The following is a 105913-nucleotide window of genomic DNA, read 5'->3' on the forward strand; positions in this document are numbered from 1 at the left end:
ATGAAACAATTCATAGGACGTTCCAAAGAAATGTACAGAAAGGTCCATGCACCCTTCACCCTTCCTCAGTGTTGACATCCTCCACGACTATAGGAATGGACATTAGTACCATCCACAGAGCTTATTCAGATTCCATCACTTATACATGCACTTGTCACCTGTGTGTGTGTGTGTGTGTGTGTGTGTAGTCCAGTGCAATTTTCTTACATGTAGATTTTGTGTAGCCACCACCACAATCAAGATACAGAATTGTTCTATCACCACTTGTGGTATTATTCTTAGTCACACCTACCACCTATCTCTCTTCCAATCCCTAACCTGTAATATCAGGGGATGTGTAACAGGAGGATTTCTACGTGCTGTTTCTCATGAATCCTCAAATTGTCAGGGAATGTTTAACAGGAGGATTCCTACGTGCTGTTTCTCGTAAAACCTCTGTTCCTTATCAAGTGGAACGGCAAGCTGCTCCCAGGACAGAGGTCATGGAATGAGACAGGCTCGGGTCTCCTTCAGTAAACATTCTCCTTGGGCAAAACTAGTTAGTCTCGATCCTCTTTCTTGAGATATGGTTTGTCTCCTGACCTTGTGATTATTACTATTCCCTTGTTCCCTTGGTACGTTTGGTTTTCTGACCTTTGTCATTGTCAAAAGAAATTTCTTGTAACAAAGCATATATATACTCACAGAAAGATCATTAAAGCACCCTTCCTCCATCAGAGGCTTGGGTCCCCGTGTCTTTCTCTCTCTCTCTCTCTTTCCTTTTCTCTCTCTCTATCTTTCTCTCTTTCATTTTCTTATCGTCGACTCCGGACCACCAGACCCCAGTCCATTATAGGACCCCAACACTGTAATTTTGTTATTTCAGGAGGATCATGTAAATGGAATCACATAGTAAGTAACATTTGGGGACTGGCCTTTTTATTTTGCATAATTCACTTCCAGTCCATCCAAGTGGTGCATGTAGCAATAGTTCATTCCTTTCTGGTTGCTGAGTAGTATTGGATAGTTTGCTCACCATTCACCCATTGAAAGGTGTTTCTCTGTTTCCAGTTTTTGGCTAGTATGAATAAAGTTGCTCCAAACATTTACCCAGAGAAGAGGAGAATCATTACTTAAAACATCCCCATTTATACTAATCAAGACCTCCTCACCCTGATGACTTTTTCTTTTGGAATAATATTGATTTCAAATTCAACATGTCCTTCAAGCAATGATTATAATATGAATTATTAGTGCAGCAAGAAGAAAGCAAAACATAATCTGATTAGAATATATCAGAATAGAAATGTGTGAGCAGATCCCTCTGCCATGCAATGAATTTCCTGCTTTAGTAAGAGAAAACCAGAAATTCCCAAAATCACTGACAGCAACACAGGAACTTTAATTAATGAATTAAATAGGTTTTATGAGGCAAATTCCATGTCAAAGAAATGCTCAGAGGTATTAATAATACGTTAATTTGTTTATTTTAGCAACAAAATATTTTACTTTAACAAGGTATGTTTTTGATACCAGGTTTTGAATTTTTGATCACTTTTAATGAAGATCTGTATGTCAGTGACCGTTATCTGTATTCATGGTTTGTATCTGAAATAAAAGGCAAGAGAACATAAACAATGAACAACTGAAGGGCATACTTTCTGATGAAAATTACATTTCCATCAGACCACATTGAGACACATATAATGATAAAGATAACATGAAAATGTTCCACAGTTAGTGCCTTTCACATTGGAATTTTACACACTCACATAAATACACACCCTTATATTTAAAACATTTAGTAAAAGAGGCGGAAAATTCTAGGGAAAGAAAAAAGGAGATGCATTACTGGAATCTAAACATTTTGTCAGGCCTTCTAATTAGAAAGTGAGCTAACTATACATCCAAACAAATGAAAACCCATTGAAAAATGTCACCATTGTTTCATAAAATAGAGAATAAAGGCATGTTCATATTAGATTATCCTAGACATATATTTACAAAGCTCTTGTAACATAAATCACATTAAACAGCCCAGAAGCTGGTATTCCTTTGACTTCACCAGGATTCACTCATGTTCTTTTCTTCTCCCTTTGGGTGACGTGTAGCTTAGTTGAGCCTTGGAAAGTCAGCTTACTGAAACCCGCCATGGTCAAAGTGAATGCTGCTTCTGTGATCTTGGTCAAAGCCTTGTAGTTCTTCCTCCTGTGAAGCTGGGAGAAGCCACCTCTTCATTCCTATCTCAGTGATCTTGGGAAGTTTGGTCACGGCACTTAACAAGCATCTAAACCATTGTCCGCACTTCCTAAAAGTTGATGGCCGAAGGCTGATATCCAGCTCAGTTAATTCCTTGAGGAGCCACAAGTTTTGGCAGAAGATGGTCCATCCTGCCTCACAGATGCTGTCGTTATAACTCAGGTCCAGCTTCTGCAGCCTGGCCAGGTGCCCTGTCTGAATTACTGATGCTGAAAAACAAAATCACTCTGCTAAAAGCCAAGAACACTTTCTAGTGCAACTGTTTCCCACTTCCAATAACACACACACTAGCTCCAGGATTTGTAAAAAGAGTGGCACTTAATAATGGAATGTTGTTAGCTGGCAGTTTTTTTTCAGGGCATTTGAAATTACTCTGGTAACACCTCTCTGCATCCCATGTACAGCTTGAAAATGGGATTTTTTTTCTCTTTCCAAATTCCAACCCAAAGAATGTCTTTTTTGGTTGAGTTTATGCCCTCTGCTCTCCTGGAGCCCCAGCTCTTGCTGCAGACTTTCTCTAATTAAATGTGAGGAGTGACTGCTCACTGGCTTTAACTCAGGATCATTTGTGAATAGTCTTCTTGCTGTTTAATGCTGTTTCATTATTCATTGCTTATTTACTCATTCTTCATTCAACAGCTATTTAATTGAGTACTTTCCATGGACAAAATATACTTGGATAATTTCTAATTCATGTGTCAATTAGAACCTTTTGTTCATGGGTCAATTTTTCCTTTGAATAGCACGCATTAGGTAGTATCACAGTACTACCTAAAATGGCTCTTAATAAATAATGGTTAATGAGGAAGCTAAGGAAAGGAGCAAGGAGAGACAGCCAGAGCAGATGGCATGCGCTTCCCTTTTCAGCCAAAAGCAGGAATGGGTTACAGAGATGAGATGGGCAGAATCTCAGAGCTAGAAGGGACCCTGGAGGGCTCCTCATTCAACCTCTAGATGGATGATCAGAGAAAAATCCCTCACAGCTTCTCTAAGGGGGACCAGCCCAATTCTGCCTGAAGCCCCTTTCAGGCTGCCCCAGCAGAGGGAAGCAGCTCTCAGCTGGAGGAAGCCATGCCTCTGGACCCCATCTGACCTTGCCACTGCCTATCTGCAGGGAACCTCAGCTCCTTCCATGTGCCAACCATGCAGTGTTGGACAACAGTCAGGTCTCCTCAAATGTCCCCGTTAGGACTAAACTTGCCCTGGTCCTTCAATCATTTGTCACACATCATGGCTTCCAGACCAAGCAGGATGCTCCATTCCTATCAAGGCTGACTATAAAGCTTTAGTAACCAAGACAATATGAAATTGGTAAAAGAATAGATGCGTAGACCAATGGAGGCTTCCCTGGTGGCTCAGTGGCAAAGAACTTACCTACATTTTCTTCTCACCCCCTTAACAGTATCTTTTGCACAGTATAACTTACAGTTTTGATAAAGATCTATTTATCAATTTGCTAATTTGGTGGACAGAGCTTTCTGTGTTATATCCTAAAAACTTTATGCAAAACTCCAGTTCCCAAGTATTTTTCCTAGATTTTATTCTAAAGGTTTTACATTTACATTTTACTTATCCATTCTGAGTTATTTTTGTCCCAGCTGTGAGATATAGGCTGAAGTTAATATTTTTGTATATGATAGCTCACTTAATCAAGCACTATTAGTTGAAAAGCCTTATTGAATTGCCTTTGCATTTTTGTCAAAAATCAATTGACCAATTTGTGACCCCGTGGACTGTAGCCTGCCAGATTCCTCTGTCCATGGGATTCTCCAGGAAAGAATACTGGATTGGGTTGTCATTTCCTTCTCCAGGGGATCTTCCTGACCCAGGGATTGAACCCATTTCTCCTGTGTCTCCTGCATTGACAGGCAGATTCTTTACCACTAGCACCACCTGGTGGAGAAGGAAATGGCAACCCACTCCAGTACTCTTGCCTGGAAAATCCCACGGACAGAAGAGCCTGGTAGGCTGCCATCTATGGGGTCGCACAGAGTCGGACATGACTGAAGTGACTTAGCAGCAACACCACCTGGGAAGCCCTCATTAGTCGTTAGGGAAATGCAAACTAAAACCACAGTGATTTGTCCCCATCTTCTAATCACAGTGTTTGGCCATAACACTTGTTTCGAAAACACATATTTATTCCAACTAGATTGAAATATCAGAGAACAGTGTGAACGTAACACGAATTTCTTGTTTGCTTACACATAATTCATCCACAGGAAACAACAGGTAGACAGAAAAAACTATACCCAGCTGAGCAAAGCCAGGAATAGGCTTAAACAAAATCCACACATGCACAGCCCTCTGAAGGACAAGGAGCTTTGCCCATCCACATCCAGTTCCAACTTCCTATTCTATGTCAGAGAATCCTTCTCCTTCCACCACCATATCTGTATCAATCTCCTTTTTTATTTTTTTTAATGGTTGGCTGCACCTGGTGACTTGCAGGATCTTAGTTCCCCAACTAGGAATAGAACCTGCACACTCAGAAGTGAAAGCATGAAATCCTAATCACTGGACCACAAGGAATTCCTCCATCTCCTTTTATGAACCAGTCTCTACTGTGTATTTGGTTTTAGAATTGCCTGTGTCTATTTTAGGGCTTCTCAGGTGGCTCAGTGCAACCCACTCCAGTACTCTTGCCTGGAAAATCCCATGGACAGAGGAGCCGGGTAGGCTGCAGTCCATGGGGTCGTTAAGAGTTGGACACAACTGAACAACTTCACTTTCACTTTTCACTTCCATGCATTGGAGAAGGAAATGGCAACCCACTCCAGTGTTCTTGCCTGGAGAATCCCAGGGATGGCGGAGCCTGTTGGGCTACAGTCCACGGGGTCACAAAGAGTTGGACACGACTGAAGTGACTGAGCACAAACCAGCTTTCTCCCAAGCAGATGTCAGGGAGCAGGGAAGGTGCACAGAGGCCTTAACTCCAGGCCTCATTGCCTCCTCCACCTCCCTTTCCCCAGGCTGGCAGGGCAGGCACACTGGGCTCTGAGTGTCAGGACAGCTTTGGAACCAGAAGATACAAACCCAAGAGAGCCATGTCATCTGTCACCAGGGAACAGCTGCTCAGCCTCAGCACTTGAAGAGACATTGAAAGCTTTAGCGTCTCCATGAGCAGCTTCAGATTGCCGCCAATACACTTATTCCAAGAAAGGTTGACTATTTTCAGAGCAGGGAGGTGAATGGAGGCTTCAGCTGAAATTGACAGCAATAAGAATAGCAATAACTTAGACTTACTTAGAGGTTGTAAACTTTGAACTTGAGCAACCTAGGCTAGGGCAACATATTATCACTGAGTTAAGACAGTTTGGGGCTTTCCTCGTGGCTCAAATGGTAAAGAAATTGCCTGTAATGTGGGAGACCTGGGTTTGATCCCTGGGTTGAGAAGATCCCCTGGAAGGGGGCATGACAACCCACTCCAGTATTCTTGCCTGGAGAATCCCCATGGACAGAGGCACCTAGTGAGCTACAGTCCATGGGGTCACAAAGTGTCAGACATGATTAAGCAACTAGCACTTTCACTTTCAGAGACGTCTTAGTTGCAGCATGTGGGATCTAGTTCCTGACTAGGGATCGACCCTGGGTCCCCTGCATTGGAGTGTGGAATATTAGCCCATGGACCACTAGGGGAATCCTGAGATCCAGCAGTCTTTGGATTAAATTGGGTGAAAGAGGGACATTATTTCTGGGTGTGGGCAGTACCCTCCACAATTCCTTGTTTCTCCTGCCTGAAATCCATGGATTCAATTTATGTTGCCTATTTTCATTTGGAAGAAATTTTGGAAACTTTAGAAAAGTAAAACTTGGCTAAATGGTTAATTCACTATCAACTGGCGTTTCTTTCCTTCACCTCGCGTTTCAGAAGGAGAGAGAGATAAACAGTTTTCTCATCTAGTCAAGATTTCCAGAGTGTGTTCTGGTTTTACATATACCAGTGGCTTCTGAAACTGAGACAAGGCCAAACCTTCCTAGAACTCTGAAATACCAAAATGTATTGTGTTTACTTAACTGCAGTTACAGAAACAAGGAAGGGAAATAGTGTAAATTAGAAAGATGTTTAAAGGAAATTGAAAGATTTTCTGCCTAGTTCTCAGTTTCCCCTAACATTAAAACTAACCAGAGCAACTTATTCACAAGGTATAGTCATTAATTACGTTTTACATTTTCTTTCTAAAAAATGTTTGAGGGGTAGATATATATTCTTTTATAATATCTAATAAGAACACCCCTCCCACTCATATGGTACAGAGACCTGTCAATAAGAAATTGAACTTTTTTTTCAAAAAATGATGTAGAGAAATATGTATATACTTACTTGATATATATTTATATATGTATATGTATAAATACATATTTATATGTATGTGTTTATATGTATAAATACATATTTATATATATGTATATGGTGGGATTGCATCCTGATAAGTTGAAAATATCTTAAGTAAAAAATGAATTTAATACACCTAGGTCATCAGTATAGCTTTGCCTAACCTGGTGGGCTACAACAGTCCATGGGGTTGCAAAGAGTCGGACACAACTGAAGTGACTTAGCACACACGCACACAACCTACCTAAACATTCTCAGAACACTTATATTAATCCACAGTTGGGCAAAATCATCTTACACAGACCCTATTTTATACTCAAGTGTTGGACATTTCATGTAATTTATTGAATACTATACTGAAAGTGAAAAACAGAGTTGTCTGGGTACAGAGTGGTTGTTAAGCTTGCCTTTATGATGGCATGAGAGAGTATCATTCCACATTATGTATCACTAGCCCAGGGGAAGATCAAAATTCTAAGTGTGATTTCTACTGAGTGTATATTGCTTTTAGAAAGTAAAAGTCACTCAGCCACGTCCGACTCTTTGCAACCCCATAGACTATACAGTCCATGGAATTCTCCAGGCAAGAATACTGGAGTGGGTAGCTATTGCCTTCTCTAGGGGATCTTCCCAACCCAGAGATCAAACCCAGGTCTCCCACATTGCAGGCAGATTTTTTACCAGCTGAGCTACCAGAGAAGCCCTTACATCATCTTAAAATTGAAAACTCTTAAGTTAAACCATTGTAAGTCAGGGACTATCTGTAGATTCATGTCATGTGATGCAATTTAGTGTAATATCTACTTGATTATGATTCTTTGATTGTGTAGCTATAATTGAAAAGAGTTATGCCTTCTGATGGCCCATCAGACTCACAGAAATCCCAATTTATATTGACCTCGGTGGAATTACAAGGTACTACAAATGTGAACCTCCGGAGTTGGTTATACAGCCATCCCTCCATATAGACAGGGGTATTATTTCCAGAATCCATCAATACTGAAGTCCCTTATGTAAAGTGGCATAGTATTTGCACATAATATATGCACATCTTCCCATGTGTATACTTTAACTCATCTCTGTGCTGTGCTAAGTCGCTTCAGTTGTGTCCGACTCTTTTCAACCCTATGGACTGTAGCCTGCCAGGCTGCTCTGGCCATGGGATTCTCCAGGCAAGAATACTGGAGTGGGTTGCCGTGACCTCCTGCAGGGTATCTTCCCGACCCAGGGATTGAACTCACAACTCTTATTATCTCCTGCATTGGCCAGTGGGTTCTTTACCACTAGCACAACCTATAATACCTAACACAATATAAATTCTATTTATATAAACAGTTGCCTGAATGAGGCAAATTCAAGTTTTGCTTTTTGGAGCTTTCTGGAAATTTTTTCCCAATTATTTTTGACCTGCTGTCAGGTGAATCCATGGATTTGGAACCCCTGGATACAAAGGGTCAACTATGCACACTTTAAATGTTAAAGGTTAAATTTGCAAAAGCCAGAAATCATCCATGTGGCCTTGAAAGTCACTTTTAAGAGAGTGTGTTTCCTGAAAAGAAGACAGATTGATATTTCACTGTGTCCATGGCTGAGCCTTGGAATGAAATTCACTTGGAGGGAAAGAGAGGCCTCCCTCTCGGGTGTTACTGTGCCAGTGTCTGCAGGGATCCAGAGAATCACTTACCCAGGGCAGTAAAAGTCTCACTCTCCAAAGCACAGTTGCTGATTATCAATGACTTCAACGCTGGTAAAAATCGGAGCCTGCTGAGTAGGTTTTCAGAATAGCTGCCCATCTCTTTGTTGGCAGATAAATCCAATTCCTGAAGACTCGAGAGTAAAGGGATAACCTGAGCTGTTAAAACATCAAGAGTGACGTGGCTTAGGCAGCATCTCACAAGGGGTCTCTGGGTGTTGAGGTGCCACAGTCTTCTTGATCAGCAAGCATGGCTCTTGCCTACGTGACCCCTGCCCTTCCTTACACACCATTCCTCACCACACATGCCAGCCACTTTCCCCAGCATGCAGCTTGGGCTCTTCTCTAAGCCTCTCTCCAGGCCGGTAGTAAAGAGCAAAGACTTCAGAGACAGAGGAAACTGGGTTCTCATCCTGTTTGTTGCTAAAGAACAGTGTGACTTTGGGTAAGTTGTTTAACTTCTCTGAACCTCAGTTTTCTCGATGATGATAATAACAATAACTACTCCATAGAGACAACGGGAAGATAAAATGACTTGGTATATATATAAAGTGCCTGGTGCAGTGCCTGGCACACATTAACTGCTCAGTTAATGTTTGATATGATCATTCTTTCCTCAGAATATAAGTCAGAATTACTAGGAAGGCAATGAAATCAAGCAATCAGAATAGATGTCTGTTGGGACTTCCCAGGCACCCCAGTAGTTGGGACTCCACGCTTCCAATGCAGGGGGCCCTAGTTCAGTCCGGGTTGGGGAACTAAGATCCCACATGCAGCTAAATTTTTTTTTAAATTAAGATATGTACATTGGTTAAAAAAAAAAAAAAAGAGAGAGAGAGATACTGAAGAAAACCATCCCTACCTAGGATGAGCCCATAGTTTGGAGAGAAAGCAGAGCATGGCTGGTGTGCATGGGAGTCAGCACAGTGTAGCTGGAGAAGTTGATGGGGGAAAGAAATAGAGAATGCAGTCAGAGTGACAGAGGAGCAGGAAAACCATCTAGACTCTTGCAATAATCTAGGCATAGACTGACAGTGGGCTGGAGCAGGATAGTAGAGGTCTAGACAGTGAGCCATGGTCAGATTCAGGATATATTCTGAAGGTTTATTGTGGCTGCAGATGGAATAAAACCCTTAATCTCTATGGCTATGCTTGCTGTTTGTTAGGGGAAATTGCATATACATTACCTGTTACAGGACTGTATCTGTGGTAGGAAAGTAAAGGTAGTGACCTAAAACTGTAATTATGCACTATCCACTGACTTTCTGTAACTTCACCTTATCTAAGTGCCTTGGCATAACTTGTGAGAGAGAATGCCTCAACACCCTTCGTTTTGGCTTTCCCTCTACATCCTTCTTTGTAATATGTTTTGTGACATTAACAGATTCATTTCTAAATGGTCACAGGAATTCAAAATTTCTTCCTCGAGTGCCACATCTATCCTTCACAGATGTGTATAGGAGTTTAGATTCACTAACGTTCACCAACTCAGTGGACATGAGTCTGAGCAAACTCCAGGAGATAGTGAAGGACAGGGAAGCCTGGCCTGCTGCAGTCCATGGGGTTGCAAAGAGTTGGACATGACTTAGCAACTGAACAACAACAACAACAACATTTATTGGGCACCTAGTATTTGCCAAATACTATAATGGGACATTCACAGAACTTTTATGATGTGATCCTCCCAGGAACTTCATAAACAGTACATCTCAGATTTGCCAGTTTCCCAAACATATGCCAATGTTCTGAGAGTCCTCCCTCAGCTCTGCAGCACCTACTCACTCAGGGACAACACGTCATCAGCCGTCAGCGAGCACTGGCGAAGATCCAGCCCCTCCAGGTGCTCCAGCGTGGCCAGCCCTGTGGTGTCTTCAAACCCTCCACCCAGCTCCTTGTTGCAGGAAAGGTCTAGGGTCCTCAGCTCACACAAGTATCTAAAGGCAGCATCTACAAAGAAGGTCAAAATCTCACTCTGACATATTACAGGACAGTCAGCAGGAGTGGAACAGGGGAGGGGGCAGGCGTAGAGAAGGGAGACTAAGAAAATATATACACTGTGATGACAAAACCCCTAATGGAGGGATAACTGTCTGCTTTGTACCACTAACCCCTTTGGACCTGACAATGGCTTCGAACACTCTCCCTATGACTTGCATTGATTGCTAGTGCTTTTGCTCAGATTTCTGCAACTAATGGTTCTTTTTCTACGGTCCTTGAGCATTGATACATTAGCAGCATTCTAGACTTAAACTGCCAAGGAGAAGGATAGGACAGGCTCTAGAAGATCAAAGGATAAAAATACATTTCACTTCGTATTCTCATGTAATGTGGGTACTCTGTATAGCAGAGTAAATTTTAACTACAGATGTCACTGAAGTTGTTTTTATCAGCACCAATTCCTTCCTACTACTAAGCATAAAATAATGCTGGCACTTTCAAAAGTAAGAGAGAAATGGAGAGCTTTAGTAGCACACTTTTATTTTGCACACTGTCTCTCTCAAATCTAAAATACCCTGGCCTTCTTGGAGCTGGACATTTAGTTTTGTAATTGTAAAAATACATGCTCACTGTAAAAGACTTGGAAAATCAATAAAACTTGAAGATTTAAATTACCCATGATCTCATTCCCTGACCTAACCCTTGTTTCTAGTTTGTTATATTTCCTAACAGCTTAAAAAATTAAATGTAAAATACAATTATATAGAAGCTTCAGTCATTGCTAACTCACCCAATAGCTTGACACTCTTTTGTGACAATCCACATGAATGTAACTTCAAGACTTTCAGGTTTGAGGTACTTTTTAGTCCATGAGCAATACTATTGAGACTGCCACCGATGTTTCTGTTAATAGAAAGATCAAGTACTTCAAGGTTTTGCAGTCTAGGTAGCAACTGACCTGGAAGGAAAGAAATCCAAAGAACAACTCAGTAAAGATGCAGGGTGTGGGACTTCTCTGGTGGTCCAGTGGTTAAGAATCTGTCAACAATTCAGGGGACATGAGTTCCATCCCTGGTCTGGGAAGATTTCATATGCCATGGGGCAACTAAGCTTGCGAGCTGCAACTATTAATACTAAAGCTGGTTCTCTGGAGCCCACAAGCTGTAACTACTGAGCCCAGGCACCCTAGAGCCAGTAATCCTCAAAAAGAGTAGCCCCACTCACCGCCACTAGAGAAAGCTCAATGAAGCAGCAATGAAGACCCAGCGCAGCCAAAAAACAGATGTGGGCATGAAAGCTGGAGCAGGCGGGGGATGGGGGTGGGGGGAGAGTTACATCTTCATGTGACCTGGGATATAGTGAGCTACTCTTTCAATTCAGGGTGAGAGGAAACACAGCCAATGTCAACTCCCAAGCTCTCCAGTTATGGGCATCTTCACATTTTTCCTGGGAAGGACTCTACCAAATTCTACTTGCCCACAAACACCCCATCTTCTGATGTGAGGGTACAGTCCACGAGCTCGAGTGTTTGTATCTTGCTCCCTTCTTGCAACGTCTGGAGGATCAGAGGCAAGTTTCCTCCCACTTTACTGTTCCAGGACAAATTCAACTCTTCAAGTTCAGGCAGCACTTTAAGTGCTTCTCCTGTTTAAAAAAAAATGGTCCAAAGATCAGGTTGGTTTCCAGGTTCACAAAGCAGGGAATTCATTTCAAAGTCAATACAACCATCATTTACAAAGTATTGAAGCCAGGCCAAGTCCTGGTTAGATGCCAGGGGACAGGGAGGAGAAAAGGACCCAGTTCCTACCCACGACCAGCAGGGTGAGCTTCTAGGCACAGCCAGAGTTCTGAAGCCATGCTCATAAGCAAAAATTGTAAAAAAAAAAAAAAAAAATTTCACCTGTCGGTAATGTGTGTGTGTGTGTGTGTGTGTGTGTCTTAGTCACTCAGTTGTATCCAACTCTTTGTGACCCCATGGACTGTAGCCCGCCAGGCTCCTCTGTCTGTGGGATTCTCCAGGCAAGAATATTGTAGTAGGTTGCCATTCCCTTCTCTAGGGGATCTTCCTGACCCAGGAATCAAACCCAGGTCTCCTGCATTGCAGACAGATTCTTTACCTGAGCCACCATGATTTTACCAAATCATTTTTATGGTAGTAAATATTTCTACTCATCCATCTACTTTCTCTTATCCACTCTCTTTAGGGATCATTATTGCTGAGAAGCTTGTCCAGAGGTAGAAATATAAAAGATTTAGAAAATAAAACATGAAGATTTAAATCACCCATAATTTTATTCCCCAACATAATCACTGTTATATTTCAGCCAGAGGTAGAAGTAAAAGCAGGGCACTGGCCATCACAGAGGAAAAGCTCACTCTGACATCAAGCATATCACATACAGCTGATCCAACCACTGCAGGGAGGAATGAGTAAGAGAGCTCTAGGCATTAGCAGCTCATAATGCCTTGGGATGCAAGCAGCTCATGACAGCCCTGGGGTAAAGAAGGATGCAGTGAACAGGCATGAAACTTAACATTTCTGACACCATTTCACACAGGAAACACTTGAGGGCTACAGAGTGGAAGCCGGGAAGCACTTAAGAATGACTGTCATTGTTTTGGGGGCAGAACAGAATGGTGAGCTGCACACATGGAAAATGTACTTTCTCAACATGTGGAGTCAATCTGAACACCAATTAAGAATGTTGGAAGGTCCACTGAGTCCAGAAACCTCTATTCTACTGCTGGATACTGGGCATGAACTTCTGCCACTGATTATTTATTCTATAGTTTAAGGTTTTTCGGGCTTCCCTTGTGGCTCAGCTGGTAAAGAAGTCACCTGCAATGCGGGATACCTGGGTTCAATCCCTGGGTTGGGAAGATCTCCTGGAGAAGGAAAAGGCTACCCACTCTAGTATTCTGGCCTGGAGAATTCCATGGACTATACAGTTCATGGGGTTGCAAAGAGTTGGACATGACTGAGCAACTTTCACTTTAAGGTTTTTGGAGTCTGAGAGCCCCACTTAAAAATGCAAATTCTTCAGGAAGTTTAACATCATAAGCCGATAAACAGGTATCATTTTGTATGCCATTGCCAGTCAATAGGGTGTGGCTTTGAATAGCCCTGAGGCATGCCCAGGATCAGGGAGAAAGAGGGCATGATCGTCTGTAGTACATCTAATATTGGAGGGCTATACACTTGCCATCCTGCACTAAGCAATTGTAACAGGTGTAATAATGTTGGAATGACTCCTGATTTATGCTTTCTTAACAATAAACCATTTACTCTCCTACTCTTCTTATGCCCCATCTGCCATTAAGGCTAAGTAGAGTATGGATGATAAGAAAGCTCCTCCGGTTCTTCTGAGATGGATGAAACTGGAGCCCATTATACAGAGTGAAGTAAGCCAGAAAGAAAAACAACAATACAGTATACTAATGCATATATATGGAATTTGAAAGATGGTAACGATAACCCTATATGCGAGACAGAATAAGAGACACAGACGCATGGAACAATTTTATGGACTCTGAGGGAGAAGGTGAGGGTGGGACGTTCTGGGAGAATGGCATTGAGACATGTGTATTGTCATATGTGAAACAGAGCACCATTCCATGTTCGATGCATGTGACAAGGGCTCAGGGCCGGGCCAATGGGATGATCCAGAAGGATGGGATGGGGAGGGAGGTGGGTGGGGGGTCCGGGAAGGGGAACACATGTAAACCCATGGCTGATTCATGTCAATGTATGGCAAAAACTATTACAATATTGTAAAGTAATTAGCCCCCAACTAAAATAAATAAATTTATTAAAAAAATAAAAAAAAAAAAAAAAAGAAAGAAAGCTCCTCCTGGTAAAGAGGATACAGAAGTCCTTCCAGAGAGGATAAATTCTTGAGGAGAGGGAAAAGGACACAAAACATCAGTGACAAGGTTGCAGACTCTCCTGGACCAGATGAGTTTGGAGTACTCATTTCTACCAGGGTAGAAATTCAATTTGCTGGGTTTCCCTTGTGGTCTGTGGTAAAGAATCTTCCTTGAAATGCAGGAGACACTGGTTCGATTCCTAGTCAGCGAAGATTCCACATGCCTCGGGGCAACTAAGCTCCTGTGCCACAACTACTGAGGCCTGAGCACCCTAAAGCCTGTGCTCCTCAACAAGAGAAGCCACCACAGTGAGAAACTCACGCATTGCAGCTAGAGAGTAGACCCTGCTTGCCACAACTAGAGAAAAATCTGTGCAACAAAGACCCAGTGCCTACAAAAATAAAACTAAAATTAATTAATTAAATTTAAACATTAAAAAAAGAAAATTTAATTTCTGGTTCCTTAAGGTTGGAGGATCATGAAAAAGATTAGATTAGTCAAAAATAAAGAAACTATACTTCTTTTCATGCCTGAGTAACAGTAAGTTAAATTTGGGACTCTGCTACATGATAACCAGCTGCTAACTTGTGAGGCTAAATTGATCATAGAAAACCACAGAAAGGTAATTTTGGATGGGGAAAGAGGGAAAGAAGGAATTATCAATCATTGAGCACCTACTATGTGTCAAGTATGTAGGTACTTTATAAAAATTATTTAATCCTCACAGTTTTTTGAGGTGGATATCATCCCCATTTCAGAGATAATAAAACCGAGTCTCAGAAAGGTTAAGTGTTTTGTCCATGGTCAAAAAATAGTTAGAAGTGGGACCAGGATTTGAACTAGGATCTAGCCATTTTCTAGGGAATGATTAGAGAGAAGTGTGTCTGTGCATGCTCAGTCGTGTCTGACTCTGTGACCCCCATAGATTCGTAGCCCACCAAGCTCCTCTGTCCATGGGATATTTCTGACAATACTGGGGTGGATTGCCATTTCCTCCTCCAGTTTAGAGAAAAGACATTGGTGTAAATTTTGTTGCTTTTACAGAAATCTTCGCCGAGATGTAAATGATCAAAATACATAATTGAAATAAAGACTTGAGATGAAAAGAAGACTAAAACAGTATGTCTGGCATCTAAAATCAGCAAGCATTCCAGTAAAGCAGCTGGGTTAGCAGCATGACAAATTTTAGCCTACATTTTAGGTTATTCAATGTTCAACATACAAAACTAACTTAATTGAGGTTCTGGTTCTACGTAAACCATTGCTTTTATTTGAAAAATCTTGTTTTGATCAATTTTTTAAAAATAGGAATGGGAAAAGAGAAAAGTATTATTTTGAAATTGGAAAGGAACTTAATTTATCTATCCCAACTTCTCTGTGTTATAGATGAGGTAACAGACCCAGAGTGAGCAAATTTTGCAATTATTATTTCCATTTAAACTCCCTGAGACCAGAGGCTTGGTCAGCTTGTTCCCCTCTTTATCCCAGGGCTTAGCGCAATTCTGGGTGCAGGTTACACAGTTCTCTAGAAAGTATGCAAATGCTCAACACAGCATTGCATCATGTACAGACAGCGCTCTCATCCTCGTCCATGGGAATCCAAAGGGAGTGGTCACCCAGGTAATTTGCCTTTGAGGGTTTGGATTGCAGAGATCCTTCCAGGCAAGCACTCTCTCAAGGGAAGCAATCATCATACCCAGTGCCCGAACATCATCAGCGGTAAGTCTGCAACTACCCAGCCTCAGGATTTTTAACTTGCTGACAAGATGCATTTGCTGGGTGAGTACATGGAGGTTTCCACCTATGACATCATTCCAGGAAATATCCAGTTTTTCCAAGTCTGAGAGAGAAGGCAGCAAAGCAACTAGAAGTGAACACAAGAAAAGACAGATTTACATGTGGAATCTGTGATTTGTAGTAAACAGGATCCATCTACTGCTTGTTGCTCTGTAAGAGGATAGAAGGAGGATGGACAGGCTGACTTTCCGCACAGCAGGGCTCCCTCAGGTGTGCAATTGGAGACTTTGTGATATTACATATCCTATTCCTTTGGACCTTTTTTATTTCTGCCAAATAATTGCATTCTAAAAAGGCAGTGGTGTTTCTGTGAGATTTCATAAGAATTTCTTTACTGTAGTGGAAATGGCAATTCAACTACAACTGTTACTACCGCTGTCACTACAATGTGTATACTGGTCCTTTTATTTTGCAAACCCTCTAACAACCATCACTCTGTCATTCTACTGGATCCTCAGGCTGAAGGCCCGGGGAACACCCCATTGGCCAGGACTGCTCAGACAGTGCCCGTTAACTATTTTTTCTTATCTAGATCACCTGGGTATCACCATCTTACAAACCTCCTGTTATACCTACATGGGCCAACATGTGGAGGTTTAGACAGGCACAAAGCCTGACCAGAACCTTCTCTGAGTCTCCTCCATTGCTCACAAAACGTGAAGTTACTCTCTGTGAACAAAATTCTCCAAGGTTATCTTTATCTCCTGAGGCAACAAGACTTGAGAGTGGAAATGCCAAAGTCAAGGCTGGAAGGTGTCTTTGCTTGCTTGCTTTTAAATATGTCTTGGATGTCAAAATAGTGGCAGCAGTTAGACATCACACGGTGAAGTTCTAGAGTTACAGGCACAGCAATTCCTGACCTTCCACCATTCTGAAGAAATTCTGAAGACACACTTAGGGGCAAAAAAATGTGTTTATGTTTTCTTTTTACCAGCGTTCAAAGTGTTAGTCACTCAGTCATGTCCTACTCTTTGCAACTACATATACTATAGTCCACCAGGCTCCTCTGTCCTTGGGATTCTCCAGGCAAGAATACTGGAGTGGGTTGCCATTTCCTTCTCCAGGGAATCTTCCTAGCCCAGGGATTGAACCCAGGTCTCCCACATTACAGGCAGATTCTTTACTATCTGAGTCATCAGGGAAGCCCAAAACATTTCAGCAATTTCATTTTGTTTACCATGATCCTAACTTTACAAAGTATGAAAGTCTATTGAACATATTAGAAGGCAAAAAACCAGGATTCCTGGGACACGCTCTGGAAGATTTCAGTTCAGTGGGTTTGGGGTGGACTCAAGTGTATGCATTTCCACAGGTTCTGCAAGATTCTGACACACAGGCATTTGAGAACCACAGTTACAAAGATCATGGTTACAGTTTCCTGTTAAGAGATTTGTCTCAAATGTAATGGCATGGATTTTAATTAAAATAGTCAAGGACTGCCCCCCCCACTCAAAACACAGTTCTTTTGATTCCTCTGTTGGTAGACACATTTAATGTGATTAAATACTTAAGGTGTCCGAAAAAAGAGAATCTTTAAGAAGGTGATGATGGTGGTGTTGGGGAGAGGGTTCTTTGCAATCAAACTCCTGCTGGAGTGTCACAAATAGTAGTTGTACTTTTGTGTAAAAAAAGATGTGAGCAGTAATCACTAGGAATGATACTTTTCATTCCACAGACAACAACATGATGACCCTTTAAATTCCCAGCAGGGCTTGCTTTTATGGATGAGCTTATATCATAGGCAGGAGCAGATGAGTTTCAGAGAGTTAGAGGTAATTAGTAGAGAAGTAAAATTGCTCAGGAAAAACAAACCTCCCTCCTAAACTTGGGCTCAAATCTTTGAAACTTCAGGAAGAATCAACTGACTTGCTTTTTAAAAAAATTGCAATGTAGCTGCTCTTCCTGAACTGTCTGGGCCACCCTGCAGACCTCGGGTTACCAAGTGAGGACGGAGAACTTTGCCTGCTCATCTCAGCCCAAGGGCCCTCTGTGCCTCTAGATAAGGTTGACTCCATACAGACCTGTTTCCCTCACATCCGCTGCTGTCAGTCTGCAGTTGTTCAGATCTAGACACTTGTTGACAGCCTTTCTGCCCAGCTTCTGCAGAAACCACTCGTTTTCCTCCATCCTGGATCCCAATTCTGTTTCTGAAGTGAGAGTCTTGGCTGTATGATAAGAATAAAGAAGAATTTGCTGTGAATGATAGTATTAAAGATGAGACCCATGAGAAGACAGACAACAACTGTGAACTAGTCCTTTGTGAAACCTCAACTCAGGAGGGGACAAAACCTGACCTCTGTCCCTATGGCTGGTGCTCAACACTGGCTGCTCTAGGGACCCTTTTCCTACAACGGAGGCTGAGGAACTCAGGGCCTTTTCTTTCATGGCCTGACCTGGGCTTCTTGCATGGAGACTGAATCATGTTCCTAGACGAAGTGGTAAACTTGTTAGCGCCGCGTTTAAGACAGTTCCGGTGGAAGGATGCACAGACATCTTTGGTGAACGCACTGCTGGGAGAGGTGCCCACATGCTGGCCTCCTAACAGGACAGATGAGGAAGCGGGAACATTGCAGTCACTCCCAGTGAGCCTCAGATGGCTAAAGGGGGCAAGTGAACCACTTGCTGCTCATTTCCTAGACCCTTCAACTAATAAATCCAGAGAGAGTAGTGCCTACAAGAGCTTTTGTATTTTCTTAACTCCTGACAGAGAATAAATTCAGAAAACCTCATTTGTCTTTTATTAGGTACTTTTTTTTTTAGGGACATATGTGACACCCTTGCCAAGTTCCTCTGTAATAATGCTGTACTAACATGTCACTAACATTTAAAAAGATTAAATAAAAATAAAAGGCTATAATTTTGTGTGTGTGTGTTAATCTCTCAGTCGTGTCTGACTCTTTGCGACCCCATAGACTATATTAATTTTATTAATAATTAATTAATAATTAACAAATGTATTAATTTTATTGTCTACCACTGCATGTGTCAACATGTAAGCCACATGTGGAACATACTGTACTTTTGTAAGACAAAATGAATAAGCATGTACAGACAGTGACTTTAATGAGGTCCTGTAGTGATAATACTTATAGGGACTTCCCTGTTGGTCCAATAGTTAATAGTCCATGCTTCCACCACAGGGGGCATGGGTTCAATCCCTTGTCGGGGAACTTAAATCCTGCATGCCATGTGGTGAGGCCAAATAAATAAATAAAATATATACATACAGTATGCATACTGGAATCCAATAGAAAAGCATAAGTTCCAAATGTACAGTAATACTCTACTAACTCTGACAAAAAAGTATACAAATCGTATAGAGAAAAAGAAATATATTGGCACCAGTGAAAATGAAAAGATAGCAGCATTACCATAGTAGTAAATTTAAACTAAAATATTAGCAGGATAATAAAGATTCCATCTCTCTTCTGCAGTGGGTCTAGTGGCTTGCCATTCTTAAGAAAACCGCCTCCAGGCTGTACATCTTTGATAGGATGGTTGGCGTTGCCACATTCTACCAGTAAGAGGCAGCAGCATCCACCACCATTTACCTCTTCACTCTGGCCTTCAATTTTTATTATAGTAAGTTGGATACAAGGTATTTTATTTTGGGTAGGATTGCAGATTTAAGAAAAACAAAAATACCATGTCCAATTAAACTTAAACTTCTGGTAAGCAAAGAATCATTGTTTAGTAAAAGTACCTCCCAAATAATGCAGGTATTTTTCTTTTTCTGACAACCCTAATTTGGGGTGGATCAGAGGAGAGTTATGGATGAGGGGGACTAGGAGGGACTGCCTCTTACATGCCAGTGAGGACAGAGCATTTTGTGTATGTTTAATGCAAGGAGTCGTAAGCACACTGTCTCATAGATTTGGAAGCCGAGACTCAGACTGTTAATTGGTCAGCAGCAGAGTCAGAATTTGAACCCAGAACAATCTGCTCCAAAGCCCATTATGTGTGTGTGCTTTTTAAATTTTTGTGCTTAAAATGTTTTTCTCTGCATTGTGTCTTATTGCGCTCCCTTTTGTCTTTTAGCTTTTTTATCTCTGTAAGTTCAACCTACAACCATGCTCAAGTTCCAGCTTCACCAAGCCTTCTTTTTCTTTGTTTTCTTCTCAAGCCACTGTTCTGTCAATCATTTCCTTTACTGTCAAATGTTTGAAAAGAGTGGAGTGTGATTGTTGGCCCCACTTCTTCAACACAGTTACCAATTAATCCTCTACATTCTAGTTGCCACGCTCACCTGGCCAAATAAATTGTTTCTCCAAGGTCACCACCACCAATGATGTATGTATGGTCAGGCCATTAAGGATGGTTGTTCTCTTGATCTCTGTGTATCCCCTACTTGACCAGGCTCTGCTTCCCTCACATGACTATCCAATCCTCTTAATTACAGAGCTTAATCAGTAACTGCCTGCCTGCTTGCCCCCTGCCCCATCTCCTGGTTTCCCTGGTTACTGATGAGCCCACCTCCCCTATAAATGGTAGCCTCCTTCTCCTGGTGAATATCAAAGCCTGCTGCCATGTCCTGCCCATTGTCTGTCACACTTGGTGAAGTGTGACTCCAGGACCTTTGTGTAAGATGCCCCTAACCAATGAACACTGATGTCTCTATTGCTGTCACCAGGCTTTTTCTTTGGTTTTAAGTCTGGGCAACTACAAGATTTGCAGGCCAGCGGGGTGCAGCCCAACAACCAACCAACTGACAGATTCTGAAATCCCTTTGCAGACCACATTCTACTTGGGTGCTCTGTAATATATATTTTATATGATTGGCAAGTCCAAGGCAGCACAACTGGAAAACCTAGATCAACTAGTGCGTCCATCAGGTAAGCAAGTCATTTAACTTCTCTGAGCCTTGGTTTACTCACCTATAAAATGGAAACAATAATTTCCACCTGGTTCATTTATCAGGAGTGTAGTGACTTAAAGTTGCTGAACCTTCCCAGGAAGAAGGAACTCTACAATACCTTTGACATGATACCTACTTTGTAAACACTGTTGAATGAACAAAAAGCTAAATGAGTGAATGAATGAATATTAGCTTTATAGTTCCTCAATTACCAAAATCAAGATGATAAATCTTTATCAAAACACCTAAGTATGAATATGAGTACCCATTTTTGAGGCCCCCACACATTCCCTTACAGACCATATATATGTTTTTTTTAATCTATGAAACTCTTCCTTCAAGAAATATCTTATGTCACAGCTCAATATATATAACAGATGAGTCAGATCTGCTACAGGTTGGCTGAGGTGGGAGGGCTGGCACTCCGTGGAGGGGACAAAGTGACCACATGTGAGCAGCTCCATGGAGCGATTCAGGGCCGCTGCTGTACTGCTGAACCGAATTCTTGCTTCTCCAGGAGATTACTGTGAGCCAAGCAGGATCTTCTCATTAGGTTCTTTTCCAAGCTAAACCTGGAGAGGTTGGCTTCTGTTGTTTACAACCAAGAATCCTAATACTCTCATAAAACATGATTACGTGTTTGTAATGTGGGTGGTGCGGTACAGGGAATCAAGATAACAAGTTCCTGTTATCAAGGAGCTACCTGTCTGATGGAGGCGACAGATGAGAGAGCCACGGTCACAGTACAGAGGAGATGCCAGGGGTGCCAGGTGGCCCAGGGTAGAGACAGTAAGTGCTTTAGTTCTTGAGATGGGTCTTGGCAAGCTTCCAAGTGAAAGTATTAGTCGCTCAGTCATGGCCGACTCTTTGCGACCTCGTGGACTGTAGCCCACTAGGCTCCTCTGTCCATGCCATTCTCCAGGCAAGAATACTGAAGTGGGTTGCCATTTCCTTCTCCAGGGGATCTTTCCAACCCAGGGATCGAACCCAGGTCTCCTGCATTGCAAGCAAGTTCTTCACTGTCTGAGCCACCAGGGAAGCCTAAGTGAAACTGGTAGATAAATTGCACCTGAAACATGAGTGGAAGTCAGCCAGGTGGGTGGTCAGGAGGGAGGGATAAGTGGGGGAGGGGTGCAGAGGGAGGATAGAGACACAAGGGAAGGTCTTTTTTGGCACAGGGAACCACTGTGGGGGAATGTGGCCAGATCAGGAAACTGCAGGTAAATCAGAATATCAGCAGTGGAGGATGAATGTGAGGTTGGGGGAAGGCAGAGGCCGTGAAGAGATGCTCAGTTCAGTTCAGTCGCTCAGTGGTGTCCGACTCTTTGCGACCCCATGAATCACAGCACGCCAGGCCTCCCTGTCCATCACCAACTCCTGGGGTTTACCCAGACTCATGTCCATCGAGTCGGTGATGCCATCCAGCCATCTCATCCTCTGTCGTCCCCTTCTCTTCCTGCGCCCAATCCTTCCCAGCATGCTTGAGAGTATAGACTTTCTCTTCAAGGCAAGAAAGACTCAGTGAAGAATTTCAAACCAGTGGAAGACACCACGATATCTGTGGTTTAGAAAGAGCGCCCGGCAGAAGTGTGGGGGCCAGGCTGGCAAGAGAGCAAGAGCAGGAGCAGAGAAACCAGGTAGGATACTGTGGCAGTGGTCCATGCAAGAGAAAAGAAAGCCAGGACAGCAACAGAGAGGACCAACCAGGTCCCAGAGCCATTTGGGGAACAATACATATAACTCCAGGGGCCACTGAGTTTGGGGAGAAATGAAAATGGAGAAGCCACGCACATCTTGAGGGGCTAATATTGGCCAGCTGAGATAACCAGCTGACTGCACTGTTAATTTAATCATGATAATAGGTATCTATTGGGGCTTCCCAAGTGGCTCGGTGGTAAAGAATCCACTTGCTGATGGAGGATATGCAGGTTTGATCCCTAGGTTGGGAAGATCCCCTGGAGAAGGAAATGGCAACCCAATCCAGTGTTCTTGCCTGTGGAATTCCATGGACAGAGGAGCCTGGCAGGCTACAGTCCATGGGGTTGCAAAAAAGTCAGGTATGACTGAGCACTACTACATGGATATCCATTAAGCATGTTCCTAAAGCTGCAAATCATACTTTAGAACAAATAGCAACAACTTTCTGATTGCCTTCTTTTAAAGATAGACTTCTTAACTTTCTACTTTCAAAAATGTATTCAATCTACTCACAGGTGAAGTGATATTTCTGATATTTGGTACAAATAATCTGACAGACGTGGGGGGGTATAAATGAAATATAAATATAAAGTATAAATGAAATAAGACTGGCCATGGGTTGATAATTGTTAGAGGGAGGTAATCACGGGGACTCATACTGTTCTCTCTTTTATATGTGTTTGCATGAAAAGTATAAATGTTTTAAAAATACATTTACTCTAATAATATATTGATGACACTCTATATATCATGACTTTGGAGAAAGATTGGCAATATTTTCATAACCCTTGAATTTGTAATCTCTGTGCTGGGTACTTTCAGCTATTTAGTGTAACACAGTGAAGCAGAAAACAAGGGAGAGGGAAAGCCAAAGACATTCACCAAAGGGCAAAAAAAGGAATTGAAGTAATTATGCCATAGGCATGGAATAGAATATTATGCCACTGTCAAAAGTAGGCATATGAACATCATGTAACCATGTGAGAACTGAACAGTATAATAAGTCCCAGAAGTAGGATCACAGCTCCATGTAAACTCAGGAGGGTTTTATAAGCTCTTCTAATTGTACAAAGTATGTCCATTTGGCCTCTGCCACCTCTCTGACTAGTCTCCTACTACTCTCATCCTCTCTCCATCTCTCATCCCGCTTCAGCATCCCTAACCTCCTGGCCAGCTCTCAAGCACTCCAGGCTTACTCCCATATTGGGCCTTTCTCTTTGCCTGGAAAGCTACTCCCTAAAATATCTACATGGTTGGCTTCATTCATTCTACGTGGCTGACTTTCAGATCTCAGCTCAGAGTTTCTGCTACTAAATCAGAAATTCCTTTCTGCCAACTGCATCTAAAATTACCCCAGCCCATCATTCTCTATCTCCTTAGATTACTTATTGGTCTTCATATGACTTATCACACAAAAAGTATGCCTGCTTTTGGTTCTTTGTGTACATAAGATTCTCTTTTTCATGGCTATATTTCTAATAAGTGACTGGCACATAGGAGGTACTCAATATTTGTTGGCTGGTTAGTTGACCATAAATATATGCATATAAATAAAAGGCTGAAAAGAATCTTGAAAAGATAGCACTTTGTGTTAAAATGAAAGGAAACCAGGTATTTTTCTCTAAACCTTTCTGTGACATAATTACTTTTGATAATTTAAAAGTAAAATGAGCAGATTATTTAAAGAATTTAACAAAATAAATGTTTAGAACAGATTTCATTATATTATGTGTCATTTAACTCATGTCATCTCTTTAGGGGAGAATGCTAAGTCACTTCAGTCATGTCCAAATCTTTGTGACCCTATGGACTGTAGCCCACCAGGCTTCTCTGTCCATGGGATTCTCCAGGAAAGAATACTGGAGTGGGTTGCCATGCCCTTCTCCAGGGGATCTTTCCAACCCAGGGATCGAAACTACTGCTCTTAACAATTCCTGCATTACAGGCTGATTCTTTACCTCTGGGCCACTGGGGAAGCCCTTAGGGGAGAAAATTGTTCTAAAAAATTAAGAAGTAACATCAGGCAGAAGCTTACCAATGTCTAAGGAGACTGTCTTCGGTGTCTTGTCCTGGGGATGGGAATCATTTGTTTTAGGGTCAACGCTCTCTTTCCTGCTTCCAGCTTTGGGGAACCTGGATTTTGACCCCTTGATGCTCTCGTCGACAAGTGGAGCCTAGGGTGTAGTTTCTCCATCTGAGGAACTTTTCTTCCCTGTTCAACTCATGGTCAAGTTGAATAGGGTCTTTCTCAATAAGCCATCTTCCTGTGGTTTTCTGTTTTCTAGGATTTCAGAGAAGAGAATAAGACTGTCAAGCCTCTGTGAAATCCAACTTCCCTATACACGTTTTTGTTTCCCCTTTCTGTTCTTATTGCTGGTAATGTTTAACATATAAATAAAAAGGACGTGACCCAGGATCCTGGAACTAACAGATGGCAGCAGATACACATCCAAAGCAAATTTGAGTTTGAAACTTTGCCCTATTTTATTGTGAGAAACAATTCTTTAAACACCACTTCGACAAGTGCATTGAATGTGTTGATACCTTTTAAATTTCAACAGTCAAAGTTAGCTTCTGAGAGACATTGTATAAAAGAAGTTGGCATGCCTCTAAGCTCCCTGGCCCTTTGCAAAACTGTCACCCAGAGGAGACTGCTTCAGTGACTCCAGGTGCATCTCTTGGCACACTGTTTCTTTTTCTCTTGGCATTTTCACCTTCTCTACTCAGCCCTGCACTTGTTCCCATAAAAACACATCAGCAGTCAGGAATTAATTCCCTCCACGAAGTGAACGTACTCTGGACCAGATACTCTTCTTGATGCAAGAGAGTCAGTGACCAACAAGACACAGCTCTTGTTACTTAAGTCTTAACCTGGTGGAAAGATGGCCCCGTATGTCAATGATTACCTTGGGACAAGGGCTGTCAGGGAGGAGAGACCCCTGTGGTCAGGGAACCCACCATTGGACTAAGCCTGGCTTGGAGCATAACTCTGAGCAATGAGTGACATTACCTGGGTTTTGAGATAGTTAAAAAGAGAGAAGGGAAAGTGTCCCAGGTAGGAAAAATCAGGCTCAAAACCTCCAGGTATGAAGACCTGAAGAAGCCTGGGGTTGCCTCTAGAGTGGATTATGGGTGCCTGGAGCAAGGGATGTGGTAGATGGAAGTTAAGGGTGGGTCTGGTGTAACTTGAGGCTCAAGATTCATGAGGGTTTAATCTATCATCCCTCCTGGGATCTCCTTACATTTTAAGGGAGGATTAAAGACTTAAACAGGGTTTCCCAGGTGGCGCTAGTGGTAAAGAATCTGCCTGTCAATGCAGAAGACCCAAGAGAGATGCTGATTCCATCCTTGGGTAGGGAAGATCCCCTGCAGTAAGAAATGGCAACCCACTCCAGTATTCTTGCCTGGAAAATCCCATGGACAGAGGAGTCTGGTGGGCTACAGTCCATGGGGCTGCAGAGAGTCAGGCACGACCGAGCAAAGCAACTAAGTACTAAAGACTTAAACTAAAGGGATAAAACTATAGATGGAATTTTAGATTCTGCTATTAAAGTTTAGATTCTGTCCTTAGGCTAGGGCCTAATAGATATTCTTGAAATAACAATGTTCATGGCTCCCTCCCTATAAAATAGGTCTTTCTGTAATACTACATTCCAGAATGGTTCAAGAAACATTCTGCACACAGGGGATCCTCAATGATCTTGCAGAGCCCACCTCCATGCTTGGGGAATGAAATGTTCCTAATACCTAGAGTACTACTTTAATTATTTCATTTATTTATTTTTGGCCCTGATCAGGGATGGAACCCATGCCCCCTGCAGTGGAAGCTTGGAATCTTAACCACTAGACCACCAGGGAAGTCCCTTGGAGTACTATTTTAGAAGTAACAGCTAGAGGTCTTTTTTTGTCTTTTCAAACCAGAAGAGGATTCAGCCCAGGTTTACACAGGAACAGACAACCATGGGAGCAGACAGTTGTCCAGCTACAGCCCCACAGCTGACCAAGCCTCAGAAGGTTAAGTGGGAGAGACCTTTAGCTTGTGAATCCAGCCACAACCTGCAGCTGTGCCTGCCCCATTTCAATTCCACCATCACCCAGGGGCTCTTTTCCTTTCACTGCTTCTCTGGCACCCACCCAAGACTTACCTCCATGGTCACTTTCACTCAATTCCACCTTTTGGAGGTGTATACACAGCCATTCTCTGGAGAGCCATCCCAGTAAATGCTTTCCCTTTTTCTCCCCCCTCCTTAAATGTTGTGACTTCAACTCCCAAGTCTTAAGAAAACACTGCTGGATGGTGCTCCAGGATGTGGTCATTTACCCACATGAAACCCCACCTAGCTGGTGAGGCCCTGCTGGGTTCTCTGTGTACATGAGGACACTACAGAGCCGAATGGGAAGGGCCAGGAGCCAGGGAGGGTAAGAAACCACACAGAGGAAACAACACACAGTGGGGAACGAGGAAAGCAGAAAGGAAAAGAAAGCTTCTGAGAGCTTACAGGGAATCAGAAAAGTTACAAGTATGAGGAAGGCGGGCTTGTGAGAGCAAAGGGGAAACCACCCACCTATTTCTTGATACCCAGTGGGTTAAGCAATAGGTTACCATGCTCATACTTAGAAAAGAAATGCTTTCAAAATGTCTTTGGGAAATTCCTCTTTATATACAAACTTGAACAAGTTCTCAGGCTTTCTCACAGCAACTCAAGCTGTAAGTCGGGCTTCCCCCTCATCTCTGTGGTGGGTTTTACACTGTGAAGGAAAACAAACCCTGGAAACTGAATTTGGGGAACTTTTCAGACCATAGCATAATTAGATTATAGCCACAAAAGAAATCTGAGGTTTTGCCTCTTCTCTCAGAATCAGAGGAATTCACTTAAAAGCTCTTTGGGAAAACTAATGGCTGGCATTTAGTTGAGTAATTATTGTTGATAATTTACTGTATTATCAGTTGGTGAGGCTATTTGCCATGAAACCCCAAGGATAATACATATCTGACACATTATTTCTCTTACTTTTAAGTGATTTTCATTTATTTTTGCAAAAGTGAGGAATACCTTTTTTGTTCTTCCATCCTTAGGTTTTGGCTTTACGTTTATTTAAAATTTTCAAGGAATACTTTCAAAGGCCTTAAAATTTTGATCCAGTGTTTTCAGAGTGAATCATACTTTCAGTGTTGCTTGTTAAGGGGAAATGTGTTTTTCTTTCTTCCCAAAACTTATTTCATTAAAAAGCATGACACATACTACAACATGAATGAAGCTTGAGAATGTAAGAGGAAAAAGCCAGTCACAAAAAGGCAAGTACTGTATGATTCCACTTGCATGAATTATATAGAGGAATCAGATATATAGAAACAGATTGTAGAACAGTGGTTGCCAGGACTTGGGGGAGAGGAAAATTGGGAGTTGTCTTAATGCATACAGGGTTTTATTTTTGTAAGGTAAAGTTCAAGAGACCAGTTGTTCAGCAATGTGAATATGTTTAACACTACTGAACTGCAGATTTTGAACTGGTTAAGATGTTAAATTTTATGTTCTGTGAGTTTTAAAAAAAATTTTTAATTAAAATATATTTTAAAAATATGATTCGGAAGGCTGACTCTAAATGTAAAGAAGTTTTAAAAATGCTTTAATGACTTTTTGCTTTTTTCTCCTTATGTATTTATAAGTATGACATAATTTTTAAAAATCTAAATGGGTTTTAAGAAATACAAAGTAAAACTCCTTGGTAATTTTTAAAAACTGACTCAGTCACTCAGTTCTAAGGCATTCTGGTGGCACATGGTATCTTAAGCCACTTGTCTAATGGGCCTATTACTTCAGCCCTATTCAGAGCTCTTGTCTTGTCTTGAAAACGTATTATTGTAGATACATTTCTAGCATTGGTTAATACTACTATTCTCGATGAATTTAGGCAAGGGAAGGTGGCAAGAGGGAGGGGACATATGTATGCCTATGGCTGATTCACACTGATATATGGCAGAAACCAACACAATATTGTAAAGCAACTATCGTCCATTAAAAATAAACAAAATTTTAAAAGATTACAATGTGATCTGCTTTGCAAATAATAACAACAGAAAATAAAATTTATTAAAAAAAAGATGGCAAAGGTAAACATGTGTTTACCCATGTTAGGAATTTAAAAAACACAACCACTTAAATCTGTAAGGATATAGAAAACTGGATAGATGTCAACAAAATTTAGGAATCTAGAGAGCATGAAGATGCGTTTACCTGACTTTCACTTAATTCCATGCAAAAGCTAGGGTAAATATTTTATAATTTTTCAAATTTCAGAAACCCAAAGTTTCAGTAAGTGTACCAGTAATTGTACCAGGTAACTTTGAAGGAAGACGTGGGTATGGGTAGGGGTGAAAACAATATGATTAGTTTAAAAGTGTAAGAAGTTAAACTATCCAATTCCATTTCTCACCCCAGGGCAGACAGAGACTGCTCCTTTTCCCACCCTGGAAAAGACAGAAAGTTTACTTTCAGAACCAGTTGAAACACAAAGGATCTGGATTCAGAGACTCGGGTCATGTTTTGAGTACCTTATTGGATACAGAGGTTGAATAAAGTCTATGTACAGAAAAATGAGATCTCTCCCTATTCCCCCTGTAGGTCCTCTAAGAACACACTGGCAGCCAAACTTAGTCACCCTCTTCCCCCACCCAGTGGAAATAGGTGGAAGGACACCTATGTAGGAAACTGACCAACCCAAGAGAGGAACCCTACAGATACTAAATGAAGCCGCAGCTGCCCAAGCAATTACAGAGAAGCCCACTGATTGACACATCCTATGGGCTCCCTGGTGGCTCAGATGGTAAAGAATCTGCCTGCAATGCAGGAGACCTGGGTTCATTCCCTGGGTCAGAGAGATCTCCTGGAGAAGGGAATGGCTACCCACTCCAGTATTCTTGCCTAGAGAATTCTGTGAACAGAGAAGCCTGGCGGGCTGCAGACCATGGGGTCACAAAGAATCAGACATGACTGAGCATCCAACACACTATTATGTATATACACAGAGCCCTTCATTCTGTTCCCCTGGAGGAGGGAATGGCAACCCACTTCAGTATTCTTACCTGGGAAATCCCATGGAGAGAGGAGCCTGGTGGGCTGCAGTCCACGGGGTCACAAAGAATTGGACACTACTGAGCACACACACACTTCATGCTGTATATGCTTGGGTTGGGCCAAAGATCTCAAGGTAGTTGAGGAAAGAGTCTGAGAAGAAAATGAGATGCAGAAACAGTAAGAAAAAGGAAACTTGGAGAAAATAAGGATAGTGTAAGGAGAAGAAAAGAATTTTTTAAGTCACTATTATACTTTGAGAGTTCTTGGGTCCATAAACCAAGAACCAGAAGATGAACGAGAGGGGAACTCCAGGGGACAGAGGAAATTTTAGAAATTAAAAATGTGATAGTTTCTGTGCTAGATTAAAGTGACATTGTGTAGTTTCGAATCTACCTAATCCTACAGTTCATGGGGTCGCAAAAGAGTGGGACATGACTGAGCACACAATCACACGTGATTAAAAGATAAATGGAAAAAGCAGAATAAAACAACATGTTAATCCTTCAACAATAACATCATCACAACAAATGCATGACAATCATCTGCTATGAGAGTAGTAAGATATCCTGTGAAGTCTGAAATACAAGGAAAGGGCTGATTAACTGACATCAATGAGACCTACAGGGTATCAGCAAGTGGGCAAGGGGAGGTAGAAAGCGGGCAAAGGGTCTTCGGGTGACACTGAACAACAGCAAACTCCAATCAAACTGCCAAAGGCACTTACGCTAAATTCTACATGTGCCCACTTGGTATAGAAAGATAATTGGGTTTTTTCTGGGAACAGTGCCAGAGCTGGGTTCTAAGGGTGAAGGCAAAGGAAAGATTAGATGGTATGGGACAATCTGGGTCCTATTAAATCTCAGAACTAACTAACTGAATTTCCTTTCCAGGACAGAGGCCTTCACAGAGAAGGATCTGTGGTAATAGAATCTAAATTGAGTAGCACAGGACTTCCCTGGTGGTCCAGTGGTTAAGAATCTGTCTGCCAATTCAGGGGATACGGGTTAGATCCCCAGTCTGGGTAGATTCCACAGGCTGTGGGGCAACCACGGCTGTGCACCACAGCTATTGAGCCTGTGCTCTAGAGCCTGCGAGCTGCAACTACTGAGCCTGTGTTCCCTAGAGCCCGTGCCCCACAACAAGAGAAGCCACTGCAATGAGAAGCCTGTGCACTGCAATTAGAGAGTAGCCCTGGCTCCCCACAACTAGAAAAAGCCCGTGCATAGCAACAAAGACCCAGTAGAGCCAGAAATAATTAATTCTTTAAATTATTTAAGTAAACAAATTGAGTAGCACAGAGATACTACGAGCAAAGGCAAGAGAAGATCCATATAAAGTGGGGGACAGGGCAGAAAAGGCAGCTTCAAAAAGCCCGAGGCAATATTGTTTAACTACCATAACAGTAGCAAAGCCATCAAGCTAGGAAAGCTGTCCTATTGTATCCTCCTCGTGGAAGGTAATTACGTGGGCCTCTTCATAGGCTGCCTGATACAGTCTCACAAAACCGCAACTGACTTGCCAGAGCACATGATTCATGGATCACACACCATCCCTCCCACCTTATTCCAGGCATTAGAAGTGAGTCCCTAAGTCCAGTCCATACCCTAGGTGCAGGGAGTTTCACTCTGTAAAAGAAGGCATGTCAAAGAATTTGTGGCATTTGAAAACTGATCTATGATATAAAGACTAGCGAGAAACTGATAGATATGAATAGAAGATAGGCAAAAACAAACCAACACTTGTCAACAGTTTTGAGGAATTTGGCTACGGGATCTCCAGTCTTCATTGCAGCACTGGGAATCTTTACTTGCTGCATATGGAATCTAGTTTCCTGATCAGGGATTGAACCCTGGCCCCCTGTAATGGGAGCATAGAATCTTAGCCACTAGGCCATCCTGGAGATCCCAAAAGGTTTCTTTCTTTTTTTTTTTTCTTTTATTTAAAAACACATTCTTTTGCGTTGGAATATAACAAATTAACAAACAATTGTGATAGTTTCAGGTAACAGAGAACGGATTCAGCCATCCATATACATGTAGCAAGAGATTTCTTTTTGATGTGGTTAAAATGTCCTAAAATTGTCTGTAGAAAAGCCTGCGCAACTCTATGAATCTATTTAAAAATAGTGAAGTGTACACATTAAATAAATTGTATTTTATGTGACTTTCATCTCACTAAGGTTACTAAAAAATGAAGTTATTACTAATTACAGAAAAAATGTGTACATATTTTTGGCATACTTTATGGTTAAACTGAACAGTTTTTTGCATAACAATATAATACTAATGTTATATTAAAATTCTGGAATAACCGTGTTGAAGGGCTGTGGAAAGGGGAAATTTGTAGAGGTTTACAGAAATAAATTCTCATCTGCCCTACTAGGAAGACCATATACAATATCTAAAGCTGAAATAAAAGTGTAGTATGTTGAAATGTAGAGGTAAATAGTAGACAAAAGAATAAGAGTTGAAATATGTTGCCCAAACAAAGTCTTACTTATTATATTTAGGTTTTTTCAACTACTATTTTGTGTAATCCTAGACATTTGTAACCTGTAAATCTCAGTATCTTCTTCTGTAAAATAGAAGTTATAATAATAACAATTTTAGCTCATTTGGTAAAGAATCCGCCTGCAATGCCGGAGATCATGGTTCGATTCCTGGGTCAGGAAGATCCTCTGGAGAAGGGATAGGCTACCCACTCCAGTATTCTTGTATTTCCCTTGTGGCTCAGTTGGTAAAGAATCTGCCTGCAATGCAGGAGACCTGGGTTCGATCCCTGGGTTGGAAAGATACCCTGGAGAAGGGAAAGGCTACTCACTCCAGGATTCTGGCCTAGAGAATTCCATGGACTGCATAGTCCATAGGGTTGCAAAGAGTCGGACAGGACTGAGCGACATTCACTCACTCACTCACTCACTCACTGCTTGTACCCAAGGCTCCTCTGGGGTCCCAAGGTAACAGAAGACAGAGACCAGCCTTGAGTGCAGGATTTTAGGTGCAGCCAATACATTCCTGGCCTCTCTACAACCCCTAAAACTTAGTCCTTTCTCATTATCTTCCACCCATGCATCCCTTATTATACAGAGTTACAATAAGGATATAGTAACAAGCCTGCCTATGGGATCTTCACTCCCATTGTGGGGCTATTGGTCCTCAGTTATTTCCTACAGTGAACTCATTTCCTGATTGGAAAATTGTAATGTGAAGAATGTATCCATTTGAGCTCAGAAGTATCCAGATGGATTTAGATACTCCCAACATTTTCCTGATGTTGGAAAGAATACATCAACTGAAATGCCAGGCTGCATGAAGCACAGGCTGGAAGCACAAGCTGGAATCAAGACTGCTGGGAGAAATATCAATAACCTCAGATACGCAGATGACACCACCCTTATGGCAGAAAGTGAAGAAGAACTAAAGAGCCTCTTGATGAAAGTGAAAGAGGAGAGTGAAAAAGTTGGCTTAAAACTCAGCATTCAGAAAACTAAGATCATGGCATCTGGTCCCATCACTTCATGGCAAATAGAAGGGGAAACAATGGAAACAGTGAGAGACTTTATTTTGGGGGGCTCCAAAATCACTACTGATGGTGACTGCAGCCATGAAATTAAAAGATGCTTGCTCCTTGGAAGAAAAGCAATGACCAACCTAGACAGCATATAAAAAAGCAGAGATGTTATTTGCCAACAGAGGTCCATCTAATCAAAACTATAGTTTTTCCAGTAGTCATGCATTGATGTGAGAGTTGGACTATAAAGAAAGTTGAGTGCTGAAGAATTGATGCTTTTGAACTGTGGTGTTGGAGAAGACTCTTGAGAGTCCCTTGGACTGCAAGGAGATCCAACCAGTCAATCCTAAAGGAAATCAGTCCTGAATATTCATTGGAAGGACTGATGCTTAAGCTGAAACTCCAATACGTTGGCCATCTGATGCGAAGAACTGACTCTTTGGAAAAGTCCCTGATGCTGGGAAAGATTGAAGGCAGGAGGAGAAGGGGACGACATAAGATGAGATGGTTGGATGGCATCACCGACTCAATGGACATGAGTTTGAGCAAGCTCCAGGTGTTGGTGATGGACAGGGAAGCCTGGCATGCTGTAGCCCATGGGGTTGCAAAGAGCCGGACACGACTGAGCGACTGAGCTGAACTGAACATTTTCCTTACCTAGATATCACCACCTCTGTGTCCAGCACCAGGAGAACAAGACTTACACAGAATTCTGAGAATTGAAGTTCTATCTAGACATAGCCTGATCATGAAAGCAGTCTTAGATAAGGGAAATATAAAGAAAATCAGAATTATAAAAGCAATGTCCAAATAGTTACAGAAAATAATAAAGGCCCAGAAACATTTGAAGTATCTCCTTCCTCTGGTCCTTAAGCTGGATGCTCAGAGTAGCTCATCCCAATTGCATTACTTCTGCTCCCTTTTAAATATTCTCAAACAGGAGCAGCTTCCTTATAGAGAAACTTAATTAGACAAATAACATTTGTATAGTAAGCATGTGTATTTACATCACACAGTGCTAGGTTCTGACAAAGCTCATTTGTGACGAAGAACTTGCCCTCTTACAGCTTCTAATGTTCCAAAAGCAAGGAATAGATGGATAGAAAGGCAGGGACATGCTTTAGACAAGTGCAAAAGAAGTGGAGAAATACATACTTTTACAGTGACTTGATGCTTGATAGGGGAAAAGACAATAGGAAGACAAGGAGAGTGGCACTAGGTAAGTACAAGATTTTAAAGAGCTAAAGTGAGAACTGGAAGATTTTCAAAAGCAGGGATCTCACTTTTATTCTTTTGATAAGTGGTGTGATGAACACCATGAATAATATGCTCAAAATCTCTTTCAACCCCCTTCCAGCAGGTTTTCCTATTGCAGAGACTACAGACTTAAAATACCTTTCCCCAGCCTGCCCTCAAGCTAGGCTCTGGTTGTGATTTAAGTTCTGCTGACCCGGTGCCAGCCTTGAATTTGCAAGTGAGGTGCATGGGGACAGGGGCAGGTCACATGATGTCTAATTTCCTGATGCATGTTGTTTTGAGTTAACAGATACAGCAGCTGCTTCCAGTTTCAACAGGCAGCAGCTTCATTGTGACAGGGCAGCAGTTTTCTTGGTGGCCCAGTAACATGGGGTGGCTTTGTGGTCTTCCCGGAAACAAACTCACAATCCATTTCTCCACGATTCCATAACCCATATACTACCTGTAAAAAAAATGCCTTTTTTAAAAAAAAAAATATCTATTTTTATTTGGCTATATCAGATGTTAGTTGAGGCATGTGGGATCTAGTTCCCTGACCAGGGATCGAACCGAGGAGGCCCCCTGTCCTGGGAGCTCAGCATCCTAGCCACTCGACCAGGGAAGTCCCAGATCCTGGTCCCTTCTGAAGAACCCTGCCTGATTTGCTGGTTGGCACAATGGGAGCTGCAGAGGAGTGGGAGATGCCACACAGGGACCTCATCAGACAGGGGTATCTGCTCAACCTCTTAACTTGCTTTAATCTCCCTCAGCAAGAAGGAGCTCAGTACCACTCCACAAGGCTGCTAGGGTAGAGAAAGGTATAATAAGAGAGTGATACATGACCATTAATTGTTTGCTTCAGGAATACCCAAATAAGTTTTAGAATAAGAGATTGGAATCTTTAACAAAGCCCACAAGGCTGTACACTGTAATTTCTACATGTTTCATCAGCCTGGTGCACTGTGCCCTCAGTTTTTCCTGTCCAGCCGTGCTGGTCTTTTCTTCAAACTGAATACTCCCTTCTCTGCCTCAGGAAACCAGCCAGGGATATTTTTTAACTGGTAACTTCTACTTGTCATTAAATCAACCCTCCCATTAGACTTCAGGATGTCCACGTAACATGCTCTATTGACATGTTCTCAGTTCAGTTCAGTCACTCAGTCGTGTCCGACTCTTTGCGACCCCATGAATTGCAGCACGCCAGGCCTCCCTGTCCATCACCAACTCCCAGAGTCCACCCAAACCCATGTCCATTGAGTCAGTGATGCCATCCAACCATCTCATCCTCTGTCGTCCCCTTCTCCTCCTGTCCCCAATCCTACCGAGCATTAGGGTCTTTTCCAATGAGTCAGCTCTTCGCATCAGGTGGCCAAAGTATTGGAGTTTCAGCTTCAACATCAATCCTTCCAATGAACACCCAGGACTGATCTCCTTTAGGATGGATTGATTGGATCTCCTTGCAGTCCAAGGGACTCTCAAGAGTCTTCTCCAACACCACAGTTCAAAAGCATCAATTCTGCGGCGCTCAGCTTTCTTCACCGTCCAACTCTCACATCCACACATGACCACTAGAAAAACCATAGCCTTGACTAGACAGACTTTTGTTGCCAAAGTAATGTCTTTGCTTTTAAATATGCTATCTAGGTTGGCCATAACCTTCCTTCCAAGGAGTAAGCATCTTTTAATTTCATGGCTGCAATCACCATCAGCAGTGATTTTGGAGCCCCCAAAAATAAAGTCTGCCACTGTTTCCACTGTTTCCCCATCTATTTCCCATGAAGTGATGGGACCAGATGCCATGATCTTAGTTTTCTGAACATTGAGCTTTAAGCCAACTTTTTCACTCTCCTCTTTCACTTTCATCAAGAGGCTCTTTAGTTCTTCCTCACTTTCTGCCATAAGGGTGGTGTCATCTGCATATCTGAGGTTATTAACATGTTCTACTTCCCTTCATAACATGAGTCACTGACAGAGTTAAATGCTGATTTACACAAGTCAAAAATAGCTGTCTGCCCTGCAGACAGGAAAGTCCATGAGCATAGAGACTGCCATATCCTGTCCGACAGTGCTTCACACTGAGACTGGTACTCAGTAAGTGTAGCTTAAGTGAATGCACTCCATCAGCATGCTCTGATTTTGTTGCATCTCTGTCCAAATATCTGCTCCCGTGATTGGTGCAGCAAAGGAAGATAGCTTGGAGAGTTGGCCACAGATTCTTAAATGCTTCTGCTGGGGAATGACATGCATCGCCTCCATGAACATTTTGTTGGCCAAAGCAAGTCACAAGGCCACCTCCCTTCAAAAGGACAATCCAGGAGAGGGAGAACTGTAACTACTGCTCTGCTGTAGCCCCCTACCCAGGAAGTTGACCTGAACATTAGGATGGGGAAAGTATTGATTATTCTAAAACTCATGTTATGAGTCTTACTTCCTAGAGCAAGTGCATTGTATTCTTTGTTTTGAGGCGTTTATTTTCACCACATCACTTTTATTGTCATGTTCTCTACTGGCTAATGTGCATTCTTATCTAGGCAGTGTTAAGCTCAGGGCTTTACCAGCAATGTCCCTGTGAAAATGAACTTTAGGTCAATAGCAAATTTGCTTACACAAGCTGGCTCATCATCTATTCATTGCCTTAATGAGGACAAGCAGATTTAGTTCTTTTGTTATACATGAACCCTGGCTGTGCTATTGCTCTCATTTGTCTTGAAATTAGCTGCTCTTGGAGCTTGGCAGCATGGGGCCAGCATCCACAATCAATCATGCATTCAGCAAACATCTGTTACCCATAATTCCTTTCCCAAGTATTGATAGGTGCAGAGAAGCACAGTTCATGACCCTTGCCCTCAGGGAGCTAACCCTCCAGCTCAGGAAACAAGACATAAATCCCCCGATATTACCTAAATTCACGACTGTGTATGTTTAAATACAGAATGGGTGGTTGGGCAATAAAAGAATTTCAGAGGCAAGAGAGCTCCTCTTAAGTAATGAGGTAGTGACAGTGTTGCCTGGTGGCTCAGATGGTGAAGAAACTGCCTGCAATGTGGGAGACCCAGGTTCAATCCCTGGATCAGAAAGATCCCCTGGAGAAGGGAAAGGCTACCCACTCCAGTATTCTTGCCTGGAGAATTCCATGTACAGGGGAGCCTCGTGGGCTACAGTCCAAGTGGTTGCAAAAAGTTGGACACAACTAAACGACTAACACAGAAATATCTATATGATTTTTAAAATAATATTTACTCTATGGAATATCATAATTTATATAATCAGTTCTCTATTCAGTCTTCTGATGGACAGAAGTACTTTGATGGACATCTTTATCTGTGTAATGTCTTCTTTTCCCAAACTGTTTTACTTTGATATTCTTTTTCCTGCCCAAGGCATTGGGAGAAATATCCTGGCCTGCACTTTATTAGGATAGGTTGATAAACTCCAGGCAGTAAAGCCAAGCTGGTAGGGATTTTTGCACAGCATACAGATGTGCCTTTAAACTTGCGAGAGTTTAGCCAACTGGGAAGTGAGAAGAAACAGTCCACACAAAAGACCAGACTCACTTCTGACACAAGTTGCAAGTTCAGGGATCCCCAAGACCACTCTTAGGTTTGACAGCTTATTGGAAGATCTCATAGAACTCACTGAAAGCTGTTATGGTTATATGCTTTAATACAGCTAAAGGATAAGATTAGAATCAGGCAAGGAAAGAAGTACAGGGCAGAGTTCAATCAAGTGCGAACTCCCCATATTTCCTGTCCCAATGGATCATGACGCTGTCACTCTCTTGGCATTGATGTGTGACAGTATGCACTGAATATCACCAACCAAGGAAAGTTACCCAAGCCTCAGTGTCCAGTCTTTATTCAGTGGGAACTCACATTCCAGCCCCTCAGGAAGTCCACTCGCACCACCTCAAACTCCACCCTTTATCACTTTCTGAGTATCTGCCTGGGCCAAGGCCCCCAGGCTAACAAAAACTCTCCTATCAAGAAGTTGAGGACTAAGGCCAGACCTCTTTTTGCAGTAAAACTTAAGACTCTTTACAACAACAAAACAGAATTGATTCCATTAGATTTTTCTAGTTCAGTTCAGTTCAGTCGCTCAGTCATGTCCGACTCTTTGCGACCCCATGAATTGCAGCACGCCAGGCCTCTCTGTCCATCACCAACTTCCGGAGTCTACCCAAACCCATGTCCATCGAGTCAGTGATGCCATCCAACCATCTCATCCTCTGTTGTCCCCTTCTCCTCTTGCCCCCAATCCTACCCAGCATTAGGGTCTTTTCCCATGAGTCAACTCTTCACATGAGGTGGCCAAAGTATTGGAGTTTCAGCTTCAACATCAGTCCTTCCAATGAACACCTGGAAATGCCTAATTAACAATGTTTAATATATTTTCCCCAGGAAATTATGTAATCAAACAAAATGGGAACATCATCAGTTGATCAGTAGCAAAAAGGGCAAAGAAATGCTATTTTGGTCAAAAAGTACCCCCAATCTCACTCCCTGCCAGAACAGGCCTCCTGTGGCTAACAGCAAACTGCACTGGTCACATATTTTCTCCTTGGACCAGGAACTCTATTTCAAGGGAAATAAAATCGCCATGTTTCTGAATCATTTACACTTTACTCATTTAAAAAAATATCACAATGGAAATTCTTTGGTTCTCTCCTACTTTACATCTTGGGTAGCAACAGGATTGTGAGAAATAAAGAAGTTTATATAACTAGGTATTTTGAACATTTAACATACCACAAATCTAGTTTCAGGCCAGGAAATCATGAATAATGGTGTGGGTGTTAACAATACCACATGACTCTATTCTTCTAGAACTTAGAGCTCAGATCACACCAGATCCACAAAGCCTTCTGGGGCAACCCCAGACAGGAATTGTCTTAGTCTCTTTGGGCTGCTCTAACAGACTGGATGGCTTATAAACATGAATTATTATTTTTTTTAATTTATTTTTAATTGGAGGATAATTGCTTTACAATGTTGTGTTGGTTTCTGCCGTACAGAAGCGTAAATCAACCATAAGTATACATATGTCCCCTCCCTCTTGAACCTCTCTCCCAGCCCCCACCCCATCCTTCCCCTCTGTGTTGTCACAGAGCATCGGGCTGAGCTCCCTGTGTTATACAGCGACTTCCCACTTGCTATCTATTTTACATATAGTGTGCATGCCTGCTAAGCCTCTTTAGTCTTGTCCAACTCTTTGTGACCCTATGGACTGTAGCCCACCAGGCTCCTCTGTCCATGGGATTCTCCAAGCAAAAATACTGGAATGGGTTGCCATACCCTCCACCAGGGGATCTTCCTGATCCAGGGATCAAACTTGCATCTCTTAACGTCTCCTGCATTGGCAGGTGAGTTCTTTACCATTAGAACCACCTAGGAAGCCCTTTACATATTGTAATGTATATTAAACCCAAGTTATTTCTCACAGTTCTAGAGCCTGGTAAGTCCAAGATAAAGGTACCAGCAGATTCAGTGCCTAGTGAGGACCTGCTTCCTGGTTCATAGACAGCCATCTTGATCTGTGTTTGTACATAGCAAAAAGGTCTAGGGAGCTCTCTGGGGTCTCTTTTAGGACTGAATTCTATTCACCAGAGCTCCACCCTCATGACCTAGTCACCTCCCAAAGTCCCCACCTTCAAACACTGTCACAGTAGAGATTAGGTTCAACATATGAATTCTGGAAGGTTGCAGTCCATAGCTAGAGGGATCTCTCAGGCTTTTGCCTGTTTTCCCATACCTCTGCTCTATCTAACATGACAATAACAACACAATACTATACTAATTCTACAGTACTGGATCTACTGCATCTCTGTTCTTATCTATTATTACCTCGAGGGTTTATCTCTACAACCAGCATGTTAACTCTGCTCCAGGGTCAGAGGACCGCTCATACCTGTGCATACACAGCAAGTTGCCCAGCACAGCACACTTTGATGATACTGCTAGTGGAGCACATAGTAGGGGTTCAATAAACATTTGACAATAAAATGTTGACAATAAACAGTTGACAATAAAACAATTTACATTTTTGTCAGTTGTTTGCATATATTTATTTTACATCCACAGTGTGTACTGCTACTTTGTTCTAAATTTAGAAAACAAGCTCCTTTACCCTCCCCTCCCCATTCTTTAGTTACAAAGTGCTGCACCACAAGTTCCAGCAAAGCCCCCAGGAGTAGCATTCCCTACCTATTCATCACATCTATTGATCACAAATGTTCTGTGCTACACTGCGCTACCCTGACAAGATGAAGGTAAACATGACTGAACGCAAGCAGAAACAATCTTTGGGAAAGCAGAGATTTTGCCATTGGAACTTTACTCCAGTTTTTAAGGTTTTTTTTCCCTCACTGAGAAAGTAAGCAATTAACCTCAACAACCAATGCACAACCAAAGCCTACTGACTTATTGTTCCCTTGTTTATACCTTTCCTGCAGTCACAGTTACCACCAATTCTCAAATTCTGTGGTGAGGGACAGTATCATGAACACACAATATCAGGTTTTCACGCATAATTACATGGAGTTAATCCACCAGTTCAGACATGACTGACTAGAAGACCATATTCTGCCCAAAGTGAAGTCGCTCAGTCGTGTCCGACTCTTTGAGACCCCATGGGCTGTAGCCTAGCAGGCTCCTCCGTCCATGGGATTTTCCAGGCAAGAGTACTGGAGTGGGCCGCCATTTCCTTCTCCAGGAGATCTTCCCCACCCAGGGATTGAACCTGGGTCTCCCGCACTGTAGGCAGATGCTTCACTGTCTGAGCCACCAGGGAAGTCCAAAAGAACCCTTAAAGACTAACAATTGTTTACAAAAAGAGTGAAACTCTGTGCCATTCAAGAAAAATGTGGTCAGGGGACTGTCACATTGGTGACTAAAGCAACTCGAGTTAGTGTGTCAATTTTCAGAGTAATTTGGCCATAATAAAGTTTCTTAAAGTCCAGTTTTAGATACATTCTTTTAGACTTTGGGGACAAATATTAATTAGATATATGAGCATTCTTTGTAATATCTGGCCTTATATCCATTTTTCCCAATGTTACCGAGGCTCCAGCTGTTTTACCTGGTAAATATTTTATAAAACCGGGAATGTTGTTAACTCTGTTTTAGTGATGTCTTGTAAAATGGGGTAGTGTCGGCTAGATGCTGTGAGAAGTGTGATCCTAAAGACATGAGCTCAAGGTCACTCCCAGAGAAGAAATTTGGGGCCAAAAAACCCTCTCACTGAGGTCCTTGTGATAGGACAGATAGGTAATTAAGTAATTAATCTCACTAGGGGATTGTGAGTAAAGAAAAAAGTATGAGAAACCCCTGCAAATTAATGACTACTCAAGAAATAAGGTTTGCTTAGCCACAAAACCAAGCAGGCTTGCTTAGCGGCAAAACCATGCGACAGAAGCATGAGACATGCCCCGGAACAGTAAAACAGTGGCCTGAGACCCACATCCTGCCCAGCGAGTTCAACAAGTTAATGACCCTTAAGACGTACTCTGTGTACACATGAAAGTCAATAATTTATAGAAGGGTGACATATCAAAGTGAAAGACTCTCATTGTATTGAGGCCTGAAATGATTTTTCTCGAGTGCTGAGATAGTCCTGGCCTGACCATGTAGGGACAAGAAAACTCCCCACGCAACGTGGAGGAGGAACTGATGAGGTAAGAACGTCCACTCGAGGATGAGGAGGAAGGTGGGCTCCTCCCTCTCCCCACTTTCCCTTTGATTTTGAAACTGTATCCCACTAAGTTTCAAAGTGAGGCACATTCTTGCCCGCCTGCTCGTAAGCCTATCCTAATAAATCTCTTCTTCTCTATCACTTTGTCTCACACTGAATCCTTTCTGTGCCGAGACACAAAGAACCAGGGAGCCCCCTGAAACACCCTAAGTTGATTTTTATCATTTCTTTTTAGATTACATATATAAGGGATGTCGTACGATATTTCTCCTCTGTCTGACTTACTTCACTCAGTATGACAGTCTCTAAGTCCATCCATGTTGCTAACAATTCTAAGATGTAATTTGCCTTGTTTACTCCTATACTCTCATGACTGGACATGATATGTGAAGTTTTCCAAAGGCTCCGTGATATGTGATGTCATAACAGATTGAATAAAGAAGGAGAATTCAGCTGTCTTTGTCTAAGCCAGACATTACAGAGATTGGCAAAAATGCAAAACAATGCCATTCTTCTCACTAATGTTTTTGGGGAAAATATCTTTTTTGTAGAAATATGTTACTTATATTAACATGTAATGGGTTCATTGTTGTTTTAAATGAATTGATATTTTTTAAATTCTTCTGTAACTTCTAACACAGGAAAAATTGACAAACATTCCCATTTGAAAAGAAGTTTTTAAAGGCATCCGAAACATTTTGAGAGCAAAATGAATCCTGAGGCCAAAGAAGTTTGAGAAGCACTGGTGTAGGCAAACAACTTCGAATTCATATATCCTGCCACTTACGACTTAGCTCTCCACACATCCCAGCTTGAAGAGTGTGCACATGCATACACACACATGCACACATCCCAGTCAAGCTCTTCACCATTTCATACTTAAGGGGAAAAAAATGGTTTAATTCAGTAAGTAAATATTAACTGACTTTAATTATTAATTAAATTAAATTAATTAGTAATTAACAAAGCAATTAAAAGAAAAAAATCCCCAATTGAGTGTTGAAGGTAAAGGAAAATAGATTATGTTACCCCATATAGGGTTGTAAACTGTCACTGTTGCCCTACCTCCTGAAATCCTAACACCACTGTTTTACTAATTTTCTAAATGTTATTTGTATAAGAGTATTCAAGTCCAAGCGCAGTATAGGATGTCCTTCAATGAAATATTAAGCAATCAGAAATAAATCAATGAGTCCTCTATTTATGCTGATGTAGAACAATCTCTAAGACATATTATATGATAATAATAATGCCTAACATATTATAGGGCTTTCTACATGCTAGACACTGTTCTGAGCATTTAATATACCTTATAGCATTTAAACCTTAACAAACACTCATATTTTCCTCCATTTTAGAGATTGGAAAATAGCCTCAGTGACTTTTGTCCCAGGTCACATTAGTAAAAAATGACAGAGCCAAGATTAGAACACAGGCTCCAGAATCTCAGCTTTCTTTTTTTCCAGTTTTATTAAGATATGGTTGACATACAGCACTGTGTAAGTTTAAGGTGAACAGCATGATCATTTGACTTACATACATCATGAAATAATTACTACAGTATATTGTGAACATCCATCATCTCATAAAGATACAAAACAAAAGAAAAAAAATTTTTCCTTGTATGAGAATACTTTGGATTTACTCAACTTTCACATATAACATACAGCTGTATTAATTAATCATGTGGTACATTGTATCCCTAAGACTTAACTATCTTATAGATGGAATTTTATACCTTTTGACCACCTTCCTCCAATTCCTCCTCCTCCCACCTCCTGCCTCTGGTTACCACAAATCTAATCTCTTTTTCTATGAATCTGTTTGTTTCTTAAAGCATTGATATAATTGACCTACAACCACAATAAGTCTAGTTGCCATCTGTCACCATGCAAAAATATCTCATGATTATTGACTATATTCCCCACACTGTACATTTCATCAGTCACTGTACAAAATGACTCATATTTTATAACTGCAAGTTTGTATTTCTTAATCTCCCTCATCTATTGATGAGGAAGCCTCATCTTTTAATAGTGAGCTACACCATAGTACCTCTGCATTTCAAGGCACAGAGTAGTTACTATTCGTAATTCTAAAAGGGGAGAAAATACCTATACACGTTTACTTATAGATGCATAAAGTATATATGAAAAAATATATTAAAAGGCAGTAACATTGATTGCCTTTGAGTAGGAAACTTAGAGTTGAAAGACAGGGGAGAAAAGAAGATCTTTGAAAATTTTGAAATTTTTTAATTATTGAAATATTGAAAATATTTTTTTAATTTAAATAATTTAAAATAAATAATAATTAAAAAAAAAATAAACCACGTGTCCAACTTTTTCCAAAGTGCCTCCCAGAAACTCAGTACCAGATACGTGTTGTGTAACACGGATTTGTGTAACAACTGGCATTTGGCTCTTGATTATTTTTCATGTACTCATCTTTCTCTACCAGATTATAAACACTTCAAATGAAATACCACCTTCATACTTATAAGTCCTGGAGTTCCCTGAAGTACTCAGCACAGTACTGGGCATTAGCAAATGCTTAATAAAAACTTGTTTATTAACTGGTAAGCCTGTTACCAAGAAATTGAAATCCTGACATGAATCCAACTTTATGTGGCAAGTTGTCTTTTGTGATGAAAACCCGTGAGACCAGGTCAACCAAGGAGACGATCAGGCACATGCTGATCAGCAAAAAGAGAAGCACCAAAACTCCTCTTTAAAAAAAAAAAAAAATATATATATATATATATATATAATATTAGAAAAAAATTAAAGTGGTCATCATGGGGAATATAAACACTTTGCTGGATTCCCTATAAGCATCTTATAGTTTGCATACTTGTTTACATAATAGTGCACTGTTGTCTTTTCAAACCCTGCCTGCCAGCCCCAGGCCTCCAATCACTTAATCTAGTTGGGAAATCACAGGGAATGGGAGATTGTTCCGTGATGATGTAGTCTACTTGTCTTCTTTTTGGATAAGTTGGTCATGCTGAGCATTTGTAGAAAAGTCATTTAGAATCCCAAGGTATTTTATAAATGAAGCAGTAAGGGTGGTGGGTTACTATCACATAATTGAAGAGCTAGCCAGCCCTCCTAAAGGTGAAGGTGATTGCGACAAAATAAAAGCTCAGGCCTCTTGTCTCCAATTCTGAGAACTGAATTTTCGGGACAAATCTCTAGTATAGATGCTAAAATTGGTCAAATTTTATTTTTCAGTAAGAGTGGTTGGCGTTATAAAAAGAAGGCTTCACTGTTTGTACAGAAAAAAAAAAGCAGATGAAAAAATTTTCCATCATTTGAAGAGACTGTCACACAAAATTTGCAAAGTGTCTCTACCTAGCTTCCTCCAATCAATAGGAAAACTGACACACAAAATGTTACACAATATTCACCCACAATATTCTGCTTCCTAGGGACTGTAAGAAGGTCCAACCATCCTAAAGGAAATCAGTCCTGAATGTTCATTGGAAGGACTGATGTTGAAGCTGAAACTCCAATACTTTGGCCACCTGATGTAAAGAGCTGACTCATTTGAAAAGACCCTGATGCTGGGAAAGATTGAGGGCAGGAGTAAAAGGGGACGACAGAGGATGAGATGGCTGGATGTCATCACCGACTCAATGGACATGAGTTTGAGTAAACTCCGGGAGTTGGTGATGGATAGGGAGGCCTGGCGTGCTGCAGTCCGTGGGGTCACAAAGAGTCGGACACGAATGAGCAACTGAACTGAACTGAGGCACATTTGCATTCTTCTAAGGTCAGCAACCCTTAACTTACAGAAATGAATAAGTGAAATCACTCAGTCATGTCTGATTCTTCGCAACCCCATGGACTGTAAGCCTGCCACACTCCTCTGTCCATGGGATTTTCCAGGCAAGAATACTGGAGTTGGTTGCCATTTCCTTCTCCAAGAAATGAATAACTCAGGGTAAAATTTCAGGTGGTGAAACATTTAGAAATTTCTGCTTCTTCTTAAAGATGATCTTACTAAGTTCCTTTCAGTTCTTAACTTCCTTTGATACTATAGCAAATTATGTGTAAAATTCCATGTTTAAATTTAGAAACTGTCAGAGGAGAAATTTTTATTTTATCCAAGTTTGCTTTTAAACTTTTACAAAAAAGAGGCAGGGAGAGTGGGCTCCATTTCAAAAGCCAAATGCTGTTCTGAATTTTTTTATCGTTTTGGAGACTAAAAGATTATTTTTGAAGATATAGAAGTTGATTTTATGTTCAGACACATTGGAAAGATAGCCACAGCTTCCTTTCATAAACCATCATTACTTCCAACACCAGCCTTACTTATTAATGTTTCATAATTTCTAAACATGTTTCAGAGCTATTGACAAGTCTGAAGGTTTGCAATTTAGACCAATATCAAAACAATTTGGTAATAAGAGAGTCCTCATAAACTGAATATCATAAAAGCACAACAGAGGAAATCTGCTGCTTGGGATAGAACAAAATCTTTACTTGAGTCTTTGAGAGTTTATCTCAACCAGATTACTTAAACAAGCCCTCTATTTAGCAGCCTGAGTCGTAAATACATGTTTATCCTTTGGTTTTGTGTATCGGCATTGAAAGGCAATGAAAAAGTACTCTTTAGTAATTTGCTTTATCAATTATTTTTAATCAGAGCTCATTTCCTTCTCAAAGAAAGTTACACTTTCTAACTTCAGATTTGTCCTTCTTGGAGAAATGGACAGGATTCTCTTTCTACATCCGTGAAGCCAGCCTGTGTGTCTCCTCTCCTGAACATTCACCCAGCTCAGGCCTGCTCACCAGATTGTTGGACATTGAAAGAGCCTGGTCAGGTGCCAGGACACTTTAGGAATCTCAGCTGTGCTCAAGGCCAAACTCTTGGCAGGAAACTGGGCTGAGCTTTCCAGGCCCCAGTATTGGTGGCCAGCAGCCTGGTGTCTTTTATGATGTTTGGCTTTCAGCAGGCAAAGGTGGTACTCTCTGCCGTTGCCAAGATTCCTCCCCATCCAGTGCTGTTGTGTTGGCTAGAGAGCTATATCCAGTGACCTCCTAGGTGGCCATCATTTTTAAAACAGTGTTTATTTCAAATTTATCTCATCATTTTAAATTTCTACTTGGAGTATCTTGTTTTACACTGTAAATAACAGTACATGTGTATAATTTATAAATAACCATATGGTGGTGATTCATGCTTGAAAGTATTTTCTAATGAGAATTCACAATAAAAAAGTTTGGACACCATTACTTTATGAGAGAAAGTTCTGGGAAGGGTCTCTATGCCCTTTTCCCAAAAGCAATTAAAAATCTTACATGTAAGACTTTAAGCATCAGCTTGAAACAGCACCAAGAGGCCAAAGATGGGACAGTGAGCATTAATGTAAACATTGGATTAAGACATTAAATAAATTTAAAAGTCATGGGTTCATAATGATATTTTTAAATAATCTCATTGGTCACCTATGGAGGATGTTTTATTTTGAAGAGAAAATCAAGCTTGAATCTGCCTTTCCTGGTTGAGCTGTACCCTCACACTCAAGGAATAGCAGACTTAAAACATCATCATTTGGCAAATCTCAAATGAAATACGATCTAGGCTATGACTATCAGTAGCCACTAACATCACAAAAAGAGAGAGAACCGAACATGACGTACCTCCTGATGGGAGATCCAACCCCATCTTTGACAAAATTCCAAACCTAAATCAGATCGAGCATCTAAATTTCATAATGAAATTTTAGGAAGTACAGAGGGGGATTTCCCTGGTGGTCCAGTGGTTAAGAGTCCTCCTTCCAATGCAGGGTATTCGGGTTCAGTCCCTGGTCAGGGAACTAAGATCCCATGTGCCCCAGGGCAGCTAAACTCATGGGTGCATTGGCAGGAGGATTCTTTACCACTAGCGCCACTGAGGAAGCTGTGCAATTTCAGGGGCTCCTGCTTATAATCCCAGGTACAAACTGATATCAGTTTGTATGCAAAAATGCAGCTCTTGTTTTACAATGCTATTCACTTCACCTTGTGAGTCATAGGATTTCATTAGACCCCACAGTGTTGACCAGACCCTCAGGGCTCAAGAATTCCGAGATGCAGTCCCTTTCTTTACCTAAATGCCACCCAACTTGCTGTGCAGGCAGGTGCAGAATCCTGGCAGTGTCCAGGCGGGTCAGAAGCAGGTCAGCGGCCTGCTCTCCTGCTTCTGAAACCTGAACAAGACTTCCTCCATTTTAATTTCCCTAACACCACATCAGAAAAATTGTTTCTCTAAAGCAAGAATTTCAAAGGCTCTAGTGGAATTCAACAAAATTACATGAAGTGGACCAATCTCATCTCTAAGGAAAAGCCAAGAAAAAGAAGTCATGATTAGCTTGATCATTGTTTCATACAGGATTTCCATTTTAGAAGAGGAAATCCTGCAGCATGCTGTGCTCTCAATTAAATATTCCATACAGGAACCATCAAGTGTTGTTGAAAAAAATGAAACCTTGTTGTACATGCACATGTGCTGGGTCAATGCTTCTCTCTACCGCCACCTGACTTCTGGAGGACTGGCCAGGGCAAATGCTGGAGACAGGCTTCATTGGATCCATTCATCAAATTACTTTCAAAAGGAGACACCTGAGTGTTTAACCCAATTTTATTTGTCCTGTTTTTAAAATCTTAATGCTTGCTGGGCATATAGTAGCTCCTATAAGTGTTCACTGAATGAATATTTGTGCATATAGTATTTTATAGGATTTACACTTGTTCTTCAGGGAAGAGGACATTCTAGCCATTCATCAGAACATGGTATGGACAGAGAACACAGTTGCAGGGATATAACCTCATTGTGATAGATTGTGAGAACCACTGTCCCTTTGGTTCCTTGATATTAATGTTCCAATATCTGGCACTCTGAGGGCTTCACTGGATGCATTAGTTTCCTACAGCTGCCATAACAAAGATTCACAAGCTGGGTGGTTTAAACATCAGAAATTTTCTGGCTCACAATTCTGGAGGCTAGATATCCAAGATCAAGATGTGGGCAAGGCTTGGCTCCTCCTCAGAGCTGTGAGGATGTATTGGTTCCACGTCTCTCCCCTAACTTGTGGTGGTGTGCTGACAGTCTTTACTGTACCTTGGCTGGTAGGAGCATCACTCTGATTTCTGCCTTCACGTTCACATGCTGCTCTCCCTGGGTGCATGTCAGTGTCCCAAACTCCTTTTTCATAATGATGCAAGTCATTGGTTTAGGGCCCATCCTAACAACCTCCTTTTAACTTGATTACTAGGTCCTATTTCCGGTAAGGTCACTTTCTTAGATTCTGGGGGTTAAGACTTCAACACATAAATTTTGGAGGGACATGATTCAACTCCCAGGCTCCCTGTCCTTGGGAATAATTACACTGCTTTGGACATTTTCCAAGGAAACCACTGGGCTCCAAGGCCCCAAGTTCCTCCTTTTCCTATTGGCTACAAGGCAGCCTTCCTGGTCTTGCTTCTGACACTTCCTAAACACATGAAGCTGTGGTTCGTGTTGCCTGTTCTGGCTCTTAGTGGCCTGGGTTTGTGACTACTACTTCCCTATCATTGGAACATGATTCTCAACTCTCTCCTTTCACTGACATAATCCTTAAAGCTGTAGAAGAGTTTCTCCCCTGCCAGCAAACACAACTTTTGGGCCTAACTTCCGGTGGCCTGGCCTCAAACTCACTATTGTGTTCCTTGAGCCCCTTTAAAAAGTAGCCTGATCATTTGAGGGACTTGGGCTATATTTCTCAGATCTAGAGAGATATGAGCAAGTAATAGAGCACTTCTCCTCATCTGCCCTTGAACTCTTCTCCAGGGATCAATTTTCCTTCCTTCATTCAAGTCATGATACATCCTCTACTTTTCAGGGCACCCCAGGCCCCCTAAACCAAGGGCAGCCTTCATCACTTCTTTGTTTGAGATTCATCTTGATGCTCTAGAGGTCTGTAACTTCAACAAATTCACCACCCCACTTGCCAAGATCCTGAGGGATTCACGCAAGCCGGAGTCCTAGTAACCTGCCAGGATACTCAAGATTTCCCATGGCCAGTTTGCAAATCAGGTATCCATCTAGCTCTCAATATATGAGAAATATCATCACATAAACATCATTCCTGCTGTTTGGAACCTGTTCCCAGAGCAAGCAAACAAAGGAAAGCCTTACCCTTTCAGATATGTAAAGCAGAGCTCCAGTTAGATTGGCTGCATTCCTAATCACAGATTCCAAAATTAGAGCTAGGAAGATGACAGCTATGGACCCAAGTTCCCTTAACCAAAGAATGCCAAGCATCATTACATAAGATGTCGAGAAACTTATGTTCACCTGTGTTTTCTAGGAGTAGACAGTTATGCTCCAGGTCACCATGCAGTAGTAATAATTGCATGCTGAGACCTCAATTGCAAGAAAAAATGAGTAACCTGGAGAGACAGGACCAGGAGTTGGAGAACCAATAAAAGGCCCAGAAACCCCAATAGCTCAGACCGGGGGTGGAGATGGGAAGTGGAACGGGGTGAGATCTGCTCCAATCCGCTCAACTCCCACCTAAGGCTGTGTGTGAGGATGAGAAGCTTGTGAAGCCAGATAGACTTGGGTTCAAATCCCAGTTCTGTCTCTTACTAGCCTAACTGCATCTTTGCCTCAGCATCCTCATCCATAAAGTGAAAGTAATAATAGTACCTGCCTCCCAGGTCTGTTGTGATGAATTCGTGAGATAATGTGTAGGAAGTACATGGCATAGGGCTTAATATAGAGTAATCATTCAATAAATGTTAGCTATCATCATCATTATTGTATTACATCTGAGGTACTCTTGAACCCAAGGCTCTGTTCTGGTGAAAGAACAAAGATCACTCCTCTGGCCCCAGCTGCCTGCATTTATGGACATTCCCTCTCTCTCTAAGCTCAGATTGGCACCTGGAGGTCAGCGTTTTCCTATGAAAAACATGCTGGCATATTTCTCCTGAAGGCCAGAGCAGAACTGCCAAATTTCTTTGGCATTTTATAAGATGGAGGTTGTGTTCTCTAATGTTACATTTCGTAGTCACCCTCTCTTCACAGCTCCCACCATTTGATGGAATATGGCTAGCTCATCGATCTCACCAAATAAAACAAAATGCCCACGAAACTAGAACTGTCCCCCAAAATGAGTGACTCAAATCCAAAGGCGCTTTCTGTAATTGAGAACAGGGCTGTGGACAGCCTTTTCCTCCTGAGTGACAGGGTGAAACTCTAGCTGCAGATGCCCAGGTAGAAAGGCAGTTGCCATGGTTTCTGAGGCAGGAATAGAGAAGAAATATCATTTTGCATGCTGCTGCTGCTGCTGCTGCTAAGTCGCTTCAGTCGTGTCCGACTCTGTGTGACCCCATAGACGGCAGCCCACCAGGCTCCCCCGTTTCTGGGATTCTCCAGGCAAGAACACTGGAGTGGGTTGCCATTTCCTTCTCCAATGCACAAAAGTGAAAAGTGAAAGTGAAGTCGCTCCGTCGTGTCCGACTCTTTGCAACCCCATGGACTGCAGCCTACCAGGCTCCTCCATGCATGGGATTTTCCAGGCAAGAGTACTGGAGTGGGGTGCCATTGCCTTCTCCGTCATTTTGCATGAAGAGATGGAAAAGATCTCACCCTTGTTTCTCACAGTACATCTTTAGAAGGGCAACAGCAGGTGACTAGAAAGGAGGAAAAACTAGTGACAAGAAAAACTGATGTATTAAACCTAGAGACAAAAGAGCAAAGTTACTTATTTTTCAATTTTATATGTCATCCCAGAAAATCACTTGACAAGCCAGCAGTTGATTCTCTTTGCAACTGACTTCTGTTTTTTTGGGTGTGTGCTCATTCAGTCATATCTGACTCTTTGTGACCCCATGAACTATAGTACTCCTGGCTGCTCTCTCCATGGGATTCTCCAAGAAAGAATACTGGAGTGGGTTCCCATGCCCTCCTCCAGGGCAATCTTCCCAACCCAGGGATGAAACTTGCGTCTCTTGCATCTCCTTCATTGGCAGGTGGCTTCTTTACCAGTGACTGACTGGTTATTGCCCATGAATCTTCCTTGGGTCCTCTCTCTTCCTTGGGTCCCTTGGGTGAACTGGAGGAAGTCTCATTTCATGGTTGATCCACACAGCAACCAGCTGCAACTTGTTGTCCCTCGGAAGCTCTTTCTTCTTCCAGTTGAGAAAACCTGGGTTTATGACCCCAGGATATGGCACGAAGCATTTATCCTTGGTCAGGGTTCATCCCTGTTACATCAAGGGTGATTTTGCTTAGTTAAAAATTGGGGACATTGGATTATTAATGAGTGAATTTCTGCTGCATTTTTGACTAGAGACCTGAGAAGGGGACACTACAAAGAAATGAAAACAGAACAGCACTTGTGCAAAATGGTGACTAATGTGTATAAGTGTTTGAGTGTGTTGGTGGTGGGGGCTGGGAGTAGGTGGGTACCTGGGGAAGCTGCAGTGGTGCATGTAGGCTGCATAAAAAAGGCCAGGCTGTTTTCCCCTCAACACCTCCCAAACACGTTTTCAAGCATTTCATCTCTAATTATTTTCCAAACCTACTCAAAACCACAAAGTATTTAGAACCTCCCTTTAGGTGATGAATTTTAAAACCTCCCTTCTGTTGTAGGAAACATAGCTCTGACTCATGGATGCGAGGACAGGAGGCATGAACATTGAGCTTGATTCTCCTGGGGTCTGAGCTCCAGTTCTTAGAACTACACCCAACATCAAAGATGTCACTTCCTTTTGTCATTGCTATCCTCCCAAGATACTGTCCTTATGACAGCTTTAAAATCACATTGTAGGGACTTCCCTGGAGAAGCAGTTGTTAAGACTTTACCTTCCAGTGCAAGGAGTATAGGTTCGATCCCTGATCAGGAGCTAAGATTCCACATCTCTTATGGCCAAAAAGCAAAAAAAAACCATAAAACAGAAGCCATATTTCTGTAACAAATTCAATATAGACTCTAAAAATGGTCCGCATCAAAAAAAAAAATCTTAAGTAAAAAATTGCATTGTAGATGACGCATAAGGCAAGCTCTCGCTTTGTTTGCCAAATTTCTATTGTGCTTTACACTCAGCGTGATTTCTACATCCATCTCATCATTCATGCTACTACCTGACTTCAGTGTTCCTAGTGTCTCAGATTCAAGAGAACACAGATTCTGTTCCAGGGGTGCAGATGCACTCAAGGAGGGCAGGAGAGTAAGCAAAATCTATAACACTGAAACAAAGGTTGTAGCAGAAATAAACACACTCTGAGTGATCTCAGGTGGGCCTGGTCTCACCTTCATCAGACCTAAAGACCCCTTCTCATAACAAACAGTTTGGAATACCCCTTAACATCTTGAAGTAGAATTCCTAGATTATATAGCCTGCTTACACATTTCCAGAAAACCAGTGTAATGTCCTAACTATAATTATGAAGGAGAAAAGGAAAGAAACTAACCTAAAAAAAGTCATATATATTTTAATATGCAAATACTACAGCACAACTACACTACAAGATATATGAAAAGTCAGCTGCTTATACCCACTTATATTGAAAATGTTTTGTTTAATTTTTATATGTGTTTATATTACTTTATTTAATACTTTAACTTATTATATAAACATATTTAAATCATATCTAATATTATAATATGTTGTTATTTATAGTTAATGTAATATTTTTGAGTTTTTAAAATATTTGACTTTTTGAAGTCAGGACTAAATTAGTATATTGTCAAGATTAGCGTGTTATAAGATTTTATGTAGACAGAGAGTTATACAATTACTAAGAATGAAGAATGATATGATGTATTGATTTAATGACTCAAATAACATGAAAGGCATTGCTGTGTACGACGAGATTATTTTTGGAATGATGAGCAACTCAAAAAAATTTGGAACAGAAGAAAGAAATCTTCCCTCAATTTACATCGTAGTTGAATACATGGAAAATTTAGTGTATGCCAAAAACCACATAAGAGAAAGCTTTTCCTGTAAAGTGGAGTTCAGTCCTAAGTTCTGCTAAGTATAATTCATCTTCATGAATTCCCAGTGAAACTCTTTAAAACTGTGCGTGAGACAATTTAATTCTTTGTTGAGCAGATCTGTCCACACATTGCAGGATGTCGCCTATCCCTGGAACCACCCAGAAACCCCAAAGCATTCTCTAAACAACCTAACAACCCAAAACCCTCCACTGAGTTCCACAAAGCCCCCAAGGAGGCACTATTGTCCCCATTGAGAATCCCTGGTCTAAGATCCCTAAAATCCCTACTAGCTCTGAAATTCAGTGATTCTGTTCATATACTTTACCCCCCAAAGTTAATCTAATTATTTTTAATCCCTAGTGTGTGCCTTTTCAGTGAGGTAAACAAATATAAACTATGTCTTGTTCCTTTATGTAGACTTTTACAAATTTATCCCTAATGCCTAACAAGCCCCTGATATACAGTAGATGCTCAAAGAATATTTTTGAGTGTATGAATACATATGGGGGATAGCGAAGCATTTTAAAATGTGAGTCTTTTCCTTGTTTTGTTGGTTGTAGACTTAATAAGGAGATGGCAAAAATGTTAATAATCCAAACAAAAACTTTCAAAGTGTGTCATGTCTCTAAGCCATTGCTTACAGAATAGCATTAAAAACTGAGGAAATATTCTTTCAGAATTTATATTTTTTTCCCACATTATTGAGGTATAACTGGAAAAATTGTAAGATATGTTAAGTGTACAACGTGATGACTTGATATATAAGTATTTATATACTAAGCACATATACACTATCTCACATATTTACCTTTTTTAACAAAAAAATTAAGTTCTTTTTTAGCAAGTTTCAATTATACATCACAGTGTAACCAACTATCATCACCATGTTTTATATTAGATCCTCAGACCTTATTCATCTTATAGCTGAAAATTTGTATTCTTTTATCAGACTTCCCTTAATCCTCTCTCCCTCAACCCCAAGCAACCACTTTTCTTCTCTCTGTCTCTATGAGTTTGACTTTTTTTTTTGGCCACACGGCCTGTGGGATCTTAGCTCCCCAATCAGGGATGCAACTTGTACCCCTTGATTTGAAAAGCATTGTGGAAGCACAGAGTTTTAACTACTGGACTGCCAGGGAAGTCCCGGATTTAACTTTTTTAAAAAAAGATTCTACATACAAATAACCATGCAGTATGGGAGAAAATATTTGCAAATCACATACTGATATGGGCTTAATATCCAGAATATATAAAGAACTACAGCTCAACCACAAAAAAACCAATCCAATATAAAAAGGGGTGATGGATTTGAACTGCCATTTCTCCAAAAGAAGATAGGCAAAGGGCCAATAAACACATGAAAAAATGCTTAACATCACTAGTTATTAGAAAAATGCAAGTCAAAACTACAAGATACCATCTTACACCCAATAAATTGATGGTATCAAGTCAAAAAAAAGCAGAAATAACAAGTGTTGGCAAGGATGTGAAGAAATTGGAACCCTTGTGCACAGCTGGTGGGGCTCTAAAATGGTGCAGCTGTTATAGAAAATAATGTGGAGTTTCCTCAAAAAAAAAACAAAAGTGGAATTACCATATGATCCAGAAATCCCATTTCTGGGTATATACCCAGAAGAATTGAAAGCAGAGTCTTGAAGAGATATTTGCACACCTGTTTTCATAGCTGCAATATTTGAAACAGTCAAAGGATAGAAATAACCCAAATGTCCCTCAGTGGATGAAGGAATAAACAAAAGATCATATATAGATATATATATAGATAGATAGATAGATATGTATATAGAGAGAGACAGAGAAAGAGAGAAAGAGTGGAATTTTATTCAGCATTAAAAGGAAAGGAATTTCTGATACATGCCGTAACATGGATGAATCTTGCGGACTTTATGCCAAATGAAATAAGGCAATCACACACACAAAAAAATCATATGATTCTACTTATATGAGGTACCCACAATAGTCACTATCATGGAAACAGAAAATAGAATGGTGATTGCCAGGATTTGAGGGGAGGAAACTGGAGAGTTATTGTTTAATGGGTTTAGAGTTTCAGTTTTGCCAGATGAAAAAAATTCTGGAGATTGGTTGCACAACAACATGAGTAAAGTTGCTACTGAACTGTGCACTTGAAAATGGTTAGATGGTAGATTTTATGTTATCTGTATTAAACTACCATTCAGAAAAAGATATTTCATGCCATGTGGTACTCCTAAAAGTGATTCATTATTTAGGTATCAAATATTGATATCCAAGCTTACTCTGAAGCAGGATACTGCTCACACCAGGAGTCAGAGCACTGAACTGGAGGAGTCAGGCAGGGAATCCAAGGCCACTTCTGGTTTCATCACCAATCAATCATGTGTGAAATACAGGTATTGCAGTGGCAAAAAATTGATGCTTTCGAATTGTGGTGCTGGAGAAGACTCTTGAGAGTCCCTTGGACAGCAAAGAGATCCAACCAGTCAATCCTAAAGGAAGTCAACCCTGAATATTCATTGGAAGGACTGATGAGAAAGCTGAAGCTCCAGTACTTCGGCCACCTGATGCGAAGAGCCGACTCACTGGAAAAGACCCTGATGCTGGGGAAGACTGAAAGCAAAAGGAGAAGGGAGCAGCAGAGGTTGAGATGGTTAGATGGCATCACCAATTCAATGGACATGAATTTGAGCAAATTCCCAAGGATAGTGAAGGACAGGGGAGCCTGGTGTGCTGCAGTTCATGGGGTCGCAAAGAGTCAGACACGACTTAGCGACTGAAAACAAAAACAACAACCTTTTGAGGATTTGATCAAATGCTCTTCTGCCTTCTGAAAAAAAAAAAAGAAAAAAGCTAGATGTTTTAAGTATGAATTGAGTAACGTTTGTAAAACTACAGAGGCTCTTTACCAAAAAAAAAAGACCTTAAGAGAAAAAAAAGTATCATTAGTGTTATTTTACTAATTCCATAAACATTGTTGAAAGAAATCTGTTGATTTAACTGGTCTGTGCTAGGTATCTATTAATGACAGGCCCTTTGTCACAGCAAGAAATATTTAGTTTCCAGAAACCAATCTCTAAAAGCCTGCTTTGTACAAATGTTGAAGTCTATCATTACAAGGATTTATTTTTGGCACTGGATACTGTAGCTTTGGCTAATAGCAGTCAACTGAGGTAATTCTAGCTTAATTTTGCAAGTGCTCTAAAGGCAGTAAAAATATATTACCCATGAATCATGGTGACACTCAGCACAAGAGCTCAACATTTTATGGAGGTGTAAGAGCACAGTAACTGTAGTTCTCATTTTTCATGGTCATTTTTTGTTGGGAATACTTTTATTATTTAGAGAAATACGAATCATTTGGGGGGATCAAATTCCACTACAATTAATACCCTCATAATAAAAATGTGCTCAGTTTTAGAAGTGTTTGTGTATGGTCAAATAATCTAGATTCAGATTCCCTTGAGGCATTTTTATCCTGTGACCTTGGTATCAAAGAAAATATCACCAGCAACAAACAAATGCTGTAATTTCATGATCCTTTTAAATTAATTTTCCTGTTTGAAGATGAAATGTCATTTTTTTCTGTTTGCTAGTCTACTTTCTTTCCTATACCTTGTCAGTTAATTCTCATACTTCTTCTTGTGCTGTGCCAGTAGTGGAAAAATAGGAACAGGAGACTCATGTAGTAAAAACAAGGGTATTTTGTCATTAGAAAGAAGTCATAGATTGTAAGCTAGAAATAAGAACCATGTTTCAGAACACAATTCTCATGGTGCTAGCGATTTTACGGTCATTAAAAATCACTATTTAAGATCAAATGATGTTTTTAAAGTACTTTGTGATACAGGAAATAATTTTTTAGTATTATTTTTATTTTCAGGGTTCATGGCTTTCTAAATCTCTATAAGATTTTACAATCTTATAGAGATAATCTTTATAAGATATCTTTATAAGATAATAATCTTATTTTTGAATGGGATTTTTTTTTCCCACACCACAGTATGTGGGATCTTAGTTTCCAAGACCAGGGATCTAATCCATGCCCCCTGCACTGGAAGCACAGAGTCTTTACCACCAGACTGTCAGGAAAGTCCCTGAAATGGAATAATTAAGGAAAGTGAGACTTTTTTAAATTAGGGAAATTAAGAAAAATAACAGTTAAAACTAGTATCGAAAGAAACAAAAACCTCTGGTGATTGTCTTTCTTATCTTACCATTTCCAAATTGTTGTCCACTTGTACAATATATATGAGCAAGAGATGAACCAAAGTTCACTTGTTCAGTCAGTCACTCAGTCATGTCCAGCTCTTTGCAACCCCATGGACTGCAGCACACCAGGCTTCCCTGTCCTTTACCATCTCCCAGAGCTTGCTCAGACTCATGCCCGTTGGGTCTGTGATGCCATCCAGCCATCTCGTCCTCAGTCGTCCCCTTCTCCTCGTGCCTTCTATCAGTTCATGATTCAATGAAATTGCCATTATAACAATAATATAATTTATAGATATGAATATATGCCAACCAATGGAAAATATTTTTGTTATTTCCAACTCAATTATTTCTAGCAGCAAATATTTTCATTTATTCAAAGCTTATACCAAACACAACCTTCTGTTAATTGTTCAGTTCAGTTCAGTCGCTTAGTTGTGTCCCACTCTTTGCAACCCCATGAATCGTAGCACACCAGGCCTCCCTGTCCATCACCAACTCCCGGAGTCTACCCAAACCCATGTCCATCGACTCAGTGATGTCATCCAACCATCTCGTCCTCTGTCGTCCCCTTCTCCTCCTGCCCCCAATCCTACCCAGCATTAGGGTCTTTTCCAATGAGTCAGCTCTTCGCATCAGGTGGCCAAAGTATTGGAGTTTCAGCTTCAACATCAGTCCTTCCAATGAACACCCAGGATTGATCCCCTTTAGGATGGATTGATTGGATCTCCTTGCAGTCCAAGGGATTCTCAAGAGTCTTCTCCAACACCACAGTTCAAAAGCATCAATTCTTCGGCACTCAGCTTTCTTCACCATCCAACTCTCACATCCATACATGACCACTGGAAAAACCATAGCCTTGACTAGGCGGACTTTTGTTGGCAAAGTAATGTCTCTGCTTTTAAATATGCTATCTAGGTTGGTCATAACCTTCCTTCCAAGGAGTAAGCGTCTTTTAATTTCATGGCTGCAGTCACCATCAGCAGTGATTTTGGAGCCCAGAAAAATAAAGTCTGACACTGTTTCTACTGTTTCCCCATCTATTTCCCATGAAGTGATGGGACCAGATGCCATGATCTTAGTTTTCTGAATGTTGAACTTTAAGCCAACTTTTTCACTCTCCTCTTTCACTTTCATCAAGAGGCTCTTTAGTTCTTCTTCACTTTCTGCCATAAGGGTGCTGTCATCTGCATATCTGAGGTTATTGATATTTCTCCTGGCAATCTTGATTCCAGCTTGTGTTTCTTCCAGCCCAGTGTTTCTCATGATGTACTCTGCATATAAGTTAAATAAGCAGGGTGACAATATACAGCCTTGACGTACTCCTTTTCCTATTTGGAACCAGTCTGTTGTTCCATGTCCAGTTCTAACTGTTGCTTCCTGACCTGCATACAGGTTTCTCAAGAGACAGGTCAGATGGTCTGGCATTCCCATCTCTTTCAGAATTTTCCACAGTTTATTGTGATCCACACAGTCAAAGACTTTGGCATAGTCAATAAACCAGAAATAGATGTTTTTCTGGAACTCGCTTGCTTTTTCGATGATCCAGCGGATATTGGCAATTTGATCTCTGGTTCCTCTGCCTTTTCTAAAACCAGCTTGAACATCTGGAAATTCACGGTTCACATATTGCTGAAGCCTGGCTTGGAGAATTTTGAGCATTACTTTACTAGCATGTGAGATGAGTGCAATTGTGCGGTAGTTTGAGCATTCTTTGGCATTGCCTTTCTTTGGGATTGGAACGAAAACTAACTTTTTCCAGTCCTGTGGCCACTGCTGAGTTTTCCAAATTTGCTGGCATATCGAGTGCCGCACTTTCACAGCATCATCTTTCAGGATTTGAAATAGCTCAACTGGAATTCCATCACCTCCACTAGCTTTGTTCATAGTGATGCTTCCTAAGGCACACTTGACTTCACATTCCAGGATGTCTGGCTCTAGGTGAGTGATCACACCATCGTGATTATCTGGGTCATGAAGATCCTTTTTTGCACAGTTCTTCTGTGCATTCTTGCCACCTCTTCTTAATATCTTCTGCTTCTGTTAGGTCCATACCATTTCTGTCCTTTATCGAGCCTATCTTTGCATGAAATGTTCCCTTGGTATCTCTGATTTTCTTGAAGAGATCTCTAGTCTTTCCCAATCTGTTGTTTTCCTCTATTTCTTTGCATTGATCGCTGAGGAAGGCTTTCTTATCTCTCCTTGCTATTCTTTGGAACTCTGCATTCAGATGGGAATATCTTTCCCTTTCTCCTTTGCTTTTCGCTTCTCTTCTCTTCCCAGCTATCTGTAAGGCCTCCTCAGACAGCCATTTCGCTTTTTTGTATTTCTTTTCCATGGAGATGGTTTGATCCCTGTCTGCTGTACAATGTCACGAACCTCCGTCCATAGTTCATGAGGCACTCTGTCTATCAGATCTAGTCCCTTAAATCTATTTGTCACTTCTACTGTATACTCATAAGGGATTTGATCTAGGTCATACCTGAATGGATTAGTGGTTTTCCCTACTTTCTTCAATTGAAGCCTGAATTTGGCAATAAGGAGTTCATGATCTGAGCCACAGTCTGCTCCCGGTCTTGTTTTTGCTGACTGTATAGAGCTTCTCCATCTTTGGCTGCAAAGAATATAATCAATCTGATTTTGGTGTTGACCATGTGGTGATGTCCACGTGTAGAGTCTTCTCTTGCTTTATTGTTAGAAGCAATTGGAATTTGAAAGATGGTAACGATAACCCTATATGCGAGACAGAATAAGAGACACAGATGCATGGAACAATTTTATGGACTCTGAGGGAGAAGGTGAGGGTGGGACGTTCTGGGAGAATAGCATTGAAACATGTATATTATCATATGTGAAACAGAACACCATTCCATGTTCGATGCATGTGACAAGGGCTCAGGGCCGGGGCAATGGGATGATCCAGAAGGATGAGATGGGGAGGGAGGTGGGTGGGGGGTCCAGGAAGGGGAACACATGTAAACCCATGGCTGATTCATGTCAATGTATGGCAAAAACTATTACAATATTGTAAAGTAATTAGCCCCCAACTAAAATAAATAAATTTATAAAAAAAAAAAAAAAAAAGAACAAAATCTTGCCATTTGCAACAACATGGATGGACCTCAAGGATGTTATGCTACCTGAAATGTCAGACAAAGAAAAATACCATTGGATTTCACTTATACGTGGAATCAAAGAAGGAAAACAAATGAACAAAGCAGAAACAGAGTCATAGAGATGGAGAATAAACCGGTGGTTGTCAGAGGGAGTGGGAGACAGACAAAATAGGTTAGAAGGAATTAAGAGGTACAAACTTCCATCTATAAAATAAATAAGTCCTGGAGACGTAATGTATACATAAGGAATATAGTCAATAATATCTGGCAACTTTGTATGGTGACTGATGGTAACTAGACTTATTGTGATGATTATTTCATAATTTATAAAATATCAAATTACTATGTTGTACACCTGAATACCATAATATTATAATATAACAATATAATATTGTCTGTTAATTATAACTCAAATAACAAACCAACCAAATAAATTAATTAACTTGTTAAAAAAAAATAAAAATAAAATAAAAAAAAAATAAAATAGTACATAACAATTTCAAAAGAAGATCTTTAATGCCATCATATTTTTAACAATGAATCACAATTTCATTAAGCTAGAGATTCCAGTTTTTACAAATTCGGCAGATTTGAAGTTTTTACAGTTTCCTTAGGTCATGAAATAATTGCCATTGATATTTTGGGCAAAGAAAGGGAAGAACAGATGAAGAAGGAATATTTCCTAGTCTTTCTTTGGAAGTCTTCTGTTTACATAGAAAAAATGTTCTTGAAATCAATCCTGTTACATTCTCTTTCTATACTTATAAGCTTCTATTACAAAAAAAGTTCTCAACACTACAGGAGAAAATAATTTCAAGTGCATGGTGGATCAGAAGTGTGTCGGTATCAAAACAAATAAGGATATAAAATAGTTCAAAAGCAATCTTTATTTTTCAGTGTATCCTCACCACACTTAGATAAGTCAATGTTAGTAAGTCAGTAAGACATTCAGTGATAAACAAAACCTGAAAGCTAACTTTGTATTTTTTTTCAATTGATGGAGATGATACAAAGATGTAAGGCTATAAAGCCAGCAGCCACTTATGACCACTTGGCTGCAGAATCATGAGGCTCATTGACGCAGGAATGGTGTGCATGAGAACTCCCATCCCCAGAGAATCAGGGGTGGTCTGGTGTTCAGTCCCACACTTTCTGTTTTCATCTGCTTAGTTGAGACATTTGTCCTTAAAACTAGACATAGTGGAGAGAGAATGGAGAATTAAAGTCCAGATCATCTCTGTCAATTAGCGTAACACAAACCAGGACTGGAGGACCTGCTCACAGTTGTACATCAGGGAAATCCCACCAAGTCAGCAAGAAGGTGGCCTGATTCCAGAAGTGTCCAGAGTATTTCAGAGTGCAGGAGAGGAAAACAGTGTTAGATAAATAGAGGGGAAGCTAAGTATTGGGGCCTCCTAGGTGGTATAACTGGTAAAGTATCCACCTACCAATGCAGGAGATTCAAGAGATGCAGGTTCAACCCCTGGGTCGGAAAGATCCCCTGGAGTAGGAAATGGCAACCCACTCCAGTATTCTTGCCTGAAAAATTCCATGAACAGAGGAGCCTGTGGGCTACAGTCCATGGGGTCACAGAATCGGATACAACTGGGCACGCACACACTAAGCTAAGCGCAGAAGCATACTTGACACACGTCTCATGTAGTTTCCTGGACAAAGACTTCCCAGCAAGTTACCCTGAAACAACCTAGGATTGCCAGAAGGCCAGGTAGAGGGGGAGCTTGAGTTCACTTTCCTGCGAAACCCAGAGTGATGTGGAAGGAGTTGCCTTGGGCAACAGAAGAGTGGCAGAGACTGTATGGGGAGCTTGCTAGGCTGGATCACCTAAGACAGTGCAAAAACAACTCTGTGGGCAAGGGATATAGGAAGAGCCATCTGAACCAGGGGATGAACAGCCAAACCTCAGGGGCTCTGCTGTGTCAGATGTTGAGTCAGCAGGTGAGGGCTCTGGGTGAGAAGTCCATAGGATGGTGTCCACATGGGAAATCAGCAGAGCCTCCAGCCTGAGCGGCCTCAGGAGAACCAAAGGACAGTGTATGGCCCCTCTGTACTCTCCAGGATCCTTCCCCCAAATCCTCTTCCCACAAGGACACTGCAAACCATCCACTCCCTGACTCCCGTGCCATCTCAAGGAAGAAAACAAGAATAAAAAATCAAAAGGATACCATTGCACTTGGAGCAGACTAAGCTACCTGAGAAACACTGTCTCTTTCACATTTTCGTACAGGTGTGAATTTACCAGATTGGACTAAATGTAATTTTCTCTCCTTTTACCCAGATACCAGGACTTTTGAAGGAGACTAGATCAGCTTCAGCAAAATAAAGAGGATTTTCTTTGTACTGAGTGCAGGGTGCAAATTTCCAACATTTCTCAATGATTAACAGATAATCCCCGAGGTCTTGGTGGTCTCTTACCCTCACTTGTTCCTCTCTTCCTGGGGAGCTTCCTCTGACTCTTCTCCAAATATCCAGTGTTAGTCTTCCATTCCCCTCTTCTGTGAAAGTGTCACTTTCAGAGAACCCACTCCTGAGCACTGCCATCTTTCTCTCTCACTCGCTGGCAGTCACCTGCAGTACTGACCAGTCCAGATGGGCACTGGAGCAGGGACCTGCAGGCAGCTTGCTGTATTAGTTGTAGGGGTAGGGGTGTCTCAGGGGAGACTCTGCAGCAACTGGATCAGGGGAGCTCTTGGGGGCTCAGGGTAGTGGCTATTTCCCAACCAGAAAAGGAGAATATCAGTATTTTAACAATCAACACAGCTAGACTGATCAGTCAATTCTAAAGGAAATCAACCTTGAATATTCATTGGAAGGACTGATGCTAAAGCTGAAGCTCCAATATTTTGGCCACCTAATACAAAGAGTCAACTCATTAGAAAAGACCCTGATGCTGGGAAAGATTAAAGGCAAAAGGAGAAAGGGGCAGCAGAGGATGAGATGGTTAGATAGGATCACCAACCCAATAGAAATGAATTTGCGCAAACTTCAGCAGATAGTGGACTTCCCTGGTAGCTCAGCTGGTAAAGAATCTGCCTGCAATGCAGGAGACCCCAGTTTGATTTCTGGGTCAGGACGATCTCCTGGAGAAGGGATAGACTACCCACTCCAGTATTCTTGGACTTCCGGTGGCTCAGATGGTAAAGAAACTCCCTGCAATAATGAGACCTGGGTTTGATCCCTGGGTTAGGAAGATTCCCCTGGAGAAGAGAATGGCTACCCACTCCAGTCAAATTGCCTGGAGAATCCCATGGATAGAGGAGCCTGGCATGCTGCAGCCCACGGAGTCGCAAAAAGTCGAATACGACTTAGCAACTGAGCATCAACAACAACAAGATGACTGATGTGTTTTGACAGGATACCAGAAGCTCCCACTTCCAATCAGCGCCCCAGATTCTCCAGAGACTACTGTTTCTCCTACTTCCCGCCTTGCACCTGTCAGGGCTCCAAGCCTTCCTTCCTTCCTTCAAGCCTTGGTCCACCCTCATGGCAGGAGTTGGTACAGAGGAATAAGAGGAATACTACAGCAAGTGAGGATCCAGGCACCTCGTCCAGGGATCAGGGGAAAATATGTCATTCCTGAACCCCACTGGTACTCTGATCACATTTCCAGAAAAGAAAAGAATTATAAATGATAGCTCCATATTGAAATGAGCACAGCTTATGCCTGGTCTGGGAACCTAATTACCCTCCAGGATGATGCATATATGGAAACAAAGTGTTACAAGTTCCCACTGAGCAAAATATAAACAAGCCTTTCAAACACAAACTCTTCTAATTTTAAGACTACTAGACTGATGAAAATCTATATGCATTCATTATTTGTTAACAGAAATTTCAAAACATACATATAATCAGAAACTTCAAAACATGCATATAATGCAAGAAGTAAGACATCAAGGCAAAAGGAAAATAATATTAGGAAAAATAAACCATAGATAATTTCTACTTTAAAAATGCAAGCTTAAAAGCAGGCCACAAATTTGACCCTGAGCTTTCTAGCAGCTAATGCGAAAAAATAAATCACTAGTTACACCATTCTTGAGATTCTGTCTTGACCGGATTTCTTAGGGAAAAGCCCATTTATTCCTATTTCTATGGGCTGAAAAAAAATGTCTCCCGTGGAACTCAACAGAGGACTTCATGGAATGTAGTTATCTAACACACTGACTAACACTCAATAGGAGCTATCCACATATTAATACTTTGTCTATATTGTTACCTCACATCAGAAAATTCTATGAGACTTTTCTGAGATAAGGAAACTGAAGCTCATAGACATTTGTAACTTGGGGAGATTGTGTAGCTCAGACACAGTAGGCCTAGGTCTAGACTGGATCTGTTAGTCATTTTAAGTCCCAGCTGTTGAACACTGTTTCATGAACAATCACCCTAAAATGAAATCAATACATCCTGTATGGAATTTTTATAATGACCTCAATATCCAATGCTAAAAATGTGTGTCAACAAAGCAGCAACTTATCCTCACACTAGAAGCCTAAAGCATTATATGTAACACAACTTTAATTTTTTCATACTGAATTCTTATTTTGTACTGTCCACTGGTAAAATTGTAAGGAATGGTAAAATAAGGATATTCTTTTTCAAGACTTCAGCTGTTTCTTTAATAAAAGAGCAGATCTAGTTCAAAATTCCATATTTTCTCTTTCTATAGATTGCAGCTCTTGCACAGACTATGAAAGATTTTTTCACTGTCTATAAGAATTAAAGTACAGTTGTCAGTTCTAGAAGCTTCTTCCTTAAAGAAGCTCCCATCTTTTGTTTAATTTTGCAGGTCTGTGGAAAGTAATTTATTTTCCTTACTTGCAGAAAAAACTTTTCCACTCAAAATCTGTTGATGATATAAAACAGTTCTGCTGCCATCAAAGAAAAGCTTATTATTTATTCACATAGTATTTTACTTTTGTGTCAAATTGAAAAGTAGCATTAACTGAATGCCCACAAAGCATCTTAAAGGCTAAAGAAGGATTAAAGTAAAGGCTAAACTCTGAGACAGGTTTATGTACACTATTGTGCATTTTCCTGGGGCTTAACGTCTTTTCTCCTATCTGTAGAGGATATAGAGGACAGCGTTTCTGTCGTGAAATAGGACTAATCAACTTAGTTGAATTTGTATTTAAAGGAAGGTGAATTAACTGAGCAGCCTGACACCCTTGTCAGATGTGTTTTTCAGCCTGCAGTCAGAGAAGCTTCTGCAACTGAAAGACAGAAGTTGAGCAATGTCTAAACCAAGACATCTTCTCGGTGGGTGTAAGTACACAGGTCGACACACTGATTAGTCCAAACTGAGGCTGGTTACTTTCAGAAAAAATGTTTGCCTGTAAAAATAAATGATCAACTTTATCTTAAAAGGAATACCAGTTCTATGTTGGTCTAACGAAAAATGAAAACGTAAGGAAATATTCTTGTGTTATTTTTGTATAAAAACCATCAACAACATTCCTCCTTGAATCATTGGGTGTACTGTAAAACATGATACACTTGGGAAAAATAATTTTTTATAAGGAAGTACTTAGATTTATGTATAAATTTTATTGGTTTCATTATTAACACTGTGTTAGCTAAAAAAATTCTTATTTGGCTCAAGTTACTAAACAGTAAAGTTGCTATACTGCTCCTGCCAAGTAAATAGATATTGCTTTGATTTAGTTTGTTTTTGCTTAAGTAAAGTAAAAGGAAGATTATTTGAAATAAAGTCACTTCAGAGTTGCATGTAAATTTATTGTTAAGTGTTTTAAAATCTTTAAGTAGATTAAGTACCTGTGTGTTACTGCTATATGTTTACTTCCCATTCTTACTTGAATGACCTCCCATTACTGCAGATAACTATATACAAAAAACTGTCCTGATGTATGGACCATGAAATGACAGAGTTGAAATTTGGGGGAAAAAAATCATTGAGGAACAATTAGTGATAATCATGAAAAAAATCACTTATGTTAATATTTCTTAACTCTTAAAAGATCTAACTAAAATTCAGTTCAATTATATGAGAACTGCTAGAATTTCACTTTATGTACAAATTTACATATAGTGGGGTTTGCTTCACGATCTTTTGAAGAAAATGAACATGATGTATATAAACTATAGTAGCACTTAAATTATGTGGATTTCAAGAAGAAAAGACATTACCTAATTTATACATGCTTAATGATAACAAAAATTTACCCCTTTTCATTATAACACTTAAAATAGACCTAAAACTTTTCAATTCAAGAAACCATGGATGGATCTGATGACAATGAGCTTCCACAGTGAAAAGAAATAGAAGGTGAGGATAGCACGCACAAGCCATCTGTCTTCCAACGACTGTTTCTAGGGAAGTGCTGTGATGCGATGCATTTAGAAGAGTGCTAAAGTCTATGCCCTCAGGAAAAGTGAAATATACTTCAGGGCCACTGCCAGCTGCCTCAGTATTAATTGTTTTGTTGTCAGTACTACTTGCCACTGTAGTGTTAACTCACTTTCATTTATCCTGTGCCTGTATAACAGAGATAATGCTTATGGTTTTTTAAAACCAAAATTAAGCCTATTGCCTTCTAAAGGAAGATGTTAGCAGTATAAATCAAACCAGTAGAAGAGAAATCTCTAAAATTCTCCCCTATCCTCAGCAAAGATGAGGAGGGTGGGAAGATATGAAGAGACCAGAGTCAAAAGCTCATGACAGAAGGCTCAGAGCTGACCAGGGTGAGGGACTAGAGAGGCCTCTGCAAAATAAAGTGGGAGAAATTGCTTAGGAGTTGGGGGAGCAGCGGAGAGAAAGCTAAAAAAAAAAAAAGTAAATAAAAAGCAAGAAGCCAGATTTGCATTGTCAAAATTGCCCAAAGGAATGTTTCACAATGGAGAAGTCTAATGTTCAATTTTCAGTTGTTTTTGACACATCCTCTCCCGAATTGGCCAAGACCTCGGTAAAGTCAGCAACACACACGTTACCTTGCATGAGTGGTTTTATGTGGATACTAAGGGAAGTGGACTGCATTCTGAATCGGTGCAGAGCAGATGGGAGAGAAAAGGTGAGGGAGTAGACAGGGAGCCCCACAGGGGCATAAACTCAGAATCCGAGCACCCACCGAGATGAAATCTCCAGGACTGGGCAGAGCTTTGGGGAAGATGTAGGGTGGGGGCGAAGGTGACATCATCAGCTGCTCAGATTTTATGGAGCAATGTCATTCATCCTGTTATCAATGAGCATGCTGCATGCTTGGGTTGAAGATATTTTAAATGTATTTCTTCTACTTCAGATAACTGCTTGGATAATTTCAGAATTCCCATGTAATCTTCTCAGGAAATATGTGTATCTACATTTAGAAACAGTCAAATATTTTATGCCAATAATCCATCTAGTTTTACCTTAAACTTTATTTCAATTAACAAATGTATTTTGAATATCAATACAATTATTTTTATTTTATACAATTAAACAAGAATTAAATAATTATTTAAAAAATTTTTTCCTATTGGTTATAAAAACACACTCTTCATTTCTATTTCTAACTATACTTGTAACTTTATCAATGAATACGGTTACACTTCTAACTATATCAGTGAAAAGTTGCTATGATCTCTCTTCTCACAGCTAGGTTTTCTGCTAAAAGTATTTGATCATGAAGTGCTTTGGGGCAGCTCTCTTGGCCTTCTTAATTAAAAAAAAAAGACCTCCTGTTTATTACTTTAAAACACTGAAAATATACTTAAGGGCATGTGAATTACACTTTAACATTAACATGCCTTTTAGAACTCACGTTAATATAGGACACCTAGAATAGTAAATATATGAAGCTACTAAGGATTGTTTTTTAACTTGAACAAAAGAGTATCTCCCTCTAGTTTTAATTGGTATTTATTTTTCTCAGAATTGTAGAAATATTTCATTCTACTGATCACCTTTCAAATGTAAAAACTTACCAACTATAGCAGTTATTTAAAAATTAATTTATCTTAATGAGTATAATTCCAGGATTCATGCATCATACGTACAACAAGTATTCTATATATAATTGTTCAAATTTTCAGTTTCAGTTTCAGTTCAGTCACTCAGTCTTGTCCAACTCTTTGTGACCCCATGGACTGCAGCACGCCAGGCCTCCCTGACCATCACCAACTCCCGGAGTTTACTCAAACTCATGTCCATTGAGTTGGTGATGCCATCCAACCACATCATCCTCTGCTGTCCCCTTCTCCTCCCACCTTCAATCTTTCCCAGCATCAGAGTTTTTTCAAATGAGTCAGCTCTTTGCATCAGATGGCCAAAATATTGGAGTTTCAGCTTCAGCATCAGTCCTCCCAGTGATTATTCAGTACTGATTTCCTTAAGGACGGACTGATTGGATCTCCTTGCTTGTTCAAATTTAGGGTTGGCCAAACTCAAATTGTACTGACTTTAACAAATGGTCAGAGTAAAGCCATATAAAGAAATGTAATGGAATTGGCACCTGGTTGCTGTGCACAGGCAAGCATTGTTGGTAGTAGGAGTACGCAAGTCAATATCTGCTGATTCGGCAAGGGCTTTTGTTCATGGAGTTCATGTCTTACTACTATTGCCCTAATCAGTTGAGACAGAATTAGCACTGGCTAAATCATCTGTGTGCTGCCTGGAGAGGTTTGTTGAGGGTAAGAGTCTGAAGACAGGGATTAAGGAGTCTTCATCCTCCTAAAGTGCTGGGCATCCAGGATTAGAGCTCTAGGTCAAAGAAATCCAGCCCAAATGCAAACCTAAGCATCAGTGCATTCTCACATTGGGGATTACCAGACACGCTCTGCATTCATAACAGATATCCCAGTCTATACTTTGACTCAAGAGCATTTCATCTGCCACAGCAAAGTGACCTTGGTTCATAAACTGTCTACCTGTAGAAGAAGGTATCCTGAAAATGTGAAAGTTAAAGTTTAAAGACTCAGGGGTAGATCCATGACTGAGGAACTCCAAAATGGTGAGTTTGTAGAAACATACATTTGGAGTTTCAAATATTTATCTATCTGGCTGGTAAAATGAAAGATATGGTCAACCCCAGAATATTTCCTTAGAAGTGTCCAACTCCATTTGCTTTAAAATATAATTTGGCTTAGAGTAGTGAAACTATTCTATATGAAACTATAATGGTGGATTCTTGTGGTGGTGGTGATGTAGTCACTCAGTTGTGTTTGACTCTTTGTGACCCCATGGACTGTAGCTTTCCAGGCCCCTCTATCCATGAGATTTCCCAGGCAAGAATACTGGAATGGGTTGCTATTTCCTTCTCCAGGGGGTCTTCCTGACCCAGGGATTGAACTTGCATCTCCTGCTTGGCAGATGGATTCTTTACCACTGAGCCACCAGGGAAGCATGTCATTATACATTTGTCAAAACCCAAAGAATGTACAACACAAAGAGTGAGCCAACCCTAAGCTAACCTATGGACTTTTGGTAATAGCAGTGTGTCAATGTAGGTTCATCACTGTAATGAATGTAAGACTCTGGTGCAGGATATTGATAGTCGGGAGGCTATGCATGTGTAGGGGAGAGGTACATGTGAATTCTTTCTACTGTCTACTCAGTTTTGCTATGAACCCAAAACTGCTCTAAAAAATAATGTCTATGTAAAAATAAATAGATATATAATTATAAAATATACATATATGAAATTTGGGACATTCAAAAGATAACAGGTACAACATTAAAAGGTCCCTTCATCCATTCAGGCTGCTATAACAGAATAGTATAGTCTGAGTGGCTAATAAACACAGAAATTACTTTTTCTCAGTTCTGGAGGCAAGGAAGTCCAAGATTAAGGCACTAACAGATTCAGTGTCTGGTGCGGGCCTGCTTCCTGGTTCAAAGATGGTCTTCTTCTCACTGTGTACCCTGTAGAGGAAAGGTTGAGGGAACTCTCTGAAGTCTCTTTTCTAAGGGTACTAATTCCATACATGAGGGCTTCACCCTCATGACCAATATCATCTCCCAAAGACTTTACTTCCAAAAACCATTGTTTTGGGGATTAGGTTTCAATCTATGAATTTTGAGGGGAGACATGAGGTCTATAGCACTGGGCAATGGTTTTAAAAAAAAATTGGGGCATCAAGAGATGTTATCAGTTCAGTTCAGTTCAGTCACTCAGTCGTGTCCGACTCTTTGCAACCCCATGAATCGCAGCATGCCAGGCCTCCCTGTCCATCACCAACTCCCGGAGTCTAGCTAAACTCATGTCCATCGAGTCCATCCAGCCATCTCATCTTCTGTCGTCCCCTTCTCCTCCTGCCCCCAATCCTTCCCAGCATCAGAGTCTTTTCCAATGAGTCAACTCTTTGCATGAGGTGGCCAAAGTATTGGAGTTTCAGCTTCAACATCAGTCCTTCCAATGAACACCCAGGACTGATCTCCTTTAGGATGGACTGGTTGGATCTCCTTGCAGTCCAAGGGACGCTCAAGAGTCTTCTCCAACATCACAGTTCAAAAGCAGTTATATGTAAATGAGCACTTGCTCACAAGTGTAAAGATAAACAGAAAGTAGGGAAGCCAAGTGGAGCCCAGACTGTCACATGCAGGTGCAGTAGATGCCAATGACTCCTTGTCCTCCCCAGGGACTTTTTTGATATAGAGACATTGCCCCAGACTTTGGAATAGTTCACATTTTAAGTAAAAATTTGGTAGGCCAATTAAAAATAATAAATTACCATATCAGAAGGGTACAAAATTTTATAGATTATATTCAATCCCCCTGGTATGGCACTAAAGGAAAGAAAGCAGACCCAAGCACTGTGGAATCCAGAACAGGTATGGTACCAAGGAGGGCTTTGGATGAGACTTGTCTCTGATGCCTCACTTCTTCAGCTCTGTTGGCCTGATACCCTTGAGTTCCTCACTTGTTTCACTGAACACATGAATAACTGAAAAAAATCATGCTGTGTGGTTGCAGACCATGGACCCTACAGAGCCTTGTAGAAATATGCCTCTGCCTGGCGAATCCGGAGGCCCAGAAGAAAGGCATTTGTGTCGATTATCCGGTGGAATGACATTAGAAGGTAATCACCTGGCCTCACAGAACCACACATCGTTGCTGTCTTACCCTATTGCACCTTTCTGAGTCACCTGTAACCACAGAGGCCATATCCCATCTCAAGCACCTGCCTCTCTCTGCTTCAGACTGAAGGCTTTCACCCACACTGTAGGAGCTGGTTGGATCTAGCTTTAGACATAACCTGGGTGCAAGGGAGAATTGTGCCCTCAAGCAGGGGCTGACAGAAATCAAAGGGTAAATGGCCAACTCTATGTCTATAGGGACAGTTATGAGGTGTGTACACAATTTTTTTTCTTAGAGTATTCCCAGCAGGGTTGCCCATAGTGGTAACTCACACTTTAACTCACCTCTTGTGGGCTTTCTTCCCTCCCTCGTCTCACTTACCCACTCCCTCATATAGGCTTCCTGGGATTCCCCTCCCAAATGAATTGTGTGTATGTGTTTGTGTATGTGTGCTCTTTGCGACCCCATGGACTGTAGCCCTCCAGGTTCCTCTGTCCATGAGATTATTCAGGCAAGAATACTGGAGTGGGTTGCCTTGCCGTCCTCCAGGGATCTTCTTGACAGAGGAATCGAACCCTCTTGCATCTCCTGCATTGGCAGGCAGATTCTTTACCACTGCATCACCTTACCTGCATTCAAGTCCTTGGCCCAGCCTGCTTTGGAAGAATCCCAAAGTGAGATGATCTCATCAACTTTTGGTTAACTAATCTCCATGGCACTTCCCTGTGGTAACATGTGTAAGGGAGCAGAGTGGTCAGCCTCTAGGCAATGCTTGTTCTGGAGGGATTTTGTACGGCTCCCTTTCTTCCTTCTCCTTCCTCCAAATTTGTCTCAGGCATCTCATAACATGCAAGATGAACATGGTATGTTATAGATTCAAAGATTCTGTCTCACTCGTAGGTAACTTCAAACTTCTACCAGAGTCTGTCAATTCATGACACGAATCAATGTTCAGTAACGTTTCAAAAGGAAACATCAAATTGTGTCCCACGTTGTTGTTGTTGTTGTTTCCCACGGTGAAAGAACAGAGTTCTCAAGCCTTTATTAAAATGACTTTTGCAAAAGCTGGAAGAGCCCACTACACCCCAGCTGCTTAGCACCAACTAAGCAGCCTGCCTTAGCCCGTTGTTCTTTTGTATAATGAACTATGGGAAAAAAGATGGCTGTGCACCAAACCTCAGATATGGAGGATCCAAGCCACAGAACAGTGTCCTCGCCAGAGATGCAAGCCCACAGCTGATACACCTGGCCTGTGTTCCTTCCTGGCATCTCACCCTGGTTGGCAGGCATCTGGCAGGTATTTCTATCCTGAATCTGACTGGTCACTACCCTGAGGCCACTGTCAGAGAGGAAATTATATTGGCCTCCCAGATATACAATGAAAATAAATCCACATAAAGAACTTTTTAAAAAAATATATGAATGGTGAAAGCCAATGTTAAGTGACCTATAGACTTGAATTTCCAATTTGATCAGTAGGTTTAAATCTGGAAAAGAAGCTGAAGAAGTGATTGCTTACTTGCATGCATGCGTGCTAGGTCACTTCAGTCATGTCTGACTCTTTGCAACCCCATGGACTGTAGCCCACCAGGCTCCTCTGTCCATGAGATCTCCAGGCAAGAACACTGGAGTGAGTTGCCATGTCCTCCTCCAGAGGATCTTCCCAACCCAGGGATTGAATCCGCCTCTCTTATGTCTCTTGCATTGGCAGGCAGATTCTTTATCACTAGCACTAGCCTGACCCGGGAAGCCCCAACTGCTTACTTAAATACCATTTTATTTCTAGTTTTGAAATCATATGAATGTATTAACCATTTTAAAAATTAAATATATGCATGAGAAAGAGAAAAAGAAACATCGCTACTTTGAAAAGTTAGAACATTTTCTTCCTAATTTCCTTTTTTTTTTCAAAAATAGTTGTCTGTATCTCAGTTTTTTAAAAAATAACAATTGAGGATGAAGAAGCTAAAGTGACTTGTTTGACTAGCACTCTTTTAATATTTTAAATTATTCAAAGAATGTTAATAATTAACAAGAAAATGTAAGACAAAATTTTATCTCTTTTACAATGGTCACTTTTTCTGATCACTAGGTTCTAGATAAAATTATGAAAGCTTGTGTTTATGTATTATATGTCTGGATATAACTTGTTTTAGTTAGACACAGTCTCATGAAATCAACCTCTATTCACTTTAATTAGATGTATTTTGGGCCTTTAGGAAGATTTTCCTCCTCTTTTCTGTTTTAATCTTTTCAAATTTAACATATGGGAGCATACACGCATTTGTGCCTCAGGAAGTATAGAAATCAAAATAGGCTGTAATAAAAGAAAATGGTATTTCTGGAATCTTGCAAAACTGGTTTAATTTTATTATTGGTCATCGTGTGGTGTGGTGTTATCTGTGGACTCTCCAACAAATTTCAAAGGCACACAGAATTCAACAGTTGTATCTGGGTGCTTACAATGGAGGGGTTTTGTGTAACTGAAAGCTTGGTATAGCTAATCTTCCCAAGTATTGGGAAAATACAAAAGGTGTTCATCATTTCAAGAAGAATTCAAACAGTCTGCCAAAAAAGGGAGGTAGATGTTGACATATCTATCTTTTATTTTTTTTTTTAGAACTCCATCAGTGGCGAGAGATATTGATGATAAATCCAGTGACGGCCATGAACCCTTTACTGCCAGCATCAGGGCAGCAGAGAATTCCACTGATTCCCTCATCGTTTGAACCTCCAAGTGTGGAGAGGTATTCCTCTCCAATATAACATTCTGATCTAAGGAGAAAATGGATGTTACTAAGTTTCCAAATGCTTTAATCTCAGTGTTGTCTTATAGTCTAATGTTATCTCAAGGAACTGTGGTGCAGTAAGTCTGCTGGCCACATCTTCAACAAAGTTCCCATCACTTCTCCTCTGAAGCCTCTTTGACATCCTCTCTCAGTAAATAGCTAACGAGCACCTGCCATGTGACAGGCATTGCATAGGTGCAAACGTGGATGGGTAGTCTGCTAGGGCTGCCATAACAAAATATCACAGACTGGGTGGCTTAATTTTATGTCTTACAGTTCTAGAGGCTAGAAGTCCTAGATCAAGGTGCTGGCAGGTTTGGTTTCTCCCAAAGCTTCCCTCCTCGGCTTGCAGACTTGGCTCTCTTTTCACTGTGTCCCCACATGCTTTTTTTTTCTGTGTGTGCAAGCACTTCTGGTGTCTCTTCTCTTTCTTATAAGGACACCAGTCCTACTGGGTAAGGGCTCCACCCTTATGACTTCATTTAACTCTAATTACCTGCTTAGAGGTCCTATCTCTAAAACAGAGTCACATGGGGGGATTAGGACTTCTAACATATGGATTTTGGAGGGGGACACAATTCAGTCCCTAACAATGTGATACCCTAGGTTTCCTGTGATAGAAGAATTCTTTCTTTGCAATAAAAGTGAAATTATCAGTATTTTGGTTGCACATTCTGGCACCTTCTTATCTTCTTTTGAATATATATTCTGGAATCTGGGGAGAAAGTAAAATTCATTATTATACTTGTTCATGGAGCATGAACAATAGAGTTGGACTTCTAGAGACCATTGAAGTTTGGAGAAGTAAATCCTCCATCCAAGTAGTGACTGATTCCAGATGGCAAAACTCAAGCCAGAGTGTTTCATCAAATAAGGAAAGACGGTTATTGTCAAGAACAGTATATCGTCATGAAAAATCAAAGACTGGTATTGATTTGATTAGATCATCTTTTTCCTAACATCCCTAAAACTTTCCTGCTTTCTCTGTTATGTTGTCAGGTGGGTCAGTCCTTCCCTACTAGAGTCCTGCCTCCCCATTTTTCTTATCATATTTCTTCTTAAACCAATAGAGATTGCAGAACTTTCATACTTCACTTTGGGAAGAAATGATAGAATCCCATATGGCTATTAAAAAAAATCTCACTGCCTATGCAATGGAAATTTTGTACAAATCTATTTTCATTTTACCTATTTTGTATCTTTTTCCTTAGAGATTTATTGCCTCCTACTGTAGCACCAGCTGACCCAAGACAGTTTTGTGTTCCTTCCCATTTTGGATCTTCTGCTCTATCAAATGCAAACATGCCAAACTTGCTGTCCAATCGTGTCTACTCAGGTATGAGAAACTGATGTCTCTTATCTCTGGAGCCACTGTGAACTGAATTGCTGCATTAAGCTTGCCATGAAAATTATTGCTAAATTTTGGAGGCAAAACTGTATAGTGATAATGCTTATAGTTTCTACAATTACTACCTAGGTTTAAATCTTGGTTCCACCACTGTGTAAGTTGCTTAACTCCTCAAACCATCAATTTACTGATGAATAACACGAAAATCTGCAATTAGTATCTGTCTTACCTTACAAGGAACTGATGAAGTCATAAGGAGATGAGATTTGAGAGTAAAAGGCCCTGGGGCAGTTTATATTTGGTCTGATAGGCCAGTGAGAACTTGCCTTCTACTTGGGGGAACAGGGAAAGCTCTTGAGGAATCTAAGCAAAGGAATGACATGGTCTGACTTACGTTTCACCAGGATCACTCTGGCTGCTGTGTTAGGGACAAACTTGATAGGATTCAAGTTCTGGAGTTAAACTGATGGGAGTTGATGGGCTATTAGAATAGTCAAAAGATGATGATGGCTTGGCCCTGGGTGGTTACAGTAGGAATAGTAGGAAATGGTTTGATTCTGTAAATACTTTGAAGGTAGAAACAACAGGATTTGCTCAGAGTTTAGATATGAGATGTGAGAAGAGGAGAGGTATTAAGGAAGACTTCAAAAATTTTAGCTGAGAAATGGGAAAGGGGGAGTTGCTATTCACTGAGTTGAGGAAGACTGTGAAAGGAAGAGTTTTGGGGATGGGAGAGATAGCACAGGCATTTGCAATGCCTACCTGCCAATAAATAGGAGATGTCCAGAAGGCAGCTGCAGTCCAGAGAGGACATCTGGGGATAACCTGGAGATACAATTTTGGAAATCATCAGTATATATGAGACTCAATGAGATCATTTATAAAGTGAGTTAAAAAGGATTAGTTAGAAGTTAAAAGGATGATCCCTAGGACACACCAACAGGGTCTAGAAGATGAAGGGAGATATAGAAGGAGCAACCAGTGGAGTGAGAGAAAACCCAGGAGAGGATAGAGGCCTGGAAGCCAAGAGAAGAAAGTGCTTTTAAGGAAAGAGTAAGCAATTGTGTCAAGCATGCAGCTCAGAGATCAAGTAAGATGAGGACCAAGAATATATGATTAGATGCAGCTTTGCGGAGGTCATTAATTATCTCAATAGGAGCAATTTCAGCAGAGCAGTGTCAGCAAAATCATGAATGTGGGGCTCCAGAGAGACTGCTGCTGCTGCGTCGCTTCAGTCGTGTCCGACTCTGTGCGACCCCATAGACGGAAGCCCACCAGGCTCCACTGTCCCTGGGATTCTCCAGGCAAGAACACTGGAGTGGGTTGCCATTTCCTTCTCCAGTGCATGAAAGTGAAAAGTGAAAAGTGAAAGTGAAGTCGCTCAGTCCTGCCCAACTCTTTGCGACCCCACGGACTGCAGCCTACCAGGCACTTCTGTCCATGGGATTTTCCAGGCAAGAGTACTGGAGTGGGGTGCCATTGCCTTCTCCCCAGAGAGACTAAGAGGTGAGAATTTCCTCACAATATCAAAGATCAAACTATGCATCTTATCTTCTCAAAACTGTATTCAATGAGTTTCTGTTTGCCCCGGTTTTCCAATTTCAACAACTTTTGATAGGAATAATGTGAGTAAAAAGCCTGAGACAAAGAGAAATATGACTGGTGCCAGGGCCACTGAAGACGCTGACCTGCCTGGATTTGAGCATATCGCATACCACCATGCATGGATCCGTTCTGATGAGTCTGAGCAAGGGTCGGATCTGAAACTGGACACACCCGCTGGGGTGTGACAGGCCCAACAGCTGAACCTGGATGGTAGCCCCCTCTGGCAGCAACAGCCCAGTAAATACATAGCCCAAAGTTATAGGTAACAGATAAGCAGACCTGTGAAATAGTTGCATTGCTGACCTAGAGAGAGTTTTTTAGTGGTTAAAAATACAGAAACTGCTAATAGTTGGATACAAACAGGCAGGCTGACAATCTGTCCCAGGTACAGAGGTCAGTCTCCCACCCCAAAAGCTGATGTGTTAGAGAGTAAGCAAGAGCAAAGTAGGACCTCCATCCTATAAAAAATGAGCTACTAAGTTAAGTTAGCAAAAGAGGAACTGAGACAGGGATCAATTCCAAAAATTGGGATGTTAGGTAAAGAGTGTATTATTACAACTGGACTAGCACTAAATTTGATGTCAACTATTTAAGAAAGAAAAAGAAACTTGAAATAGATTCGATGAGTCCAGATTTTACAGGATGCTAAAATCTAGGTGATGAGAACTGTGCCCTCCGTGGACGTTCTTTTTACGTGGACGTTCTCTGCATCCTTGGGGATTAGCCCATGGGTTGGCAGTTTCATGCTTGCCTGCTATCTCAAGGAACATATCTTGAAACCACTGAACTACAAAAACGTAGAGTTTTAGAGTCAGAAGAAGTTTTAGAGGTTATGTCATCTAGCCTCTGAATTCTACAACTGAGAAAAAAATCTCATAAAAATAGAGTATGGTGTACTTCTAGGTAGGTTATTTTTAACAGGAGTTTAATGAGCTCTGCTAGCTTGGTGTAAGGCAAGTATAAAATCTGTTCTAGCCTTCATGATACTAGCCCTCTTGTTGGGGAGAACAGATTTATACATGAAAGACTATCATTGAACAAAACTATGTATAATCAGTGTCATTTGTGTGTCTGTTATTGTTAGAGTGTGGTCTGTAGACCTATGCTGGTCTGAGAAGTGTTTGAACAATAAATGCATAGACAGAAAGGTTTAGAAACTTTTACAGCCATTCGACAGAGTAATTTTATGTCCATTAATCTGATCATTTCAAATTGTGCTTGTGTTCATTCTTGTTTTCATTTCAATTTTCTAAAACATCATTTATGTATTTTTAAAGAGTCCACGATGGGTTGGAAATTTTAAAAGAAAAAAAGAATCCTTCACCATAGATGATTTGAGAACCACCAGCATAGACTATAAATGTGTTAGGAATCCAGAGAAGGAAAAAAAAATCAGTATAAGCATGAAGTTACTAGGCAAGAATAGAGCCTTGAATTCTGATGACGCTGACATTATTTCAACACATTTTGAAAGGTTGACACAAAGAACGTAATTGCTGTTCAACTCCATTGAAATTGTTTTGTAAAAAATATTTGCCTCAGCTGCACCAAGAAGTCAACATAGAGAACTTCTTATTTTATCCCCTTAAAACACTGTATTTATTTCCAGGGATTTCAGTACATCAGGAAGCACTTAGTTATTTTTTTTTTAAGGTCAACTAATTCTTCTTGCCCCCCGCCTCCAAAAAACAGTCATCAATTTTTACTTCAAAAGCAAGTAGTCAAGAGATCCACAGTTAATTTCATCTTTTTCCTTTTGAAGTATGGTAGGAAAACATTGCCAGTTATGAGACCCATACTTAAAAAAAATTATCTGAGGGATTTCCTGGCAGTCCAGTGGTTAGGACATGGTGCTTTCATTGTAGGACCCCTGGTTCAGTATCAGGGAAATAAGATTCTGCAAGCCATACAGTAGAGCCCCTCCCCTCAAAATTACTTAGTGTTATCATGCCATCACCAAAGTGACTCTAAGATGCTGACAGTCATGAACTGACATCCTTTCCAACACTGTGCACAGTTGGTGGTTTTTTCAGATACTGTTTTAAATCATTATGTATTCTTTTATTATCTTCAAGTGGATATTGTTAATTTGTTCATGGGGTGGAATGGTGGTTTTCTTGTTTAAGGTTGGGGCATTTTGCCACCTGAATCCATAAAGGCAATGGCTAGAAGGAATGAAATGATTCAAAGACAGCATACTGCCAGGTAATGTAACAATCTTGTTTTAATTATTTTCTATTCATTCACTTGTCTGAGTATTCATTTAATATAAATATATATGTTATTTATATACTTTTGTATATATTCATTCATTTGTTATATTTATATATTGTTGTTTTGTATATGTTGTTACATTTGTGTATATGTTGTTGTTGTTTAGTCGCTCAGTTGTGTCTGACTCTTTGTGACCCCATGGGCTATAGCCTGCCTCTGTCCATGGGATCTTCCAGGCAAGAATACTGGTGTGGGTTGCCATTTCCTTCTCCAGGGATTTGTGTATGTGTATTCACTGATTATATACATATACACACACATTCTGATTACTTTCAAAAAGTATTTCAGGAATACTACAAAAAGAGACATATACAAACATGTCCACAGGTTGGTTAAAGATAAAAGCAAGATTAGAGATTACACAGTGAAGCTAAGTTTATAGTCAGTCAGTCATAATAGTCAGTCGATGTCTCATAATTAAATGCCTACCTATGATTCTTTTGAAATTCATATTGGCAATTCTGTCTTAAATGACTTCAGTTCTGCCCAAAGATAGGAGTCAAGCTTGCCAATCAAACTATGTCATCAGAGCCCAGACAGCCCCTCGTTAGCCTAAAAGCAGCCTTCAGCAATCAGGAGAAGCCAGTAATAATGATCAGGGTATGGCTATGGGTGAGAAAAGGCATCAGAGTCAACTTTCTCATCAGTGGACACTAAGGGGTTCAGGTGATGACCAATAAGCAAAGTAAAGTAAGCAAAAATACCAATAAGCCCTCCACTCCTCCTCCCTTCCCCTACCCTTACCATATCATTAATTTTAGCAGTTGAGACCTACTGCATTTCTTGAGTCTCACTAAAATTGTACTGCAATGTTTAAAACCTTCTTCCCAGGACTTTAGTTTCTTTGAGAATTAATCTCTGGCAAGAAACTACTCTGTGTTGTGTTCTCCCCATCCCTGCTAAAATTGACTTATCCAGTAGAGATGTTCTAAAGACTGGCCTTGGACTTCCACTGTGAGACTTAGCCAAACCCTTCATCCTCTGATCTTACTCTAAACTCTCCTTCCAGTGGCTTTCTGGGAGATTCGTGTTTATGCCCAACAAACTTCAGATAAATGGCCTAAAGACTTACAGGAAAAGCAGAGGTGCTACATTAGGGAAAGCAGAGGGCCACTAAAAGTATTTTTCTAACGGTTTTCTTGGTTTATAAAATATTTTGTTTTGTTTTTAGGATGGAAATGGAAATGCATGCCATTTACCAGCAAAGGAGAATAGAAAAAGTTAATTCTAAGGGACTAGCAAGCCTAGGGATCCCATTCATTTATGGCTCCAGTATCCCTGTGGGCCCAGCCACCTACCATGGCAGGGGCATGCTCCCAGCCAGTGACCTGCACATTCACAGAAGCACCCTGAGAAATCTTCAGGGAAACCCGGTGATAGTGGCGACTGGTCCACGCTTTACAGAGAACTGGGGGCAGAAATGTCGTCGTCTCAGGAGAGGTACCGGGAGTCAGAAAGTTCTCAACAGTGACCCTGAGAGTTCTAAAAGTCAAGTAGAAGAAAAGCCCCTAGGCCAAACCCATACAGTTCTCTATGAAGAGAACGAGTATACAAAAGACCCAGAAATGGAGGCTCTGGACAATCACACATTGGGTGAAACCAGTGAAAAGCCAACTACAGCTCTTTCTGACACCTGTGGAGAGCTGGAGCCCAGCCACAGAAAGCCCTGGGGAGCTCAGGTCACTCCCCTGGAAGAAAAGGTTTGGGATGACAGGAAGGAGAAGGCCTCAGAGCATGGTTTGGCAGCCTGTGGAGAAAAGAACGGGGTGTACCCCCCAGCTCATCGATCATCTCAGCCAGGTAGGTGTCCAGGGGCCAATCCTCAGGAACTACAGGTTGTCAGGTCCGTGAAATTATTACACAGTGATCTGTAACAATTGTGTTTCTTTTTATCCATCCTACTTAGAATTACCCCCACTTGAAAAACTTATTACATTAGTTCCAATCAGCCATAACAGTGAAATGTATCTCTTTTTATATATTATTATATAGAGAATTTTCAGTGAAGTCTAGAAAGGTATAAATATGAGGAAGGATGGGAAAACCTACCAGAATTTTTAATTAAAATTTTAATCTAATTTAGTCTCTTCAGCACAAAATAGAGGGGCTTCTTTCTTAGAAGTATGATTCAATCTCCTCTGTATTTAAGTGTATTAATAGAAAAAATAGACAAACAGAATCTCTTTCAATGTTCATTATTGTTATGATACAGTTTAATCTAAAAGTATTAACACACTATCCCCTGCCAAACACATTGAATAGTTTTCTAGAACTTTTTTAGATAAAAAAATATAAAACTGGAATTTCTTTAGATAAAAATATTTTAAAACACAGGGATTGGGGTATGTGTAATCTAGCCACCACACCAGCTGTTTCCCTGACAAAGTATTAATTTGCCATTTTGATTAAGATGGAGCTAAATTGTTGTATGGCTTAGAGAGCATCATAAATCATGTAACATCATAGAACATGGTGTTAATCTGGAGAATGAAATCCACAGGGTATTTCTATTGAAATCTGAGAGAAGCTGGAACTTTGTTTTTATTTACGATAAGGCAGTCATTAAAGATCCTTTAGAGGAAGAAAAGAAAGGAGACAGCTAAGCTTTTTTAGAAATAATCTCTCAGTAACTCAATAGCTTTTAAGGGGGTTACATATAGATCTACATCAAGGAGCTGCTCTGTGGTAATAGACTATGAAGCAATTAATGTAACTATATATAAAACTGTACTCTTAGCTTTACCCTTTGCCACAAAATAATTTCCTTTCCATTTTAAAGGAACACACGTCCTGCTTACAATCAAGGAAAATCTGTCTTTGAATGAAGATATTCAGAAATGGACTGTGAATGATGTGTACAACTTTATTAGTGGCCTTCCGGGTTGTTCAGACTATGCTCAGGTGATGTAACATTTAAATTTTTTTTTAAAGTGAAGTGACTTTTTTTTAAAATAAGACATTTTAAAATATACTTCCTTCATAACAAGCTCTGTCTAACTTGATTTTGACCCCAAAGAGCATTCCTAATAATCTCTTCCTTTTTATGTCATTGGCTCCCCTGGAACAGCAGCCTTGGATTAATGGAGCTTGAGTCATGTGCCCACACCCCAGCTTCAGGGGAAGCTGGGAAAGCCAGTGTCTGGCTTTAGTTTCAGTCTCCTCAAGATTCCTGAGATGTGGGGATTCTCCCAAAATTAGGAAGTTCAAAGGTCAAACAGCCAAGAAGAAGAATGAGAGATATCTACCATACTCCCTGTTCATCCATTTAGCAAACATTTTGGAGGCATGTACTTCTGTATCAGAAGTTTTAGGCTACTCGTCATAATAACAGAAATATGTACTTTATTCTAAAAAGGATAAGAAGGAAATACGTTTGAAAAGTAGGAAATTAATTATTTTAAAATTCCATTTTTATGCTAGGGCAATATGTTAAAATGCCTACACATGTAATTCAATCTGATAGATAAACACTGTTTTTTAAATTATAATGAACTGCTAGGATACTTGGAAAGTAAAACCAGTGTCACCTATCAGTGATAAAAATGGGAAAATCAGAGATAAAAATGGTGGGTTGGCAAGTTTTTGAGGTTAATGTCAATGTTACGTTTTCAAGTATATAGTTTACTTTTTCAAGTGATTTTAATAATAACGCAATTCCAAGCAACAATGTACCAACTAAATTTAACATCATTATCTTTGGTTTATACATTAAAGGAAAAGAAATCAGGAAAAAGACATTATTATTAACTACATCATAATGAATTGATGTTAGAGATAATTGTTTTCAGATCTTATTTTGTGATATTTTCCTTCAGTGTAATGCTGTTAATTTTTAAATTCTTCTTTTTTCTTTCCTCTTTCTTTCTCCCTTTGTTCTTTTCATGGAACCAATGGAAAAGTCACAGAGTAGTAATTAAGAGTATGGCTTATGAAAGTACAAGTTCAAATCCCAGCTTTTCCACTCTCTGGACATGTGACCTAGGACAGGTTGTCTCTCTCTTTGGTGTCTCAGTTTTTTCATCTGTAAATGAGGATAATAGTTAAATATTTTCTCAAAGGACCATTGTATTAATGAGTGCCTGGCACCTTGTAAGTACTCAATATATTCTATTTTCATCATTATATCTGAGGCTTCTAGAGAAAGCAGAATCTCAAGTTACTTATGAGGCAAGTTGTATTCTTCAAGTCACTTACTATATCTTTTTGCATACCTGCTAAAAATGTTTGTTCTATTTTTCCTACTCAAGGAGTATAACCTTATTATTTTATTACTAGTCATCAACTGTAAGTAAGTCACTTTTTAAGTTTGTCTGTGCCACTTATCAAGTGCCACGTCAACCACTGGTACAATGGAGTTACAAAATTCTGATAGCCGGAAACATGAAATCCTATGTATAACGAATGTTACGTTGCTGACTTCTGATGGACTGAATCTGTTTGAACTCGCTATTTTTAATCAATAAGTGATTCACAGTCATAAAAATGCAGTTTATAATAACCACTCTTGTAATAAATAACATTACATGCATTTCATACTTTATAATCCCAAATGTTCCCTTGTGGGTACCAAGAAGCCACATAAACTCGAAGACCCCAAACTTTACTGACTCATTATCTCTTACCAACAGGATGCTAGTGCTTCCTTCCCCACGCCTAGGAGTGGCACAATTATTTCTAGGTGTTTCTCAAGTGTGTTTAGGATCAAGTCCTGCTCTTGTTTCCTCACTAAAGTTGGTTCCCCTCCCAGCAATTGTTGGTGTTATCAACAGCTCTCACCTGCGTTTTCCTCTCCTCCCTTCACTGCTCATCTAAGGCAGGGCACAGAGGCACTGTGTCTGTAAATGTGAGAGTTTGAAATTTGCCTGAAATGGTTTTTACCCATATCCCTTCACTCAGACTATTTGTTCATTCATTGATTTGTCCAGCAAAGACGATTGCACATCTGTTTTGTACCAGGCACTGCATTACAGATACATCAGTGAGTAAAACATGGGCCTGCCCTCAAATAAGAACTATTCCATGTTGAAACTGAGTTCTATATTGAGAGAATTGGGTGGCTTAGACAGTAAAGAATCTGCATGCAATGCAGAAGATCCAGGTTCGATCCCTGGGTCAGGAAGATCCCCTGGAGAAGGAAATGACAACCCACTCCCGTATTCTTGCCTGGGAAATCCCACAGGCAGAGGAGCCTGGTGGGCTACAGTCCATGGGGTCACAAAGAGTCAGACACAATTGAGTCACTAACACTTTCATACTTTTCACTTTCATAGAGAGAATTGCAACGTACTCCAAGAGTTGTTAAAGAATACAAACAACATTGGAGCACAGACAAGAGAGTAACTGAAAATAAGAAACGTTACAATTTTTGTGTCATCCTCAAGCAGTCCTAATGTTTCCTCCAAAGCTGAAAATCTATATGTAAAACAAGATTTTTTTAAAAAGACGTTTAAACAAAGTTGACATCTTTTATGTTTAATAAGGTATTTAAAGATCATGCAATTGATGGAGAAACTTTGCCATTACTCACAGAGGAGCATCTTCGAAGTGCTATGGGATTAAAGTTGGGACCAGCACTGAAGATTCAATCACAGGTAGGGTGATTTTTAATAACTAAACATGCATTAATGTTATGAAGCTTAAGAGAAATATGTTACTTTCTTTGGTTGTAATATTAACAATACCTGTTTAACCTCTTTACTAAACTTTTGCCCTCTGTGGGTGTGGACATAATAGAATAAGGGAACCTGAAAACATCGAACGGGGCATGGTACATGTCCCTAGGTTCAGTTGGGAAGGCATCAAGCAATGGTGTATTGGTCAGTGTTTAACAACCTGCTCTCTTTAAAAAGGAACCCTGATTCACAGTATTTGTCGATTTCTGTAGTGTAAAATCTTCCCCCCATGGCTGACAAACTCCAAATGCAACTGAATACAGGATTGGGAAGAGATACACAACAGCACCCTATTTTAGACTCCCTTCACCATGTAGATAGCACAGGTGTAAACAACCTCAAAAGCAGCGATGATAATAAACAATTACAGTAAAAATAAGTAGATAAAATAATTAAGTGATAAGTTTGAAGCAGTTAATATTTTGTTGTTCTTCAGTTGCTAAATCAGGTCTGAGTCTTTGGGTGCGACCCCATGGACTGTAATGTAGTCTGCCAGGATCCTCTATCCATGAGATTTCTCAGGCAATATTACTGTAGTGGGTTGCCATTTCCTTCTCCAGGGAATCTTCCCAACCTAGGGATTGAACCCACATCTCCTGCATTGCAGGCAGATTCTTTACCACTGAGCCACCTGGGAAGCCTATTTAATATTACTACTTTAGCTTTCTATATAATATATCTAATTGTAACTTCATATAATTTAGTTTTTAATAATGGCATTTTTAGGGCTTCCCTGGTGGCTCAGTGGTAAAGAATTCACCTGCCAATGCAGGAGACATGGGTTCGATCCCTGATCCTGGAAGATCCTACATGCTGTGAAGCAACTAGGCCACAGCTATTGAGCTTGTGCTCTACAGCCCAGGAACCACAACTTGTGAGACCTTATGCTGCAGCTATTGAAGCCTGTGGGCCTAGAGCCCACGCTCCACAGTAAGAGAAACCATCACAATGAGAAGCCTGTGCACCGCAACTAGAGAGCAGCCACAATGACCCAGAACAGCCAATAAATGTGTAATAATGGTATTTTTAACAATTCGCTTACAAACTTCTTAAAAGTTTAACAGTTGATCTCAAGAGCTGAAATAAGCCATAGCACCCCTTCTCATCACTACCTCCACTGCTTCATTCTGGTCTAAGGCACCACTGTCTCTCATTGGATCACTGCATTAGCCTTCTAACTCTTCTTCCTGCTCCGCCCCTGCCCACCTAGAGCCTATTCACACAGCAGTAAAGAATGATTCTTCTAATACATGACAGATCATGTCACTCTTCTGCTCAAAATCTGCAGTAGCTTCCCATCTCTTTCAAAGTCATATATTATTTGTGCTCCTCCCCACCCGTCACCACCCTTGCCTTGCTGACCTCATCTTGACATCTCTCTCCATCAGTTACTGCTTTTGCCCATTCACCTCTGGATGCTGTTTGAACATCTAGGCAGGCTCCACCTTAGCACATCTCTCTCTGGCTGTGGTGCTTCCCCCACCCTACAGACATCCTCACGCTTTGCTCCCTTCATCTTTGCTCCACTCTCCCATCTCAATGAGGTTTGTGTGGTTCATGCTACTCTTTTTCTGCTCTTCTCTTTTCCCCCATAGCACCTATCACTTTCAATCGCACAGTATAGTTTACTTATTTATTACCTTTATATTTATTTTTGATTTCTCTCTGACCCCACTAGAATGTAAGCTCAATTAGAGCAGAGATCTTTATCTGTTTTGTTGACTGAATAATCTCAGAATGTGCAAAACCCAAAATAGGTCAGTAATTATTTGTTGAAAGAATGAGTTTCCTAAAATTGAAACCAAGAAGCCTCAACTAACTCGTTCAGAATTTATACAGTACTGTACCTATTTACAATACATATTCAGACTGGGTACTGAGTTTCTAAAATGTCCTTCCAAAACCATTTTTATTTATCTAAACTTTTTAGGGTAAAGAAGTTCTTTATTTCTAATTCAAATACTTCAATGTTTCCATTGGTGGTGTTTTTTTCAACTTCTTATTCTGGAATAATTTTAAATACAGAAAAGTTGTGAATAGAGTGCAGAGAGTTCACCTAGTTTTTCCCAGTGTTAACATCTTACATAACATGGCACATTTGTCAAAGCTAAGAAATTAACATTGGTACAATATGATATTCACCTTTAAGTGATTTGTTTTCTTTAGTGAGGATACTATATCTCTTGGAATACTTACAATAACACTGCACAGTTTTTTTTCCTCAAATCAGATTTTCTTTGCTTTGATTTATCATTTTGGTTGTGTTTTTGTTTTGTTTCTGTTTGGGGGGGGATTTTTTTGTCTTTATAGTGTGGCCAACCCAAGTCATTCTTAATCTTCTCCTCACTTGCTGTTAACATTACCCCTCTATATCATTTTCATGAGGCTATAGTCATTTCTTCTGCTCCTGATATATGTAAATGCCTCCCTGCAGGCCAACTGAGCTATTACATCCCAGGCTCCATCTGCCAGCATAACAAGGCAGGGCTTCCACAGAAGCTGTGTGGAAAGGGGAAAGGGAGGGTGGAGATCCCACTGATGCCAGATGTTCAACCAAATAGAACAGTTACAGAGTCCTTGGGATTGGGATCGCCCAGGGGTCCAACTGAAGCAGGAAAAGTGAAAGGTTCTGAGCACAACATCTGAAAGTCCCAGAAGGTGAGCAAGCAGGAGTGCATCTCAATCTCCAAAATGGGAATCAAGGGCAAAATTCCATTACAGCAAGAACTGCTAAGAAGGAGCAAACCCACACTTCAGAACAGAAACCTAGGAGATAGACCTGGACTGAGCACACAGGAGAGGGGTAGGAGAAGAAAACACTGAAATTTGAGAACTCAGGTATTATTAGGATGGCGGGAGCTTGGTGTTTGAGCTACAGCAATGTGAACAATATAGAAATCTCCTGGGTCCCCCTCAGGATCAGGTTTGTGCATAAGCACACTGGTTAGTACTGGGCACCAAGTCCCACGGGCTTCCCTGGTGACTCGGTGACAAAATATCTGCCTGCAAATGCAGGAGACTTGGGTTTGATCCTTGGCTCAGGAAGATCCCCTGGAGAAGGAAATGGCAGCCCACTCCAATATTCTTGCCTTAAGAATCCCATGGACAGAAGAGTCTGGCTGGCTTCAGTCCATGGGGGTCTCAAAAGAGTCAGACACAACTGAGCAACTGAGCACGTACCAAGTCCCAGAGCCACCTTCTTTAAGTCTCAAAACAAAGCCCACTGAAGGCCAGCTGTGTGCTGAGGCTCTAAACAGTTTCAGCCTCAGCCAGAGAAGGATGGGCTGGGTGCTGGTGATGGTGGAGTCTGGTGTCTGTGGGAGCTCTTGTGGGACCCCTGGAAAAGGGAAAGCTGGGGGAATGCTGAGTGAAATGATCATGTGTGCTGGTGAACTGCAGCAGGACCAAGAACAGGAATTGGTAAGTTCCTACCATCTCTATACCCAGTTTTACATCGCAAACACTATAATTCTGGAAGAAAAAGCCCACTACATCCTAGAATTGCGCCCTCCACAATTGTGTAGATGCCCTATGCCTGCAATTACCTCAGCCTCCCTGCCACCTGTGTCTCTGAAGAATATGCTGAGTTATTGAAAGGATTCACAGATTTAATTACTATATTTTGTCTTCAAAGGTATCTCAGCATGTGGAAAGCATGTTCTACAAGAAAAGTCTTTCACTTCCTACCCACATGAAACAAGCATTTGATCAACCAACAGATACAAACCCTCTTTTGGATTTTAACTCCTGGAGTGATACATTGGACATTCCTTGTTCCCAGGATATGATCGTTCCTAGAGGAACTGAGCAAGATAATATGAGAAATTAAAACCCTCCTGGAGCAAGAACAATCTTAATTGTTTCTCAGAAAACTCTAGGATATTCTGAAAGGTGTGTAAGAGTTTCCCAGGACCAGATGAAGGCTGAGAGAGAGAGAGAAAGCTTGTCTACCTGAGCTGTCCCAGAGGGGTCCTTGCTCAGGCTTCAAGGAGTGACCTCAGCTTCAAAGTGTGTGCATGTTAAGTCGCTTTCAACTCTTTGTGACCTTATGGACTGTAGTCCACCAGGCTCCTTGGTCCATGGGGACTCTCCAGGCAGGAATACTGGAGTGGGTTGCCATGCCCTCCTCCAGGGAATCTTCCCGACCCAAGGATTGAACTCACATCTCATGTCTCTTGCATTGGCAGGTGGGTTCTTTACCACTAGCACCACCCACCTGGGAGGCCCTCAGCACAAAGTAGCTGGTGTGTGTTAGTCGCTCAGTCATGCCCGACTCTTTGCATGGACTGCAGCCCACCAAGCTCCTCTGTCCACGGGATTTTCCAAGCAGGGATACTGGAGGGGGTTGCCATTTCCTTCTCCAGGGGATCTTCCCAACCCAGGGATCGAACCCGGGTCTCCTGCACTGCAGGCAGATTCTTTACCATCTGAGCTACAAGGGAAGCCTGACTATGATGAAGTCGTTTTTGGTGACCACCAAAACTATGGAAGAGAGGCTTATACTTGACGTATAACTGTACTTGACGTACAAGTCGGAGTTTTCCAGCTGAGAATTAACCCACTAAATAAATGTGTGGTAAAGAACAAAGAAGACAGAAACATAGATATGGAAGTGCTCAAACTCTAAAGCACTACTCAATTACCTGCTATTAGTCAACAATTCAGTCCTATTACTTAGAGTGAAGCTTCCGGTCATCATCTTTGTGGTCAATCAACAAAATCTAACAATCAAAATTTAAAAATTAAAAGGAAATACTAAAATCTATCAAGTTACCTCATAGCAAGTGTCAGAATCTAGACACGTGTAAACATTCTGCTGCACAGTTAACATGTCCTGCAGCAACACTCTCCAGTGAGACTCACTGACAGGAGGCTGCTTTCAAAATGGAGGAGAGACTTTGGAAACATCAGGAAAGCTACAGTTGAGTGTTTCAGGAGGAAATCTGACTCTGAAAAAAAAGAGCTCCTTTACTGGTTTCCCATCCCCTAACCCAGAGAGAGACAAAGGCAACCGAATGGAGCCAGAAGGAGGCAGAAGAGCAGGTGTAGAAGTACAAAAGAGAGGAACAGAGGCGCTGACCACAGACTCCCACCTTTTCTCACTGCAGGCATCCAGCCTGAAGGAGGCCAGAGAGAGGACAGGGCAGAAGATTTAACTTTAAAGTTCAGTCAGTTCAACTGCTATTCAACATTTCCTCTGATACAAAACCATGCTATGACTAAAAATATCTGGAGGACTGTTTATTATCTAATAGGGAGAGGAAAAGGCATAGTAACCACCTCACGTGCACCCAAGAGGTGGGGGAGAGTTATCTCCACAAAGCAGGACTGAATTGGCAAGATGGAGGGGAGGCGATGACAGCGGCTTCTGTTCATACCCATGGAGCCCCACTCTTTCAATTTCCCGTTTAACAGAAAGCCTGTGAGAAGAGCCACAGGAAACGGATAAGTGTTTGCTCAATGAGGGGACTGAGTGACAGGGAGGTGAGGGAAACTTCTTACTACATACCCTCTGGTATATTTAAAATTTTTAACTATGAGAAGGTAGTTTCTGTTTTTAGAATTTATATTTAAAATAAACAAACTGAAGTAGGCAGCCTCTAAAATGGCCACCCCTGACCCCTGTTTCCTGGTGTTCATATCTTGTGTGATCTTCTCCCCTTTGGGCTGCACACAGGACTCCTTTCTAAGGAGTAGAATATGGAAGATATGAAGGGGTGTCACTCTGGGGGCTCTGTCTCAGGTGCTCTCTCTTGCTCTCTGGATCGCTCACTCTGGAGGCAACCATCTTCTCTATGTCTCCAGGCTGTCTGTGGAGAGGCCAATGTGACTGAACCTGGAAATGGATCTTCTGAGGCATGCAAAACAGCCCCGTGAGGGATCTGGAAGGTGGCTCTTCCCCATGTCAAGCCTTGAGATGACTATCCAGCTCCTGCCCACAGCTTGATGGCAGTCGCGTGGGTGACCCTGAGCCAGAGGCCCCCAGCTAAGCCTGGATTCCTGTGATAAGTATGTGTTTCCAGCCATCAATGGAATCACTTGTTTCATAGCAATATTTTCCTAAAACAAACAAATTTAAGTTACACTGGTAAACATATATAGCAGGCTTCCCACATTCACTTTTTGATTTAGAAGGTAGGCTTTTGAATTCATTTCCCCACAAGTTCATTCCCCTCATGCTAATTTAGTTGATCTTTGCTTTCTTACATTTTTAACATGAAAACAGGGTTTTTGACATAAAATTATACTATACTATCAAATATGCATGTGGACCAAAAAGGGACTCTTGGTCCCTTTGAGTAGAGAGAGAGAGAGACTCAGAGAAAGAAATAATCCTTGCAAATTTCAAAATTTTCAGAACTATTTTGTCACATGACCTTTCACCTACTGTAATTCCCAGCATGTAGAAGTTTCAGCAAATACCAAATGTGAGTTAACAGGTGTTATGGTAAGGGATAAAATGAAAGCTTAATTAATACTGTAAGTGGCAAAGGAATAGGGATCATGTGATTCAATCCATATGATAGTTTTTTAATTTCTTATCCCTGCTACATGAGTCAGTTGAGTTGGTAAATGATTCACTTGAACAGATGTGTCTCAGTCTTGATATAATGAAAATGTTCTAATATGCCATCCTGGCATGTACTATCACCAAAAAAGCACTGTGCTTAATTTTAGAACCATGCATAAAAAAAGAAACATGTAAAGGAGGCTCTCCCCAGCTCTCAGCACTCTTCTTTGGAAGAAAAGGAGACTGAAATTGCTTGTCCATACTAAGATTGTTTCTTTCTGGATTCATAACTCTAGGGTACCTTTTAACAAAAGACCCACGTTAGTGATAAAAATTATTTTGATGGGTGAAAATTTTACTCATATTATCATACGGAAGTAGTTTTTAACTTTTCTGCAAATGCAACTTTAGTCTTGAGTATACTCCTTACCTTTTGTGAGTATAAAACAAAGAACAGCAAAAACAACAACAAAATTCTCTCTTGTGTTTGAAAACTAATCACAATAAAAATGTGTTTGCTAAACAGGATCTTCTGACTTGCGAAACATTCTGTTTAGACAGGTGCAATACATATCCATACAATGGAGTACTATGCAACTGCTCCTCTCTGGATGTATTACACCCATTAAAAAGTAGTGATAGAATTTAAGTATCACCGTTTTGCACACCTAAAAACTAAAAGATCTAAACGATGGTCATAAATGACTTTTTTTTAAGAGTGCTACTTTATTTATTCTTTTATTTATTTGACTGAGCTGGTCTTCGTTGCTGTGAGAGGGCTTTCTTTAGTTCCAGTGAGCAGTGGCCATTATTTGTTGTGATGTGCAGGCTTCTCATTGCAGTGGCATCTCTTGTTGTGGAGCAGAGGCTCTAGGCTTGCGGGCTGCAGTACTCGCATCATGTGGGATCAGTAGTTTTGGCTCCTGGGCTCTAGAGCATGGAGTTGTGGTGGTGCACGGGCTTAGTTGCTCCACAGCACGTGGCATCTTCCTGGACCAGGGATCAAACCTGTGTCCCCTGCACTGGCAGGCGGACTCTTATCCACTGTGCCACCGGGGAAGTTCACAAATGACTCTTAACATCACAAAAAGGGAAACAGATATTATATGCCTCTTCACGGAAGCTTATGAAACAGTTATGAAAACAGCAAAATCCAAACTTTGGGAAAGTGTGTAGTATAAATAACCTAATTTTATTCAGCAAATAAATTTCAAGGAAAAACACAATGGGAAAGGAAAACCAATAGATTAAAAGATACCAAGGATTCAAAATCACTGAGATGTAGATGTTTTAGAAACAGGTGGTGATGGTGGTACATGGTGACTCATTAATGCCACTGAACTGTACACTTAAAAAAAACTATACGAATTTTATGTTATATATATTTTTTATCATAATAAATTTTTAAAAGTTAATATAACTCAATACAATTATTTGTATGCCTATTGAATACACTAAAAAAGAGAGAGAGAGAAATAAGTGGGGGAATTTGAACATGATTGGGGATATTCAATGCTATTAAAGAATTATTATCTGTTTTTTATATGCAACAATAGTGATTTTTCTATTGTGGCAAGAACATTTAATATGAAATCTTTCCTCTTAACAAATTTTGAAGTGCACAATACAATATTCTTAAGGAACAATGTCATGTAGCAGATCTGTAGAATTTAGTCGTCTTACCTGGTTTTTTTTTTTTTTTTTGCGTTCTTGTATCTTAAAACTGTATGCGAAAATATGTACAGATAAAATGATACATGTTGGATCTGGGATTGATTTTACCTGACCTACAATCTAGTAAATTAGCCATTTATTATTTTGTGGAGCCTGAGAGAATACTCAAGGCCTTGGGTCAGAGACAAAGGTCTTTATTACTCATGACACAATAACCAACACAAACATCGGCATCTTGCTCTCGGGTGCCACTGGGGTAGCACAGATGGGTCCAGGGGATGCCTACACACGTACTGAGTTGCTTCACAGCTGTGGAAAGCTGATCTTGGGAAACTCACTAGTTTTATAGCAAGCAGTAAGAGCAAGAGCAAAAACCTACTCCTTGTCCAGGGCTGGAGTGGTGTGTGGAAGGGTGGGGAGGAGATGTTACCTCATTTCTTAAGGTTCCTGAGTACATAACCAACTTTGAGAAATGGACCTGGTAAAAGAAGTCAGGACCTTGCCATCTTCATCCACCCAGCAAGAACAGTAGGAACATAAGAGGCCCATGAATTTGCTTCAAAAAATCTGTTGAGAAAAAAATGGCTTGGTAAGTCAGTGGGAGTGTAGTGAAACAAGTCTGGCTATGAGTCGACACTTGTTGAAGCTGGCTTATGAGTATATGTGAGTACTTAAGGTTCACTATACTATTCACTTGGAGAAGGAAATGGCAGCCCACTCCAGTATTCTTGCCTGGAAATTCCACGGACAGAAGAGCCTGGAAGGTACAGTCCATGGAGTCGCAAAGAGTCAGACACGACTGAGCATAACACACACACACACATACACACACATACTATTCACTGTTCCTCTGTATATGTTTGAAATTTTTCACAATAAAAGTTTTTTTTGAAATAAGTTTACCAAATAATTATCTTATACAATATGTACAGATTCCAGTATTTTTAAACAGAATATGGAAAAATATATATTCGCTATTTTAAATTTATGAAATATTTTGTTCTGCCTAATAATACTAAGAATATACTTCAAGCAAATGTCATACCTCATTATGGTAAACAAATGCATTGTTGTTTTCTTACAAATATATGAAATGTCTGTTTTATGGAGAGTTATGATCAATTTACAGTACTTTTCCATCTTGACCTTTGCAAAATGAATCTCTCTTCATATGAGCCAACAACATGAGGTGCAAGGTCTTTAATGTATCTGCTAAGAATCTTGAGATGTCATTGTGCAGTGAAAAGCTAATCTCCCCAGGAAAAGTAATAGTTCTCTTAAAAATCATTGGATGCCATTTTGAAAAAATATGAAAGCTTTTAGGCTGTGTATATATTTTTAAATTTTTATTTATTTATTTTGGGCTCTCCTGGGTCTTTGTTGCTGCATGGGCTTTTCTCTTGTGGTCAGTGGGGGCTACTCTTTGTGTCAGTGCATGGGCTTCTCACTGCAATGGCTTCTCTTGTTGCAGAGCACAGACTCTAGAGTACAGGATCAATAGTTGTGGTGCACAGGCTTAATTGCTCCTTGGCATGTGAGATCTTCTCTATACAGATCGTACCCATGTCTCCTACATTGGCAGGTGGATTCTTTCCCACTGACCACCAGGGAAGCTGCTACATATTTTTTAAAACTACATTTCTGATGTATTTCACCACCATCACCTCTTTGGCTCACTCTCTAAGGAGTAATTTTATTTTGCTAGCTAGGGTGACAAAAAGTTTACTGATTGTTTGCTGTTCAGTTGCTCAGTCATGTCCAACTATTTGTGACCCCATGGACTGCAGCAAACCAGGCCTCCCTGTCCATTGCCAACTCCTGAAATTTAATCAAACTCATGTCCATTGAGTCGGTGATGCCATCCAACCATCGATCCTCTGTTATCTCTTCTCCTGCCTTCAATCTTTCCCAGCATCAGTTCAGTTCAGTCGCTCAGTCGTGTCCGACTCTTTGCGACCCCATGAATTGCAGCATGCCAGGCCTCCCTGTCCATCACCAACTCCCGGGGTTTACCCAAACCCATGTGCATCAAGTCAGTGATGCCATCCAACCATCTCCTCCTCTGTTATCTCTTTCTTCTCCTGCCTTCGATCTTTCCCAGCATCAGTTCAGTTCAGTCGCTCAGTCGTGTCCGACTCTTTGCGACCCCATGAATTGCAGCATGCCAGGCCTCCCTGTCCATCACCAACTCCCGAAGTTTACCCAAACCCATGTCCATCGAGTCAGTGATGCCATCCAACCATCTCATCCTCTGTCGTCCCCTTCTCCTACTGCCCCCAATCCTTCCCAGCATTAGGGTCTTTTCCAATGAGTCAACTCTTCTCATGAGGTGGCCAAAGTATTGGAGTTTCAGCTTCAGCATCAGTCCTTCCAATGAACACACAGGACTGATCTCCTTTAGGATGGATTGATTGGATCTCCTTGCAGTCCAAGGGATTCTCAAGAGTCTTCTCCAACACCACAGTTCAAAAGCATCAATTCTTCGGTGCTCAGCTTTCTTCACCATCCAACTCTCACATCCATACGTGACCACTGGAAAAACCATAGCCTTGACTAGACGGACGTTTGTTGGCAAAGTAATGTCTCTGCTTTTAAATATGCTATCTAGGTTGGCCATAACCTTCCTTCCAAGGAGTAGGCGTCTTTTAATTTCATGGCTGCAGTCACCATCAGCAGTGATTTTGGAGCCCAGAAAAATAAAGTCTGACACTGTTTCCACTGTTTCCCCATCTATTTCCCATGAAGTGATGGGACCAGATGCCATGATCTTAGTTTTCTGAACGTTGAGCTTTAAGGCAACTTTTTCACTCTCCTCTTTCACTTTCATCAAGAGGCTCTTTAGTTCTTCTTCACTTTCTGCCATAAGGGTGGTGTCATCTGCATATCTGAGGTTATTGATTTCTTCCAGCAATCTTGATTTCAGGTTGTGTTTCTTCCAGCCCAGCATTTCTCATGATCTACTCTGCATATAAGTTAAATAAGCAGGGTGACAATATACAGCCTTGACGTACTCCTTTTCCTACTTGGAACCAGTCTGTTGTTCCATGTCCAATTCTAACTGTTGCTTCCTGACCTGCATACAGGTTTCTCAAGAGACAGGTCAGATGGTCTGGCATTCCCATCTCTTTCAGAATTTTCCACAGTTTATTGTGATCCACACAGTCAAAGGCTTTGGCATAGTCAATAAAGCAGAAATAGATGTTTTTCTGGCACTCTCTTGCTTTTTCGATGATCCAGCGGATATTGGCAATTTGGTCTCTGGTTCCTCTGTCTTTTCTAAAACCAGCTTCAACATCTGGAAGTTCACAGTTCACGTATTGCTGAAGCCTGGCTTGGAGAATTTTGAGCATTACTTTATTAGCGTGTGAGATGAGTGCAATTGTGTTGTAGTTTGAGCATTCTTTGGCATTGCCTTTCTTTGGAATTGGAATGAAAACTGACCTTTTCCAGTCCTGTGGCCACTGCTGAGTTTTCCAAATTTGCTGGCATATCGAGTGCCGCACTTTCACAGCATCATCTTTCAGGATTTGAAATAGCTCAACTGGAATTCCATCACCTCCACTAGCTTTGTTCATAGTGATGCTTTCTAAGGCCCACTTGACTTCACATTCCAGGATGTCTGGCTCTAGGTGAGTGATCACACCATCGTGATTATCTGGGTTGTGACGACCTTTTTTGCACAGTTCTTCTGTGCATTCTTGCCACCTCTTCTTAATATCTTCTGCTTCTGTTAGGTCCATACCATTTCTGTCCTTTATCGAGCCTATCTTTGCATGAAATGTTCCCTTGATATCTCTGATTTTCTTGAAGAGATCTCTAGTCTTTCCCAATCTGTTGTTTTCCTCTATTTCTTTGCATTGATCGCTGAGGAAGGCTTTCTTATCTCTCCTTGCTATTCTTTGGAACTCTGCATTCAGATGGGAATATCTTTCCCTTTCTCCTTTGCTTTTCGCTTCTCTTCTCTTCCCAGCTATCTGTAAGGCCTCCTCAGACAGCCATTTTGCTTTTTTGCATTTCTTTTCCATGGGGATGGTCTTGATCCCTGTCTGCTGTACAATGTCACAAACCTCCATCCATAGTTCATGAGGCACTCTGTCTATCAGATCTAGTCCCTTAAATCTATTTGTCACTTCTACTGTATACTCATAAGGGATTTGATCTAGGTCATACCTGAATGGACTAGTGGTTTTCCCTACTTTCTTCAATTGAAGTCTGAATTTGGCAATAAGGAGTTCATGATCTGAGCCACAGTCTGCTCCCAGTCTTGTTTTTGCTGACTGTATAGAGCTTCTCCATCTTTGGCTGCAAAGAATATAATCAATCTGATTTCGGTGTTGACCATCTGGTGATGTCCACATGTAGAGTCTTCTCTTGTGTTGTTGGAAGAGGGTGTTTGCTATGACCAGTGCGTTCTCTTGGCAAAACTCTATTAGCCTTTGCCCTGCTTCATTCTGTACTCCAAGGCCAAATTTGCCTGTTATGCCAGGTGTTTCCTGACTTCCTACTTTTGCATTCCAGTCCCCTATAACGAAAAGGACATCTTTTTTGGGTGTTAGTTCTAGAAGGTCTTGTAGGTCTTCATAGAACTGTTCAACTTCAGCTTCTTTGGCGTTACTGGTCAGGGCATAGACTTGGATTACCGTGATATTGAATGGTTTGTCTTGGAAACGAACAGAGATCATTCTATCATTTTTGAGATTGCATCCAAGTACAGCATTTCAGACTCTTTTGTTGACCATGATGGCTACTCCATTTCTTCTAAGGGATTCTTGCCCACAGTAGTAGATATAATGGTCATCTGAGTTAAATTCACCCATTCCAGTCCATCTTAGTTCGCTGATTCCTAGAATGTCGACGTTCACTCTTGCCATCTCCTGTTTGACCACTTCCAATTTGCCTTGAGTCATGGACCTAACATTCCAGGTTCCTATGCAATATTGCTCTTTACAGCATCGGACTTTGCTTCTATCACCAGTCACATCCACAGCTGGGTATCATTTTTGCTTTGGCTCCATTCCATCATTCTTTCTGGAGTGATTTCTCCATTGATCTCCAGTAGCTTATTGGGCACTTACTGACCTTGGGAGTTCATCTTTCAGTGTCCTATCTTTTTGCCTTTTCATACTGTCCATGGGGTTCTCAAGGCAAGAATACTGAAGTGGTTTGCCATGCCCTTGTCCAGTGGACCACATTCTGTCAGACCTCTCCACCATGACCCATCTGTCTTGGGTGGCCCCACAGGGCATGGCTTAGTTTCATTGAGATAGACAAGGCTGTGGTATATTTAAAAGCAGAGACATTACTTTGCCAACAAAAGTCTGTCTAGTCAAGGCTATGGTTTTTCCAGTGGTCATGTATGGATGTGAGAGTTGGACGGTGAAGAAAGCTGAGTACTGAAGAATTGATGCTTTTGAACTGTGGTGTTGGAGAAGACTCTTGAGAGTCCCTTGGACTGCAAGGAGATCCAATCAATCCATCCTAAAAGAGATCAATCCTGGGTGTTCATTGGAAGGTCTGATGTTGAAGCTGAAACTCCAATACTTTGGCCACCTCATGCGAAGGGTTGACTCATTGGAAAAGACCCTGATGCTGGGTAGGATTGGGGGCGGGAGGAGAAGGGGACGACAGAGGATGAGATGGTTGGATGGCATCACCGACTCGATGAACATGGGTTTGGATAGACTCCGGGAGTTGGTGATGGAAAGGGAGGCCTGGCGTGCTGCAATTCATGGGGTCGCAGAGAGTCGGATGTGACTGAGCGACTGAATTGAACTGAACTGAACTGGTTCATGTGATCAGATTAGCTAGCTGGCCCGGCCTAGCTCCGCCCCCGGCCCCCGCCCAGCTTAGCTCCTATCGGCCGCTGCCCTTGGCCCCGAGCCTGGCCTAGCTCATCTCGGCCGCTGCCCCAGCCCCCGGCATCAGAGTCTTTTCTAATGAGTCAGTTCTTTGCATCAGGTGGCCAAAGTATTGGAGCTTCAGCTTCCACATCAGTCCTTCCAATGAGTATTCAAGCTTGATTTCCTTTAGGATTGACTGGTTTGATCACCTTGTAGTCCGAGGGACTCGCAAGAGTTTTCCAACACCATAGTTTAAAAGCATCAGTTCTTCAGCACACAGCCTTTTTTATTGTCCAGCTCTTACATCCATACATGACTACTGGAAAAACCATAGCTTTGACTCTATGGACCTTTTGTAGGCTAAGTAATGTCTGTGTCTTTTAATATGCTGCCTAGATTTGTCACTGCTTTTCTTCCAAGGAGCAAGCATCTTTTAATTTCATGGCTGCAGTCACCATTCACAGTGATTTTAGAGCCCCAAATCACTGTGAATTGTTTCCCCATCTATTTTCCGTGTAGTGATGGGACTGGATGCCTTGATCTTTGTTTTTTGAATGTTGAGTTTTAAGCCAGCTTTTTCACTCTTCTCTTTCACTTTTATCAAGAGGCTCTTTAGTTCCTCTTCACTTTCTGCCACAAGGGTGGTGTTATCTGCATATCTGAGGTTATTGATATTTCTCCCAGCAATCTTCATTCCAGCTTGTGCTTCATCCAGCCTGGCATTTCTCACGAGGTAGTCTGCATATAAGTTAAATAAGCAGAGTGACAATATGCAGCCTTGACATACTCCTTCCCAATTTGAACCAGTCCACTGTTCCATGTTTGATTCTAACTGTTGCTTCTTGACCTGCATACAGGTTTCACAGGAGGTGGGTAAGGCTGCCTGGTAGTCCCATCTCTAAGAATTTTCCACAGTTTGTTGTGATCTACACAGTCAAAGGCTTTAGCGTAGTCAATAAAGCAGAAGTAGATGTTTTTCTGGAATTCTCTTGCTTTTTCTATGACCCAACAGATGTTGGCGATTTGATCTCTGGTTCCTCTGCCCTTTCTAAATCCAGCTTGTGCATCTGGAAGTTCTCGGTACAGATACTGTTGAAGCCTAGCTGATTGTTTAATTGAATTCAATCAGTATTTTTTTCATTTGCTAAGAAGTTATTCTCGCCAAATAAAACAAAAACAAGAATATCAAATACCTTGTTACTGTAAACAAGTTTACTTTTGTCTTAGTTCAGGCTGCTATAATAAAATAGTATAGACTAGGTGGTTTGTAAACAACAGAAATATATTTCTCATAGTTCTGGAAACTGGAAATCTTAGATCAGGGTGCCAGCAAGCTCAAGTGCTAGTGAGGGTCCTCTTCCAGGTTGCAGACTGATTGCTTACTCTATCCTCAAATGGCAGAACTCAGAAAGTTGGAGCAAATTCTTATGTCCCTTCTTAGAAGAGCATTAATGACATTCTTGAGGGCTTGACCTTCATGACTTTATCACCTCCCAAAGGCCCTACCTACTTCCTCATACCATCACACTTGGGGTTATGATTCAATATGAATTTTGGAAGAACACAAATATTCAGTCTATATCACCTTCAGAACCCATTTTCTGTTAGTCTTCTCTCAACATTCTCGGGTTCTTTGTTGTCTAAAAGTTATTCAGCAATCTTAGATGCCATTCTGTGACTTTTGGGGGGGAAGGAGAAATAGCAAATTTCTGGACTTTTCTTTTACAATTGCATTCCTATGTAGAGACTAGCCAATTTCACTTCAAAAAGGATGTTTCCCTCTTAAGGTAGACGGGGCCATTTGAATCACAGACTAGAAAATGCCATTCAACTGCTCCTTGAACACTGCAAAGTGTTCTGTGGAAGCTAGAAATTTCAGTGCTTTCCATATGGGCCAAGCAGATAATGTACTGAACTGTCAACTTGTTTTTTTGACCTTTGGGGACTAATTCAACCAGTTCTGTGAAAGAAGCACAGTATTTATTGGAGTTATGTCAAATGCAGTGCTGTGTTTTGCCTTGATAACAGAACTTTGTAGCAGTTTTTTTTTTTTTACTTTCAAAACAGGTATTACAAGTGTTTATGAAAAGCATTGGCATTCTGTAATAAATAACAGTGGAAAACAGTTCCCTGATATTTTCAAAACTTCAGTTGCAGCTGGAGTTGCAATTGGATACTCCACGATGCAAATGGCAGAAAACCCAATTCAAACTGGCTTAACTTACAAGAAGGAGCTTGTTGGATCTTGTAACTAGAAAGTCTAGATGTCTGACTTCAGGCAAGGCTTATGCAGTGGTTCAAATGATGTCACCAAGTATCCAGTTTCTCTTTGAGCTGCCTTCCTTTAACTCCACTGTTAGCTTCTATAGAAGTGGTCCCAACAGGGCCTCTTCTCCTGGTAGTAAGATGCTTGTAGCAGTCAAGACCTAATATTCTCAAATCAAAGGATAGAGAGTAAGAAGACTTGTCTCTTCTAATAGGAGTGACTGGGAGTCAGTCAGTCTCACTGATTCCTTTGGCTCCTGTGCCCAATACCTATGAGCTGGATACACTAACTGGCTCATCCTGAAAGCCTGGATTTGTACATATATTTTAGCTCCTTAATTTTGTTTTTCATTTCTATTATCTCATCTCACTCTTTTGGGTATTAGCCTCTTGAAAGCAGCAACTGTGGATTCTAAATTTCTTGCACATTTCAAAGCACCCGCAACAATGAATGCTCAACAAACGAGATTGATGTGTTGTGATGATCATAATGATCATTCTTTTGATTATGAACTGTCTCTAGTATCCCAAAGGACTTCATAAAAATTATGATAGAGTTATAGGATGATGAACGTTCTCCACTGGGAGTAGGAAGAAAGAGAAGTTATAGTATTTATTTAATCCTTGAGTTCCTTTTCTGCAAGACTGCTTCCCTCATGAAGGCCACAGCTCCTTCCAGGCAGCCCATTCGAGGAACAACAGCTACTGCCCTTCCCAAGTTCTGAATTCTGGAAAACCAGCCCCTCCTCTTGTCATTTCAGGCTCAGGGATGAAAAGCTGTCCTGCTATGGCTAGGTCTCGTTGGTTTCCCTTAACTCCATTCACACCTGTGTAAATGGTCCTTCATTAAACTCCCTTCCATTATCTTATTTAAGTGTGCCATTTGTGTCCTACTAGGACCCTGACTCACACACACACACACACACACACACACACACACACACAATTAGAAAATCAAACTCAAATTGATTTAAACCATCAATGGAATTTACTGAATCATATGGCTAAAAAATATAGACATCTTGCTTCAAGTCGGTGCAATGGCTCAAATGATGGCATCAAATCAATTAGAACTGGAAGAGACTTTATTAAATAGATTGTTATCTTGATTACAATATAATCTGTGTGCAGGAGGGATGAGAGGAATAAGGAAAATAGTTTACTGATTCAATTGTTTCAGAATCCTATCTTAGCACTCAGTAAACATCTGAGATAAATAAATGAGAACTTTCAGAGGCCAAAAGCAAAACTAACTCCACAGAAATATATGGAACCTAAAGGAAAAATAATTGTTCCATCATTTCTATTTTTGCACATCATCAATTCTTTTATTCATAGTATCTAACACAGTCCTTACAGGGTAGGTTCAGTAAACTGAAGAATGACGGAAAAGCAACTAGTTCTTTTCTCTCATGTGAGTCTGAAGATAGTATGGCAACTTTCCAGGTGGTGCTAGTGATAAAGAACCCATCTGCCAATGCAACAGACCTAACAGACATGGGTTCAATCCCTGGGTTGGGAAGATCACCTGGAGAAGGGCATGGCAACCCCCTCCAATATTCTTGCCTGGAGAATCCCATGGACAGAGGAGCCTGGTGGGCTACAGTCCACAGGGTCGCAAAGAGTCAGACACAACTGAAGCGACTTAGCACACACACAGCAACTATACCATGTACCTCTGTTCCCGAGCACTTGTTGGCTATTCCTGCTGATTTCATATAATGGAGAGACTAGAGAAGACCAAGGGCACTGCTAGTAAATGATTTACAGTAACCAAAGACAGCAAAACATACACCAGTTTTACCTTCTTCAAATAAAAAGACTTTCACTCGGCACACGTTATTTCCAACAACAATATAATTTAAAAGTTAAAGAACAAGATAGCCTAAAGCATGCTCAAAACTTTCCCATTGTTTCAAGCACTTTGTTTTTCCCTGTGAACTCAATTGCTCCATTAAACTGAAATGCTTGTATGAGACTTAACACAGCTGACCTTCTCTCTCAAAAAAAGTTATCTATACTTCTAACTTAGAAAAAGATTATTTAAATATTTTTGATTCTTTCACTTATTTATTTATTTTAGGTAACCAAAGAATGTGTCACTATTGTTCCGTGTTATGCCGTTGACAACAGTTTGTCCCCTATTTAGCATGTATAAGCATAACAATCGAGAGTAATATGACCATGAGAATTAATGCAAAGCACTCGCTGCCCAAGAGGTGGCCTTCCCTGGTGGCTCAGCAGTGAAGAACCCACCTGCCAATGCAGAAGACGCAGGAGATTCGGGTTTGATCCCTGGGTCAGGAAGATCCCTTGGAGAAGGGAATGGCAACCCACCCCAGTATTCTTGCTGGGAAAATCCCATGGACAGAGGAGCCTGGCAGGCTACAGTCCATGGGGTCACAAAGAGTAGGACACAACTGAAGCAACTGAACACATCCAAGAGGCGGTAGATAGGGTAAGATAGGGCCAACGGAATACGGGCACAATCCCCTCCTCGCCCCACCCAACCAGGGTTTCCCAGGAGCCAGAGCTTTGGGGGAGGCTCGAGATCACCAAGGACACTTCAACCACAGCCCACTTGGTTCTCAGAAGAACTCACACAGCAGGTCTGGGCTAGTTTTTTTCATTAAAAATAACTTTTTCCCTTAAAAAGCAATGCATGTTTATTATGCAGAATGTAAAGGCAATGGCACCCCACTCCAGTCCTCTTGCCTGGAAAATCCCATGGATGGAGGAGCCTGGTAGGCTGCAGTCCATGGGGTCGCTAGGAGTCGGACACGACTGAGCGACTTCACTTTCACTTTTCACTTTCATACCTTGAAGAAGGAAATGGCAACCCACTCCAGTACTCTTGCCTGGAGAATCCCAGGGACAGGGGAGCCTGGTGGGTGGCTGTCTCTGGGGTCGCACAGTTGGACACGACTGAAGCGACTTAGCAGCAGCAGCAGCAAACATTTAAGATTAACAAAAAAAGAAGAAAGTGGGTGAGAGTAGCCTTTAATTTCCCTTCTTAGAAAGGACCAGGGTTAACATTTTGGTGTATAGTCTAAGCTCACTCACTCCTTGTCTCCCTCTCTGGGATTTTACTATATGAACAGCCTTTTGATATCTTTATACACCATTCATTTATTCATCTTTTATTCCTCAGAGAACCAAACACAGTCCTACATGAGGAAGTATTCAATAAAAGGATGAATGGCTGAATGTTCAAATCTGCTCCTTTTTTCACATGCTGCTAGAAGTGATAGAGTAACTGGCTCTATCACTCTGTTGCCGTGTGCCTGCCAAAGGAATAGCAGGTATCGGGACTCATCTGAAAACACTAAGAAATTGCAGTATTTGCTAACTCCACCAGAAAACCCCTTCTTAAAAGCAGTGCTGCACAAGTGAGGAAACCCTTAACTTGGAACTAGAAGATTCAGGTTTGAACTACAACTGGGTCATTTTATTTCTTATTTGACTTCTTTAAGCCTCCACCTTCTAATCTGTAAAGTGAAGGCACTGACCTATGACCTATATAGGATCCTGAGCAGTTAATATTCTATATCTTTATGTGTCTGTCTGTCTATCCATCCATCCAACCAAACATGCATGCATGTGTGTGTGTGTATATATATATATATATTTAGAAATTTTTCAGTGAAGAAAGGAGCCAAGTGCTAGGCCTTGAGGT

At 40.9% G+C, this 105913-nt stretch overlaps 2 protein-coding genes and 1 long non-coding RNA gene across 11 annotated transcripts; 2 read left to right on the top strand and 1 right to left on the bottom strand.

Moving 5' to 3' along the window:
• Positions 1 to 1446: 1446 nt before the first annotated feature.
• LRRC31 (leucine rich repeat containing 31) lies at positions 1447 to 42305 on the bottom strand. 8 transcript variants are annotated; one of them, XM_081570835.1, is made up of 10 exons: positions 42216 to 42285; positions 24458 to 24703; positions 17891 to 18034; positions 15769 to 15936; positions 11682 to 11849; positions 10996 to 11163; positions 10050 to 10214; positions 8259 to 8426; positions 5275 to 5442; positions 1447 to 1587 (listed from the first exon to the last, which is right to left on the bottom strand). In XM_081570835.1, exons 3-10 carry the CDS (start codon positions 17994 to 17996, stop codon positions 1565 to 1567), a joined length of 1134 nt encoding a protein of 377 aa, XP_081426961.1. In that variant the 5' UTR covers positions 17997 to 18034; positions 24458 to 24703; positions 42216 to 42285; the 3' UTR covers positions 1447 to 1564. The 8 variants fall into 8 exon arrangements, with proteins under 8 accessions (XP_081426961.1, XP_081426963.1, XP_081426960.1 ...); XM_081570837.1 differs by lacking the exon at positions 5275 to 5442 and having other exon boundaries at positions 42216 to 42305; XM_081570834.1 differs by lacking the exons at positions 24458 to 24703; positions 42216 to 42285 and adding an exon at positions 20116 to 20370.
• Positions 20602 to 89795, top strand: SAMD7 (sterile alpha motif domain containing 7). 2 transcript variants are annotated; one of them, XM_081570829.1, is made up of 9 exons: positions 20602 to 20701; positions 21685 to 21819; positions 74880 to 75006; positions 76260 to 76384; positions 80128 to 80206; positions 81447 to 82075; positions 83055 to 83176; positions 85756 to 85866; positions 89582 to 89795. In XM_081570829.1, the coding sequence occupies exons 2-9, from the start codon at positions 21801 to 21803 to the stop codon at positions 89774 to 89776; spliced, it is 1407 nt and encodes a 468-aa protein (XP_081426955.1). In that variant the 5' UTR covers positions 20602 to 20701; positions 21685 to 21800; the 3' UTR covers positions 89777 to 89795. The 2 variants fall into 2 exon arrangements, with proteins under 2 accessions (XP_081426955.1, XP_081426954.1); XM_081570828.1 differs by lacking the exons at positions 20602 to 20701; positions 21685 to 21819 and adding an exon at positions 72161 to 72260.
• Positions 89796 to 90772: 977 nt separating this feature from the next.
• Positions 90773 to 92983, top strand: LOC145538574 (uncharacterized). The gene is made up of 3 exons (XR_014077038.1): positions 90773 to 90868; positions 91363 to 91431; positions 91753 to 92983. It is a non-coding gene; the product is annotated as an uncharacterized LOC145538574 (long non-coding RNA).
• Positions 92984 to 105913: the final 12930 nt, after the last annotated feature.

Source organism: Giraffa tippelskirchi, chromosome 2 (assembly GCF_054371585.1).
Source record: "Giraffa tippelskirchi isolate mGirTip1 chromosome 2, T2T-mGirTip1v1.2.pri, whole genome shotgun sequence".
In the NCBI taxonomy this organism is placed as follows: Eukaryota; Metazoa; Chordata; class Mammalia; order Artiodactyla; family Giraffidae; genus Giraffa; species Giraffa tippelskirchi.

Coding starts and splice junctions, on each gene's coding strand:
- LRRC31 (XM_081570831.1), bottom strand. CDS start 17,996: ATGGAGGAAAACGAGTGGTTTCTGCAGAAGCTGGGCAGAAAGGCTGTC. Junction 8,427..10,049: donor TGATGACGTGTTGTCCCTGA/GTGAGTAGGTGC, acceptor ATGTTTTAACAG/CTCAGGTTATCCCTTTACTC. Junction 5,443..8,258: donor TGAGACTTTTACTGCCCTGG/GTAAGTGATTCT, acceptor TGTCAATTTCAG/CTGAAGCCTCCATTCACCTC.
- SAMD7 (XM_081570828.1), top strand. CDS start 72,185: ATGCCTCTGCCTGGCGAATCCGGAGGCCCAGAAGAAAGGCATTTGTGT. Junction 75,007..76,259: donor GAACCTCCAAGTGTGGAGAG/GTATTCCTCTCC, acceptor CTTTTTCCTTAG/AGATTTATTGCCTCCTACTG. Junction 80,207..81,446: donor CAAAGACAGCATACTGCCAG/GTAATGTAACAA, acceptor TTTTGTTTTTAG/GATGGAAATGGAAATGCATG.